General features: G+C 28.8%; 3 protein-coding genes across 3 annotated transcripts; 1 reads left to right on the top strand and 2 right to left on the bottom strand.

The window, feature by feature from the left end:
* Positions 1 to 3,922: 3,922 nt before the first annotated feature.
* On the bottom strand, positions 3,923 to 71,646 carry LOC142334221 (short-chain specific acyl-CoA dehydrogenase, mitochondrial-like). Its single transcript, XM_075382071.1, has 10 exons — positions 71,507 to 71,646; positions 69,076 to 69,218; positions 47,743 to 47,852; positions 43,060 to 43,211; positions 38,527 to 38,715; positions 36,073 to 36,216; positions 19,086 to 19,213; positions 9,907 to 10,002; positions 8,342 to 8,460; positions 3,923 to 4,367 (listed from the first exon to the last, which is right to left on the bottom strand). The coding sequence occupies exons 1-10, from the start codon at positions 71,571 to 71,573 to the stop codon at positions 4,268 to 4,270; spliced, it is 1,248 nt and encodes a 415-aa protein (XP_075238186.1). The 5' UTR covers positions 71,574 to 71,646; the 3' UTR covers positions 3,923 to 4,267.
* Positions 71,647 to 71,803: 157 nt separating this feature from the next.
* Positions 71,804 to 82,884, top strand: LOC142334222 (uncharacterized). The gene is made up of 2 exons (XM_075382072.1): positions 71,804 to 71,936; positions 82,136 to 82,884. The coding sequence occupies exons 1-2, from the start codon at positions 71,825 to 71,827 to the stop codon at positions 82,813 to 82,815; spliced, it is 792 nt and encodes a 263-aa protein (XP_075238187.1). The 5' UTR covers positions 71,804 to 71,824; the 3' UTR covers positions 82,816 to 82,884.
* Positions 82,611 to 120,028, bottom strand: LOC142334220 (facilitated trehalose transporter Tret1-like). Its single transcript, XM_075382070.1, has 8 exons — positions 119,860 to 120,028; positions 105,543 to 105,696; positions 97,483 to 97,618; positions 92,745 to 93,029; positions 91,202 to 91,590; positions 88,567 to 88,693; positions 86,459 to 86,625; positions 82,611 to 83,888 (listed from the first exon to the last, which is right to left on the bottom strand). The coding sequence occupies exons 1-8, from the start codon at positions 119,880 to 119,882 to the stop codon at positions 83,586 to 83,588; spliced, it is 1,584 nt and encodes a 527-aa protein (XP_075238185.1). The 5' UTR covers positions 119,883 to 120,028; the 3' UTR covers positions 82,611 to 83,585.
* Between the last annotated feature and the right edge of the window lie 4,768 nt (positions 120,029 to 124,796).

The following is a 124,796-nucleotide window of genomic DNA, read 5'->3' as shown; positions in this document are numbered from 1 at the left end:
TGTTTGTATTATTCATTATTCAAGTCTTAAATGAATAAAGCCAGCCTGTTTTATCTGCTTGTTGGTTTCATTCAGATTTACTGACATTTATTGTATAAATCTGACAACTGAAACAATAATAAAAGAAACAAAACAAAATTAACAGAAAATAAGTAGCAATAATTCTGAGAAGTAGAAAGCAACACGAAATAAAACAAAAAAAAGGAATAGTGGTCATAGATGAATTGGGTCAAAACTCCTCAACTACAATGAAATTCTGTAAATTTAAACTTTATATAATTATAAAAAAACTACCCTGTTTTTTTACCTCCAAAGAATTTATTTAAAGATCCAGATAAGTGATATTCAGCTGCAGCAAAGTCAAAACTGCATAGTAAATTTAATTTTGTTGACATTTGGCACCGTTAGTATTATACAATTTATACAAAGAGTACCTACTTACCAACAAGGTAAGTTGTTGGTAAGTGGATACTCTATTTTTATATAAATTGAGAAGTAAATGTTGCAAAACATTCAATTTTATTTGACAGATTTATGTTGCAACATAAATATTAGGAATGAAACTGAATCTTGATTTAACTCTTATTTAATGTATTTTAGCTTCATATTTTTTCATTCAAAACTTGAATAATGAATAATACTATATATATATTTTTTTAATTGTAAAGAAATCTCACAATTACCCATGGTTTGGGACACTAGCAAAATATTTTTTCCTCAGAGACTTTCCATTGTATATTTTCTATCTTTTAAGGGGATTAAAGAAGTGGGTGCTTGTCTCATTACCAGTTACAGTTTGATAATAAAATTGTCTCTGATTAATTATTATCAGTCTGCTTTGGAAAGAAGCCCATATTGCTCACACCTTCCTGTTGTATAATTTCATTAGCACCATTTCCTTGATTCATTGTCTCTACAAGAGAATAAGCATGATTGCTGGTTTAACAAGAATTTATAACTTGCCTTTATTATGGAGATGAATGAATTTTGTGATAAAAAGAGAAACTATTTCTACAGGATTACTGTTTAAAATCTCTTAACTTAGTATTGCAGACTTCTTTTGTGGAGTCACTTACACACTGTCCAGAAGAAATACACAAACCATGGAGCAGTTGCAGAAGAACAGTGTGATGCTTGGTAAGTGCATTGAAATGTTTGTACAAAATTTGTTCATGCCAAAAATGCTCAAAGCCGTAGGCTACATTAATACTGAAGACTTTGCGAAATATTTCCAGCAGTGGCAAAAATTTTCGTTTTTGAACAGCTCATCATTTTTCATTGTATTAAACATCATAAATAAAGTTAGATCTATTGTTAATACATTTAACCCAATTTGTCTATTGGATAAGAGAAATTAAAAAATAACCAAAGTTGGAATATAGTATACTGACTTTATAGCCACTGTGATTTTACTCTTGTGGCTTTTTCTCTTCAAGAATGTTTGGTAATTTTTTAAAAGGAAGTATTGTGATCGCGAAAAATTTCAAATTTCAATGGAAATATCGATTTTGATTAGTTTCGGCATGACATATGTATGCAAGACATACATATCTTGCATAACTCAAAAACAATTAACCGATGTTGAAATTTTGGATTTAGGACTGTTGTAACATCTAGTTGTCAACCTCCCCTTTTGATTGCAATTGACTGAACTAAAAAAGCCCAAAATCCAAAAAAATTTGGATTTTGGACTTTTTCTTAACTGCAGCAATAATCGTCATTAAGAACTTTTCAACAATGTTTCATAAGTGGTACTTATTTTCATTGGTTCCAGACTTATAGCCAAATGAAATTTTAACTAACGAATATTTGGATATTATAGGGGGAAGGAACATCAATTCGAATCAGACTTGATCTCTTCTTTTTTTTTTTAATTTAAATATATTGATTTATTAATAATTAACCTCCGATTGTAAAAAATGTTTACAATAAATAATAATTCAATAAAAAAATACATGAAAAGATGTCAGAACTTATTAATGAAATAAAATTTTATGCACTTTTCATTTAAAGAAAATGTGTATGTAATTTAATAGGCGTACAAGTAAGTCATGTGGTGTCCACATCCGATTTTGTGAAACATCTGATTTTTTTTTTTTGTTTTCATTCTGTTGATCGTTAAATCAAAATAATTAAAAAACATACTATTAAGTTAGATATAAGACATACATTTATTTAAAGAGTAATAAAGGGATTTTTACTTTATCCTGATATTTCAGGTAAGATTGTTGAATTAATAATTTCATAGATATTTGATGTTAATAATTAATATTTTAGCAATTGTGTAACTGTCCACTTTATTAAAGAATTGGATGATCGTATTTCACGTTCAAATGAAATAAGTTTAAATGAAGTGCAGCAAAAAATATGGGTATGTAATTTAACAGAGGTACAAGGAAGTCATATGACGTCCACATCAAATTTTTTATTTTAAAAAAGAAAGAATAAAAGTAGTTATGTTTTCTTTTAGAGAAATTAGCTGTTGAATTTGTTTTAATGCTTTAAAACACTTTTGATTCAGACACAAGTGATAATTTCATGTTTCCAATTGGATGAATTCTCACTAAACTTTACGATCAAAAAATATCTGACACTTCAATCACCTGAAGTGACTAAAATCTTGAAAAAAATGTTAAATTCAGTCAATGAAAACTAACATGGATTATTTGTAATACTTCTGCAATTACTGGTTTTTCTTACTTTGAGTTTAATGTTAGTGAAGATTAACTGAATAATAACAAATTGAACATGTTTCTGAAAAATGTATAAGTAGAGGATAAATTTCCCTCATACTCTGTATTTATCTAACATTGTGCTAGATTATTCTTCTTTCTGTTGTATGGGGGTGAAAATGAATGTTTTGAGGTATGAGGAAAAAGAAAATACCATTCTCTTAAATTATGGTGTTTATTTATATGCATATGTATAAAATTTTGTGGCTTGAAAACCTCCAAAACTACTAGATCAATTTCATTGAGGTTTAGATGTAATGTAGTAGTGTTCTGGAAGTTATACATGTGAAACTTTGATGAAGATTGGTTGTACGCTTGAGTTATGCTCAATTTAAGGTAAAAAAAATTTGAGCAGGGTGAGTTAGAAGCACGTTTCATTTTTAAATGCTGCAAGTTGGAATGTGGAAACAAAATAAAATAATGAAAAATCAGTCTTCTTGTGCAGTTCTACACAAGAATTTTAATTATTTATCAAAATGTCTCATGAATGGAAATTAAAATATTTTTTAAGCTATCCTACTTCTGGCACTAGAAGAGTGAAAATTTGTTTGAATAAGGACTGCATATTTTCTGAATAGACAAACGTAAGTTTTTATATTGGTTGCATGTTTCAAAGATGACCAACTTTAAAAAAATATATATATATTTTACATGAATAAATTCAATATTTAAGCATTATCAAGAATCAAATTGTTATGAAATTGCACAATATAGTTTTCATTTTACAAGCGTGTTATACTATCTTGCCCAAATATTTGGCAGATTTTTATTTAAAACATCCAGTTTTCGAAATAAACCACTTCCAATACAAATCATGACAGTGGCCAAGATTAAACTACTGATGAAAAAGAGTTTAATTCAAAATAAATAAATGACAAAGTGAAATTTTATCATACACTGTGTACATACAAATTTAATTTGATAAAATTATAATTGAAAATTATACTATATACATATTAATAAACTATAATTTGTTTTCTTAACACAATATCAATATAAACAATATTTTTCTTTTACATCGGGCTTTAAGGAAAATTAATTATGAGGAAAATATATCTTTATGACTACTAGTAGAAAATTCCATAATAAATATTTTCAAAACTAATAAAATTACTTACTTAGGAAAAAGATTAATAATTATCAACAGTAGCAGAATTTCTAAAAACAAGCATTAAAGATACAGTAATTCATAGAATTCACATTAACATATATTTTTATTAAAAATACATTATTAGAAAAAAAAATTATTAAATATAAAAATTCTTAAGTAAACACAAAAAGAATTCTTAGTTCTTATTTTTGAATGTTTTTAAAAATAATTTACAATATTAAAATTATATATAGAGAAGTAAATTATATAATCATGAGACAATAGTTAGCGCAAGTTTATTTCACGTTACCCAGTTACATTCACTACCAGTGACTAAAGCCACTGTAGTGAATGTAACGTTGCTCAGGTAATTTTTACGTTTGTGAGACTGCAAATATTTTAATGAAAAACTAGCTATTGTCAGCAACTGAAATGGATAATTTTGTTATCTTGTATTAAGTCCATACTCTCTTGCAACCATATCTGCAATAACAAGTTTCTGAATATCAGTAATCCCAGCATAAATTTCAGTAATACGAGCATCTCTGAAACAAATTAACCAATTAAATAAAAAAAAGTATGCTCATCTCAACAAAGAAAATATAATTAAAGTGAGGAAGTGATTATACTAATAATCAGTATGTATTTTAAGTAATCAAGTTAATAGATCCTTTGTGATATTGAAATGACTAATTATACTAAATAACATTGTTTCAATTTAAAAATTATTGTCTAATCTTGTTTTAAAAGAAAAGAATTTTATCATCAAAGGAAAACTTTTTATCAAAAATGCAACTGTGGTAACAACAATACATTAATACTTTTAAACTTGTTTATATCTGATTTCCATCTCCCCTGTGAAGCAATTTCCTGTATCACAAATACAAGAATTCTAGTAACGTGCTGTATCTCACAACATTTCCTGGAGGTACCTCACTGTAAAAATAAACATTCGTTGAATTCCACCAGAATCCCTTTGATAATATTAAGATGCTTCAGCTTTCAATATTCTGAAAGCAATACTAGTAAACAAGAGGAATATCAATAAAGAAATATTGAAATATAGCAGCTACATTAAGGATAATTTCTTGCAATTAATAAAAAATCATATCATGCCTTTTGGTTCTCTATCTGAAACGAAGTTTAATTTATTTTAAATAGACAATTTCTACTCAAGCAATTTGGTTGTGCAAAGGTGATGAATTTTGTGAGTGATGAAAAGCTCAGATGGAAACAGACTGGGAGATATATCAGTATGTTCAACTGACTCAGCAAGCAAGGGAAAATGATTTAATTTTTATTTTCCAGCATTACATTTCAGTAACATCCAATTATTGAATTGAATTCGAACAAAGCAAACATATGATACAAAAAGCCCTTTAATTTGAGTAAAATGATGAAGCTGTAAAAAATAATATACTAGCGAATTAACTTGTTCTTTATTTCATATTTTAACATTTTCTTCATCATTCTGGATGTAATATTTATAATATTTATTTACTTAATTACCTCTTCAAAGTACCCTGTAATGTAGTATGAATTAAAAAAAAATAAATAAGGAATTTAACTTTACAAACTGAATGATATTTTATATTGTTTCTTATTCTACTGAAGTATCTACATCAAAAAGTAATAACGGTCAGGTAAAATGTAATCTCAACTTTTAAACTGGTCTGAATACAGTGACCTGAATTTAATGCAAAACATATTGATGAGAATACACTAAACAAACAATCCTAAATTTTTAAATGGCCTAGACACAGCAAAAAAATAAACCATGTATAATACAGTGTTTTTAATTAAAAAAAAAAAAAGTTTTATTTTCTCATAAATTTATTTTTATTCATTCATTTTTTTTAGATTACTACCTAAATAAAAACGTGCATCCACAAATGAGTTAAAACAAGGAAGGTAGGATGAATGGAATGACTAGTAAAGTCGTAACGGACCTTGAAGTGAACCAGAAAGCAAACAACTGATAAAAGAATCTTTGACTAATTTCAAGTAGCATTATTCTTGGTGGTGATACACTAATAGTTCTGTTATGTTAGCTTTAACTATGTTAATTAAACCAACACAGTTTTACTGATTGCAAACATGTGATGAAACAGAAAATCTCAAAAATGTACAATTATCAGGAATGATTAAATTAAAAATGTTATTTTTCCATATCTTATATTTCTGACTGAAAGCTTGTTTCGCTTGTGCTATTCGGCATTTTATATTGCTCCTGCTTCATCCATCTTTAGTAATTCTACTTCCCATATAACAGAATTCTTCTACTTCCATATTTTTTCTTCCTATTTTTATATTCAGTAGTCCATCTACATTATTCCTACTACATTTCATTACTTTCGTTTTGTTCTTTTTATTTTCATGCAGTAATTTTTCCATAGGACTTCATCCATGCCATTCATTGTTTCTTCTAAATCTTTTTTACTCTCAGTTGGAATTACTACATCATCAGCAAATCGTAGCATCTTTATCTTTTTACCTTGCACTGTTACTCCAGATCTAAATTGTTCTTTAACATCATTAACTGCTAGTTCTACGTAAAGATTATAAAGTAACAGGGTTAGGGAACATCTTATTGGACTCTGTTTTTTATTACAGCTTCTTTCTTATGTTCTTCGATTATTACTGTTACAGTTTGATTCCTGTAAATGTTAGCAATTGTTCTTCTATCTTAATACTTGAACTCTAAATTTTCGAAAATTCTGAACATTTTATTCCAGTTTACATTATTAGATACCTTTTCTAAGTCTATAAATGCTATGTATGTTGGTCTGCTTTTCTGTAATCTTCTTTGTACTATTAATCTGAGCGCTAAAATTGCTTCTCCTACTCTTCTTTCCCTAATTTGCACTTCCTGTTTATATTATTTCTTAATTGTCAATAGTTACTTTTTCGTCTTCATCACTAGCATTCTTATACTTTCTATGTTCCTCCATCAGCTGAAATATACCCTCTGATATCAAAGGTTTCCTACCAGTTCTCTTTATTCCACTAAGTTATTTTCCTTCACCTTAGTTAATTTCCTAGTAGAATGTTATTTTTTAATTTTCTGGTGACCCCTTCCTTAGTCCGAACAGACTAGTCTACCTCCGGAATATTTTACCAAGGAAAGGAATCTGTTACATGAAAATGCAGAGCTAAATTTTCTTGGAAAAAAAACGACCGTAGTTTTCCATTGCTTTCACCTGTGCAGTACTCAGAAGATTGAGTGATTGATGTTGATATGATCATTTAAGTCCTGAGCTATGTCCTTAACAACTACTGAAGGAGCTGCTGCTCTCTTTCAGGAATCATTCCTTAGTCTGGCTCTCAACAGATACCTCTCCGATATGGTCCATCTTTGGTTCAGCTACTCTGTATCACTGAGCACTCAAGCTTGCTAACCGTCAGCAAGGTCTCATGATTTATAGAGGCGGGAGGTAATACTACTATAAACTTTTAATTCTCCACTATAATCCTTTCAGTTACATTTCATTGCCTACTTTAAAATTGGGTTCTTTTCCGCAGCAATCAACACAGCATATAACAATTCTAACATTTTTTATGCATGGACTATTTTACTCCAATTCTGTTTTTTATTTAAAAGTTTTAACTGATCTTTCACATATAAATTAAAAATCAAAGAGGAAAGGTCTTATCTCACTCCTTCCTGAACTGCAGCTTGGCTTTTCTCATTCTCTCTTCCTCTTAACATTCTAAAAATTGTGGTCTGTCAAATCAGATTATAAAGTAGAATTTCTTTATTTTCCAATCCAAGTTCTCTTTTCAGATAATTTTCCTCTCTATATAGTCCTGTGCATATCATGCCTTTATACATTATATAAATAATATAGACGTATTATAAATACTGTAGCATCTAAGTAAAGGTATACAAATTATCAGTATATAAAAAACTGAAAAAAAAGTTTCTTTTGATAAACCTAAACATCCATTTTCATAAACAGTATTTGAATACATTATATTAGATTCAGTATTGTTTAATACTAACTTAATAAAGATCTTTAGCAAATGAATTTTGTTTCGAAAACAATTTTTATTATGGTTACCACATTTGATCAGAAGATCAATTAAAAGAGTACATGAATTTCACTTCTTCAGAACTACGATTTTGTACTTAATAAGAGGGACTTATGTGTAATTTGACTGAAAACAAAGAAGAATTGTTGTCAGTCACCATTTTTATGGTGAATAATGCTTTATGTACGTATCCATGTATGACACAAGCACTCCTTTTCCATTTCATATGCTACCTGCAGTTAGCCTAGGAAATTTAGGTGAAGAAATAATTTAAATACATGATGCATGGTGTAGCTAAAGTTTACACCACAGAAGGAAGAAATGGTAGAGGTAAAACTAGTAGTCAGATTGTAGATGACCTAGGCTACTGATAATTTGCCTAGCTGAAAAGACAGGCCAAAGGAACAGAAATGATTAATTTATTTTAATTAAAAAATATGTCTATTAACTACAATTTTTATATATCACACAAAATAATTTCTTTTACCTGTAATGTCTTTCAGCAGGCATATCAGTAACATACCCCATACCACCAAGTATCTGAACACACCCGTGAGAAACAAATGTTGCTGCTTCTGATGATGCTAGTTTTGCCATTGAAGATTCCTAAAGAAAATACAGTAATATAAATCTGATTCAATATTTTTTTTAAATAGTAATGTTAGTTGACTGTAACTATTATTTACAGAAAATGTTTAAGAGATTTTTGTCCACAGCACGGGCAAGATTTGCCAACTACACTACAGTACAATTTTAATCTCTTTTTTATCAAATAATTCTGCTTATTAGCCAATTCTTTCATTTATTTTATTAACAGCAGCACTTATCAGGGAACTTAGCTTACATAAATAAAAATGCTCCATTTGTCATATTAGAAAGAATAATTACACAGCTTTTTTGATAGTCTCAATAATATCGTATTCTTAAAACACAACAGAAAAAGAATAATATAAAAATAACATTTCTATATTATTTTAGCTCCAATCAGTAATTCACTTCATTTATAGTAAATATGAAAATCTAATTTCTTAAACCACATTAAAACACTTTTAATATTCACTATCCATTATGAACAAAGTTAACTTGAAAATAAATAATTAACAATAAATGTGAAGGAATAATTATAAAAAATAAGTCAACAAAACCAATAAATATTTTTTTTTATTTTATGAATTCCAAAGAGTAGAGGTTATATCATTTATCTATAAAAAAATAAAATTGGATTAATAGGTAGGAGTAGCAATAATATTAATTGATAACATTTATAAGTTTTGAAAGAGTAGGATGTTTTTTTAAATTTCTTTAAAATTGCTAAAAAAATTTTCAAGTATTTAAGAAATCGGAGGCGATATATTTTTGATGTTGTACTATATTTTGAGAAGGTCCATATGGCAGACAATATACAGTCAAAGCAGTATAATCTTTTAAAAATTGGTTTCATTGTTCTCTTTCTTTCTTTATGGTGCATAACTTCTATAGAATAACCAATTCCTTTTTAAATTAAGTTTTATTTATTTCATAACTTCATTACAAATTTACAGTATTTAAAGTATTTCCTAAAAATTTCATGCTTGAACCTGTTTAAATGCTAAGAATTTAAAGCTGAACACCAATATTTCTTTAAAGTATTAAAATGTTGTGTAGGATGCATAAATAATTATTCACATTTTTGAAGAAGATTTACTTCACAACCACTGGCTAAATTTAAAAAAAACTTAGATCAATATATAATTTATTGCATTAATATATATATATATATATATATATAAATTGTGGCATGAAATGTTGTAAAGTAAATGTAATCTTCTTTTTAAGCTTAACTTGAGACAAGTACCAGAGTATTGTTAAATAAAAAAAAAAGATTATACCACTCTTCTGAAAATAATACAAGTTTTCTTAATTCATTCAGCAAAAACAATTTAAAAAGTTATTCACTATCACGAGTTGTGAACATTCTCTTATGTTAAAAGTAAGTAAATATACTTATTTAAAAGTATTGGTATTTATTTATTTAATGCACTTTACAGAGATATATTCAAACATTCAACTTACCTTAGTAAATCGCTGACCAGAATCTCTCAATACAGCAGCTCTCCAAGTTAATAATCTTGCTGCTTCTAATCTAACAGCCATTTCTGCTAACCTTGACTAAAAACACATGAAGAAAGACAACATTAGTCATTTAATATTACAGATAAAATACTTATAGAACATTTCATTAATAATTAATAATAAATTATATACAAAATATGTAACTGATTTAATAATAAATTAATAAAATACTACATGCTTGCTTTTTCAATTCTTGATATAAATATACACCTATGACAATATATGTGTATGCATGCCATACATATTACAGATCTTATGGTTATCTTTGTCTTAAGTTAAAAAGAAACATAACTTGTATTTTACAGAAATAAAAACACTAACTCCAGAAATAAGATATTTAGTAACATACATTCAAATGGCACTCAATGAAACGTACACATTTTTACTCTATAAAACTTCTGATATCTTAAATGAGTCAATTATTTTGGATGAAACTTGAGACTACCATCATTGCTCCTTTTCTAAGTTTCTAGAAATATCACACAAAACCAACTATTATACTATACTCACAAAAAATACAAAAAAAATAAATAAAATATTGTGTAATTTATGTGTTGTATCATCTGAGTAATTACTGTGGTTGGTAAACCCTCACCAATAATATCTTCCTCAAAATTAGTAAATAAAAGTCATTTTTCAGCAAGACATTTGTAACAGAGCAAATGAACCAATCTAAAGAAAACTAAATTTGAAATCATGCACTCTAAATAGACAAAGTGAAGGAAATAGTGTGTGTGTGTGTATATATATATATATATATATATATATATATATACATATGTGTGTATATATATATATATATATATATATATACATATGTGTGTATATATATATATATATATATATATACATATGTGTGTATATATATATATATATATATATATATATATACACACATACAGAATAAGCAAGATAAAACTGAACCCATAAAATAACCGCTGCAGAATCGATAGGTTATATTGGAATGAAATTTTATGAATGATGGATTAATTAAATAAGAAAAACATACAGAGCGTTTCATAATGTTCTTCGGAGTTTCAAAAATTCATTAACAAAAAACTATTTCACCCATAAGAATAAAACAAGTACTGTATGAAAGAGTACTTCAAATAGTTTTTTCCACATATACTAGGCAGTTAGTAAACCATTTGCTCACGTCGACAATAGAGAAAATGGCTGCCACGGGAAGCGATAAGTTGTTTTGTGTGTTAGAATTTCACTTGTCAAAGTCAGTAATTACTGTGCAACGTGCATTTCGGTTGAAATTTCTTAAGGAGCCACCAAGTGACAATTCAATTCGTGCATGGTATAAACAATTCAATGAAACTGGTTGCTTGTGCAAGCGAAAATAGACTGGTCGTCTATCAACCTCACAAGTCAATGTCGAATATGTGCATGCAAGTTTCATTCACAGCCCGTCAAAATCAACTGCAGCTGCAGGCAGAGAATTAGGAATTCTGAAAACAGTGTGGAGAATTCTCCGTAACCGTTTATTATGCAAACCGTACCATCTTCAATTAATCCAGCGTCTTTCTGATTGAAATAAAACACGTAGGCTCGATTTTTGTTTACAGTTACAGGAAAAGATGTTAGATGAAGGTTTTCTAAACAAGATAATTTTCAGCGATGAAGTTACTTTCCATATTAGCAGCAAAGTAAACCGTCATAACGTGCGAGTTTGGGGAACTGAAAACCCACACGTTTATATGGAACACATTCGGGATTCTCTGAAAGTAAACGTTTTTTGTGCGATCTCTCGTGAGGCAGTGTATGGGCCGTTCTTTTTTATGGAAATGTTAGTAACCGGCATGATATACCTGGATATGTTACAATTATGGCTTATGCCTCAGATAAATGACTTCATTTTGCAGCAAGATTGTTGTCCTGCCCATTTTCATAACGAGGTTCGACAGTACCTTAACATAACATTACCTCGGCGCTGGATAGGACGTGCATTTGAAGAAGATCAACACATTATGCTGTGGCCACCAAGATCACCAGACCTTACGCCATGTGATTTCTTTCTCTGAGGTTACGTGAAAGAAACTGTGTTTATCCCACCAATGCCGCACAATATCGCTGAGTTAAAGGATCGCATAATCAATGCAATCAACTCTATCGAAAAAATGACATGTTAGAACGAGTTTGGCAAGAGCTAGACTTTCATGTTGATGTGTACCGTGTCACCCTCTGGTGAGCACATATTGAACATTTATAGATTTTAACAAATTCTGTTTGAGTCCCTGCATTACCTCGTACAACTTTCATTTAGGTAAGTGAAATACTTTTTTTGTACTGAATTTTTGTAACTCCTAAAAACATTATGAAACACTCTGTAGAATGTAATTTAAATGTTGCATTTATTACCTTATTGTAACAAAGGGTGTTAAAAATGACCATACTGGTCATTGATGCATTTTGTGCTTGACTGATCATACTGAGAGTCATCTGATGCAAAACGCTGTTGTCAATTGCATTGATTTCTTGTTGAATGCATCTTCAGTTCATTAATATTGTACAGATTAAATGCTTAAACTCTCTCCTTTAAGTTAGTCCCAAAAGATAAAATCGCAAGTAGACAACTCTGGGAAACATGGAGTCTAGCATCCTCTGCTGACAGCTCATTCATTTGTGAAAGCTGCATGAATGCAATTTAGTGAAACGTTTGATGTGCAACATGTTGCTCTGTCTTGTTGGAAGAAGCCATATTCTTTATCATTATCAATTAATTGTGCATAGAATTCTTCAAAAATTGTGAGGTAAACTTGTGTATTGACAGTCTGGTCAAAAAATATTGGTCCCACTATGCAATTACTGGAAACGGAACACCAAACACCAATTTTCTCATTGTGAATTGGACACTTGAATAACTCGTGAGGATTTCTCACCATCCAATACCTGGTGTTCTGAGAATTAACATGACCAGATAAATGAAACCATGCCTTGTCTAAAATCAAATATAACCTGAGGTCTATCTGTTCACCAACAATGTTTTCGAGAAGCCTGTTGCAGTAATCAAGTTGTTTTGGTTTGTCTGTCTCCTTCAGTTGTTGCACAGTTATAACACAATATGGATTCAATTTTAATTCATGAGGAATTTTATGACACGTATATTAGACATCAGATTGTTGGGATAACTTGTGTAGTTATTTTTTTTTGGACTACAGTAATTCTTTCAATATTGGCAATGGCCTGTGGAGACCTAATGGAAGGTTGCCTATTTCGTTTTTCATCTGAAATTGAGCTTGTTGTATGCCATTCTTTAACTAAATCATGTGTGCTACTCTTTGCTGGGATTCAGGCATTCAGAAATTTTCTAAGAATACTTGACATGATTCTTCAAATGATCCAGAATGAATATAGTAGGCCTCAAATGTTGCTATCCTCTCCTGGACTGAAGAAGACATGTTACACAAACACAACTGCACTCACAATACTGCACTGCAACAAAACGTATACTGCACTGACATGTAACCACCTGACAAATGGCAGTAACAATAAGTAGTAATATATACATCTATCTACTAGTCACTAGTTGTGTGAGAGTTTTTCATAAATAGTGTTGGGTAGCGGTTTCATTATGGGTTCGGTTTTATGTTGCTCACCCTGCATATATAAGATTGTAGTCATTTGTAGCTGCTGTCCATTTCACTTAGATATGAGTGATTGAAGGTTTTTTTTTTATCCTTTTTTAACACCCCCGAAGTGACCGGTCCTCGCCATTAAGCTTTAACACAATCACTCCAGGGTGTCGTGGCAGTCTTCTACCCCCCTGTCTTGCCCTCTCCTAGGGCTTCCCATCGGGGTCCCACAAGCTTCATCAGGAAGCAGTAGCCATCCCCTCTAGACGAACACCACTGCATCCTTCAACTAGTGGGCTGCCCTTCCCTGTCACACTCTAGGTTGCTGTACCCGCATTGCGCGGGTCCAGCAAACCGCCGCGTCCCCCCTCTCACACCTGAGGGTCCCGAATGCATCATCGGAGCACCCCTACTAACCCTCATTCTTGCATATGAAGGAGCCAGAGTGACCTCTGCATCCGAAAAATACATTAATTAAAAAAATTTAAAACACACTGTTGCTGGCTGGTGATTTTAATATATATTTATTCTCTATAAATCTCATGAACAAGAACAGTACAGTTAAATTCCTCAATTTACACTTTACTGTTTTTTCTCCAATTAGAATTTCTCAATGGAAGGGGCCAATTGCTAATATCCTAATCAGTATTTCTGTTGATTGTGGTCAGTATTTTAAAAAAATAATTCATGTAGTCATACTATGTACATATAAACCAAATGAAAGGAAGATGCAGTTGCACAATACATTTTTTGGTGATACAAATTTTTATTAAATTAATTATTCATTACAACACTTAAAATGTGATTAAGAGCTTCAAAATTAGCTGACAATAGTAAAATTATTTTTGCAACTCTGTTAAAAAACAAAAGTTGGTTGAGTGATGATTAAATATCTGATATTTGTTTCTAAAAAGTCAGGTTTAAGTAAAATACTTTATAATTCAACTTACTTATCTCAGGCAGACATACAACTTATTTAATTCACATTATCTTCTTTTTATTTGTTACAATTTAATTACAGAAAAATTTTAAGTAGTACAAGCAAATGTTAAATAATATGTAACAAACAAGTAATTTTAAGCTTTGTTATAAAACTAAAGAGTAAGTACTTTCATTTCATATTAAATGTTTAATTCTTTAAAATCGCTTATCCTTCAACTCCCAAACAAAATTCCAGTATGCTCAATTATAATTTTAAAAATGAAATATTGTGACAGTAAGAAAAGAGTTATCAAAATAAAAGTACAAAAATATTGCACTTTTATCAAAAAATAACTTTTTCCAAATGTACTGAGAAGGTGGAAATTTACATGTGAAAATTTTCAATCTAAAAATGTAAGAACTACCCAGTAGTTTAACATAAAATAAACAATTTTTTTACTTCAGCCAGCAATCAAGTATTAAACAAACAATCGCTCATGTACAAGATGGTTGCATAATTGGAATATCATCACCTAATTACCTATTATGAAGGTGTCTTTCACTGTCAAGACATTAAAATAGCTTTAAAATCCTAACATAATGATGTTAAAAATTTTAATACATTGTTATTGCTATTTTATAACTAATTAAATTCTAGTTTATTTTTTGAATCAAATGTAATCATTAACTGGGTAAATTATAAACAGACAACAGATGTTAGAATATACATTAGTACAAAGGTTGCAAGAAGCAGTTTAACATAATGAAACCAAAGTATAAGCAAGTACTTCACTGCCTATACTTCAATAAGCAAGAGAGAGATTTTCTTCAGTTTAAAAAATAATAAATTATTAGTCAGATTTAAGTTAGTTATAATTTTCTTTCAGAATGAGTTTATGACAGTATTAAGTAAAAAGAATAAAAATTCCAATATTTATTGAATATTCATCTTGCATATAAGGACATTAAAATTGAGGTCAAGGTTTTTTGAAAATACATTTTTACTGGTTCAATTGAAATCAACATTTTGATCACTTTTTCACCCACCAGTATTAATTTACTAATTTCAAATCAGATTTAAAAATTACCAGAAACTTTAAGTACAATAATCAATAAAAGCACTATATTGTCAAGCTATTTTAGCAGCATGTTATTGAGTTCAGGAATTAATTTAATTAAAAAAAAATCTATTCAAAGAAAAATTTATGAAATTATAATTTTAAGTAATTACTTTTTTTTACTATTTGTACAGTAGTTACAATTTTTAGATTTGACCATACGTTCCACCAAAATAATAAAAAATTGATAGCAATTTTTCTTTAGAAGTAAATAAAATTGAAATTATTGACATCTGATAACTAACTACTGACAAATAACTAAACTAATATTTACACATGGAATATTCTTGAATACAAAAATAAAAAAATACATCAAATAAATATGACAATAGTTAAGAGGGAAGAAACCACAATGTAGATTAGATTGAACTAAAGCAAAAAGATAGATAAGGAATAAATTAGATAACTTTTTTACATTAAAAAAAAAAATAATAAAAATATTTTAATTTTGTATATAAAAACTGACAGGATATGTAATTTTTTATTAATTTTTGGCCCTCTCATATAACTATAATAATTTCTGAACATCCAAATTTCAATTTTCAATATTTGTTCTATATACAACAGTTGAATCTAATAACCAAATTTCAAGGATTCAAGTTGAATTAGTATACAAGCCTGCAAAATGTGATTTGTGGAATGTTTTTTAACTTTGGATAATTGATTCCTACATATTTTTTAGCAGTAAATCTGAAAATAACCTTACTTTTTTCCATCACGTCAGGATTTTTTGCAAATCACAAATTAAAAAAAATTTGTGAAGTTGAAAAATTGTGAAAATGAGATACTATAAAATAGACATAAAACATTTTCTTCTTTTTTTTAAATTAATATAATACATTCATCTTTTTGGCTTACGTTATGCATTCTTATAGCTAAACAGTTTAGTAGTCTGAAGAAGAGGGCAAGGGGGGATTGGGTTGAAGATGATGAGACGGTGAGAGAGCTTGGCCGAGAGTTTGTGACAAGACTTAACATGATTATTGGCAGCTATCCGTATCACTCATGCACTGTGCAACTACTATCAGTGCTGTTTTAACCATCAGTATGCGTAAATCGAGTTTTTTCTGTCCTTTGTGATCAAATGCGTTTTTTGTCAGTGGAGAATATATTTTCAGGCCATAAAGCAAACTTCCCATTTTAAAAATGGCTTCAAGAAGCTGCAAAACTTCTGTAGATTCTTTTTGTTACATTGGTGATGAATTAATGGTGCAAAGACAAAAAAGAAATATAACAAGTTTTGTTCGACAAGTGTATCTCACATATTTCAGAGTGTAAATAGAAGATTAAAGCAAAACTTGGGCACTCCACTACATTTGCTACGCATGTGTTGACGGACTTAGGAGAATTAGTCTTCTGCATTGATGTACATGGACTTTTGACTTGATTTAACATTCTGTATGAAAGTACCGGTTGGAGACTGTTCATAGATTCCTCCAAAAGAAGCCTCAAAGTTGTTTTTCTTCACAATGGGAATATGTACCTGTCAATACCTGTCGGACATTCTGTCCATTTTAAAGAGGGTTACAATAATTTGGAATTCATTCTCAATGAAATTTTAATTCTCAACAAAGTGTATTACGTGTGGCGATCTCAAAATAATATCGAAGCTCCTAGGAGAGAAAGAAGAAAACACAAAGTTTCCTTGTTTTTTGTGTGAATAGGATAGCGGAGACAGAGAAGATCACTGGATAAGGAAAGATAGGCCAAAAAGAGCTTCATTAGAACCTGGAACCAAAAGTTCTCTGAACCTCTGAAAAGTTCTCATAGATCTGAATATAGTTCTCCTTCACCTCTCCATATCAAGTTAGGCTTGATGAAGCAATTTGTCAAAGCCTTACCAAAAGAAAGTAAATGTTTTAAATACACCTGCAACAAATTTCCAGTCTTACCGCCTACCAAACTAAAAGAGAGTGTCTTTACTGGTCCTGACATTAAAAATCTTCTCAAAGATGGTAATTTTGAGAAATTGGAAGTTGCAGAAAAAGAAGCCTGGGGAACCTTTAAAGATGTAGTAATAAAATTTCTGGGCAATAAGAAGAATCCGAACTTCAAATCAATCATTGAGAACATGCTGCAGAAGTACAAATCTAGGCTGTTCCATGAGCTTGAAGGTTCACTTCCTAAATTCACATGTGGATCACTTGCTTGAAAATCTGGTACCATTAGCGAAGAGATGGGTAAGAGATTTCATCAGGACATGAAAGAAATGGAAACGAGGTATCAAGGAAAATGGACGACTACGATGATGGGAGACTATTTTGCTCGATATTACACAGAGATGAACATGCTATAGAGATGAACTATAGAGAACATAGAAGGAAAGGCGTGAAGCAGAGTGTAAGTCATCCAAAGAAACTTCGACAAATGAAATAAAATTGTAAAAATACTTTACATACTTCGTCACTAAGGGTGGGTGAAAAGAAAGAATGGTTTCCAAAGGCATGATGTACCTCATATAAATTAATTAAATAAAAATTAATTAATTAAAAAATGCACTATAATAGAAAATAGGCTTATTTTGTAGCAATTTTCATTAGAAATTAAGGGGCAATTATCCAACATTTTCTTCAGACCATTCAATTGTTAAACTATAAAAATACATAGTATAAGCCAACAAATTGAATACATTAAATTAATTTATTATTAAAAAAAAAACATTTTATATCTAATTTATTGTATCATATTTTCACAATTTTTCAACTTTTTAGACATTTGTGATTTGCGAAAAATCCTGACTAGATGGAAAAAATGAAGGCTATGTTCAGATTCAGCGCTAAAAAATACATATGAATCAATTATCAAAAACTAAAAAAACACAACTATCACAGGCTTGTGTTAGATTCTACTTTTGAACAATGTAAGCCTACAAGAGTTTCAAAAATGTAATTGTCTCAAATTAAAAACTATCTCTGTCAATTTTTAATTTTTTTCATATTACAGCCAAAGAAAGTCACATTTTTCATTTCTTAAAAAAATATAATTATACTTTTTAATTGCATGACAATGATATGAATACTCAATGACATTAGTTATTCTCTCTCATTAAAGGACTGCTTTGCTACAAAACCTCTTCCAAAAAAAAAAAATTAGAGTGAGTTACATTGTATTTAAATTATCTATGCATAATATTATAAAAGTGGCTTGAGTTTAAATTCTAATTTCCTTATTAGTTTTAACTGTAGTAAGCAATTATAATAAAAATTAAGGATACAAATTGTAAATCTCATTCCATCAAAAGAATAATACTGTCAATCATAACACATTCATTGATTTGTCCTATAAATCAATAAATTTATTAATTTATGTGACAATAGATAATGTAAAACTAAAGCTCATTTTTAGTGTCTATTTAAGAAACATTTACTTTTTTGTATAATGACACTTGTATATCAAAATTAAATATCTCAAGATAGTATTGGAAACTGCAAAACTTTTTTGACATAATAATAAATATAAATATACATATAAATTTAGAATCAAATAGATAATGACTTACTTGCACTGTTTGAAATTTCAAAATAGGAACACCAAATGATATTCTTTTACTTGCATAGTCAACAGCACAATCTAAAGCTGCTTGTGCTATACCTAAAGCCTGTGATGAAATGCCAATTCGAGCTCCATCTTAAGGCACATAAAATAGATAAATAATTTACTATATAAAAAAATAAAGTAGACAAAATTAAAATAATAATTCATATTAATAAAGTACTACAATTATGTTAATATATTCCTGATAAAAATTGTATTTCATATACAAGTGGAACTATTTCTGAAAGATTAAATAAATCTAAATGGATGCAGAATTATTTAATAATTATTCTAGGATTAATAATTTACATATTATATTTTAATTAGTTAAATATTAATTCTACGCATATTAGTAAATTATTAAAATAAACATTTCATTATTAAGTAAAGCCTCCCTAAGTTTCTACTCGCTAAAACAAAATCAGTCTTTCTTACATTATATCAAATTTTTTTAAATTCTGAAACAAAATTTGAAAATTAAGACCTTGAAGAAGTTATAAAATAAATAAGGTTTTTATTAATGAATTATTCACTTAAAGACAAATGTTACATTAGTTTAAGTTAAAACAGACAGTGTGATATTTTTAATACCATATCTTTATGGTATTAATAAGTATAACTATGTCTCAAGTTATTATTCACCTTGATAATTTTTATAATTTATTCTGTACCAACTTTATTTATTTATTATTTATATTCTGTTATTTCATGCATTTACTATTTTTATACAAAAATTTATATCCTTTTCTTTTTTGTTTATCAATCTGTTATACTGTGATAGTATAATACAAAACATTTCTGATATTAGAACCTACGTAATGAGGCTATTTGAAAATAGTTAATGACTTAAGGTAAAGAAATTTCTACCACCTTGCTATTTCAGGACAAATCCATACCATTACAAGTTCTTAATCGTTTCTAATTTCAGTCAAAAGAGCAGCATCAGTGAATCTAAAATTATCCACTTTTTACCATGGACCATCACTTAACTGTTTGATTTTGCATAAAACACCTGACCTATTCTGGGATACAAAGAGTACTCTTCTTTTTTGTTTTTGCAAATACTGAGAAATAAACTAATTCATTTTTAGTCTACTAACAGAGCTATGATACAACTATTTTTAGAATTACGGAAGTTACAGAAATTAAAGAATAATTTATTAAATTAACTAAAGGAGCCATGATGAAATTTATTGTTCTTTTACCTGTGTTATTACTTATTAGCATCATATCTGAGTCTTTGGAATTTGGAATCTGGAAACATCGTTTAATCTACCAGAATTTTAATATTTATCTACGAGCAATATTTAACAAACATCAGCAGATTAATAAAAATATGGTATTAAGATGACTCTTTTGAGGTCAAATTTTGATAGACTTCTTTCGACTTAAGAAGTAAGTATTTTCATAACCCTTGCTTTAAAATAGCCTCACAAGAAGATATAATACAATCTTAAAAGTCTGAAGATCTTGAGGGGCAGTATATGTTTAATTTCTAAGAAATTAGTAATTAGGATGCAAATAAATGTTTTCTGACCAATATAATAGTACATTATATAAATGAATAAAAAAAGAATGACTGCTCCAGCATTTACAGAGATAAAAATCACAGTAATTTGGGACTTTACAACAGAATAAACTTGATTGGGGAAGAGAGCAAATGAAAAGTGTATATACATTTTCCTTCAAGCTCAGCATCTTTTCTCCCACTTTGTTGGTTTGACTAAGGTTTCATGAGTTTGGCCATGTGGATTGCTTGTCCTGGCTCAGAAAAGAATTGTTCACAGAACACAATACCATTGTTAGTTAGTAGATAAAAATGTCATAAGAACATGCCACAAAATACATAATACATATATATAATTTTTTTTTTTAAATATGGTTTTCACACACACACACATATATATATATATATATAGTTTATATAATCGTTTATATATATATATATATTTTTTTTTATATATATATATATACATAAACGATTGACTTGAAAATAACGAATACATAAAATAGTTTTATTATATAAAAACTATTTTATAAAACCAGACTACATGTAATACACAGAAACCTATTTGTAATCATTTTAACATGTATATTATTAATAAATTCAAATTTTACTTGTAATAATAAGATCAGTTTTGAAGAAAATTGGCATACAAAATAGAGAATAGGCAGTAATTTAGTAGCTGTTATCACTCATATTTCTTTAGATGCATGAGATAAATTGACATTTTTGAAGAAAAAAAATTAATTAACTAATCCATTCTATTATTTATATTTCATAATACTGCAAACAAATTTGAAATTAAAAAACTGCATCAAAATTACGAGGGATGGGGATCTAGTTTTATTAAAAAATAAATAAAATAAGTTAAGTATTTAAATAATCCTGTGTCAAATCAGTTTATATAACGTAGGTGTCAGGGTAAATAGGATTTGGATAATAGGATTATACTCCTCATAAATTATTAAAATAAATAGACATATTTACTTTTTTGCAACCACAACACATACTACCAGCCAGTAAATTTGATAGATCTTAACTAAACAAAGCACACCATAACTAATGGAAAATGCACGTTACACCGCAGCAATTAATATACATCACCAATTAAAAAACATAAAAGTATAAACACCTTGTTAAATGACTACAGTAGATTTAGTACAATATTATGTTTATGTTGTATGTTCAACCATTTTTTGCAATATATCTGAATAATTTTTGTGATATTATTGGTAATATATTATTATTGATAATGAAAAGCAAATGTTACAGTTAAATCTTTTTAAGTTAGAATATATTAAAATAATATTTTGTATTATTCCTTTGCACAAAAAAGTAAATACAATGATCTAAACAATTATTTCCTAAAAAGTCATTAGTAGAATATTAACTGGAATAAATGAAATTCATGAAGCTAAAAAAACCATATATGAAGAAAAAATTCAGTGAAAACAATTAAGATTAATGAAAAGAATTCAGAACATATTGACAGAAATCGAATCACAATATACATTATGTTACTGAATCAAAGAGAAAATTAAATATTTTATTTGACAAAGTAAAACATATATCCAATAGAAACTCAAAGATTATTATACCCTTGAAAATTTCTTATTTTAAGTACCGTACAAACTCAGCATATTAATAAAATTATGAGACACAAAGTTAACAGAAAAGAACCATAAAAAAAAAAAAAAAAAAAAAATAGTAATCAACAAATTTTACACAAGATTATATTTAAAGCTGAAGAAATATAGTTTAAATACAATAACTGAAGGAAGTTTCCAACCACTTTATTTAATTACTGGCAAAGGCAATTAATCACTACAAAGTAAAGCATATCCCAACATTTGTCATAATATAGAAAACTTTTGTCTTTAATCAGGAAACAAGTCAGAAATATTATCACTCATTCAGTTTATTGCTGTGAATTAGGTACTGAGTCTGCACTTCAGCTGCTATAAAAAAAATTATATCTTTTATATATAGAATATGTAAAAATGCAGGATTGATGTTAAAGGTATGGTTTCCAATTTTTAATATAAAACATTTTTAAATAAACCCCCAGTTAGGAATCACAGGGTCTTAATGAAAAATAAGTTTTTAGATCTTAAAAAAAATAGTAAAATAAATGTTTGAAAAATTGCTTATGGAAAATAATTCGCTGGAGAAATGATTAAATTTACAGTACTGCAATACAAAAATTGGTATAATTAAGCTTTACATTACTCAATTACAGTCCAATTTTAGTTTAACAAAGATCTATTTCACAGATTTTTCTATAGTAAGAAATTTCTGGAAATTCCTTCGACTTGGAAACTATTTGAACAAGATCTTTGTTTCAATTTAACTAACTAAATACATTTATTTGAAATTAGATTAAACTGAACAGTTAAATTGTATTGAATGAACTGAAAAGATAAATTAAACTGTTAAATTGAAGAGGTTAGATTAAATTAGACAACTATAGATTAAATTTAGAGTATGATTAAAATAATAAATTAAATTTAACAAACTAATAGATATAACAATTATAGAAAAAACTGAAAAAAAAAATTCTGTATTATATTTTGGAAATAAACCAAAATCATAAAATTCTCTTGTTAGCAGAATTAACTAAATTGTTAGTAGAATTAACTGTTCCTGTGCATCCTTCTTATTTGTTGGAAAATTTGAATTCCACTGTCACAATTGTAGCCCATGGATCATAAAATGAATATTAAACAACTTAAAACTTTTTATTATCAAAAAAGAATCTTGGTCAAATATGTGAAATCAATCATGACAAGGCAAGTCTTTACACTAATATTTAAAGATTGTAATATAGAGTTGGCAAAGATGTAGATGAATGATGTGAGTTCAGATATAATTTCATAATACTTTTAAAAGCTGATTTTAAAATTTCTTTCACTAATATGAAATTGAAGAACTTTGAGATCTTCTTACAGGAAGTTAGGAAATGTTATACAACAAATTATAAAGAGACCCTGATATGCAACTTAATGATTACTTAGAATTTTATGACAAAATTAAGTTATACATATACAAAATAAGACATGCTAATAGTAGAAAGTAACAATGGAGAGTGATTCTACAGTAAAACAATTTAATTAACAAAGTAATATAACAATGTAATAAAGAAATAAAAGTGTAAATAAAATGTATCAATATTATATTAGTTATATAAAATAGGTCACAGAATTTAACTGAATCAACTCTAAGGCAAATTTTCAACAAAAAACCCAGTGAAATAATATTTATATACCACCCACCATGTTACTGATTCCACAGATGTTTAATTTTTGTCAAAGGATGCAGCCATCACCAACTGAAAGTACTTCCACCATAACAACATCCAGTTTTCATCAAGCAAATCCAAATTAATACAAATGCAGAACTTAAAAAATACAATAAGACATATTAATTTAAATATATTCTATGAACTATTATAACATTAATTTGTTAATTTACTAACATTCACTTCCATTCAGAGGTTACAAAATTCACTTACCTTAGAATCTTGATGTCAACCTTTAATAAAGTCTGGTAATATAAATTTAAATTAAACAATTAAAATTGATACTTAATTAGCTTATTACTAGTGAAATATAGTACAGATAAGTAGGTCCCTTTGACAATGTGCAACAAAGATGTACTGACTTAGTCCAAGAAATCATTTTTTCCTCAGCCGATAACACAAAAAGATAAAAATTTACTTTTTTAAAGGAGAAAATGATTATCACTATTTTTTTTTTTTTTAACTTCCATCTTCCATTAATGTTCCTATTAATCATTTCTACTTTTTTCTGCCTTCTGTATTCTTTAAAAAGAATTCTTATTTGTCATTTATTTGATTTGGTTTTAATTCAGCAGATTATTTCTTTTTATTGATTTTTAAAAATCTTTTTTAAATAAAAAGATTTATGTACCAAAGATTAATATATCTGGTTACACTACCAGGTGCACAAAAAAAGAATAATGAGATTTTAATATGTTAAAATATCTCTCAGATGAGGGGTAAAAAGTTGATTTACAGCTATAATCAAGGAGCAAAAACGACAATTTTAGTTGAGCGCATGACCATAGATTGGTTACCTGTCTTTCCACTCGACAGCACCACTAGCAAACATTGCAACTTCTGTATAGAAAGCCTTCTGAATTTTGCAGTTTGCTTAATTTGAATCTGTAGTTACAATTGAACTTGTATTCTGTAGAAACTTTAATTGTGATCTTCCAAGTGACAATAATATTTGTTAATGGCATAATCAGGTTGAAATGACTGGATATCTATGTAAAGGGAAGAGTACATATTCAAACTTCTGATGAAATGTTGAATGCATCAGGGAATCTTTCATGTGTAGTCTTAAAAATTCTGTTAAAAAGGCCAAACATGTAATGGCAATGTTAGTATGAAATGTTTTTAAGGAAACGCTTAAATATATATCCATGTAATATACAGCTGTAACAGGGTTTAAAGCCTTCTGACTACTCTGTGCAGTCCAACCTCACAATTAAAATCTTGCAGCATGAAGATGATTTTCTCAATCAAAGAAAGACGACTTTCTCAATTGTATTATGTTTAGTGAAGAGTCAACATTTCTTCTTAGTGAAAAAGTTAACACACATAATGTCCGTTATCTGGGAGCCAGAAAATCCCCATTAACTCTTTACAATGTGAAAGAGACTTCCCAAAATTAAATGTTTTCGTGTATTATCTTGAAACCAAGTTTACATGGTTATCTTATTTTGTTGAAGCAAGCCAAACAGGAGATGCTTATCTGGATATGCTGCATACATGGATCTTTTCTCAGCTGGAGCAGAGAATTTTATTTTGCAATAAAATTGGTACATAGTACATACAAGATACACAATATGTTAGATAGTATTTCAGTGGCATACATCTGTACAGAATTGACTGAATGATTTTTTCTCCGATTGTTGGATTGGTTGGCATGGATCTGATAACAAAGCTTGTTTGCAATGGCCTCCAAAGTCACCAGACTTCTGTAAAGAATCTTGTGTATGTCTCCACTACCCATTGATCTACTTGATTTAAAGTACAATATTGAAGCAGCTGACACTTCCATTACTCTAGACATGCTGGGTAAAGAATGGGATGAATTCTCCCTATCATTTGGATAAGTGTGCTGCATGATGAAAGATACTCATATTGAACACATGTATGGAAGGACTTAAAAGTTACTCTTCCATTTTATTTGTGATTCATTACTGTAAGTCAGAGTTAAGGGATAGCTTTAAAACCTCAGTAATTTTTTTGTACACCTTGAATAATTGTAAGCATGATTTATTATGCTTTTGTTTAATTTAGTTTTTCTTTTATTTACATTACTTTCAGTTTTCATGATGTGATTACTGTTATTATTGCATTTTTATATTCGTATTATCTTCAGATGTATTTTGAGTTTTTGTTGAACCTTCATTTTATGAACATAGGTTAAGGCTGTAGGGCTAGCAAGCCTTGCTTCAGCTTATTATTTGGGCAATAAAGGCAATTAAAATTTAAGTATCCATAAATAATTCTATATTTATAAAAAAAAAATAGAGACTACTACCCAAAATAAACATACTTTTGAAGATAATCATGATAGTTTAAAAATCTGTTATATTAGATTAGCAAAACTTCTTCTTTCAATATTTATTAATTTTAATAAGATTAATCATCATGGTTTGATGTTGCAGTTAAAAAAACGGCAATGCAATAGAATTTTACGAACTCATGACTGGTATTATGATTGATTACATACAAATATCTACAGACCAATAGTTAAATATTAAATACTAAATAGGTTGACAGTTATGAAGGCAAAATAGTTTTCTGGTACTCTGAGAAATATTGGTTAAGAGTAGATTCAGTTAATAAATGCAAGTTATGTATGAAACAAAATACAAGTTTTTCAAACAACTCACTTGTTAACTGCACATTCTTAGCCATTGATAAAAAAAAATTTTTTTTTTACTTAATAATATATTAACTCTGCATCCCTGTTCTGTGAATTGAAAACAGCCACTTCTCCTTAAGTTGCAGAAGGGGAAATGAACATTTGTATGGCAATGAAAATAAGTACTCACAGACAGACAGCAGCATCTGAGGTTTGGTGGAGTACTATCAAAGGAGGGGGTTATTACAACCAAAAAAGGCAAGGCTGATAAGGCTACTATGCCACACTCCCATGTGCACTTGATCAGGCTGCCCTAAATATGGCAGTAAGTCCCCCTCTTTTATGAATAGAATAATACTAAAATAAAAACATGAAATACAGGAGCAGGAGTAATAATCAAAAAGAACACAACACAAAGAAGATTATTATAAGCAACTCAATGAAACAATAATTAAGTCAGCATAGATTCAAACTCTAAGCCTACAACAATAGTACAGATTAATATAACAACCACTTCAGAAGATGAAAATATTAAAAAAATGCATAAGTAACAGAGATTCAAATCAAATATTTAAAAAGACATAATGATTTGACAGTAATGGGAGACTTCATTAGTACAAGGATAAGAAGGAAAGGATAAGAAGGAAAGGATAAGAAGGAAAGGATAAGAAGTTATTTAGATTAGTTTCAGGATATGGCCCAAGTCAAAGAAATGTAAGAGCAACTAGGCATTTAGTATTTTAATTTTAAATAAATATAAATTAGTGAATGCATACAAGATTTTTAAAAATTATAAAAAAAGGTACATATGACTGAGATAAGAAGATAAAGGAAGACAGATTGTATAATAATTACGGAAAGATTCCAAAACCAAATTACGTACTGTAAAACAAATCAAAGAGCAGACATTGATTCTATCCACAATAAAGCTTAAGTTGAAATTTAGTATTAAAGAAAAAAATTACAATAGGGGAGAGAGATAGGCTAAAAGAGAATGACATAAACTGAAAATATGAACAAACAATATGCACTGGTCTAGACTACAAAAAAATATGTATTCAGTTGAAAACAAATAACATAAAAATTTGACAAAGAGTTGCATAGTTTTTCTAGCTTTGCCCTTGACAAGATTTATTCACATATGCTATAGAGTTTTTAAACAGTCAGTGACTTCATTATTTTATTTTAAATTAATCAAATGAATTATGAAAATACAAATAGAAAATAGTTTTGTAAATTGATTTTTGATAACAAATTTAGTAAATGATTTTAGAAATCGGTTTTTAGAGAGTGTTCCTATAAGTTCTGGAGGTTCTAGATGGTATTCACTAATTGATACTGGGCACCTAATGTGGCATTGTAAAATTAATATTCTATTGTTTAAGGAAACGTTTTAATAAAATTTTATGCTTAATATAAAATTTGTTCAAAGATATTAGAAGAAAACTAATAAAATATGAATTTGAGCACTGCTTTCCCCACTTGTCTATACAGGTGCACTCTGAAATTACGCAATCTGATAATTTTGTGCTTGTTTTCAAGCATATTTTTTGCGATACACTTTAACAATTTCAGTCAACCCCTTTTTATCAACCAATTTGAACAAATAAGTTATCATTTTGTACATAATAAAAGGCTTATAATTTTTAAACATTATTAAAAGATAACGATTATTTACACAGCTACTAATGATTAACAAAATTAAACAGTCGATCATTTTGGAGTTTTTTAAGGTAAAATTTTTAAATTTATTTATTTCACAGAACCTGTTATTGGATACACAAATATCATACTTCAAGAAAATATCTCAATCCATTCTTAAAATGTAAATTTTTATTGAAAAAACAAAACAGCTTACAGAAGAGAAATTTACTCAATTTTTTTTGTTTATTATGATATTTTCAATTCAACTTTAAGTAATTAATTTTATATTGTAGTAGTGGTGTGAGTGTGGTGTTTTCTGGATGAGATATCAGAACGTCTATTATAAAAATAAATAATTGTTTTTTTGTTTTGAAATTCCAGTTTAAAAATATCTGTTTTAAACTTATCCCAAAGACAGTCTACAATACTCAATACTCATTTTGTGAATAATTTTTTTTTTTTGTAATGACTAAACAAATAAAAAGCTTTAAAAATTATTTTTAATGGTTAATATGTATGTCTTTCTTTTAGGTTTAATTAACATTTTTATCTTAATAAGGATAGTTAACCAGTAATTTACAGTTTTGAATCTCAGTGTCGTAAAACACACATAAATTATGAAACCACTTATTTATTTATATATATTTGATTTATATAAGTGATAGAATCATCCTCTTTAGTTGTGCAATCCATTTTTCTGAACTCGTCCTTACAAATGGACCACAGGTTTTCAATTGTATTCATATCTGTTGAATTCCCACTGAATCTGAATTACAAATAGATGAATTTCATCAATGCATTGTTATGAAAACACAACTCTTTCTAAAATATGTAAATTTAATTACAGTTATAATCTTCTTATGTTACACCCTGGTTCAAATTAATTGAAATAAGTAAAATAGTCATGTATTTTGTGGTAGACCATCTGGTTTTAATTTCTGATAAGGATAAGTACAATAGATCCCCCAAAAACAGGTTTGACTTCCAAAAAATCTTGCAGAGGCCAGAGTCAAAGTAGATGACTCAATGGTTTATCAAAGATTGTTGTTGGCTGTTCATAGGGCCAATGAAAAATCAATGTTTTCCATCTGCAAGGATGAAAAAAGGATTTGAATGGGCAAGAAAATATAAAGATTCAATTCATTAATAAAATTAATAGATTTAATTAATAAAATCCATAGCGTTAAAAAATGTGATCTCAAATGGGGACAAGGATCTGTCTTGTCATTAACACAAAAAAAAGGTTTAAAATTATATTGATTTACATATTTAAAAGATTCATAAATTTTTATGAGTTCCAACAGTGTAAGAAGAGTATGTGTTTGTTTATTCACTATATTTTTTAATTATATTTTAATCTTTTAAATCCTTCAAATGTATTTTAAACATTTCGCATTATTCAAAAGCAAAAAAACAAAGATCTGAAATGACATTGTATCACCTATTATCTAATTAAATGTATTCATTTATAAAGTTGCCTTTTTACTGCTCAATGCAAATTTTCTGTCTTTTTGATTTTGAAATCCATATTCATAATTCAAACATGCTTTTGGTAAGGTATTTAACTCATAAATAATATTTGGTAATGATTTGAGTATCAGTGGTCTGTTCAAAATAGTTTTGTTTTATCTTTGTGCGTTTTTTTTTTTTTTAAATTTGAATATACTATGATATACTACTTGGCTCAGGCCAAGACTCAGACTTAGTTTAATTTACACGTATACGATTTTGGTATACGTATTTTGGTCTCAAGAATTCCAGAGAGTAAAAATGTTATTAAATTTAAAATATTTTGTTAGCTTGAGTTTCAGCCAACAAAATTTCATTACCTCAGATTCAAGGAAATGAATTCAAATGAGATCGATCAAAATGTCATAACTTTTTTTCAGTAATGTGGATACAGATTGTTAATAGTTAGAGGAACACCAATTCTATTAAAATCAAAATTATATGAGAAAAAATAATTTTTTACAACATACTAAAAAATTAATTTTTAATTCAATAAGTTAAATTTGATTTTAATTTCATTTATATACCAGGGATTGAATCTTGAAGGATGTTAATTGTCTTTATATTTTTAAAAAATTAATGAAATGAAATCAGTAAGATAATTTATCAAATAGAAAATTAATTAACACCATCCAAATTCAATAATGGTAAGTACTTAACAAAAATTAACAAAGATTTTATGGAACCATTTATTTGCTATAAAGGTGGAATAAAAAACTTACTGAGGAAGATTTAGAAGTAATAAATAAAATGCTTGAAACTGTTGGTATAATATATATTATGGTTCAAAGGAAATGAAAAATGAAAATTGTTTCCATTGAATTTCTGGATACAACTACAAATGAGAATTGATTTAATTTAAAAAATCTTTTTTAAACCTAAAATTCCTCAAAATCTTTCAAAAACCTAAAATTTCTATAAACTCAAATAGTATTTTTTTTTTGCAAAATAATGTAAACAGATTCATTTTTATTATTCACTACTATAATATATAATGAATTTAAAAAAAAGAATACAAGATAATAAATTTAATAAAAAAATGTTAAGCATTAAATAATAGATAGCATTTTTCATACGCTAAAAAATTCATTTCCATATCTCATCCACAAGCTTCAAGCTTATGTGGCTATATCATCAAGCAAAAAAAAAAAAATATATATATATAAAATAAAAATGAGAATCCTCAATATTGTGATTAAACAATTAACCCAAATTACTGGTTTAGCCTCTATAGTCTCCATTATAACCCTAATTTCTACAGTTGAACAATTTTTTACAGCATAACCCAAAGTGATATTTTGCCATATGATTTAGTCAGCTACAGGATAGAAATGTCCTATAGAAAACTAGTTCTTTATTATTGGCTTGTATAATTCAACCTCTAAGAGATCTGAAATTTATATCAATAGATCAAGTCGTAACTTTAAAAAGTGGTGTCTGAAGAAAGATTCTATACATGAATATGACAGTAGTACGCATAATAAATGCTAAACATACTCTTAATCAAATAATGTAAAAAAAATCATTCAGCTGATGTCTGTTGTTTCTGACTTCATGAAATTACAGGCAATGAGGTAGAATTTACTTATCTTTAAACTGCTTGTTATAAAGCCGAAATATCTTTTCAATTCTAATTGCAGTTACAGGGGCCCCAATCCATGATAATTACTTTGTCTAACACTACTCTTTTATCACAATATACTAATGTTAGTTGGTGATGTACAGTGTATTAATTTTGTGATCTAAACAAAATTATGCTTATGTGAACCCAAATTTTTTTTTGTACAATTCCCTTCTTACTACCTTTAGTTTTTTTTTTATTGTTTTAAAAGCATAGAGTTTTACATTTAGATCTACAAATTCCATTATAAGGATGTTATTGACTTCATTGTTGATTTTATTTATCATCAAATAATTCAAATGACTTTTAGGGTAATTTTACATATTAAAACGATCAAACTTGACTTCTCATGATCCTGTAAAATCATCTGTGTCAATTTCATGACACATTCTGTATCCATACAAAGCATATTATTTTTTTTGTTTTTTATATTAATATTTTCACTTTATGTCATAGCTAAAGTTGTACATTAATGTCTTGCTAAGATTAACTACTCAACCCCCATCAAGTACATTTGTTTGAATGTATGTTATCTTCAGCCGTTTGCATGCCTAAAAATCTTCTTAGAATATTAAACAATCAAAAAAATTAGGCTTTGTGATAACTTTTTGCCACTTGATAGAACTGCTTACAATTTTATAGTTTATAAATTTTTTTATGTTTTTAATACACTTATTGAAAACTGAATTGTTCATCAACTTAAAAGTCTTTTTCAAAATGAAACCATTTCTGATTACTTGTTTTAATACTGTAAAGGCACATATAATTGGTTTTCTAATTCAAAGCAGTCAACCAGGCTCTTCAAAATACATTAGTGGAATTGTATAAGTTATACATTTACTGGACCTATTGTAATTGTAATTTCTTTCAATGCACTTATTGTTTGCTGCAATATGATTTTTAGCACAGGTTGATATACTGCCCTTTATACCAGGCTCTAAAAACATGTAGATAGAGACAACTGGATATGCAGTTGAGCAGCTGCAATTGGACTACTATGCAGTTTGAAACTGCATAGTATTGAAAGACAATCCTGGTGCCAAGAAATAATGCCAGGGTACTACTCTCTTAAGCATAAAGATCACAAATTTACAAAAATATCATTCAAAAGCATCATGTTACAAAAGTGGAAACTGTTGGTATAATGTTTACCATAATTCCATTCACAATGAAAGTTTTTCCAAACAGTTTTATCATATTGTAATCATCTGTTGGATAAAATACAAGGCATGATAAAATACCACTATGATCTATCTGCATGGTGAAGTGGTAGCGTCTCAACCTTTCATCTGAAAGTCCCGGGTTCAAATCCCGGTCAGGTGTGGCACTTTTCATACGCTATAAAATTCAATTTTTATATCCCATGCACAAGCTTTAAGCTCAAATGGTGATATCATTAAGCCAAAAATATCTCTCACCTACGTATGCAATGTAGGCACAAGATGACATTTGTGTACCTCAGTTATTTTAATCAATAGTCAGCTGTTAGCAACAGTAGTTTAGTCATTTTGTAGTTAGTGTCTTATTCATCCATTTATCAGTGCTAGAATTCATGATCCTACCAATTGTGAACTACCAGAGTAATCTAATTTTTTATGACTAAAAACATTTCTGCAACTGAAATTCACAGCCAAACTTGTGTTGTTCATGGCCATATATTATGAGACACACTAAAGTAAGACAATGCTGCTGTTCACGTCAAGAAAGATGAATGAATGTAGCAGCAGCCATTGGTGATAAATAGATAATTTTACAGAAAAAATGTGACAAAAGCAATGCTTCATCTTGTGACAATTGTCTTTGATGTTTACTGATGTTACACAATTTATAAAGTTTTAACTGAAAAGTTGGGCTATGTAAAATTGTGTGCCAGATGGATGCTGAAGATGTTAACAGATAGGTACAAGGAAAAATGTCTTGTTGCAGTAAGTGAATTTTGGCAGTGTTATGAAAATGAAGATGATGAATTAGTTGATCACACGTTACTGGAGATGAAACTTGGATTTCTTCAATGAATGTTGAAGAAATCCAATCAAGACAAAGGAGCAGTCAGTGCAATGGTAGCAATCATCATCTTCTTCTTGACCAAAGTAATTCAAACAAGAAAGTTTGGTAAAGAAGCTTATGGCTAACATTTTTGGGGATAAAAAGGATAATCTTGCTTGCTGAATTTAGCGATCGCAGAACTACTGTGAATGCTCATACTTATTACAAAACATAAAAAATCTTAGAAGAGTAAAAAAAAAACAAGTTGGGATGGTATCCCACTCGATTTTGTTTTTTCATGAAAATGTTTGGCTTCAAAAGGCAAATTAGATGTCAGCAATTGCAAAAATTCTATTACAAAATCTTCAATCATCCATCCTGGAGCCCTGACTTAGCTCCTAGCGATTATTTTTTTCTTCTCCTTAAATAGTGACTTACATCACAAAGATCTGACAATGATAATGGATTGAAAAATGGCATAACTGTTATGGCATAATGGTTTAAGTTACTGGCAGTGGAATTTCTTGAAGAGCGAATGAGGAAGCTAATGAAGCACTGTGAAAAATATGATGAAGTTGAAGGAACCCATGTAGAAAAGAAGTAATTAAATACTTTTTATACCTAAATAATAAAGTTTGTTCATATTTTTCAATTTTTTTATTTATTTCAAAATAGATCTTACTGTAAAAACACACCTCAAATTGTAACCAGACTGATTGTGAATAACAACTGATATATTGTTTTGTAGTTATTAAATTAACTTGTTATACAAGTTAACTCTTTCAAATGGGGAAAATGACAGTGACTTCTTTATTTTAGAATTAAAAGAATGTTCACACATTTCATATACTCTTTTGCTTCATAAAGCCGTTTCACTGTCTGAATGTAAGAGGTAATATCAGTCCATCTTATGAACATATGGTAAGACTTGTTTGACTAGTTCAGATAATAGTTTTGTAAAATGTTCAACTTAATCCGGATCGCTGTACAATGTATGCCGTTAGGTTAAGACTTGTCAACCCAACAGGTTGGTCTAGCGGTGCATGCGTCTTCCCAAACCAGCTGATTTGGAAGTCAAGAGTTCCAGCGTTCAAGTCCTAGTAAAGTCAGTTATTTTTACACGGATTTGAATACTAGATCGTATATACTGGTGTTCTTTGGTGGTTGGGTTTCAATTAACTACACATCTCAGGAATGGTCAAATTGAGACCATACAAGACTACACTTCATTTACACTCAAACATATCATCCACATTCATCCTCTGAAGTATTATCTGAAAGGTAATAACCGGAGGTTAAACAGGAAAAAGAAAGTTAGAAAGGTTAAGACTTGTCTTACTTCATCACAATAGATAAAATAGAAACAATAACTCATAAGCCTGAGCATTTATATTGCATAAGTAAGTATGATTTATATGTAGGGTGGTTGAGTACACGTTTCAATATAGACATTCACTAATTGTGGTACTGGGTACGTTTTCATAATATTTAGATTTCTAGTAAGCATGTCTTCAGGCACTTTGATATGCACCAGTTTATTTTGTACAAGGTTTTACATGTGCTTTCATTTTATCTTTGAATAATAGAATGAGAAACTTCATATAAGTATATCTATCGCATGTTGATAACTCATCATTTGAAAACTTACAAGCTGTGAAATATCTTTTACATCTGTTTACATAATAGTAATGTAACTCTTTGATTTTTCAGTACAAGACAAAATGACTGCATTTTTCAATACTGCAGACCTTCAGGGATTTAGCTTTAGTGTCATGCATATAGAAACATTGTTTTTACAATTTTTTTAATATTTTAATCTGCATTGAGAATTTAAGTCGTATTTTTCTAGTAAAACATCATATTATCTATTCAATCATTCTAAATGTTCACATGTTTACATAATGTAGTTCATCTGAATCTATAAATCATTAATCTGTACATTATTCACTGATTTCTTTCTTTTTTATTTCATTCATTAAATTTATTTACTAAGAGTCTTGTAACTGTTTAAATTTATTTAATCATAATAGCAAGCCATCTATGCTACTAAAAACCAACTGGTATGGACGGTACCTTATCCTGAAATTCAGATTTTTGAACATTATTTTTCAAAATACCTCTAGGATAACTTTATATAATTTTTATTTAATTTTCAGTTATAGGCAAAAATATTTTTAGTTTTAAAAGGTATATCCTGAGTATTCACTGTATAGTCAATAAATTCAATTTTAGAGCCTCTTTAGATATACATTCAACCACAATAATGAAAGCAGCTATTTTTTTTTCAAAATAAATATCTTTATTTTTATAAACATAATCAGTTTAAAAAAAAATAAAAACACAATTTGGCCAGTTAACATCTAATCTAGTTATACTCACTTTAGGAATTATCATACTCATTTTCTTAAACAGAATGTGATTACAATCTATTAGAGCAATTGAAAAATATGCTTATCATATTTAAATCACTTGAAAAGTGATTAAATAATTAAATCATAATACATAATTAAAACACTTGAAAATTAAAATTGAATCAAAGGTTCAAAGTTGAGGATTCTCCTGGAATATTGTCAACATTCTTTATTGTAAATAACGAAAAGACTGCATTTAGCATATGATTTCCATGTCAAGGTCAAGGTTTCCTCATAATTTGTCATTTATATCAATCAGTCTTACTGATACAAGTTCATCAAGTAGCATATTTTAAAATAATCAGTAATTATAAAAAAAAATATATATATATTAATACAAGTCATCTACTTAATAGAAATAAGATCATATTTCATACCAAGAGTAGCAAGAGCCATTTTAAACCCTTCACCTTCCTTGCCAAGTAAATTTTCTAGAGGTACTCTTACATCTTCTAATATGAGATTACAGGTTGAAGAAGCACGTATACCCATTTTATCCTCCTTCTTGCCCAGTGAAAGCCCTAAAGACAGAACAAGACCATAGTAATTGTTTACAAAATAATAAAAATTGATATCACATTTAAAACCAGCTTAAACTTCATTCAACAGAAGATCGTTAAAGTCAAAAAGTGACGACAATGTTGAGTGAATTAGAGACTTGATACAGTACAACAGACAATTAACTGTCAGAATGATTGCAGAACAATTGAATTTGAACCATACCACAGTCCATCAAGTTTTGACAAATGAACTGGAGATGAAAAAAGTTTGTGCAAAATTGGTCCCAAAAAACCTCACTGTTGAACAGAAAAACAACAGGGCGGAAATGTGCCGTGATCTTCTAGGGCGAATTGAAACTGATTCTGACTTTCTTAAAAATATTATTACTGGTGATGAATCTTGGACATTTGAATACGACCCAGAAACAACACGCCAGAACAAGGAATGGCACACTTCAAACTCACCACATCCCAAAAAAGCAAAAATGAGCAAATCAGAAATCAAAACCATGCTAATTTGTTTCTTCAATAGTAACGGCATTTTCCATAAGGAGTTTTTGCCTACAGGGCAGACTGTAAATTAATCTGTTTAACAAAGAAATTCTTGAAAGACTGAGGAAAAGAGTTCCCTGTGTGACCAACCATCAAAGACAACTGGATGCTGCATCATGACAATGCACTTTGTCACACTGCACACTCAATTAATGAGTTTTTGGCAAACAAAAACATTCCTGTAGTTCCTCAACCACCTTATTCACCTGACTTGAGTCCCTCTGACTTTTTCCTCTCCAGACTTTAAAAAAACACATAAAAGAACACCATTTTGGAACAGTAGAAAACATTAAAAAAAAATAAATAACTGACCATCTGAAGGATATTCTGGTGTGTGGGTTCTAACACTGTTATGAAGAGTGGGAAAACCATTTGAAACATTGCGTGGCTTCCCAAGAGAACTATTTTGAAGGTGATAGAATCCTGTATAATTGGACTGTAAATAAAAGGTTTTTCTCAACCAGTCTCATTACTTTATTTACAGATCTTATATGTAAAATTCAGACAGATATTGTAGTGGCATATATAAAATTAGATGTAATGATTGTAACAAAATATATGTACATAATAGAAATAGATAATTTAGAATTAAATTGTTAGAGCACATAAAGAAAAGTAATGAGCTATAAAAATAAAAGAATTAATAAACAAAAAATTAATTTAAAAATTGCAGGACATTGATTAATCCACATTATACTATCACATATATAGAAAGTATTTTAAAAACTCTAGAAACATATAATGATTTTAAAAAAAAGGAAAAACCTTAAGAGAAAAATATTACATTTATAAATTCAAGAATAAATATGAGCTGATCAATGATCAGAACACATAGAAAGAGGATGATCTTTTTAAAATGGCAAATATAATTTAAAACTGTATATTTCAAAAATAGTATGTTAGCATAACTGGCAATATTTAATTACCAGAATATATTTAAATTTATGATCACTCACTCCACTTTTGTCAAATCAGTGACAATTTTATGTGATGAAGGGTTTTTTCTGGATATTTTATCCTTTATCACTATCCTTTTATTTTATCATCTTCATAATGATCCTTATGGTTAAAAACACACTTAGTAATAAGTTATGATCATTTTACTTAATTTTATATTCCTACATAATATATATATATATATATATATATATATATACACATGTGTGTTTTTATATGCCTATTAATTATACAACTAAGATGTCGACACCTGTGACAGGTAAAAACATGCTTTTTTTAAAAAAACACTGCTATCTTGGATGTAAAAGCAACACACGCAATACTAAATATTTTACGATTACATTTCAATGTTCTGATATGTGTGTCTGCTATAGACTAAAAACTACTGGACCGATTTATGTGCGGGGAAAAAGGGAGAAACGGAAAAATCAGAAAGGGATATAGGGACAAATTTTTAAATGTAAAAGGGAAGAAGGGGAAAATTGGAAAAGAAAAATGGGAAAACAGGGAAAAGGAAATGGAAAGGGGAAAGGAGAAAAAAGAGACAATGGGAAATAGGAATGTGAAATAAGGAAAGAGAAATGGGTGAAGAAAGGGAAATGGGAGAACGTGGAAAAGGGAAAGGGGAAGGAAAAAAGAAGAAAGGGTAAAAGGGAAAGGTTAAATTTTGTGAAGTTCCGTAATGTTCATTTTGTTAATGTTTTACCAAACTTTCAATTGTGTTCATTTAATCTATATAAATACTCAAATCTAGCAATAGCGAAGCATTGCTGAGTCTGGTAGTATGAAATAATTTAAAAAAATTATCAATAATATATTTACCTGGTGTAGGTATGGGAACAATAAATGCACATATACCATGATGTCCTTTACTCTTATCTGCATTAGCAAACACCACAGCAGCTTTTGCTTCTATACCATTGGTAACCCAAGCCTTAGTGCCATTTAATACCCAACAGTCATTTTCTCGTTTTGCTGTAGCTAGCATATTACTGGCATCACTTCCACTACCTTAAACAAAGTATACACTGAATCTGAAACTATAATAAATAAATGTACAAAGAAATCAAATTAAACTTACTGATGGAGAGGACTATTGAATTTATTTTATTAAGATAAATATACATTTTATTGGGGGAAGTAATTAAATTTAAAAAATCATTATTCAATAAAATTTTATCATATGCTTTTTATTGAAACATTATACAGAAAAAAACTGACACCTTTATTTATTTAAATCTTTTGAGTTATTACTCTGTAAATCTTTATAAAGATTACTACTATTTAAATCTTTTTTAAGGAAAATGTACTATATAGAATATTTAAACAAAAATATGAAGTAAATGTTTCAAAACTTTTTTGAAAAATATTTAAACTGATGGAAGAAAGAAGAAAAAAACATGTATTTCAATTTTAAAAGATGAGAGTTGATTTTTTGAAAAACATTTTCTGCATTATTTTTATGCATTATAGGTAACGATTTGCTTTAATAAAGTTTCCTTTAAAATGCACCTGAAGAACATCAAAATTGATTAATTTGCAACATCCCCTCTATCTCCTTAACAGATTTTTTAAAAAATTAAGACCAAAAGCAGTACATACATACATGTTTTTTTGGTCTAGGTGAAATAGTTAAGATCCTAAAATGTAAAGATTTGTAGAAAACTTGATACGGTATTTTTGACATGATCACCACACTTTCCCCCTTAATACAGATATTCTAATTTTATTCCCCAGAAAAGTAAAAAATTAAAATTGTAATAATTTTCACTGTATAAAATTAAAATAGTGTAACATTCACATTAGTTAACTACACATACAGAGTATTCCGGGACGTATTCACTGAACTTCAGAAACTGATTCAGTACACCAAAATGAGCAAAATATTTCACATCACAAAAGTCCTATTTTGCATTGTTTTCCTTCTGGATGCCATTTTGTGATTTTCAACAAAAACGATTATTTCTCAGGAACAGGTAAGCCTACTTTAATTAAATTAGGCAAATCTAAGACTAGTGTCTTGTTCTACAAAATAAAAAATTTTGAAAATGTCACCTTCAAAAATTTCAAAATTGCGGTCATTTTAATTTTTTAATATTCAATAACTTTGTAATTATTTTTTGATCAAATTTTTTCATTACAAAATTTATTAATTAGAATTTATTGTTAGTCCACTAGGTCGGTTATTATTTTTTGTTTACCAGTCTGCATGAGTGAGTTTACATTGTATGTGGAAATGTAGATGACTTTCTTCGATTTTATTTTGGATTTTGTATTGTTCTTGTTCATGTATGCAGTGTTAGGTCATTCCAGTGCTTCCGATCAGATGTTATCTTCTAACTGGCAGCCAACCGTATACGAGTGCTGCCTTCTCTGACCTCTGGTGTTGCTTGGTTCAGCCAGTGGAGTATTCTTTCTTTTATACTATTAATTTGATTTTTTTTCTAGTTTTGTAAATGGATGCTAGAGAAAACTAAAATGGAATCATCAATTTTTACAATAATCTTCATTGGGAACAAGAAAATCCATATGCCAATAAGCAGTCAAGGTTTCAGCAATTTTCAATAATGTTTGAACTTGTATCATCAGCAAATTCACTGATTGAACCAAGTTCCTGCCACCAAGATTGAATGGCAAGAATTATTTACTGTTTCTTAGAAAATTTCCAACTGAATTATTTGGAATATGTTCCTCTGGTAACTAGAAATAATATGTGGTTCATGCATGTCGGTGCCCCACTATACTACAATATCAATGTCTGCAATACTTGAAAATAACTTCCCTAAAAAGCGAACTGGTCATGCAAGACCAATAGCTTGGCCTGCAAGATCACTTGATCTAAACCCAACAGATTTCTGTTTTTGGAGAAACCTAATAAGTATGATTTACAGTAACCAGTGTCTGATACTGAAGATGTTCCACAGAGAAATGAAGAAGTTTTTGTTTGATATAACAGAGTTACACCAGGATTTTTTAAAGAGTGAGATAATTGTTAAATCATTAGCTACTACAGTTTACTATCCTCAATAAAGATCACTTCAGATGTTTACTTAATGGACAATGAACAAAAAAATTGTATCAATCATTTATGTGTTTTTAATGTTTGTGCTGTTTAAATTTTGTTCAAATTTTTAAAAAATCCATGTCTGCTGCAATTGAAAAGGGTTTATTAAATCTTATTGTTTTCCTATAATTGAAATAATTTCCACTTGCTCACTGCTGAGAGAAGATTATGTAAAATAGCAAAAATAGTGTGCTATTAGTATTAGTATATGTGCTAATAATAATTAGTGTTTCTATTTAATTATTTTTAAATAACAAAGACCACCATTTTTCAATTTAATTAATGTTTCAAAACAAGTAAGTTTATTTACAGTTAAACTTGCTGTAGTTTAATTACAACTTGTTAGCCATTATGTTGGGTCAAAAGTAAAAAAAATTCAATTTTATTCAAATTAATTAATTTAATAGTGGAATAAATTAAATCGAGCTGAAAATTATGTTATAAATTTTCTGTAACAGTTTGGTTGTGTGAGGACTGATTTTAAAAAGTAAGGTGTCATTTTATAAATAATGAAAGGCTTAACATTTTATCTAATAAAACATATTTAGATAAAGCTAATGATTAATGAGATATAAATGATTAAAAAATTGATGTGGCTGCAATTTTGAAATTTGTGAAAGTGTTTAACAGAATTTTTTTTGAGAATTCTGCGTAAACATATCTGTCAAATATTATAATGGTTCCTTAAATCTAATCGTGATATAATTTTTTCTTTAAAATCACAATTATAAGGAAAATGAAGGGCAATCACAATAAATATAAATCTGTACCCCTATAAAACAAGATGACCTGACTGATTCATAATCAACCCCCAGCAAAAACTACTAAAGATAAATTGATGAAAATTTGTATACACTTTCTTTTTATGGTATAAGTGTTCACTAAGAAAGGATTTTTTGAAATTCTGAGTTTAAAGGATTAAAATAGAGTAACATTAAATTTTACTATTTGTTTTTAATTTTTCGTAACAAATGAAGATGTCAACTTGGATCTTTGTTGTGTATAATCTTCACGTGAATAACAAAAAAAAAAAAAAATTTTTTTTGATAATTTTTGACAAAAAATCAATTTATTCATCAAATTTTTTAAATTTGACCTTGAAAGGGGTGAAGCAAAGTATAAATATTTTGAAGAATGATTGCAAATTTTCCCCATTTCCAGCTATACTAAATGAGATACTCAGATACTCACTCAATTTGGGCTTACAAATACTCTTCAGATAAATATCTAATAATCATTTTCAGATTTTTTTGAGATTCAAGTTTTTGAGGGGTGGAACAGAGTTCGGCACTGCACCTCAACCAACACAGCCACTGCTACTGTTACTGTACGTGCAATGCAACTGGCTGCATCTGCCTCTGGTTACGACTAAAAATCTTAAAGAAAATATGAGAAACAATGTATGGTCACCTCCAAGAGGTGTTTGTCAGGTAATATACTAAGAACCAAGCAAAATACATTTTTATCTGTATGAAGAACAGGTAACCAGCTATAACTACTATTTTTAAAATGTAGGCTGACTATTTTGAAACCTGCATTCTTCAGATCACTCAAAATTTATTGGTGGTTCTGTTGTGACCAACTGTTGCTCTGAAGAAATTACAACACACTGACAGTTTTTAAAAATTGAACAGGCTTTAATTTTTATTTATCATTATTATTTTCACAAGAATGAGTTTAATGAACATGGGGGTCCAGGGGGATTTACCCCCTGACTGACTGGCTCTCTCTCACTTTCTCTCTCTCTCTCTCTCATGTATGTGTATATATATATATATATATATATATATACATGTGTGTGTGTGTGTGAAAATACATGTCAAAGAGCCCTTATGATGATGAGAGAATTAAAAAATAAGTTAGCTGCAGTTAAATGAAGAAGAAAACAAGTAAAATAATAGCTTTGTCTTGGTCACACACTGATCTTTGAGATAATTTTATTTTTTTGAGCTAACTTATTTAATTCATTGTAAAATTTTGTGGGCAATTATAATGTTGTTTAAAAAAAAATGCTGTCTCAATGTATATTTCCTATTCTTAAAATGTAATGGTTCCCCGACAGTATAAATATGTCAGAGAGTAATATCCTTTACGTGGTAAAAGTCAAGAATAAAATTTCAATTCCAGAGCCATATTTAATAAACTAGTCCTTGAAAATCACCAAAGTTAAATAACAATAGGTGCAGGTTCACTGCATGCTGTTTGCAATTATTACTATGAATAGGCCATATATAGGTAATATGACTATACCTTTGTCCATATGTTACTTAAAAAAAATAACACAAACTTACCTGGCTCACTAAGAGCAAATGCACCAACTGCAGTGCCATTGGTAAATGATGGTAGAAAATTTTCCTTCTGTTTCTTTGTGCCCATTTTATCTATCAGTCCAACATATAATGTGTTGTGAACACTAACTATAGTACCTGTTCCTCCACAGCCACTATAAAATAATTTTTTGTTATAATTATTCAACTATTAATATAACTTTCAATTCAAAACTGATTTTCTCAGTATCATTTTAGCAGCAAATAATTTTTCTAAGAAATTAAAGTATATACTCTATAAATACTTGCCTATCAGTGATATGAGTGATACAATCATCATCCAGTATAGCTCATTAATATTTGACAACAACCATCAACATCAAATAATGAGAAATCATAATAAATCTATTCTACTACAGTCCTTGATGTGATCATTGAGAGATATTACCAGCTAATAAGCTTATACACAGCATATCTGATGAAGAAAAGCAAATAATTTCAGGATATATTTTACTGGAGAAAGTAAAGAAAAGAGCTCACTTAAACATACGTCTGGAAATGCATTGCTTTTTTAGTAAGAGATAGTGAAAAATTCTTTCATGATTTCTACTGCAATATTAAAAAGCCAACTACAATGAAATTCTTTGGACCAAATTATGGGGAGAAATCGGTTATTTTATATTTTTAAAGACTGTTACTTAAGTTATATTTTATTTAACTTTTCATCCTTTATTTATTTTGAGCAGTAGGTTTGTTCCTACAATTTTTTAAAAATAAAAGAATTCTAGTTTAGTTTAAAATTATCTCACCTTTCTGCCATGTTCAGGTCGTTTATTTTAAATAAAACTCAATTTTTTTTTTTTTAATATTTATTTTTTCAATTGATTTTACATAAACTTTCTCATAATTAAATTGTAATTGTGTCAGCTTTTTTTTAAACATATAATTATAACTATGGATTGAGATAGTTCTTTTAATTATATCTCTAGTATTTCAATTTTAATGTAAACATCTGTGTTTACATCTGTGCAACAATATATCAATCAAATTACAGAATACTTAATTTACTGTTATTTAAACACTTTACCAACATTTAAATTAATTCATGATGAAACTATAAAACACAAAGTACAATTAATTCATAGACGTAATATAAAAATGTTAAATTATTGTATTCTAAATAACAAGAAACTACATACATAATAACAATAATAAAAATCTATTTAAATCAGTAATTACTGATGCTCAACAGAACAATCGCGTGCTACCAGAGCTCTCTTATTGTTCATTAATGGAGAAACAAAAAAAAACCTTTATGTTTTCATGGGTCACAAGATTTTAACACTAATTGATACCAAAAGCAAAACAAATTCCACTATCTGTTATCAAACATTCACTATTTTTTAATAATTTTAAACTCTGGCACTGTATTATAATTACTACAGCATAAGAAACTAGTGTAGTAATTTGTTATATTTTACATTTATATTAAAAAAAATAAATAAAATGAAATTTTTATTTTTCCAAGTATTATCGAGCACATGAATTGGGTAATTTTGTCAATTTTTTTAAACTCTTGTTAAAAAAAGAATAATTACACTATCTTTCAAAAAATAACAGCGATTGAGAAAAATAGTTACGACCAAAGTGGAACTTATCAGCGTTAAAAAAATTAGGAAACTAGAATTAATCAATTTTTCAATTTTAGCACTAGTATGTTTTGTAACATTATTCATAAACCAAAGATTTTAATAAAATCTAAATAAAACAATCCAAATAAAAAAAATTGTTTTCACACTTGTTTCATTTTACTAGTTATTACATCCTACTACATTTAAAAGAAATGGTAATTTTTTAAATTCTGAACAGCTACAAATCCTACCCTACTAAACGACATTTATATGTGTGTGCACCCCCCTTAGCTTAGTACCGGAATGTACCAATCACTAGCGGAAAATCCCGATTCGTTAGTACATGTCTCTAGTGTTGAAAGTGTATATTTGTTATATTATTATAAATCGAAGTTTTGGGAAAATTTAGTACTTTTTAACCGGATCCGAATTTTCGGACGAAAATTGCAAATATCTCGAAAACGGTCGGTCCTAGCGCTCTGAAAAATTTTCTCGACCCACAAGACAAAACCACATTGGCTCCCAGTGGTATCCGTCGGATGAAAATATCTTCAAGTGTCCCCGGGGCGCCGTTCGAAAATTAGGGAGGGGGTGCGATGGGATGCCACCATATCTCGGCAACCGCTCTTCCGATTTTAGCGATTCAAACGGCATATATATTAGCAGGTCGATCGCTAACTGTTTAACGCATCGGGTACACTCTTGATAAACCGGAGTTTGGTTATCCGGAAATTAAATCGTTTAGCCTTATGTTTTGATTGCAATCAACCACCGTAAAACTTACCGATCCAATCTTTCGCTAAATACGCTTAAACCTCTGCTCTGGCGCGGCAGTAAAGTATAAACTTACAGACTAAAAAATAGAAATTAAAAAGATATAACAAATTTTTTTAAAAACCATTATTAAATGCACTAAAAGGTAGAAAATAAAAAATTTTTAAAACCACTCTTAAATTAAACATACTAAAATGTAAAAAAATAATTTTAGGATGGTATCTCAGAATGGATTTGACAAGCTTTGATGGTGATATTGACCTAAAGATTGTGGGGGGGGGGGTGCTAACACGCATAAGAAAAAATTGGCAAAAACCTCAAATTTTTAAGTTGAAGCTATGACTTTCACATAATCTTATTTATCACCATCAAAGCTTGTTGTTAAATCATTCTGAGATACCGTCCTAAAATTATTTTTTACCTTTTAGCACATTTACTTTAAGAGTGGCGTTATAAACAATTTTTTTACATATTTTTTATTTATTTATGTGATTGTTTTTCTTCATAAAATAATGAACTATAACCAAAAAGTAGGCATCGGAATGTGCCGATCACTGTCGGAAAATCCCGAATCGTTAGTAAATCTTAAAGAGCTAAATTTCTAATTTAACTTTCGTTATATCAATTTTCATCATTCAAAAAAAAAAAAATTTACTCAAGACGTAATCAATTTTGGACACCTAATAATCCCATTCCGAGACGCCGCCTACCAGGGCAACCCTCCCGGAGGACCTAGCTGCGGAGGCGTGCCGTAGGCACGCCCTGCAGCTAGTAATTAAATAAATGAAATAAGTGTTCTTTTTGGTAAAACAATAATTATTGAGTCTTGTACTGAAAGACTCAACCAATTTATAATGAAAAAAGAGGCAGAAGCCGCCACATGATTTCTGACAATTGGATTCTGTATCCCGCAAATGACTAATTAAGTGCCTCTAATTATTCCCCTCAAATTCCTTGAAGTATATTTCTAGACCACTGTCCTCTGCATAAACCAACCTGACTCATGGTCTACTTTTATTTATGTATTCAAGTTTTCAACTAATGCCTGCTTTAATGGCTATGTATCATAGAACGATTTGCCCAATTCAGGAATCTCAGTTTAATGTCTAGTCATACCTCCATATCCATATGTCATACAAATCATATTGTGCCTTCTACATCCTATACTAATGACTCATTAAAAAAAAGCCAACATTACAGTCAATTTTTACTGAATTTTATAAACACACATGCACCTATTAATTGATTTATTATGAAAAAAGAAACGGATGAAACCACAAAATTTCTGATGGCAAAGTTCTCTAGCCAATAAATTGCTAAAAAAGGACTTCACAAATGTTAAGAAATATTTTCAGTTAAAGAAAGGATTGTTCAAATCTGCATGCGTCCAATGTTACAAAGTAAACGATGATTCTTATTAGTGGAAATTCTAAATCTGCTAAATGAAAAATCGATATTTATATCATATTTAAATCATATCAAATAATTAAATTTATAACACCTGGGCTTTATTCATTGCTACTTTTCTTTTAAATATAAATTTTGAAACATAATTTTAAAGAATTTTTAATAATTCAAATTAAATTCCTTTTTAAATATTTAACAACTAATAAAGTGATTCAAAGTCTATCGAAATTATTTTTATAACTATTTTCATTATTATTTCTAAGAAACTACAATTTTTTTTAATTATATATAAAAATATTGTATATTTTGTATATGTGTATGTGTTTTATTCCACTTTTTAAATACTTTCATTTGATACTCATGAAATGAAAAAGGTTTCTTGGCTTGAAGAAGGTGGCAACTGCTTACTCTAAGTTTGTGTCACTGGAATGAATTATTAGATTCCTAATCAATAGAAATTGGTACTATTATTCTTGTTACAGGATCACAAACTAGCAAACATACCTAGTAAGTCATTACCATCCTGGACTAGTTGTGTAAAATTCCTTAAATCAGCAAATTAAAAAGGGATAAGGTTAGTTTTCTAAGTTAACAACATGAATACCATACAATTAGTATTTGGATTTTTAATATGACCATGTACAAAATTAGCAATGTTCCGAATGCACTACTATAACTTTTATTAATTATTTTCATTACTATTACTATTATTATTATTGCATAAGAACTACCCACCATTTTACCTTATCATCATCTACATCATCATCTACATCATCCTTATCATCATCATAATGAGAAAAACAGTGATTTAAAATTATAGATTCATATTACATAATCCTGAAAATATTTATTTAATCATGGAAAATAAACAAATATTATAGCACATTACACTTACCGCGCAATTTCCTCCACAGCAAGGGAGAGAGCTAACGTGTCTAATCCAGCACCACCATATTCTTCGGAAACATAAACACCCATCAGTCCTAAATCTCCCATTTTCTTAATCTATAAAACAAGATTTTTCTCCTGAAAAGTCATAATAACAGATATTGCACAATATTGCATAATTCAATATTACTTAAGTGTTCCATCTAACAAAAATAACATTAGTGTATTTATCTTCTAATGAAGATCAATTTTCAGGAGGCAATGTTTATTCTTGACTCTGAAATGACAAACTTAATGTAGCTTTTTATGATAAAGATTGTGCACATGCACTTCACCCATTTACATAAACGTAAAATGTTAAATTTATATAGCTTCTGATCATTCTATTGACTGATTTAATTACTCTACAGCAATTTAAAATTATAGGTCCACATTAGATAATCCTGAAAGTAGTTAAACATTTAATCATGGTAAAGGTACTTTACTTTTTTTATTTTATAAATATTTACTGGATCAATAAAAGGACCATTTTCCTAGTAATACTTAAAACACAAATTATTAATTTATAAACTTGGTAGTACACACACGCATGCACACACAAGGTAAAAAATAATAAGAATTTTTTATTCTGTGTGCTATGTATTTTCGATTGAGTTTGTCTTTGTCACATGCAGTGGCAGCACTGTCTATAATGTAAAGCATTTTTTTTTTAGCGATATTAGACATATAATTCAAATTTGGCAGCCAAACAATTGCTCTTTTATTAATTCACTGCATATGCTCAGAGCTTGTGTCACTGGAATATGAAATGGAAATTTTGTAATCTATGAAAAATGCCATGCTTGACTGGGATTTGAACCCATGACCTCCACCAGATGAAAGGCCGATATGCTACCATTTAGCTTATTTAATAATGAAGATGTATTTTGTAACAAAATGGTTATTTATTTCATTTGAAAATGACAGAACAAAGGATTTGCATTAAATTTTATGTTTAAAATGGATTAAAGGTGCAGTGAAGGAATACATACATTAATGAAGGCTTTTGGCAATGATTTATCTCAACACCGAGGATTTTGAGTGGTACAAATAAAAACAAAAGGGTTCGATATTCTAACATCAACAACCAATGAAAACATCAACAAAATAAAGGATATTGTGATCAATAAGCATCAAATCACTATTAGAAAAGTTGCTGAAGAGGTGGGAATCTCTTATGTTCATGTGAAACAATTCTGACTGACATTCTGGATGTGAAACAAGTAGGAGCAAAATTTGTTCCAAAAACAATACAGCAGAATAGCTGTTAACAAACCATAACAGATGATGAAACTTGGATGTAGGGTTATAATATTGAAATGAAGGTCAATCATCCTGATGGAAGCTAAGAATATAAAACCCAATAAAAGCACGCCAAGTTCAATCGAATGTTAAGGTTCTCCATGCAATGTTTTTTTTTTTCTATTAAACTGGCATTGGCTATTAAATTTTTACTTCAAGATTGTACTGTCAACAAACAGTACTAGTTAACATGACATTCAAAACAATATATATTTTACAAAATATGACATGATGAATGTAAACAATTCTGGGATTTTGCTCCACAATAACAATCCAGCTCATGCTTCACTATTAACTTTTGATTATTTAACCAAAAATAACACCATATTAATGCCAAATCCTTTGTATTCTCCAGATTGGCACCCGTGACTTTTTCTTGTTCCCACTGAATAAGAGAAAAATAAAAGGGCAATTTGTGATAATAAATGAAATACAGGAAAAATTAGTAAGTTAACTAAAGGCTATTACAAAAAATTCTTTCCACAGATGTCTTGGGTATTGGAAGAAACACTGACATAAATGTGTTGCATCTCTGGAGGGCTACTTTGAAAGGGATAATACCAATGTAGAAGAATAAGCAAATAATTTTTGATAAAAATTAAATTTTTCATTAATTTTTAATCACACCTAATAAATATATACATATATACACGTACACAAACATATTACAAATACACAAAAATCACGGTTAAAAACAAAAAGAAGCTATTACAATTTGAACTTTGTACAAAAATCTCCAAGCCAGGGTTGTTTTCCTCCAAGACCAATCTAATTTAATTCTTTTCGGTTATAATCAAAAGAAAAACTTACTCATAAAGGAAGCAGTTTACTGAAAGTAACACCTAATCTAATAATCTTTAAATAAATGTAAATCATTACAAGTAAATGTAATAATTCTTTTATTTTTAACAGTTGTTTGAACATAGATTTTACCACAGGCAGAACAAATAGTAGTCGAAGGTGAGTAAATGTTGATAGCCTTTAAAGCTGTAAAGGAATCATCTTTCTAGTGTAAAATTAAAAAAATACCCTGAAGAATATAATTAAAAATGTATGACATGAATCAATGTCTAAAGCCAATGTACTTTTTTCTTGAAATATAATTTTTTGTAAACAATAATCAATAAATAATTTTTTTACTCTTGGACAAGTTATATTTAATGTTAACAACTTCAAAGAGTAAAAATCTACCAATACTTATGGTTTTACTCATTGTACTTAGATAACTTAAATATTTTCAATAGTGAAAAAGATAATGTTATTTACTTACTTCAAGCCATAATCTTTACTTACATAATTCTGGTTATCAAGTGATGTATTATTTATTTAAATCATGTCTGTTTAATTATTCAATTATATTACTTGAAAGAGAGAGTATAAAATGGAATATAATTTCTCAAAAAGTATTGATTACCATATCTCTTTATTTAATTGTAGACTGACTGAAACAGCACTGATATACTGCAATGAGATGCCTTCTATACTGGTGACAATCTCTTTTTTTAGAATCAAATACAATCCTCCTTTTAATTAAAATATAGATGATATATTTTATTTTAATCTATGTTGGGTTTTTTCAGTCTTATATTTTAAAAATATAATATTTTAACAACAACAACCATATTATTCTCATTTTTTTGTTAAAATAAAATAAACAAACAGATATTTACCTACTTTTTGTTTTACAAAATAATAACAAACACAACTGAGATAAACAGAGTTTATTCATTAATGTTTTTAAGTCATAAAAATGCAGATAATAACATTGTTAAACTTAAATATTTTTAACACTGCGATCTTTAAGGAAAAAATAAAATTTTTAAATATTTTAACTTTTAAAATTAAAGATAGCTTAGTAAGTTTCTTTCAATAGGTTAACCTTTTTTTCTTTTTGATCTTGTGGACTAATTAAGATATTACCTTTTATCTATACAAATATATATAATTAAAAAAGGATATGTAAATTAACGATTAACAACTAATGAGTTTCCCTAAATAAAACTAACTGTACTTGGTATTCAGGACATAGAACAGAAATTTTGATTACAAGAAATAGTTTGAGAAATAGTTCCACAACTGGCACATCTTATGCTGCAGTAAACAGCAATAGAAATAATTATGAAGTAAGGATTAAAATAACAATGATCAAGTGAAAACTGGACTGAATATTTCTGCCATGATTGAGCAAATAAATCAATTTTTACAAATCAATTTTACGATTCCTGAAGAGATAAAATTAAGTCATATTTAAAAATGCATTGATAATTACACATAAATTTCAAAGCAAAATCTCTGATAGTTTATTATTTATAAATTAAAAAATTTAAAAACAATAATGCAGGTATTCTATCAGAAGCATTGTTTTAAACTAAATCAAAATTCTAAAAAAAAAAAACTATATACAACCATATGAAGGTAAAAAGCAAACAAATTAAGTTGAGAAAAAAGTTTACATTAAAGATTAAAGTGTAGGAAAAAAACGAAAACAAGTATAGTACAGATATCACAAATCACAGTTTACAAGCCACATAAACCATATTGTGTCAAAAATTAGGACATCAAGTGCATTCTTTGTCGGCCAAACAGTTCCTTCTGTGTGCATTTGGCTGGACAAAGATGACATTGAATCTGGCTTGGAGATTTTTGTGCAAAGTTCAAATTGTAATAGCTTCTTTTTTTTTAACAGTGATTTTTGTGTATTTGTAATATGTTTGTGTACGTGTATATATGTATATATTTATTAGGTGTAGTCTGCATCACCACAGTCACATTCAAGCGTCCATAGTGAAACCCCGTCTCTGTAAGTTTTTCCTGCATCTTGTAACACCTTAGTGCAGCCTATTTAGAAATCTCCAAGTTATCTAGTCCTCTTTGCGTCCAGGGAAAAGTTGTTCAATGGTCTTTTCCACCCTTTGAGATGTGCAACCCTTGTATGCCAAAAAGTATGTCTTGCTTGCCTGAGTGGTCATCAGGAAACTCTTTCTTGACCTAAGCCATGGCCTTGCTGGTTCATAGCCATATAAAGGATGAGCTTGAGTTGTTGACGTCTTGAACCTCTCCTTACAAGCCACTACTACATGCCAGATAGTACTGCTTCTCCAGAGGTGTGAGTCACTGATATAAAATTTTTAGCAGTAGTAATTCAAAGATTTCATATGTACTAGTTTACTAATCAGATTAAAAAATAAATAATAGATCAGATGATTTTTGATAAGTTTAATCAAATTTGTAGAATGTATTAGACACTACTTAAAGTATTTACAACAATGACATATTCATATTTATTAAAATAGCTAAATGTGTCCTGATCTGAATTTGTGAAATTGTTTCAAAAAATAATATGAAAGCAAACATTTTTTTTAGGAGACAAAGCAATATTTTTTTAAAATCATTTTCTATCATGTACATAAAATGTTCTGTAACCATAAAATGAATAAAAACTCGTTTCTATTAATGAATGTTTCTATCATTCTGACCCCATAGAGGAAGACACCCACCATGTGACAGTTGTAGTCGCCATGCCACCCCCTTCATATCTAACCTTTAGGGGGTTTTTAAAACCCTTGAGGTCATCATCAAAACCTTGGCAAAAGACATCACAATGTATGGCAACTGTTTATAAAATTGTAATTAAGAGATCATGAATTTCAGAAGTACACAATAAAAAATTCTAATCCTTTCAATGAGCCACTGCAGAGGTGTAACTTAAATGGGCAACATTCAGTCTTGCATCACATGGAAATTGTTGTTAGAAATGCATTAATTGGCAAATATGATTCACAGGGTTGGAAATAACAGTAAATTACAACCAATACTTATATAGTGTATACCAATCATATGAAAATTCCGCCATGTACTTTTCATAGATTTCAATTTCTTATTATTTAGGTTACATTCATCAGACTTTTATTTTAATTATTTAAAATTTTAAGTGAAATAAGGGTAAAAATTCTACATTTGTACATAAAATATTTTAGAATAATGCATATGGAAGAGTTTACATTATAAGATATGCAGTAAGTATATAACTGAAGAATAAATCTTTTTTTTTTCAAAAATTATCATTAATCTGTTTCATAAAAAACATAAACCATTCACTCTGTTTTTTGTACATAATATTATCAGACCTTAATAAATGCAATGTAATATTTTCAAACCTTTTGAATGAAAATTATAGATGATGTGCAGAATTTTTCCTCATGCAATCTAAATTTATTGAATCATTTCCGAAAAAAATCACTAACACTCTGGATAGAAGTTTCTGTTATGCCAGGATAATGTATAATACAATTGCTGAGGCGGGTTTAAAGATGAATCTAATTTCCTAATTTCTTTACCATTCAAAATATTAGCAATGAAAATGAAATTCTTAAAAATATTCATCCAGAATGTTATACCCTGAACCTTTTCTTTTTTCTTATATCTTTTATTGGCATTAGGGAAACAGCTATTAAATTTTTTCAGTACTATTTCTAGGAGTTACAGCTCTCTTTCTGGGAAGGGGGAACTTTGCCTAATTGTTGTAATAATGAAATATTTTACAAATAAGGAAATTTTTTACTAAGAAAAAGTGTAGAAAAAGCTTTGCCATATTCAAACCAAAAGTGGAAGGAAAGTCAACAGACAAAAGAATTTCAATATTTCTAGCAATTATCTTACATTAAAAAAAAATTCCACTTTGATTCATTCTTGTTATCAGTTTTTTACTCCATTGAACAAATTTTATTTTTTTACAATGGAGCAAGTTTACAGTACTTGTAATCGCGAAAAAATTCGGTTTTCAGATTTCAATGGAAATATCCATTCTGACCATCCCAGAATCCGTTTTGAATGGTTTCGACGTGACGTCTGAATATACGCAAGTACTTATGTATGTATCTCACATAACTTAAAAATGATTAGCTGTAGAATACTGAAATTTTGTATTTAAGACTGTTGTACCATCTAGCTGTGCACCTCCCCTTTTGACTGCAATTGACTGGGCCAAAAATGTATAGGGGGTTTCAATTTTGAAACATTTGAACTTTGGACATTTTTCTAAACTGCAGTAATAAGCCCGTGTTGAGAGCTTTTCAATGATATATCATAAATGATACTTATTTTTATTGGTTCCAGAGTTATAGCCAAATAAAATTTTAATTAATGAAATATTTGGATCTTACAAGGGGAAGGCACATCGGTTTGAAACAAACTTCATATACATATATTTTTTTTAACTTTCTTTTTTTAATTTAAATATATTAATTTATTAATAATTATTAACTTCCGATTGTAAAAAAAAAATTAACATTAAATAATATTCAATAATAACAATAAAAAAAAATCTGAGAAAAAATTAGAGGTTATTAGTAAAATAAAATTTTATGTACTTTTCATTTTAATTCAAAAACTTTTACAATCGGAGGTTAATAATTATTAATAAATCAATATAATTAAATTTTTAAAAAAAGTTAAAAAAAAATATGTGTATGTAGTTGCATTCAAACTGATGTGTAGTTGCATTCAAACTGATGTGTGCATGGTTACGGATCTAACACGTTCTCACTTACACTACATATCTACTTGAGCGACGTGAAACAAAATTAATATATAAACTAATGTAAGAATCTAAGGAAACTTTTAGCGCCATTTTTCTTGAGTGTAGTTGAATATTGGGTGTTAGTAATTTGTGATGAAGACACGTGTACTATTCACACATGCAATATGGTTCAAATTGTGACCTGAAGCCCGTGCCTTCCCCTTGTTAGTGAGATGCGAGACTTACTGAAAATTCACAAATTGTATAAGTGTTATAAATTTGTAATAAATATACAAAGACAAAAACCCTACAATACCATACTCATTTTAAACCCAGTAAAAACATGTTAAAAATGTAAACTAAAAATTTAGTAAACTTTTCCAATTTTGTTTTTATTTTCATATTATATATATATATATATATATATATATATATATATATATATAAAATAATGATAAAATAATGATATGATATATAAAAATATAAAATATGATATGATATATAAAAATATAAAATGTGATATGTGTGAATAGGTAACATTTACTTGGTTTTCCATTTCTCCTGTATAAATACATAATTTTTTATTTATGCGTTTGTTTTGGTCTATTTTGTTTGTTTTCATTTTGTTGATGGTTGCACCATAATATTCTAAAAAATATAGTATTAGTTAGATATAAGACTTACATATAATTAAAGAGTAATAAAGGGACTTTTACTTTATCCTAATATTTCAGGTAAGATTATGGAATTAATAATTGTATAAATATTTGATGTTAATAAAAACTAATATTTTAGCAATTGTGTAACTGTCCACTTTATTAAAAAATTGAAGGATCATACCTCACTTTCAAATGAAATAAGTTTACATGAAGTGCAGCAAAAAACGTGTAAATATGTAATTTAATAGGCGTACAAGGAAGTTATATCAAGGTGTCCATATCAGATTTCTTTTTTTAATCCGTCTAAAATTTCAATGTTTAATAATTTGTTTCCCTTAGTAATAACATTTTATTTGATAACAGACAGAAATTTAGAGTATAAACTAAAAAAAAAAGTAAATGTATGAATAAGAACACACAGCATAGTAGTAAAATATTTAGCAGCAAATGCATTTAGCATAAAATTGGAGATAAAATCACAGCTTGGAATAATTGATAGTGAACTCTTCTTTCACATATTATTAGTGTCTTAAAAATTAGTCTTCTCAAATTTATAAATTACATCAGCTGGGTTTTGTAAATTAAGTGGAATCAAAATTCTAGCTGGCTAACAGTTGATTTTCATTTCAGAATTAACTTGACCTGATTTTTCATTAAACATTTAGATTTGTTATCTAAGATAGAGTTTTAGACAAAAAATGTTAACTAAAAAATTAAGACCTTGTCAACATAACATTTATTAACAGTGACTGCTACAGCAAAGATATTGAAGAAGTATTAAACTCTTGTCAATATTTATAAAAACAATTTAAAACAACTAAAATTAATAATACTTCATCAATCAGATTGAGTTTAAAGAAATTTAAATATTACTGAATTCCAAAAATTCATCACACACCAAAAACTGATGTATTGTTGTATGCAAGTAGAAAGATAAAACAACACTTCCTAATGCTTCAAAAATGTTAAGTTATGAATCTTTTACAATGGTATTATTCAACTTCCACTTCCACTTCATAAAAAATTATTGTTACTCCCTCATTATACAGCTCTTAATGATAATATCCCAAAATAAAACAAGGTTATCAGCAAGTAAATAACACATATATGATGTAACATTGCTTACTATCATACAAATTAATTAATAGAAAATAATATTTTATTTATTCATTTTAAGTAGTAACATTATTTCAGTATCACAAATCTCCACCTTTGAATGATAGAAAAAATATAATAAATTTTTAATTAGAAATTATAGATTAATAACAAACAAATTCTGCAGGCGTAAAATTAACTTAATCAGAAGATTGAGTAGTATCAACAATCTAATTTCTATCTATGAGTACTTACACAAAGTTTCTACATGGTGATTAGATCTTTTTTAGTGATATATACATATATATATATATATGTATATATTTAGTGATAGTATACATACATGTAAATATACTAAAAACAATATAATATATAGATATTTATTACTAGTAAAGAAATCTGTTATTAATTCATGAAGAAATTATTTTAATCGATATTTTTTTAATCTCAATTATTATTTGAAGCATATTATAGTATTGTATTGTTTATTAGTATAATTTTTTGCAGTAATTTCATGAACTCAATACAGAGTGTATCACGAAGTTCTCCTGGGACTTTCATAACCTATTCTACCCTAGAAAATAATGGAAAAAGTTCATATAAACATATGCTATAAACATAAAATGCTTCAAATGTCAGTTACAATTAGTGAAAGATTTCACTTGGATTTCAGCTACCCTGGTGAAATGAGGTCGGTCATACTGAAATTTTTAAGACGTTAATTAAGGTACAGAATTTGTGATTTCTCAAGGTTTTTGAAATGAAAAATTGAATAAAATAGGTCCCAGAACTATATCTGATGAATTCTTTGAGAAATCTGGGGTGGAAACTAATAAATTGGGGTAAAAAACCCCGTTTTTTTTTTTTTTTGTTTGACATACAACTTGTTAAATAGCCAATAAACAAATAAATTATTTTTAACAAAACTTGGAGAGAATTTAATTCTGAACAAAACTGTGTAAAATAAGATAATAAAACAAAGAAAAGTTAGAAAAATTTGAATTTCATTTAAAAAAGTGAATACAACATTTTTCAGAAAAGTAGTTACTTAATGTAAACGAAATCCATACTCTTTTTTGATGTAGAAAGTTTGTAAAAATTACTGTTATAAAACTTTTAAAAAAACACCGAAAATTACAAAAAAAATTTGGAAATAAAAATTACTTAGATAATAGTTATTTTATTAATAACAGAAATATAATACATTATTTGAAAAACCGTTACTTCAACATTGGCAATAAAATAATAAAACTGGTCAATAATGTGCAATACTGTACCAGTGTTTTAATCGTTCTGTAAGTATATCGGGTACCGTCAACTGCTATCGTTAGCGAAGGTTTTCTGTGAATTTTCGTTTGAACGTGATCGGTTTGCCATTGAAAAAATGCCGTACTTATTTACAACAGAGGAATACGCTGATATGGTAATCATTTTGAGCGTGTATAATGGTAATGCTACAGCAGAATATGAAATTCGTTTTCCGAATCACAGCAGATTCCAAAACAATTAGCACGACTTTTCGCAATCTTCGGGAAACATGTTCACTACCTAGTATTCGTACCAGCTACGAATAATTTGTCAAACCCGACGCTGTTATGGACGAAATAATTTTGTCAATTATTATCGGTGCAGTTCAGTGCAGTCCAGGCGTCAGTACGCGACGTCTTTCTAAGGAGATTGGAGTTTCGCATTTGATGATTTGGAGAACAATTAAAATAAGTTTTACCCTTATCATACACAGCCAGTTCAACATCTATACCCAGAAGACTATCCGTTTCGCTTGTTCTGAAACAGGTGGAATACAAACAGACAACTCTGCAAGTATGTTTTGTTTACCGACAAGACAAATTTCACTCGAGTTTGCGTCAACAACTTATGCAGTGAACATACAGGAGCAGAAGTAAATCCTCATGAAACGATGGAAGGTAATTTTCAACACCGATTTTTCCGTTAATGCATACATTGACGGAAAAATCAGTGTTTGACTAGCTTTGTGAAGAAGACTGCACCATAGTACAGTCTTCTTCACAAAACTAGTTGGACCGTTCACATTAGCTGGCCCGTTAAATGCTGAGATTTGTTTGCAATTTCTTCAAGACGTATTGCCGAAGAAGTTCCTCTAGCGCCGAGACAAAGGTATACTTCCAGCAACACGGCGCGTCTCCCAACTTCTGTTGTGCCGTTTCCACTCACTTAAATCATTTCCCTTAGAAACGGATGGATGAGTCATGGAAGTCCACATAACTGGCTAACAATATCGCCTCTTCTAACACCTTTTTTACGTCTGGAGATGGATGAAGAATATTGTATACAAAACAAAAATATATTCTCGTGAGGAATTAATTGACCACATTACAGATGCGTCTGAGCAACTTAAGGACAGCACTGACGAACTAAAACGAGCAACAAATGTAGTAGAGAAGCGTGCCAAGAAATGTGGTGAAAATGGCTGGCTCATTTTTGAACATTTATTATAATCTGGTACGTACAAAACACTTTGGTCAAGTGTACCGTCTCTAAATTAAATTTCAATTTTTCTAACTTTTCTTTGTTTTATTTCATTTATCTTATACCATTTTCTTAAGAATTAAATTTTCTACAAGTTTTGTTTAAAAGTTTTACATGTTTTTTACCCATTTAACCAAGTTATTGTACGTCAAACATAAAAAACAGGGTTTTTACCCCAATTTATTGGTTTTCACCGCCCATATTTCCCAAAAACTGCAGACACGATTCTGGAACTTATTTTATTCGATTTTTCGGGTCAACCATAAGAAATTACTAATTCTGCCTTTAATTAACGTCCTAAAAATTTCAGTACGACCTCATTTCACCGGGATAGCTGAAATCCAAGCGAAATCTTTCACTAGTCGTAACTTGCAAACGAAAGATTTTAGAGCATATGTTTATATGAACTTTTTGCATTATCTTCACGAGTACAATAGGTTATGAAAGCCCCAGGAAAGCTTCGTGATACAACTGTGCGCGCGCCGTGTATAAAACTATTGCAGTTCAAGCTGTGCGGTTTGTGACAAAAGAAAGAACAAATTATCCATTTTTTTTTTTTTTACTGGTTTGTTGCAGGTAGAGGCAAAGTGGAGGGCACGTGATGAATTTTTTTTATAAAACTGTGTCAATCCAAGAGAAAGCGCAATGAGTGTTGTGGTATCAAGAGTCGAAATCACCGATTACTGTACAGCGACATTTTAGAAGGAAATACGGACGGCCAGCACTTGATTGCAAGAGGTTCGTTGGATGGTATGCAATGTTTAAGGACAGTAGAAGTGTAGTCGACCATCCGCTTACAGGGCGGCCATTCGGTAGTGAAGAGAAGGTTGAGGTTGCCCAAATCTACCTGTCGTGTATTTCGTGAACTAGGAATTCCCCGGTCAACAGTACACAAAATTTTACACCAGAAACTAAGGTTACACGAGCATAAAGTTCAGATATTGCAACATCTACAACCAGATGACAGTTCTCGTCGTGCTGCCTTTGCGACCGAGATTTTGCAACGGATTGATAACGACAATTAGTACCTGCAGCGCGTGTGTTTTTCAGACGAAGCTACTTTCCACAGAATATGGGGCTACGAAAATCCGAACTTTACCAGAAAAAAAATTAGACATTTCCCTAAACTGAATGTGTGGTGCGATTTGATGCACAACAGAATCACTGGTCTCTTCTTTTTCATTGAGTAAACAATAAATAACAGCTAACATTTACCTGGATATGCTGCAACACTCTGCTATACCTCAACTAAATAACCTAGGGAGATTTTCCAGTAGGATAGCGCACCACCACACTGGGAATTACTAGTTCCGAGATTTTCTGAATGAATCATTTCATAGCAATGGATTGGGCGTGACGATCCCACTCCTGGTACCACGATCACCAGGCATAACTCCCTTATACTTTTTCCTCTAGGGTTATGTTAAGGACAGAGTCTACGCAACACCAGTACCTGATCTGGACATATGAAGACTGAGAATAACTGAAGCTGTTGCTAGTATTACAGAAAACATTTTCACCAACACATCGCGTGAAACTGATTATCGGTTGGACATTCTACGAGCGACAAAAGGCGCACATGTTGAACTTTATTGACATGGTAAAAATAACTTGATAATTTTTTCTTTCTTTTGCCACAAACCCCACAACTACAACTGTAATAGTTTTTTTGTAATAAATTTTTGTAATCATGGAAAGACTTTATGGGTCCTGTGTGTATTTATATATATATATTTGCATTTTACTCCCATTTGTTTAGAATGAATAACAAATTGATTAATCAAATTTTTCCCAAGTAAAAAAGTCTAAACGCAAATGGTTCACACAAGTCCAAAAAGGATTAAAACTGAAGAAATTATAAGAGAGAGAGAATGATAAAAGATGAAAATAAAAGGTTCCAAGAAACGCCAAAATGCAAGTATTTTGCTTTAATGTTATAAATAGTCTCAAAACGGCGTCCTTTCATCACAGATTTTAATTTCGGAAATAAGAAAAAATTGCAAGGGTCCAGGTCTAGCGAGTACGGAGGCAGAGGGAGCTGTTTTTTGGCACAAAAATGACCAATTGATAAAGCCGAGTGTGCGGACGCATTGTCGTGGGGAAGGAACCACGAGTTGTCTCGCCACAACTCAGGTCTTTTTTTACGGATTTTTTCATGTAACCGTTGTAAAACGCCCTGATAGTATGCAAGGTTCACTGTTTCACTTCGAGGCAAGAATTCAAAATGCACAATTTCAATAAAATCGAAAATACAGAGAGCAACACTTTGACATCGGATGGAAACTGACATGCTTTCTTGCAGCGTGGAAATCCTTTGCCGATCCATTGCGATGAACTTTTGTCTCGATGTCATAGCCGCAAAACCAACGTTCATCTTCCATTATAAACCTTTGCATGAATGTTTCATCGTCATAGGCTAGTTCAAGAAGTTGCCGAAAAACGTCCGCTCCATGTTCTTTTTGCTGTTCGGTCGTCAAACGAGGAACACATTTGGCTACAACTCGATGCATGTTCAATTTTTCAGCCGAATTGCCACGGCATGATCTAATCGAGACGCTAATCTCTTCTCCAAGTTCTCTGACAATCGATCGGCGATTTGCATGCAACAGATCGTCTTCTGAACGCGAATGTCATCAGTTGAAGTCGAAGGCCTTCCAAGTCGAGGGTCATCTTCGATCGACCGACGACCACTTTTAAATCGTAAAATCATTAACATTGCGTACCACCCAGAGCATCATCTCCGTAAGCTTATTTCAAAAGTTGAAACATTTCTGTAAAAGTTTTCACGCAAAATTTGACGTTGTATCGTTGCTCCCGAAAATCATATTACAAAAATCTCTAATAACGCTTAAACAAGTTGCACTAGATTAACAATAACACGAAACCTAAACGAGATATGAACAATCCAAAAACATGTGGTTACAGAGGAGGTTATGCTGAACACAATGCTGCCAACCGCACGTCACTAAATATCTCTATCGGCGCATAATTAAAAATGTTCGGTTACTTTCGAACAGACCTCGTACTTATAACAATATACAATACTTATGCATATTATGAAAACTATTAGTTTTAAAAACTAATACAATACAAACTGTTATTAGTTTTTTTTTGGTTTTATTTTTATTATGTTTTGGTGGTTAACAACGTAACAACCAAATTTATACTGACCACTTTGCTAATTTAATTAGCAAAGTGGTCAATATGATAAATTATTTGAATTCTCAAAACATTCTGACAAAAAAATATTTATGTTTAAAACAATAAATTTTCTAATTTAATTTATCTACTAAATTTAGTTATTGCCCCCAGCTGCTCCATGGTATCCAACAACCCCCAAACAATCTCTTAATGGTATTTTGAGAATTTTTACTGTATAGAAAACCGAGAACCTATATCTTACTGAGAGAAAGATGTTTTTCTCCCATCTATAAAATTTTGTAATGTCACTCTACAGAATAGAACCATACCATTACTACAGTTGAGAAAATTTTAATCATCCACGACCTTCCCCCAAAATAATTCCCATGAAAAAATTAAATACTGTGACATTCAAATCTGTCTATCAAAATGTGATCTACCTAAAGAAAAAACAGAAATATTACAAATTAGAAGGGGAGATTCCAGCTCCTCATTGGTCTCTTTTCCCATCCACTACGTTATCAAAATTTGAAGTATGAGTTACTCAAAATTTTATAAAATGAGTTTTATTTATTTATTTTTTTTGTCTTAAAAAAAATAAATAAAATGTTTTTATTAAAATGTTTATATAATAAAATGTTTTTAAATAAAAAAATAAATAACATGTTTTTGTTAAATTTGTTTGATTATTAATTTGGTTTAGAAAATTAATATTATTTTTTTAAGTGTGTTTATTATAGTTAAGTTGATTATTGTGTATAATATTAATAGTAGAGTAAATTGCAATCATTTGACTGGTTTGATGCATCTCACCAAGAATCCCTATCTAGTGCTAGTCGTTTCATTTTGGTATACCCCCTACATCCTACATCCCCAACAATTTGTTTTACACATTCAAAACGTTGCCTGCCTGCACAATTTTTCCCTTCTACCTGTCCCTCCAATACTAAACAACTATTCCAGGATGCCTTAATATGTGGTCTCTAAGTCTGCTTCTTCTTTTAAATATATTTTTCCAAATGCTTCTTTCTTCATCAACTTATCACATCACCTCTCCATTTGTCACTTTATCCACCCATCTGATCTTTAACAGTTTCCTATAGCACCACATTTCAAAAGCATCTAATCTTTTCTTCTTAGGTACTCCAATACTCCAATCGTCCAAGTTTCACTTCCATATAAACCAACGATCCAAACATATACCTTCAAAAATGTCTTCCAGACGTTTAAATTAATTTTTGATGTAAAATTATATTTCTAACTAAAGGCTCACTTCACCTGTGTTATTTGGCATTTTATATTGGTCCTGCTTTGTCCATCTTTAGTAATTCTACTTCCCAAATAACAAAATTCTTTTACCTCCATAATCTTTTCTATTTTTATATTCAGTGGTCCAACTACATTACATTACTTTTGTTTTGTTCTTGTTCATTTTCATGCGATAATTTTTGCGTAGAACTTCATCCATGCTGTTCATTGTTTCTTCTAAATCGTTTTACTCTCAGCTAGAATTACCATATCATGAGCAAATTGTAGCATCTTTATCTTTTCACCGTGTACTATTTTTCCGGATCTAAATTGTTGTATAGCATCATTAATTGCTATTTCTATGTTAAGATTAAAAAGTAACAGGGATAGGGAAAATCCTTGCCGGACTCCCTTTTTTATTACAGCTTCTTTCTCATGTTCCTCAATTATTATTGGTGATGTTTGGTTCCTGTAAATGTTAGCAATTGTTCTTCTATCTCTGCACTTGAACCCTACTTTTTTTAAAATGCTGAACATTTTATTCCAGTCTACGTTATCGAATGCGTTTTCTAGGTCTGTAAATGCCAAGTACGTTGATTTATTTTTCTTTAATCTTCCTTCTACTATTAATCTGAGCGCTAAGATTGCTTCCCTTGTCCCTATACTTTTCCTGAAACCAAATTGGTATTCTCCTAATACTTCTTCCACTCTCCTTTCAATTCTTCTGTGCAGTTCTAGGTAAGATTTTTGATGCATGACTAGTTAAGCTATTGTTCTTTATTCTTCACATTTATCTGCTCTTGCTTTCTTTGATAACATGACTATAACACTATTTTGAGGTCTGACAGAACTTCCCCTTTTTCATAAATATTACACACCAGTTTGTATAATCTATCTATCACTTCCTCACCTGCACTGCGCAGTAATTCTGGAGGTATTCCATCTATTCCAGGAGCCTTTCAGACATTCAACTCTTTTAGTGCTCTTTTAAATTCAGATCTCAGTATTGTTTCTCCCCTTTCATCCTCCTCAACTTCCTCTTCTTCCCCTAAAACACCATTTTCTAATTCATTTCCTCCGTATAACTCTTCAATATATTCCACCCACCTATCGACTTTGCCTTTCGTATTAAAAATCGGTGTACCATCTTTGTTTAACACATTATTAGATTTTAATTTATGTACTACAAAATTTTCCTTAACTTTCCTGTATGCTCTGTCTATTTTACCAATGTTCATTTCACTTTCCACTTCTGAATACTTTTCTTTAATCCACTCTTCTTTTGCTAGTTTGCACTTCCTGTTTATAATATTTCTTAATTGTCAGTAGTTCCTTTTACTTTCTTTATCACTAACATTCTTATATTTTCTACATTCATCCATCAGCTGCAATATATCATCTGAAATCCAAGGTTTTCTACCAGTTCTCTTTGTTCCACCTCAGTTCGTTTCTGCTGATTTAATAATTTCCTTTTTAACATTCTCTCATTCTTCTTCTACATTTTCTACCTTATCTTTTTTACTCAGATCTCTTGCAATGTCCTCCTCAAAAATCTTCTTTACCTCCTCTTACTCAAACTTCTCTAAATTCCACCGATTCATCTGACACCTTTTCATCAGGTTTTTAAACCCCAATCTACATTTGCTTATCACTAAATTATGGTCGCCATCAATGTCTACTCCAGGATAAGCTTTGCAGTTGACAAGTTGATTTCTAAATCTTTGCTTAACCATGATATAATCTATCTGATACCTTGCAGTATCACCTGACTTTTCCCATATGTATATTCTTCTATTATTATTTTTAAACTGGGTGTTGGCAATTACTAAATTATACTTCACGCAAAACTGTATAAGTCGGTCCCCTCTTTCATTCCTTTTACCCAACCGCATATTCACCAACAATAATTGCCTTTTCCAATGTTTGCATTCCAATCTCCAACTATTATTAAATTTTCATCCCCTTTTATGTGTTGAATTGCTTCGTCAATTTCTTTATACACATTTCTTTTTGTTCTTTTAAAGAGATGGAAGAACCCCATTGACAGGCCCCTGGACAGTGTCGGACTCACTGACAGGTTCTGTAATATTTTACTAAATGCGTATGTGTTCCTGCGCACTACCGACTAAACCCCCACCCTTCCTGGTACAGCTGGTGTGCATTACTTCAGGAAGGGGGGAATACACCCTTACACACATTCAGACACCACAGTCAACTGACATGGACCTCACACCCAAAAGATACCAAACATCAAACTAAATCTCACCACACACTCCACAACATCCAATCATTACTCAGAAAACATACATCAAGCTGCACACTCCACACATCACATCAAAGCCAGTCACATCCAATCACATAAAAAAACACATCACAGACAATTGAACCCTATAGTGTCTGATTGTTCGTATACACACTCTACCTCATCATCATGGGCACTTGTAGGCATATAGACATTAACAATTGTTGTCGGCTTAGGTTTTGATTTTATCCATATTACAATGGTTCTATTGTTATGCATTCTGAAACACTCTACTCTCTTCCCTATTTTCTTGTTCATCATGAAATTTTCTGGTGACTCCTTTCTTAGTAGTCCCCACCCGGAGATCCAAATGGGGTAACCTATGGAATATTTTACCAAGGAAGGCGCCTCCATCTTGTTACATGAAAATGCAGAGGGTTACATTTTCTTGGAAAAAAAGCAGCTGCAGTATTCCATTCCTTTCAGCTGTGCAGTACTCAGAAGATTGAGTTATGTTTATATGGCCGTTTAAGTCCTCCTGACCTACGCCCTTATAAACTACTGAAAAAGTTGCTGCCCTTTTTTTCATTCCTTAATCTGGCTCTTATCATCATTCCTTAGTCAGGCTCTCAACAAACAGATACCTTTCCGATATGGTTGCACCTTCAGTCTAGCGACTCTATCACTGAGCACTCAAGCTCCCTCACCATCGGCAAGGTCTCATGATTCATAGAGGAAGATGAGTTTTATATTAAAACAAATTAACACATTAGGAAAAGAAGCTACCTTGTCCATCAAAGGATCCAAGAGGTTCAGACTTTCTAGCCCTCCAAGAGCCTCTATATTCCAGCTATTCTAAATTAAAAATAATTAAGTATTGTACCATGTAAATCATTTTATTTGAAATGTGTTCTACCTTCAAAAAAACTAAGACCATTCATTCTTTCTAAAAATGTATTTATCTTCTGAAAAATTTTATTTAACAAACAATAGTGATTACATCTAGTTGTATTACATTTAGTTGTCCAAGTGATTACATCTTTAATAATTTCTTGGGAGGTCACTAAAAAGTATGATATTTACAGTTTGAGCAATATTGTCTTCCCGAGTACTCAAGTTTTTAAGACAAATAAAATTGTGTTGTTTAAAATTAACTTTAACCAACATCATTTTTTTAAGGACATGTTAATCTTCAATGACTCAATAATGTCAAGGAGTTTAGGAATCACTTACCAACCCAAGCCATTCTTTTTTTTTTTAATAAAAGTGAAAAACATTTTGAATAAAAAGTGAAGAATGGTGAAAAAGTTTTAAAACCAATTATTTACAGCACTCTAAAGCTTCTCATCCCCAAATGATAAAACGTGACCATTTTTTTCCTTTTTTATGATTTTACTATCTTGAAGGAAAAGTAAAAAAAAAAATTACACTAAGACATTAAAGATGAATGTATGAAAATCTGTACATGTTCAAAACCCTTTACATAAAACAAAATATAAAATCTGTTATTTTTAGGAGCCAGAAGCAAATATTATGATTTTCAGAGTTTGAGTCATGTTACGTGGGATCCCTTAAAAAATTTAATTTTGTAAAATTTGAAACTTTGTATAATTAAACTTAATTTTCAAAACATGGTCCATTTTGAAACGTAAAAAACTTATTGTTTTAAATTCACTTTAATATGGAATATAAAGTGAAAAAAAATCTCAGTCAGTTCTGATAAAACACATTTTTTTAAAATTCAAATTTCAATTTATCACTCATTGGCAAAATAAAAGTTAATCATAATTGTATTTTGTACCTTACTTGACTTATGATTTTTTTTATTATGGGACTAATTAAGTATTGATTCTCAGTAGATGTTTATAGTATGTAACCATCAGATGAAGCCTTTCTATTTTATCATCGAATCACTTCTCATTAAATTAGAGAAAAAAAATTCTAGTAAAAATATATTAAAATGGTAACAAATGTGGGATCTTTCAACAGCCTGCAAGAACATCTGACAAGAAATAATACTGCAAGAGCATTTGAAAATGTTTTTGAATTTATCATAAAAGTTAGTGCTGACTAAACATGCTTAGAAAATTTCAATAATATACTGACTAATGGTTCTATTACAGCTGAATTCATTCTATTAAAACATGTCTCTGATTCCTCCACCAAAAAATTGTTGACAGATCTGCTGCAGGATGAGGAGACAAATTATGAATTGAAATAGCTTTTTGGATTTGGGATTTGTAAGATTTTGGATGTGTAAATGATGTTTTTTACTACTAGTAAAAATTTATCAATAAACCAACTCAAAAAAATATGCTAATTACCCAAATCATTTTTGGTGTGTTTCTAAAAATAATAAGCAAAAATTCATATCAATGTCTTTAAATATCATGAGCTTAAGCAGGTTCCAGTAATGGAAGGAATTAATTTCTAATTCCCACTTTTGTTGATGCAAAACAGAAATGTTACCACTTTTACCTATTTTTTCTATCATAATTCACTGTTGCAATTTTTAAATAAGATGACTGTCAAAAACTACTTATATTACTATTGTAAAAAAAAAATTACCTTCAATTTCTTTAACAAATATCTGTTCAAATTTTTAGCTGTAGGATTACTGCAGAAACTGGACTCAGTTGTTATATTTACATGAGCTATAAGAAAGTGAATTTTCTACTTTGATGATATGAAACTAAAGTACAGCTTTATAGTTAGTTTTAATCATAAGAAATAACCAACAAAATCTTTTAGGTGATAAATATAAAATTAATTGTTTGGTGATTAAATTTTTAGTAACTAAAGTTCAGCAAATGCATTTGTGTCTAAAAAATTGTGGTAAAACACATTATATACTCAAAATATTGGTAAATTTTTACTGTAAAATAAACATTTTTTAATCTTTTACAATTTTTGAGTAAAATATAAAGATTAATAATGTACTTGCCTTGAGTTTTATTTATTATTTTCTCCTTTTCAAGTGTAACCACTCAAGTTAATATGAGATACTTGGACTAAATCTAAAAATCTAATATTAAATCACAAATTAAGGGGACCCCTTAATTTGTGATTTACTAATTTAATTATTAGTAATTAACTAATCTGGAAAGTTGGCTAATTTTTAACTGCTTGAAAATACAAAGAATTTTAATAAGCTAGGCAATGAAAATGACCTAGTCTTAACAGACAAATGCCATTGAAAAAAAATGCTAGAACATTCTAGCATAGCAATGATAAAACCAAAATAATGAACCTACATTAGAGGATAGAACTGAAAGTGTTAAAATCTAATAGCGTATCTGTATCTAAGAAATGTATCGGTCTCCATTTAATTCTGAAGGAGAAAAAACAACTCACCAATTATACTTACATATATTTTTTGCATATTACAACTTCCTAATTCTGTGTAGAATTAATGATGAAAGCACAGGAGAGGCTGAGACACCTTAGTAGCTAAGAATGGATACATACAAACAGATATTTGAAAAATATCTTAATAATGACTACTATGAACTTTCTTTGATATATTCTACAAAATATATCAACAATACTCAGGAAAATAAATATTATAATAGTGTTTCATAAAACTACCTGTTCAGCTGGAAATAAATGTTCTTTGTCTAACTTTGCTGCTATAGGTTTAAGTTCATTATCTGAGAATTCACGACACGTGTTCTGCAACATCTGGTGAGTTTCTGATAACTTTGATATATGTAGCCTTCTACAAAGGTTAACTGAAATGAACACAAAGCTGAAATAAATGTATGTCAAATTTAATAATTTAACAGTATAGTAGATGCACACTAATAGTAAATATAATAATTAAACAACAGAACTCCTTTTTAGCATTAACTTGCACAGATAAAACTTCTCTAAGAGAGGTTCTTATATAAGTAGGATCTGCTACAACAAATCAACTACGAATGAATCAATGGTTTCCAGTAGAAAATTCTGGGAATAAATTATTAAGTGAATCAACAATTTTAAAATAAACCAGTTTTATTTCATTACAGTTTTCTTTCTTTTCTTCTTGTATTAGCAGCCCTATAACCTATTGCCGATCTCCATGGTAGAATAATAGCATCTCAGCCTTTTATCAGGAGGTCCCAAGTTCAATCCCCAGCCAGACATGGCATTTTTCATATGTTACAAATCCCCTTTTCACACCCCATGCAGAAGCTGCAAGTTTATATAGTGAAATCAACAATACAAACAAAAACAAACATAACTGAACAAGTTGCTTTACTTCGTAATTTATTTATGTTGTCCTGTTTTTAAGAAGATAGGTTATTTAAAATGATATTAATTGAAACCAATAAAAATTATATCAAATATGTCATTTCCCTGGTGGTCACCAATTGTTTTTTTTTTTAATAAATTTTTATTAAGAATATTCAAGCCGTTACAAATAATGCTAACTATGTGAATAAATTTGCAATACTATTCTATACTAATGGTGTATAGGGAACAAATCATATTACATCATACAAATGAAAAACTTGGTGTTAAATGTTGTACTTTGGTGTGATCATCCTCCTCGCTCTTTGGTATTGGTCTAGAAATGCTCTGATAGGTGACTCTGAAATCTGTCTCATGGCTGTTTAATTGTTATAGGTTAGTGGTAAATCCTATGTATGAATAATGTTATGAAGCCATATTAATTCAAAAGTGAGAAACTTTTTCTATATTTATTATTCATCATTACTCTGCTTGAAAGTACCAGTACATCAACAACAGAGGTAACTGATTTTAAACAGCTAAAACCTAAAAAAATTATCATAACCTAAACAGTATAATCTAAAAATTATCATTCCCTGTGCACTGCTGAAAAGGGATAAGATTTTATAATTTGGAGAATGCTTGACCCAACTGAATATCTTCTAATAAAAACCCTTAGACCATATTTGTATATTTAACAATGGAGTCAGTTAATTTACATGAATTCTGGTATAAAACTGAGAAAGGTGAATAAAATTTTTTCATTTTGAAATATTTCTTTACAAATGCAACCTGTCCACAACATTTATTGGTTAGTCAAAACATTAATATCAACAATAACCAGAAGAAAAAAAATCAAATTTTCAACAGTATGTGAACATCATTTCCTTAGTTAAAATTGCATCTATCATTTGTATCAAATAATTATCAAATGTTATAAATCATGTTTTTTTTTTCACCGCTAAAATAGAATTTCCTCTAGCATATCAATTCAGTTTTCTCCATTTCTGTTTTAGCTCACTACCAATAAACTATTATTCTATATTCTATAACATTACTGTTTTATTTAAAAACTTGTAATGCATTTGTTTACATAATCACATTTAAATAAATTTATGTAATCAATCCTCTGTTAGAATAAATCATTTACTTGTTTAATCCAGCCTTCAAGGTGATAAGTTTATAATAAGTGGTTTCATTCTGTTTTGATAACTTAAGCTGCAATGCAAAATCAGTAGTTTGGTGAAGGATGATTACTTTTATTTTGAATGTTAAATCACATTACACACATGAGTTTAAACCACAAGGGAATGATGGGTTTTAATTATTTTATGTACTATTTCCTTAATAAAATTACACATTCATTAAAACTGCAGAGACTAATTAACTCATTGCACCACAAATCTGAAGACAGTCAAAAGTATGAAAAAAACGACTCATCAGAAATGTAGGTTTGTAAAAATATGTTAAAAAGTTATATTACAATATAGTTTCAAGGGGACCCTATATGAAAAATCGGCTTCTTTTTCTTTAATAGATAAAATGTCGAAATTAAGTCAAGAATACGCTACTAATGGGATATATATATATATATATATATATATATATATATATATATGAACATACATTATCGAGATATGTGGCTCGTGTGGTTGTAAAGACAGTAATCCAAATTTCGCTGTACGCAACTACTGATGGATATTCGATCTATTAAACTACATACAAAAAAAAAATAAATTATTATCAACAATCATGGTGTTCATAAGTTAAATACAGATAGATGATTGACAGCTAAACTCCTTACCATTTCCATAAAATATGCCAAGAATTCTAGTAGTAGCACGAAGAGTATAATAACAGTTTTGGGTCATTTTTAAATGACAAAAACACACAATCTTTCTCTAACACTCCAGTCACTACTATCACCAGTTTTAAAGTAAACTATTACATTATCACTCACTACACCAATTTAACATTAAATCACCGTAACTTCTCTATTGCAATTGATCAATTACTGAATGAGGAACGGAAATAAGGAACAGAATCAGCTGTTATGTACTGAAAAACATCAGGTTTTGTAATCATGAAGTAGTGCAAAAGAATTATTTCGCTGAAGTTGTTTATGTTGGTTATATGTTTATTGAACACTCGTTACACATTTAAAAATTTTTCTGTTACGTTTGAAATGGCTGTCAGAATGAGTATTGTTGGTTGTCGAATAGTTAGCCTGAAAGGTAAGATTACATGATTTTGTTTTTTAACTTAACGAAATACATGTGCACAGTTCATTAAATTTGATTTGCCTTAGTTTAAACGTTTTTGAAAAATTTTAACTTTATTCGTGACATTGATATTACCGTCGTTTAGTACTATCTGTTCCAATCGTCTCATTTTAGGTAACGGTAATTGTTTTCTTGAACAAGCTTTTATTTTTTAGGTTGCACATTCTACAAGGAGGTTAGTATTTTCAGGATATGCCAAAAATTGGTTGTTTTGCATAGAATTAAATTTTTGTACATTTGCTTTAAAGTAGATACTTTTAAGTACAGAATAAACTGAATTAGTATCGAACTATAAGATGAAATTTGATATTAGATTCATTTTTAAGCTGATTTTTTTAAAATTATTTGAACTTGTTTCACATCAGTGGAAGCTTAGATAAAGTAGAAGTTACCTTTTATACCTCATTGTTATTTATGACTAGTTGGCCCATCTAGCCAGAACCTGGACCCTGAAGCCAACTTAGGGGCTCCAAGGGGCTTACCCCATGGCCACAGAGCTCGCTTCACTTGCCATACCCAATTTTTCAGGGGAACCAGTGCCCTGGACACCCACATAGCATGCTTCAGTCGCCATTCCCATCTAGCCAGAGGGGGCCACTCCTGGCACCCTGCATTGTGCATTATCCTCATGTTTGTGAGAATAATACTGATAAATAATAATTATAGTATTCAGACTTTTTAGAAACCTGAAAAAGAAACTAAATTACAAAAGATAGAATATAGTTCTAAGGTACATACACCTTTGACAATGAAAAATTCATTACTTGTTTCTTTGCTATGGTGGCAGAAATATAATAATAAATAAAAGGATTAATCTATTTTTTCCTTAATAAATATCTGTAATTCACAACTTCATCCTCATCGGGGTAGGGTCTCGATCGATGGCTTAAAACATTCCCTTGGATAACACGAATATGAATGTATCCTACAAAATTGAAAGAATCGATCAATTTGTTCTCGCATGATGCAATAACAGACAAACTTTATATATATATATACATTTCCAAATAACCGTGATCTGTTAGATCGAGAGTGTACCTAATGCAAGTTAGCCTGCAACCTAGTAACAAATACCCTGTTTGAGTTTTGAAGATCGAATGATTGTTTGCTGATATTATAAGAGCACCCTATTGCACTTCTCAAAACAGCTCCCCAGGGGCACCTGGTTTGTTACCATTTAATCTTGATGAATGGTCTAGCCTCCCACGAGGTGCTTGCATACCTTATCACTCGATGGCTTCACATATAGTCCCCACAGGAAGCCCAGTATGGTTAAACAGAGATTTTTTTAATTTATTTAACGTAAATTTAATTTGATTATTTTTGTAATATTATTGCTTCAAATCATTCAGTTCAAACCCAGCTCATGCAATGATAGATTCACAGTTCATTAATTGAATTCATGAAGTTTGTGGTTCAACTGGCAAATCTCCACTACTACATAGATTAACCCATTAATTATGTTGATGATTAATATCCCCTAACTCCATGGATTATTTTGTTAATTGTCAGCCGATTGTGCTTTTGAACTTTAACTGCATGTATTTCGTTTTATATTCATGATACCAGTAGAAAGATTTCAATATAATTATATAACTTATGAAAATACATTATATATATATAAATTGCGCTCTTACCTCTAAAAATTTATGTTAAAATTCACTAATGGTCCAAGATCACATATAAATTCCTAAGTATTAGTAGAAAAATTTTCCATATCTTCCAAAACAAAATTATCATCATTGACACTTACCATACATGAACTGCATCCTCAGAACCTAAATTTGTCAATATATCATCAGATTCATCTTCACTATCTGTATAAAATTGATTAAAATAAAAATGTTCAACATCAAATCATTTGGAAATAGAAGATGCTTGTTATCCAACAATAGTTCAATTTTAACATTGTTCAAATGTTTGCTTATATTTGCACCTGACATGGTTTAATTTATCTTGTAATTTTTCTTAATAATAAAATGCATTATGATAAATAACTATTTTATAACCTTAAAACCATAAACTAAAACAAGAAAACATTATGCAAACACCTGATGTAAAAAAGGAAACAAAACTAAGCATTATTACCACATCTTTCTTAAGAAAAAACTAAACTAAAGTAAAAACACGAACTCCATAAATCAGTAGAAAATCACTAAAATGTTCATATACGAAAATATAACCAAGAAACTACAAATCAAATGAGTATGAAAATCAAACTGTGGAACAGTTGATCAGGTGAAACACGAAAAGAATAAGAAATGTTTTGTTTCTTTCAGACTTGATTATTATTCATTGTATAATAATAATTGTAGAGGAAAAACATTTTAAACCGTACTATATTTAGTCTAAGACCTTTTAGTACAAATTGCAGTTGTTAAGAGTGCAGAATCTGATGGAAAAACACATTGTAATGCAATACTTGCTGCATAATATTACGGCGAAATGTGTTAAAAGGTAAATATCTATGCATTTTTTTTTTTTTTGAGATGAAATATGTCCAAAAACCTTCTCAGTTATGCCAAGAAACACGGGTAAAAATTTGGTTGCAAATGATCAGTAATTTTTTTGTTTATCCCAAACAAACTAAAACCCTCTTCCTTTTTATATAATAGTATAGATTTCAATATTTAATTTTTGGCCTATCAGGCCATTCACCACACTTCTTCACTTTCGCTCACAATTCTGTGACTTTTTTCTGTCACTTTACTTCAGGGAAAAGATCACTTGCAGAGAAGTAAATGAGATTTTACGGAAAAGGTTCAGTCTCCAATAACAGATAATGGTGCTCCAACTTCAGGCTCTTAATAATTGAATTGGTTGCATAACACTCAAAAGTTATTGCTTTGTATTTTCAATATTCAACCAGCTGATACATTTTTTTCAGTAGTTCAGTGGTGGTAGCCACTATAAATCATAAAATGAAAATACGCAGATTATCTTTAGTCTGGTTACTAAAAAATTACTGTTAGTATGTATCTGAAAATGAATCGCTTAATCTTATCCCACTTCAAAAATTAATTAGGCCTGTTTTTACATTTTAATACGGGATAGAAACTAGAGATAGTCATTGGTATCTGTGATTATTAGAAATCAAATTAGCTAATATCATCTTAAATAACATTTTTTCTCATTTTTCAGTGAAAATTGTACATGAAAAAAATTAAAACAGATTAAAAAATAAAAAAGTGTTGTATAATTCATATTTTAGCCACAGTTTCGATTTATTTTAAATTAGGTGGATTATCCAGCTTAGGTTAGCAGTCCTAACCTTCTTTCTTTTTCTGTTTAGCCTCCAGGAATTATTGTTCAGGTGTTACTTCAAAGGATGAGGATGATATGTATGAGTATAAATAAAGTGTTGTCTGATACAGTCTCAGTTCAACCATTCCTGAGATGTGTGTTTAATCAAAATCCAACCACCAAAGAACACCGGTAACCATGATCTAGTATTCAAATCCATATAAAAGTAATTGTCTTTACTAGGGCTTGAACGCTGTAACTCTCGACTTTCAAATTAGTTGATTTGGGAAGATGTGTTCACCACTAATCTAACCTGGTGGGTTTATCAGTCCTAACCTGTTTTTACAGAAGGGTAGAAAAATTAAAAAAATTTGTTAAGTTATTTATATTACTATTGGCTTTATAATGCTGTTTCCTTCAGATTTTTGCTAAATAACAAAAACTATAAATTACTATAGAACTTTCCTCCTTCTTCAGAAAGGATAGTGAACCCTGAATTCATATTGTCAAAAGATGTTTTTACAAAAATTGCTGAAAATTTTACCTTACCTTGCTAGCCATACTAACTGTAATTGGTTAATTGCCTAATTTTTTAACCTTCCCTATTAGTGACTGTCTCCTCCACTCTCTTTAAATTAACTTTTACATTAAACTTCCATCTATGGGCCTTAAGATTGTCTGCTCTTTTTGGTAACAGGTCTTCTCACTGGTATTCTTCTGCAGGTTTTACTTCATATACCTTCTTCCATTATCCCTTTTCAATACATGTTGTAGCATTTTAATCCTCCTTTTATATCTACATCATTAAAAAGCCCATAAATTTCAGTATTTTTTTAAAATTATAATCGATCTTATGTCGAATCATGTTCTTGATTTCCATTGCCCTTTTCCCATTTTTTTAAGCTTTTTATCCAAGTTTTTGATCTATACTGCAAACTTTGGTCACCCTCAACTAATTTATTTGTTAGAATTCATTTTCTTATTTCCTTTTCATATTTTGGTTGGCTACTTTTACAAAGATTTTTGCTTCTTATGAGGGCTAAAAATAAATTATTAAAATCATACAGATATATGTTTAATTAGTAATTCTGAAATAAAATTAGCTGTTCTATTAATATAATCTATTGTACATAATTAAACTATTATTAAAAAATCTCAATGATTTAATTGAAACATATTAGTTCCTTAAGCCAGTCATCAAGTTCAAATGTTACTTGTTCATTAAATATTTTCATTACTGTCTTTTATTATATATTTTTTTAGGCATCCAGGGTTTACTTTGTTACTGTTGATGTTTTTTAGTGCTTGACATTGTCTTTACCTTTCCTAATGTAATAAGAATATTTTAATTTTTTTCATTATATTTGTGTGCTTTCTTTATCATATTCATATTAGATTTTTCTAAAAACGTTTTTTAAAGTTTCTGTTTGTTGTTCTTATGTAAAGGGTTTTTTCAGTTTTGTTCTCCACATATTACAATACTTATCTACTTAATTATAAATTTAGAATTATATTTTATTTTATAACTAAGTTTCATTTTTTTATATATATATATATATTATGAATTTATGTCGTTCATATTGTATATTTTCAGTTGCTGTATATTCTTTTAATCTTCATTTACTCAACATTATCATTAAATCATTTAGAAGTCTACTAAGATGATACGTTATTTTTTGTGGTATGGTTTATTGATATATTGTTGAAAATAATGGATTTCAATATTATTTACAAAGTTTAATTTATTATTTTAAATTGATTTCTAAAAAAAAAAAAGAAATGATCTATTTATTTGTACAGTAAAAACACTTATCACTTACTGTTAACAATGGATTATAATGAGGTTTTGTAGCCTGCAAAAAATGCCTTGCAACATGACTGAGATTTGACCCCAGGACCTTTGGATGCAAAGCTGAGACACTACCACTCCACCACAGAGATCAGCAATTATTGTATAAAACAGAATAGTTCATTATTTCAGTAAGTGAGATAGTAATATTATTTTAATATTACTAAATTCATTTATTGAATGTTATCTGTATTCATTAACATTATCTCTATATATTTACTAAATGTTATCTGTATTAAAAAAAATCCTTTCTGAAGAAATAGAAAAGTAGTACTTGACAGAGATAAAAAACAAAAACCAGGTAGCTAAATCTGGTAACCAGGTAGGTATTGATATTATATTTTACTGTTGAGATGCAATTTTCTTAGCTATTTATTGACATATTTTCTCAATAATACCCCTAATTAAATATTGTGCTCAAGTCATTCAGCCTTTAATCAATCCTACTTATTGATGATCATTTCCTTGAAATTTATCATATTGACTATAAAATACTATTGTTCTGGCCATTTGCAGTTTTTTCTATAACAAATTTAATTTTATGTAAATGCAATGTTTTAAAGATTTTATACTGATTTTTCACTGTGAAAATTTTTTTTTTTTTTATTTTGGTTGTTTGTAGTAAACAAGCTATTGTAAAACTCATAACATTATAGAAACATAAAAATTTCATTACAGCTTAATCTTGCCAATCCAACCAGCTAAGGGCTGGAATGTTATCAGGTTATCAAAAAATTTGGATTACTAAAAGTAGTGTAATGGATTCAGAATCTTTCATTAATTGTACAGTCATCACCAAGTAACAGCGAGCTTGGAGGGGTGACGATTACTACCAAATATATCATGCATCATGTTTATGCTAGTAAGAGTTGACTAATCATGGTGTGCCAATGCTTCATAGATCAATAGTATAGCATTGATGTTGCATCATCCAAGCTCACCGTTACATGGCAGCTACTATACAGATGAAATTATTTAGCATAGTTTTAAAAGTTATTCTTGTGCCTAATAGTTTATTTCAATTTAAATATTGTGTAGTTGTAACTTAAGAAACATTAAAAGAATACATAATGAAAAATAAATTAGTTTTAGAATATGTTTTACTTAGCAGAATTAAACATTTATAATTTGGTAGATATGCATATAATTAGTTAGTTTTCCTACTTTCCAAAAAATTATTATCAGTTTGTTATTAGTTCAAAAGTATTTAGCCTATTAGAAGAAAAAACTACACTAAATTAAAAATTACATGAAATAAGGTTTAAAAATTTCCTTAATGCATTTTACTTTTTCTTGAAAAAGTCAGCTTTGCTTCTGTTTTTTCACTTGAAAAAATCATTCATACATTTTTCTTTAAGTTTTTTAACACCATATATCTTCTGGATCTGTACCTTGCAACTCTGCTCTCTGAAATAAAATAATAACAGTAGACTGTATTGTTGTATTAGGTTGCTCAGCAAACATCATGGCTGAAATTATCATCTAGTGAGTTGTATATCATTACTTTTGATTTCCTGGTCTATGAGATTAACATTTAAGATACCCTTTCTCACCCGCTGTTTCAAATCTTCAGCAAAGATGGAGTTAGTTGGAATTATGACTGGTATTTGAGACTTCATCCATTGAACAAAATAATATGATTGTAGCCCTGATGTTATTTTTTTTGGGGATCAGATCTCTGATGTTTACTTAGGTTGCAGTTGTTTGTAGAAGAATAGGAACCGATTGCTGCAGCTTTTTTCTAATACTTAATTTAATGATTATTACAGGGGTGCAACTTGTCACACATATGCTACGTTCATCACTACATTCTTGCAATTATATTTATTTAAGAGAGTTATGATATGGTGTGTTTACAACATCCATAAGTAACTGCTTTTTTTAATAGAGTTTAATTATTTTGATGATGTGTGAAGTCACTAGTTGTAGCAGTGATGTTACATTTTTAGACAAAAACAATCTATATAATCATCTGTATTATAACAACCATCTTTATTAACTTTCATTGGTTTTTCAATGAGTGTCCAGGAGCATTCTCAGCTACCAGTAAAATCTTTTGCAGCAATTATCCCTCAGAAATCTCTTAAGGGGTTAATCTTTAGGAACACTCTTCATGAGAAACCCAAGCAGTTTTGGGTCATGAAATAGATTGGCAAATTTATTTTTAATATTTTTAAATGGGTAAGGGTTTGAATTTTCCCACCATTAAAAAATGTAGCTTGTGTTTGCCTGAGGCATCCACAGAAGACATTAACATCGGTGAGTTTCCTTGATGGTTAGTTATCATCATAATCATCATAAAAATCAAATGTTTTGTTTGGAAGCCTTCTCCAATTGAGAGCACTCATATTGTAGGTATTGTCTGGGGATGAGGCTTCACGTATGTAAGGAGCATTCACTAATTGTTGAACAAACTCAAAAACAATGGGCATGTCTACAGTAATTTCTTTTCTGTTACTGTTAAAAAATATTACATTAAAATAGAGAAATTGAATTAAAACTGATTGATTTGTTTGATGTCGCTCAGATTTATTGTTTTATCTTCCCTGTTGTCATTCTATCAAAATTTTTAAAATTGTTTTAACACAATGGAATGGAAAAAAATACTGTATTGTGAATATACAACTTGACAAGGTAAGAGAATACACTGGATAATGACATGTTCAGCTAACAACACAACTTATGTACTTATGATGTTTTAGTTTTTGTATTCATTAAAGTTTGTTTATTCACTATTCTTATATTCTACCCCAAATTCTTCCAAAATACCAAATAATTATTTTCTGTCAATAGTCTGTAAGCTTTCTAAGAGTCTAAAAAAAAAAAATAATTACAAAATTTTTGTTTATGTTGATTTTATAACTGATGATTAATTTTAAATTCAAAACCTGTTTGCATATGATTTGGCTTTCTTAAATATTCTAATATTTTTTTATTTCCTAAATATTTTAATATTGGCATTCTGGATATTCCCTAGTTCATTATCGATTTGCCTTCTATTCTGGTTGAGATAAAATTTTATATGTCACTGGTAAAATTCTTCTTCAGTTGTTAACATCCATTTACCACTTTTTATGAAGCAGATGTTTCTCTGCTTTTCCTTTAAAAATCCTAGTTTTTTGAAGTGCCAAAATAAGATTTTTTGTTCATCTAGGATTTTCATCTATTCTTTTAATTCTCCCTCTTTTAAAGAAAGTCTGTGTTTAAAATTCCAAATACTTATTTTTTATTTTAATTTTAATTTTCGGTTTACCAATCCCTTCTTTCATGACAGTTTGGTTTCTTCAGAATCTTTAAATAAATAGCATTACTGTTTCTATCAGTAGTAGATTTTCTTTTCATTGTACCATCTGTAGTAGTTATGTTTTAAAAGTTTCCATCAACCATAAGTTATTTAAAAGTTCAGTTTGAAGGAATAAATCTCCATATTCCAAAGTTAAACTAGGATTGTAAGGTCTAAAGTTATCTTAATAGATCTATACAGGGCCACTGTTAGGATTGTTCTATATTATAATGATGAGCTGTATTATATAAATTTATTTTTTCATGTATAATATGATTAAATTTAGTTTTTTTTCTGGATTTGGAATCGGTTGTATGTTTCAGTGAAGCTTATGTTTTGTCATAGCAGCATCCTTAAATCTCCAATTACCATCTATTAAAACTGATTTTTATTGTTATGTTTGGTTTTCTCTTGATAATCTAGTTCAGCTTGGATGTACAGTTAATTGTGTAGCTTTACATTTATCTTTACATACAAGTATTTGGTTTGAAAATAAGTTATACAAGGTGCTTTTTGTTTTTTTAATAAAAATGTTTCAATAAATATCTGTAGAAATTGCTGGAACTCGTACTCAGAGAAGAAGATTTTTACAGACATTTGTGTTAAAGAAATAGCTTTTATTGAAATTTATAAATGGCATCTTTATTTTTATTAAGATGATAATATTTACGTAATTACAGAATATATTGGTATTTTTGTAACAGAATGATAAAAACCTAGCCTGGCTCATCATCATACAAAAATTAAAATCAAAAATAAGTATTTGGAATTTTAGACACAGACTGACTTTAAAAGTGGGAGAATTAAAAGAATAGATGAAAATCCTAGATGAATAACATGATCTAGCCTGGCTCAGTATCATCTAGGCTGGCTCTGATATTTTAAAAATATATCAATTTTCATACTTTAATTGTATGTATAACATATAGATATAAATATTTTGAAATGAGTTATAGTGTAAGTTCTGCTGCTTTTTTTATGCTCAGTGTATAATGAAACAAAATTTCATTGCAAAAACTAACCTTTGGTAAACATTGATCAAAATAGTTGCAAATCTGAGTAGTTCTATGATTTTTTTTACAAAGAATTTTTATTTCTCAGCAGTAACAAATAAGATCAGATTATTGTGTACTATGTGGATGAAATGTCATTCGAATCAAGTTTGAGGGTTACAACATTAAATGCAGTCATTTGAATTCAACTCAAACAAGGGTCCCAAAGTGTTTAATAGTAATTGTTTGTTATTGTTATATTTTTCTTCCCATGCACCACTATAATAAACCTACTGGAGACAAAATTTTAAAAGTGTATATAATTCACAAAAGTGATAATTTAGTTTGTTTAAATTTCACAATGCTCCTATTCCCAGTTAATTTTTTGTGTAGTCAGATTTTACTTACTAATTTCTAAAAGTGGTAAGACTTAAGGTGTTGATTTGGTTATGATGTACCTGTTAAGAATTTTCCAGTTTATAAGGTATGCTTTGTTTTCCAATCCAATTTTTTCTTATGAGTCTTTATCTCGAGCTACTTTTGCTTTGCAGGTTATAAACAATTTATGGAGGAAATAAGAAGCAAGATTTTATGATCATCTGTTACCTTTTTCTTTAATAATTGAGTGACAAATTTCACAGCTTGTCTATTTTTTCTTTTAAACAGGTTAATTATTAGAAGTCTTTATAAATAATTAACTACAGTTATTATGTGAAATGATATTTCAGTGTAATAAGTTTGTATAATTATTATTCTCTTAATCAAAGTCTCGTTTTTTTTTCAGGCTTAATATCAAACTGTTATTCTTCATCTAGAGGTATGCATTCAGTTTCATCAAAAGTTGTTACATCTTCAGTCTCACCACAAATACACAAATTTATTCCTTCATTATTATTAGATGATAAAAGAGTGTCGTCTGTAAATAATAATATTTTTCAATTGTCTTGTACTCGATTACAGATATTAGACAAACCAATGGCTATTCATAAAAACATGAGAATCGATTTACCTGTTATTAAGTCAAATATACGTTATGAAGACAGAGTTCCTGAAAAGGAAATAGAGGAACCAAAACCACATTATCAAGAAGAAAAACATGCTGTAAGAATGATAGTCATTAGGAAAAGAAAGATGAGAATCCATAAATTGAAGAAGCTAAGAAAAAAAATGAAATTTGTGAGAGCTAAATTGAGACTTAAAAGGAAGATGTTGAAAGAGAAACTTTTTAATGCAGAGTTAATGACAAAAATTAAAGCAGCAGAAAAATTTGATCCAGTTCTTTATGCTTCACAGAAAATAAAAAAAGCAAATGAGGTTATTATCCCAAAGAGGTGGAAAGGAAAACGTTTACCTGAGTTTATCATCAGGGACTTAATAGAATTAAAAAAGAATAAAATGCAGAAAATTAAAGATAAAATAGAAAGAAGAAAAAATATGAATACAAATGCATCTGATTATAACTAAATCTTTAAAAAATTTTAATGTCATTTATCAATGAATTAGGAAATAAATAAATAATGCTAGACGTTGTAAGTTTTGTATTTATTTTTTAGTATAAAAATATTTACTTATGGAATGAAAGTATTGTTTTTTTAATATCACAAAATTAAAGCCCGGTTATATGATTAATAGTATATTTTATTTTATTTAAACTGTACATTTGGAACAAATTATCCTTTTAAAAAAATATGTGTATATATACATTCTATTAATGCTATCACTAGCCTTAATATTTACAAGTAATAATTTTTCATATATTTACATCTAAAATGAAGTTTGTTTTGCACTTAAATTATTTTCTTAGTAATTGCTAATTTTACTCATGTCTTGTTGCTGAAGAAAATACCAATTAACTTTAAATTATAGTAAAAAAAATAATACTCTTTCATTAGAAACTAAGTACTTACTTATAGTATATATATATATATATATATATATATATATATATATGTATATAATTACTTAAGCTTTCTACTGTGTTTATCTAGCGCTCTTAGGTATTGATTTTTTTTCAGTCTTACATTTGTCATCAATAAAGTCTTTAAGAACACTCATTTTATCACATTTAAACTTATTACTAAATTATACTATTATTAGTAATTACATTACATTAAGATACTGAAATGTTTTTAAAATTTTTAACATAAAAAAAGCTGTTTTTTAAATGTACTTTTTTTAATCTATGCTATTTATAAAGCAAAGTCGAGGTATCATTTAAAAGAATCTCTGTAAAATTATGGTAAAATATCTCCTTTTTTAGCCACAAGTACTGAAGGTTTATTATTATTTATATTTTTTTGAGGCTTAAGTGATTTTATCCTGCCAGAGAAATAATCTTCAATCTCTTGTAATGTTCTTCCTTTTGTTTCTGGTAGACAGAAGTAAAAGAATATGGTACCTAATAGTGAAACTGTACCGTAAGACCAAAACACCCCATGTTTGCTTATTAAATGTTGTAGACTAGGATATGTCTTTACAACAAGGAAGATGCTGAAGTGTGCAACACATGTTGTCATTCCACCAATAATACCTCTTACCTATAAAAAAAGAAATAATTTAATACTTGATTTTTTTTTTAACATTAAATAAACTTAAATGTAATTCTTATTAAAATATGGCATAAAAAGTAACAAACGGATACTTTCCAGTTAAAGCTGCTCCAGATCGATTTTATGTTAACTTTTTTTTTTTATTACTAATATAGATATTGTATTCCTCAAAGGATAATAACTTGTTACATAAGCCAATTTTACAAGACAAAATCAGTTGCTTCCATGGTGTAATTATGCTAATGTAACAACATTTATTTCCACCAACACATTTTTGGTATGAGATAATGCTACCTCAGAAATAAGTTGTAGTCCAGCCACCTATATACATTTTGTATTCCTCACTTTGGGCTATCAATACCTGGGGCAATGACATTAACTTGAATTTAACAACAAAATTATTTTGTTTCACAGTTAACCAAATTAATTTGAATGAATCTTTAAATAAAAACCAAACAGATAATATGTTAAGAAGGATGATGCTGGTGTACTCAGATTCTTATATGTTCAGAATATACTTTTAAAAACTTAAGGTGAAATATTTTTTTTGTTGATCTCAAGGCAGTGGAACTGGCCCAGGTTCTGTGAGGCTCAGGAAAATCAAATGTACACATATTACTGGGATTCAGAATATTTTAGGCAGCTTTATCTCAAACCATAATATCGTACTGGAAATCTTTTTCTTATAATTTCAGTTTTTCTAAGCTGTCACTATTATAGCAACATACCAGATATCCTAGATATCCTTATGTTTAATTACAAACCCGTACAATTGCAAAACTACATTTTATTAACTTATCCAAGTAATATTACTCCAAATTTTTGGTAATTATTTACAGAATGATCATTAGTCAAAATCTGATACTGCCATGTTTATCCTAAGCTGTAGTGGACCATCTTAATATTACACAGGATGTGCAGTATAGTTTTTTGAAGTTCATTAAAAAAAAAAAAATTATTTTTGGCTCTCCATTTGAACTAATACCTACCACCACCAAAACAGTAAGAGAATATATACATTTTTTGTGTATTTTTAATTATATTTGATAAGGAAAGCTTGGGAGCACTACTATGTTAAATAAAGTTGGTAAGAAAAAATTACTTGTATTATGTTTTAGGGGCTAACATTATAGTTGTTCTTAGGAATATACTGGGTGGAGCAGAAACTATTAAATGATGTAAAAGTCATTCCACGTCAAGATCTGCATAGGTGGTGGGGGGGAACACATATAGCTGAGTAAAGCAGCTTAAAGCCTTCAGTCATTATGCAGCATTAGTTGAAAGAGCATTGCATGATGCAATGGAAGCATTCTGCAAACATAATGGTTCTACTACTGTAATGTAACAAGTTTTTTGGCTACATTTTGACATTGGAAGAATGCAAAGGTTCCCACGTGCTAAACATTATTTGATTGAGTCAGACAATTCAGGTCTAATGCATCCATTATCAACAACAAGCTGCTTTGTCGCCCTAGAACTGTGTGAATCCCAGAAAATGTATGAAGAGTGGCAAAAGTGTTTCAGCATAGTCCTTAGTGTTCCACTCATCGCCATTCAACCACCTTACACTTAACTCACATAACCATTGGACGCATCTTACACGAGGTTTTAATTAACTTCCCTCTAAAGTGGGAGTAGTACAACTCCCATCTACGTGATTTGAATCGTCAGAGTGACTTCTGCAGGTAATTGCTGCAACTAATCAAAGGAACACTGCATTTGCTGGATCACTTGCTAGTGTCCAATGAAGCAAATTTTCATTTAATGGATAAGTTAACAAACAGAAATAAAGATATTGGGACACAGAGAACCCATGCATGTTGTATGAGAAGCCACTGCACAGTGACAGAGTTGCAGTATCATGTAGTGTTAGTGCGTTTGGAATGATTGGCCCATAGTTTGTTGAGAATGCTAATTGTCAGTCTGTTATAGTCCTGAGATCGATTTGTGATGCTGTTGCAAATGTTTCTCTGTAATGAACTTCATTGGTATCATTTTGACACACCTGGTGTGGTTCAAACAGGATGCCACTACCACCTACTCAGTACAAAATTCCATGGCAGTCATCCAAGAAATGTTTCCCAACATGTTATCTCTTATTTCAGAGATCTTGCATGGCCTCCCACTCACCTGATTTATCAGCATGCAATATTTTCGTATGAGCTCATTTAAAAAAGATTTATGCCAACCAACCTCACACTATACAGGACCCGAAAGATTTCATCCAAGCAGTAATTCATGCAGTTCCAGTGAATTGGCTGAAGAAAGTTATGGAAGTGTCAGATGACGTGCAGAGTTGTGCCTTACCGCTAATGGTTGCTATTTGCATGATATTATATCTTCAGAACATGAGTTGAAACTAAATGCTTGTTCTTTACAATAGTGTACCTAGTTAATTTTCAAGTTTTAAATGGTATAATTGTTTCTGTCCATCCTGTATGAGTATGAAACTAAAAATTGCATAATTTTTATAAAATGTTTTGTATATGTAAACTTGAGTGTATGATCCATGTTAAAAATCTACAATATATTTAAAATAAATGAATATGATTATTCACCTTTGTTGGGTAAACTTCTCCAATCATGACCCAAGGTACTACTAGATAGCCAATTGTTGAAGCAGCTATAAATATGAAAATAAATACAACTGGTAACCATGTAAGTACAGATTTGAAAGCAAACATATATGTGCCAAGTGCCACCATTGACAATCCACAAAATATACCTGTAATCAAACATTTTATTTTGGTAAAAGTGATCAAAATACTTCTTCAAATAAAATTGGAAAACTTTACTCCTACAGATTTAAACAGTATTATACAAATTAATGAAATTGTAGAACTTAAATATAGTTAACACAGTATACAGTAAATAAAATTGACATAAATTAAGCACAGTTAATCTATTTCATGTAGTTAGATTGATATCAGAATGACACTTGACCCTAAAAATCCAACCAGAGTCTAAGAAACTAACTAATAAAGTAGATGTAAAATACAAAAATATATTGTTGGATTGATTAATACTTAAGCAAAACGAAGTTATTAATTATAAATTTTATGTAATTAAAATATTCATATAATTTTTTAGAACAGTTAATGATTTTGATTTAACTTCTCTGAATTTCTTTATATCAGTTAAAAAATATTTCATTGAGCTAAATGCTCATGGTTGCTACAATTTCACGTGGTTATTCTTTTATCAGCTTTAAGCTTTTAGAATGTAAAAAAGGCTTCTATAAAATGCATCTCCAGCACCAATTTTTCCTTATTAAACATAATCATTTTTAGTCAGTCAATTCCTTCTAGATTAATAATTATGACTACTGCATTTATTTAGGTTTAATTATTTTAGTTTAGGTTTTATCAAAAAATATCCCTGGTCTTGCTGTGTGGAATAGAAAAGTAAATGTGTTATACAGGTTTTATTTAAAACTTGTCTCCACAATTCATTTTTATTGATATAGAAAATATAAATAGTCTACCATTTTGAAGCAACTCTCAAATTCCATCCTAACCTTAACAAAACTATGTTTTTACTCAGTAATGTAACTAACATTCATGACCCATGATTCAGGCTGGTTGAGTAAGATTAATACATCTATGTAAACCTAAATTATAATGTTTATTATTATTCTTTACTAAACTAAAGGTGGCAAAAATATCATTGCTAATAAATGTGTATTTGAAAGCACATTTAGTATCTGTAAAGGTGTTAGCAATTCTGTTTACAGAATGTAAAAATGTGGAAATACACTAAAACACAGACGACATACAGCTCAACTATTTTTGCCATGTAAATATGGCAATACTTTTAGACTATACAGGAACTGAACGATTTCTCCAAGCAGAAATTCCAGTGAATTAGCTGAGGAAAGTCATGGGTGATGTCAGACGACGTGCACATTGAATTTACTCTGTTTTGTATTGGTGAATGAAGAGAAATAATTTTAATTTTTTTAGAAAAAATAAATATGATTTTAAACTGCCATTTTTTAATCTAGTGATGAAGCTCCATTCACATCAGTTGGAAGTGTTACAGTTACATTCCTTTACTGTGCAAGGAATGCCAAGCAAAATTCAAGGTGATTAGTGATTTTACTTTATACGAATTTGATTGAATTGTTGTTACTAATTGATTTGTCACTTCTTGTCTACTGAACTATTTGTAATAATATCAAGAGACTAATGTGTATTATATAGAGATTTCTCATTAGAATTTCTTAATTTCTCCCTTGTTAAGCTAAATTTTATCGATAATAATTCACATTGTTCAGTTATGATATTCAATAATCCAGTTGAATCAGTGGCGGCTAGTGCTGTTTTTCTGTTACTCTGTTAAGAATAACAGAAAAGTCTGTTAAAGAGTTTTTAATAGTATGATTTTGTAGCACATTTCACATTCATATTAAAGTTATGGTCCTCTCATTGTAATCTTTACTTGAATAATACAATGATTGTGTCAGACTTTTATAATTTAATTAAAGTAAGATGAAACTACTTGAAATGATTTGAAGCATGTCTTAATATAATGTTGACAAGATTTTTGTGAAATAAAGAGCTGCTAATGATATAAAAGTGAATTTCTAATTTTTTCAGTACTGTGGTAAACTGCATTGATGTTAAGATTATGTCATAAATGTATGAAAGTATTTAATGAAACATACTTGAGATAAAGGTAAGAGGTCGACGTCCACTCTTTCTCATAATAATGCAAGCCACAACTGTGAAGCATAATCTGACAATACCTAATAATACTGTTGCTAAGTATTTGTTCATTTCTGCTCCAGAATCCTGTAAACATATAGAGTTAAAATTTCACATAGAGAAACCATTTTTTATGTACTATAAGATCAATAAAATAATTTTTAACAACAAACTGAACCAATATACCTTAAAAACACTGTGTTTTCTGTTAGGCTATTCATCATCTACAGAGATATTAACATTGCTGTTTTTCTCCTTGGTTTGAGCTGTGTCATTTTTTTTAAATACAATATACACATAATATAAATATTTTTATAGGAAAATGTTATGATTGAAAAGTGTTATAGAATCTTATCCATTAAGAACATTGGTATCAGTTTTAGTGTGCCTGCACACAAGTATTTTAGTTGCCCCTTTTTGTGTATGAGTAGATGGTTTATATTATTGTTTCCATTGTATTTGTAATCTATTTTTGTAAAGTGGTTTGTATGTGTTGAATCTATGTATGTTTTTATTCGTTGTGTCTTGGTTTAAAGCTTTATCTATTGTCCAGCAATCTTTTCCAAAATTTAGCAATTTCATTTGCTTACTTGTGAAATATGTCTTTGTTGAGTATGTGTTTGTGCAATACTTTTTGGTTTTTGTCCTGAAAAGTATATTGTAAATAAGTTTATTAAATGTATAGCATATTTTTTTTCTAAATGTTTGTACATATATTTTAATGTGATGAATTTGTTGTTTTGGTTGTGATATACTTTTGTACTTTATATAGGAGTAAGTGGGTGATTCTTTTGTAAACTATTTGTGTGTTTCAAGTATTTTATTGTATTGAGTTCTTTGTAAGATACCTTTGTTGAATAGTCAGTAAATGCTGACTTAAACAAGACTGAGAGGTTGTAACTAAGTGTATCAATCTCTGTAGGTTCTGAAATTCAGTTTTTGTTGGTAGCTTTTTGTAATGTTGAAATAAAAAAGAAATATTTTTTCATATTCAGCTTTAAAGTCCAGTTTTTGATGTATTTTGTGTTATTTATGTTAATAAATTGTTCTCACTGTTTTGTTATCTTTGCACAATTAGATTATCATCTTTGTGCCTGTGCTTGTATTAATTGTATTTTTTCAGCCTTTGAAATATATATCTGGTTTACATATTAAATGTGCACAAAGGTCAAAAGGTTTCTTAGTAGAAATGAGGGCTGAAGGGAAATGGCATATAGGTCTTTCATCTAAACTTCCACTGTTTCTAGCTCTTGTCCTATAAAAAAAAAAACACATCAACAATAAGGTTATTGAAAATGATCACAAGAACAGTAACTGTAATATATCCTACCAGTTTTTAAAACTGTTGGTACTGTGAAATACTGCCCAGAATAAATGTAAATTTAATTCTATAGTATTGTAACGAGATTTGTGATAATTTTTTATAAAACTCAATATTTATAAACTTTACAATATAATTATTACAAAATCAGTAAAATTTGTTATGACAGAATTATTAATGAATGGAGAATGTAATGTTACTCTTAAATCATTATTAATATAAATTGTTTGCAGTTTAGTTTTTTGTTCATATGGTTTTGATGTATATATTTGAAACTAATATAGTTATATTTGAAGTCTATAGAATAAAAATCAAATTCATTGTTCAGCATGACAAATAAAAATTAAATTAAAAAAAAATTACTTTATGACATGAGGAAAATATGCTTCTAGAAGATAAAATATATTTATGTACCTCTTTTGTCAATAAAGTTGCAGGTGGTGGAACTACTGTTTTTGGTATGTATCTTTAAGCAGTTATGAAACCTGTTTATTACATTAGTTCTACATTATGCAGATTAGTTGAACATTAAATCAAAGGTAAAAAGATACAAACAAGCACTAACTACAATAACAGAATCAATATTTTCTTTTTTTATCAGACTGATCATTCATAGAAAGAGGACACATTAATAACAACTGGTAAATTTTACTTACAGTTCATAAATGCTATGAACTCAGAATCCACAAACCATATCAGATTTAAAATAAATGTATTTAATATAAATAATACATAATATAATAATACATTAGATGACAACTAATTAGGATAGTGGTAAGCACAGAATTTTATTCAAATGATGAAAAAAATTCCCTGCTAGGGTTAGAATTTTTTCATTATTTCAACTGCATCATCATAAAAAAATAATGATCTCGGTAACCAGTGTGTGTAATTTTATTTTTTTTTGCATTTCTAAATTTTTTTTAATTTTTCAGTTCACGTATTACATTTTTTTAACAAAAAAAGAAAAAGAAATTAGTCTTTTTTAATATTCATGTTGAAAATAAAAAAAGCTTTTATTTTATATTTTTTCATTATCTATTCCTTGATTAAATTTTATTAATACAGTGATCAGTATGTTAATGAATTACATGAATGTTTAATTAATTATATATATAAAAATATAGAATAGGTGCTGGGGATGTAGAGTACTGGACATTGATTAATTTGAGATTTTTGTAATGGTCTGAACTGTTAATATACTGGGATGGGGTAAAATTAATTTAAAGTATAATTTAGATTTTAAATTATTCACCTTTTCGTTATCATATTACCTGGAATACTTCAACAGCATAAAATGTAACAGGATTGACTCCAGAAAACTGATAGATGATAAAGTAAAGAGAAAGAATAATGAACGGCTTTAATGCTGAAGGGTGAAGAATAGCTTGTACTTTTTCTTTAACACTAAGTAAGTGATCTAAGTTGTTACGCTGTGAGAATGAAATCAAATCTTGTAATTCTTCTTCTACATCACAAGTTGGACCACGAAGCCTTACCAGAGATGCACTACATTCTTCCACTTGCCCGTGAGATAATAACCATGATGGAGATTCTGGCAAGAAAAAACTTGCCAGTAAAGCTATCATTGGTATAATACTGCTAGCTAAAGCAAGAACTGGCCAGCTATATAATGCTCCAATTAGGTACTCTAATGTGACACCTAAAAGAAAAAAATATCAATAAATTACTTAATTTTTATATTTCGTGAACAGTTCATATTAAAAACATTTCAGAAAATGATTAATTTTTCCTGAATGTTATGTTAAAAAATAGTGTTCACCATAAAATTAATTACATAAACTAGTTTAAAATTATTTGTTTTACACCCTGAAGCTTTACATTTTGTGTATAAAGTATTTCATGTAATTAGAGCAGTAAATTGTTTATAAACATTTTAATGATGCTTTAAAGGTTATTTTATTTTAAATTTCTTTTACTTAAGAGCTGCTTGCAAGGATGTAACAGTAAGTTGCTTTAGCTGTTTACAAATGTCTTTTTTGTTGTAGTCCATTATTCTTTTCCATGATCTCTAGTTATTACTGATGTTACAGTAGAGGATTTGTGTTTGCTCTTCTTTCAAATTTTTTGTAGTAACAAATATTCTATGATTATGTCTACCTAAATAGTTGTGTTTCAGTAGTGAAGAACACAGCTGAGTTACACTTAAGCTAATGAAAACTGATTATAAATAATTTTGATAGAATCAAAATTAGGAATATAAAATTAAGCAGATACAGAGATATATTAAATATTCTGTTTCAAGTAAATAAAATAATTTGTAATTTACTGTTTTGCTTTAGTTAAAATGTTTAACTCTTTTGTATTTCTAAATATTAATCTATAATTACCATTAACTTATTATATCTGTATTTAAAAAGTGTTGTATCAGTTTGTGACAATATAACATCTCTTATTTTAGATATGCTGTATAACTGACTGTAGGTGTTAATAATTGAAGAATCAATTGTAAGATTATTTTATACATTTTAAATCATTCTATTAAGGTAGTACAATTCTATTGTATATTAATTGTAAATAATTATTCAAGATAAGGTTATAGAACTAGATCAGCAGGACGAGATAGAAAATCATGATTGAGAAACTTACAGAAATGGTCTGGTAGTATTTCATTTCAACTCTTTTTTAAAGTTGTGTCAATAATAGCAATTTTGTTATAATATAGCCATTTTTTTTTTGGAAGATAGGACTCCCTAAGAAGAATAGAAAGCTTCTAAAGTTGTGGGTTAATGAAGTTAAGTGCTGATAATTTTTATGGTATGAAATGTTAATGGTAATGAAAGGTATAGTACTAACCTAAAGAGACGCCAACAGAAGCCATTGCTGCTAACATGCCTCTTAGATGGGGTTGTGTAACTTCACTGGTATAAACTCTGGCAGGAGCCCCAACCATACCTGATCCGAGCCCAACTAGTAAACGCCCAGCATATATCATTTCTACTTGAGTAGCAGATGCAATTAGTAACCAACCCATTATCATTGGTAACTGTGTTATTATCAGTGTTCTTCTCCTCCCAATTGCATCCATTAGGTATCCACTAAATATGCAACCCACTGGAGTTGTTACTGATGATAAACTGGCTGCAACACAGAAAAGATTAATAATTAGAAAATTAACTTAAATTAACTTGTGGAACAAAATTATAATCAGGAAGTATTCCTAATTATTGAAAGTAACATACATGCAACATTAGCATAAATAGTTTATAAGTAATAAACAATAAATTATCTGTGCTCATCCACTTAACTAACTAAATTTTAAAACTTCTTTCAGCTGCATTATAGTTGCAATACATATTATTATAGATATGCTATAAGTATACATATTTATTTACTGAATTAGATTTTATCATGCGATTAGTTAAATCCTTTCTTCAGTCCATTTTAGCACATGCTAATTTTTTTTATCTTGACAGTTAGTTATTTGTTTACATACATATATATATATATATATATATATATATATATCTTTGTGTGTCGTAAGCATCTGCATGTGATGAGTGATACGAATGTGTCCTCTGTTACAATATATATATATATAAAATGTGTATGATATATTTCTCTACATTTTTGTAGCTTTATTAACTAAGCCTTGTTGCCTTAATTTGTGATCCACCACCTTGTTATTTTTTTTACAAAATGACATCATTGATGTTTCTTTTTGGTCTATCTAAAAATATCCTTAATTCTGTCCTGCATCACTATAACTGATCATCTGGAAAATCATATAGCAGCAGTCTCTCTATGTCTGTTTTTATGTCTCTACTTTTTCACTCCCACATATCAGTACACAAGCATATCTTAGAAGTACTTTTTTATAAGTGATAGTATATATTTTCGGAGTATCATTTATTTTTTCCTAACGTATGTTTGATACAAGCAGATGTTTTTTATGACATGAAAGTTCTTGGCTGATGCTAATATGCTCGGATGATTTCCTTACTTTCTCTATCCTTATAATTTTACTGCATAAAAATTTGTACCAATTTTTTTGTTTTATAAATATCTATCTTACTTTTAACTTCTTTATGCCACTTTTTGTTATCTTCATATTTCTAATATGAAGGATCTTTTAATTTATCTTCAAATTTAATTACTCTCACAATGAAAAGTCCTTACCATTTATAAATACTAACTTATTATTTTTTACCCAAAGTAGCAATATTACCAGCAGATCTTCACATTTAATTTTTCCTCAAGACTGCTACACAAAAATTAAATTATTCAGTTGTAACATTGTCTGATTCTTGTACAATTTGTAACTAACTATATTCACTGTATTCTAATCCTTGTTTTCTTAAAATATTAAAAATTTTATTACATTCCATATCAACTCATAACAACCAACAAATTACACGTATTTTGATGATTTAGTTGCATTATAAAATTAACCTTAGGGCTAAAGTACTTCTTATTACCCTGTTGTTTCTAAACTGTTTCAACCCTTTATAATTTGCATGCGTGAAGTGTTAAAATTACAGTGCAGTAATGCCCTGCTTTGTAAGGTATGATATAAATAATATTTTTATTAAAATTAGAGGCTATTTTTAACAGTTTGCATACTAATTGATACAGTCCTACTTTGCACAAACACCATAATAACTCTGATGGTATATAATCAATATATCAATTTTGATACTTTATTTTTGTTTAAACCTAAATTTATTTAAGTTTTTTAACATAGTTGTTATATAATATTATTTATATATAAATAAATGAAATACAACCTTACCAACAATTCGTCTGTAGTCTCTTTTCTAGTACTTTCGGTCATTCAACCATCCTCAGGAAAAGTTATTCTTTAATTTATATCATTAAAATTAAATTATGTAAAAAGTAAATTTAAAATCACAATAACTGGCCATCATATCTGTTATGTAAGAAGGTTGCAGTTGTTATTAACAAGAATAACTTTACCTGAGGATGGTTGAATGACTGAAAGTACTAGAAAAGAGACTGCAGACGAATTGTTGGTAAGGTTGTATTTCATTTATTTATATCTAAATTTATTTATTATCTCATTTTCTTCCTCCAACACTTAACCAGATAATTGTTCTCTTCTGAGTAGTCTGTCATTGTATTTTGAACTTACAAACATTATTTTTTCTTCTTCAACTTGAATTCTATCTATGGACTCTTATAATCATGAATTTAAATATTGATCTTGCTTTCTCAGGCAGTTCATTTGTTTTATCATTTAACTACTCACAAATATTTTCCAACATTTTAGTAATCTTAAATTATTTTATCAATCGTAGGATATCAGGAATTTAATAACTGTTGAATCATTCAAGACTGCTGTTCTTTTACTGTTGATTAACATTTTATTGAATCAATTTAATTATTGTCACCTGAGTTATAGATCCAAAACAAATATTCTCTAGCTGATTATGTCTTCCAAAATACACATCAGTCTCTACTTTTTATCTGATCTGGTCTTTAACAGGACTCAGTTATTTCTACCTCTGCATAATAAATAATAATTACAACATGATATATATGCCTTTTAATGCATATATAATTTATGTAGGCTATTATATATAATAATTATAATATATAATAATACATAATGTTTATATGTAATGTTTAGTGCATAATTATATTTTTATTTGACCAATTTTCTGTTCTTGTTGTCTACTGTGATCAGGGGTGAAAGTTATATTATGAACTGCAATTTATCATCTCTTTAGGAGTTCCTTAATTTATAGCAGCTGATGATAGCATTGGAAAGAACAAACTAGCGTTTGGGTTGATAAACATTCAAACAGCAAAATAAAAAATTAAAATTAACTGAGTTTCATTCAAACTTTAATAACTGATTTACATTAAATCAAAAGAGTATTATGAAAACTATACTTCTCCTACATTGACTTTTATGATTTTATTACAACATAGAATCAGTTAGGCCATACATCATTTTAGTTGTCAGATAGATACTTTTTTCCCCATTACATATACTATAATTTCAATACCAGCCCTATTTTGAAGTTATTTATGTAATATCCATTATAGTGTTGGAACAGTGTGGTTGGTTAAGTGTTTGCATTCCTGTACAGGAGGTTGATAGTGCTAGTTATATTTTAACATTCAACAGCTTCCTGTTAATGTTACAATTTTGTTTTTTGGGTACTGAATAACAATACATTCTGGCTAAGAGATCTGTGCATGTAACAAGCTGCATGTACACTCATTACACAAGTAATGGATGGAGCTGTTTACATGCCCTGAGTCAAGAAAACTGCATTAGCTATCTGGAGACTATTATAAAACTAAAATGTACATTATTTTCTGATCAGAATAAGAATCTTTTTTTAATTGTAATATAAAACTGTAAATTTTTAACTACAAAAAGAAAAAAATCTAAACGAATGGTTTTGGCTGTTGGTTTCTCAAAATATGAAGATTTAAGTACTATGTAATCTGTAAAAATAATGCATAAGACTATTGTCAGTATATTCCACTGACTGGGTTAAAAAAAATATGTTGCTTTAACTGAACTTAAAAAAGAACCACAAAAATTAATCAGCATATAAATATGTTATTATTTTGTTTATATATATATATGTATTCACCATTTATATTACTATAGAAAATTATTTTTAAAATGTCATCAAAATTTTATGTTGCCAGAATCTATTGTTAGATTTAAAGTGCATACTATTTTATCAAATGATCCCATACCTACATAACTACAGATATTTGGCATCAACGCAAGTTTGACATTATGTTTATATTCCTTAAATTTATTTTTAAACTTGTTTATTTTGTCAACGGAAATTTAAATTAAATATTGGGACAGAAATATAAATTAGATATTTTGAGAAGTAAAGAGAGTTCATTTAATGCCGATGATAATTAATCTTTTTAATAAGCTATTTTGTTTACTAAATGGTTAGTGACTATGTATATTCCATTTATGAGCCATACAATATTTTCATCTTACTTTTCAACTTCTTGAGATGTGATCAATGTTATAATAAGACTGAAGGTGCAAATTTTACATATTGAGGTTTTTAACTTAAATTTTTACTACTATAAGATTATTCTTACAAAAGTTTTCAGTAAATCTATTATCAAATAAAACTAATTCATTCAATTAACAAATAAATGTGGACTCCAGGTTTGAGATTGCAGTTTTTCATTATTAATGTTTCATGATGCTGCATGTAGGAAATTAAATTAAAAAAACTTAAATCTATTGAAAAATGAATTTGTAATTAACCTAAATATCAGAGAAGACATGTATTTAAAACTACAACATTTCTTTAATTAGTATCTTAATTAAACTCCTATCTCCTTATAATAAAATGGAATAATTTGATAATCCTCATAAAAAAAGAAATTCCTCTGTGTTATTCTCATCCCAAAATGTTTATTAAATCCCATATCAGATTTACTTAGCGCAATACTAGTTTTCCTATAAGAATTTTTGTAAAATTTTTTTTATACTAACTCATATTTAAATATTTCACATTGTTAATAACTATTTAATTATCACCAAACTTATTGTATTATGTCAACATAAAAATTTTACCAATCCAGGAAGCTTGATCCTCATCAATCTTAATGAAACCATCACCTTTTAGAAGTTGAGGAATTGACACAGCTGAAAAACCAAAAGCCATGCCAGTATTTATTGTTCCTAAATTTGCTGACAATGAAGAAAAAACCTAAAGAAAACATACAAGAAAATAATGTTAACAAATATCAATAAAATACCAAAATTCTTAGAATCAAAGTATAAACTACTGAAGTAGAAAGTAAATTAATTTTCTTATTAAACTTACTTGTTTAAATTCAAACACTTTTTGATGGCACCATTTTCTTCAGTAACAAATAACTATTAAAAATAGATACTGTATCAAATTAAAAAAAAAAAAAATTAAACTATTAAAACCTAAAAACTATTCTTCAGCATAATCAAGTGAACAGTAAATCTGGTTATCACACAATAGTTTGTAAAACTTAACTTATGTATTAATAATTACTTGTTTTTGAAGGTAATAGTAATATATATATATATATAAAAAAATAACATTTAAAAATGTATTTGGTGAGAAAACTACCATAAAATTAAATATCTATTTTGATGGTTCATAAATAGTATTAACCAACTTAGCAGAGGAAGTGTGCTTAATTTCATTAAATTGTATTGAGTAAATTAATTAGAAAATTATTTTTTAGGTACATTTAAAGGGGTTAAACATGGTGATGGATTTTCACCAATTTTATTCAACTGTGTTTAGCGAAGGTTATTGAAGAATGGAAAAAAGAGTTAAAGGCAAAGGTACAAAGCATCTACTTGGGTATGAAAAAAAAAAATAGAAGGTATTGTATTCGTAGACGACATATAGCCATTTTTACAGAAAACATAAAGTATGCTAACATCCAAATAGATATTCTAAAAGAAGTTGATTAGAAGCCAACTTGTAAAGTTCATTGCAACAAAAAGAGTGGAAAACAGATAGATAAAAACAGAATATGGAACAATATAGCAATGAAAAGATTCAAATACTTGGAAAATGGATTCAATCAAATGACTGAGGAAAAGAGTCACTATAGAACAAGTAAAAAATTATGAAAACTAGCACAGAAACTGTCAAAAAACATCTACAGTAAAAAATACATTTCAATCAAGGTAAAATTAAGTCCATACCAAATAGTCCAATACCAGACCAGTGTCCAATACTCTCTGTTCAATAACGACCAGAAGTATTGTACCCAATAGTCCAATACCATTCTCTGAATGGCAGTGGACATATTCAATGGATTAAGAATATGGAGAGGAGAATACTAAGAATAATTCTGGAACCCAAATCGAATGAAATGTGACAGTTAGATTGAGTTCTGAGGGAGAATTGTATAAAATAAAAGCAATAGAGAAAATAGAAGATGCTTATAGAATAAAGAAGGCTCATCAGACATTTATACCGAATGGGTAGAGAAAGGCTAATTAAAATGATCTGCAACTATTTTTATAATCAAAATTATACAAACCAGTGGATGGAGAGAATGATTAAGGAATTTGAAGAAATAGCATTGAAGATTAACAATTATGGATTAAGGAAGGCACAGAGAAACAGTCAAAAAGTTTGAAGGTTTTCAGCATAGTAACAGAATAGGAGGAGTGGGCTATTCAGAGGAGAGAAGAAAAGCAGCAACAGTTAGAATGAAGAAGTATTATGAGGATATGAAATTGGGAAGAAGAGTGAGAAAAGTATAAAAATTGTTTTAGATGGCCTGTATGAAGAAAAAGTAAAAATAAGTAATGAATGGCCATTGTTCTTGAATCTGTTGGTAGAAGTTCGTTTTCAGTTTTAATTAGCTAAAGCAAGATAAATTGGTTGTTATTGAGTTGTAGTAAGAATTATTAACAATAATTGTGTTAAGAACAATACAAATAAGATGTAATGAATTATTTCACAAGAGTTTTTGTTATGTTACCTAATGCTACCATAGATCTCAAACATCAACTGGCAGTAAAATAAATTGTTGACAAAATAGATATTTCACTGAGATGTAGATAGAAAAGAGTTGAAAAGATATTTTTGGTAACAAAGTTGATCATCAAAGTTATAAATAAAGTATTAGAAAAAAGGAAAATAAGGAGTGAGGATAACTATTGTAAAGACATGCTTGTGTTGTTTCATGTTACAGGATTATAGAAGGAAAAAGTGGAAGGAGATAAAGGTATATTAAGACAATAACTGAGGTAAATATGACATATAATGAAGATATAAAAAAATTTAAATGGAAATAGAAGGTACTGCAAAATTCAAAGAACTATGGATAAATAGATTCAACCAGCTGGAAGAGTAACGAAAAAAATAATTAAAAGATGCTTTGCAAATTCTGCCTCTCATGTTAAGTAATATTTAAATATGGTTTAACAGTAATCAATAATAAAATTAACATAAGATATATCAAATATGTAATTAATTTTACGAAACATAATTTTTTTATTTAATAAAAATAAATTAATAATTTTTCTCATAATTTAAATTATTGTTAAGGTAGATTTATTTTTAAAAAATATCCAAACTTAAATGTTTCACATCACCACATTCAAACACTATTTTTGTGATTGAAGAATGGATGGCTTTACAAGCTCTTTTTAAGTACAACTCACAGATTTTTTTAAAAGTATTAGCTACTAAGGTAATTGATTCATCTCAATTAATGTTTGGCATATAAGGTGAAAATTTACTTTATATATTTACCTTTACATCTTGTAATATGATGGCTCCTTTTTTTATAATCATTACTAAAAACAAAATCATTACTTTTTTTTAGTGAATATTTAACAGAGTAAATCAGTTGAAAACTGTGTTTCAGACAAGGTGTGATCAGCAATCTTCTGGTGTAATATAGACATTACTGGCTTTAAAACTCACAAGAGTTTTACAAATTTTTCCACAGCATTTATATAAAAAAAGTAGTAATAAATAGTATCATTATCAGTAAATGCATGAATGGTTATTACTCATATTTTCTTTACGTAATTCAACTCTAAAAAATGTCATGTACAGTTTTTATAATTTCAAATTGAAATTCTGTGTATGATTAGTCATTTTACAAAGTGCATTGCATTTGAAATTGACATAGGACTACAAACAGTTTTATTTAAAACTTACATAAAATCTGGTTTTAGGCCTACTCCAGTTACAAATGTAACATATTTTGTAAAACTGGTGATTATACAAGATTATCGAAAGTTATAATCATCAGGAAAAGAATAATTAAGAAGAAGGTAGTATACAAACTAAAATACTCAGTTAGTTGTAATCCAAGTGCATATAATGTCAAGAGTAGTTAAAATTATGTTTTTTTAAGATCATGCTGAATAAATAAATTTGATTTTAAAGATATATTTCCTTCATAGTCTATTAGTTAAATAATAATACTATTTTTAACAATTTCCAAAAAGTAACTACAACATCAAATTCAACCTTTACACTGAGTATTTTCTTTGTTGGTGCTCTTAGTTGAAAAACTACTGAACTGTGTAATAAAACTCAGTATTGGGTGAAGAGAAATTTAACTAAACAACATAAATTTACTTGGAAAAAATCATTGGTATATATAATTTCCTTGATGTTTAGCCATAAAGTAAATAAGCTGTTACAAAAAAAATGTGTGAATAAATTCATTAATTATTTACTATTACCTAAAATAAAATAATAATAATAAAAACAATATATTTTATTTCTAATATGTAAAGTAAATAAGGAAATGAAATAGTGAATGAAGAAATTATGAAAGTTTTTTAGAACTAAAAACAGGTAATATTCTTTTTAATTAAAAAATTAAAAACAAATTTCTTTCTAAATAAAAGGTAAAACTATTTTAAGTGAATTTATATTTAAATATTTTAGTTATAATTTTTAAGCCAAGGTGCTCAACAAAATAAGGCAGTAACCAAAACTTTTGATAATATATTGGCATCATGATTTCAAAAAATATGTTTTTGACTTTTTGAAAATTTAGGAGCTCATGCATCAGGAGAATTTTTAATGATTAAAATATTCAGTAAAATTGAAAAATTACAAATTTTTTTTTCAATTTGGGATCTCCCCCATCAGAAGAGGGTATTAAGTTATTTTAGTGTCTACTGTTAAATAAAATATGTTTTGAGCGTAAAAAGTTTGTTGAAACTGTGAAAATTTTTGTTTTCATTTTGAGGGTTCTCATACTTAAGGGAAACATTCGATTAAGTGGTGATAATAAATTTAAAAAAGTTTTTTTTTTAAATTCTTTAAAAATTTTTTAGATAAAGCCATAATTCTAAATAAAGAAAGTTGTAATTTTTTAGTAAGGGGTGAGGAATTTTTGGCTAATTTTTTTTCAAGAATACTAAATAGTAAGGGCTATAAAAAATTAAAATTTATATATTTTAAATGCAATGGATATCTTGCAAGATTGATTTAAAAAAAATTTAATTAAACAAATATTTTTTGTTACTTCAGACCATTGAAGTGGGATGGGTAAAAGTTTTTATGATGATTTAAAGGTATATCAATGTAGAAAATATAGATGCAAAAAACTCCCCTTAACTCCTTTTCTGAAGCAAGATATAGCTAAAAAAAATTAAAATATTAGGTAATTTTTGTGGCAATTTGTTGATTTTGATAAAAAAAGCTGCAATTTTAGTAAAAAAACGTTTTTTGCTAAAGTGCTCCAGAAAAGATTGAAATTTTATTTTGGTCAAAAAACCCTAGACCCCTTTTTCAATTTTTGTAAAAATTTGATATATTCTTTCCCCCCAGAGGTAGTACCAGTCTACCAAGACTGAAGAAAATTGGTCAATGGGGTCCAGAGTTATAAGACTAAATACAAGCCAACATAAATGTATATATGAGTACATATGCACAAACGTCCATCTGACGGTTGTCAGATGGACAAAATTAATTAATTTTTTGGTTTTGGGAGCATTGGAATAAAAGGGTTTTTCGCAGATTATTTACAATTTATTTAAATTTTATTTTCTTTTATGAAATTTGTTTTAAAATGTCTCCTTAAGGCACAAATTTTAAAAAAGATCAATTATTGTAGATTTTTTTTTTTATCGAACTACTAACTTTCCCATTATAGCTATTGCAACATGTACTGCTATAAACAGCCAGGAAAGTAAAAGTTAACTTTAGATGGTATCACAAGGCAGAATCTTTCTGTCTGTAGATCATATGTTTTAGTGAATATGAAATCACAGGATAATCTGACCTTAGCCAATTCAAATTTTATATAACATTTCAAATATATATTTAAGAATGCTGCTCACACTCTTAGTCAAAAAAATGTTATTTTCTTTTGTGAATATCATTTTTAATAAAGTATTAATATAAACACAATTTAATCCACAAAGAACTTTGAATAACTTTAATGTAACACACTTTTTTAAATGTATTGATAGGTTTTCGATATTATTGTCATATAAGAGGGTATAGTAATCAATAGCAGCTGTATAACATCCCCTACTTTTCTATCTATTCTGTTCACTCTCATCCTGTTGGATGTAAATTTGTTGTTCCAGAATTATCAGTACTATTTCTATCATTACCATTATGTTATAATATCTGCTGTGTTAATTTGGAAGCATTCTTATGCATAAAATACCAGCATATTTTTTATCCCATTTTGTATACCCAGTGTATACAAAAGTCACTGACTTTTTGAAGGAACTCCAAGATGTAATGTGATATTTAAAGTGGATTATATGTGAACATAATAATGAAGAAATTAAAAAGCTCTATTCAAAATCGAATAATGAATAAACAGAGTAGAAAAAAATCAGAGAAAAAATGACTAGCAGGTGATTGTTCAGAGAAATAACATGCAAGAAAAAATTATGTAAACTAATGTGAAAAAAATAAATAAATAAAAGATAAAATAGGATAAGTGGTAAAGAAAACAGGTGTTAAAGAAATTGCCAGTACAGATTTCAATGTGCGATAAAGAGAAAGAGATACTTAAAAAATGGAAGGAGTATATGGAAGAAGTATACTGACCAACAGAAACCAAATGATCTCGCAATAAATTAGGGTGAAATGGATGAGAATGAATAAGGAGCAACAATTTTAAAATTGGAAGTTTTAGAAACAATAAAAGGTACAAAGTACAGAAAAGCTATGGGTAATGTTGACTGCCAATTAAGTACTTACAAGAGATTCTGAAGAAGGATTTCAGAAGGTAGTGAGTGAGTGGACCTACGAAGAGAAGTAAGATAGCTGCTGGTCACCAACTTTGTTTATTACTTATATTGAAGATAATTTATAATAAAAATAATTATTTACTATGTTCATCCTGTGATTCATCTTCTAAAAAAGAATAAAGGGGTCAGGTATTAGGTGGAAGAAGAATAAATTTATAAGATTTGCAGATGACGTGGTGTTTTTAGGAGATGAAACATAGGATATTTAATTAATGATAACACAATTAGAAGATGTTTTGACAGAATTCAAAATGAAGATGAATTTTAAGAGAATAAAAGCAATTAGAATAGGAGACAATAACCCAGTGAATATCTACACAAAAGAAGGAGAAATTAAGCAACTAAAATATTATAGATACTTAAATAAAAAGGCATTTAATAGAAGAAGATATAAAAAAGACAAAAGAAGCGCTAAATAGTAAGATGGAATTAGGCTTGAGGAAATGTCAAATTATTAAGAGTTATATTTTGAGTGTACTTGTGTATTGATGTGAAGCACGGATTCAGAGAAAAAGGCTGCAATCATTTTAAATATGGACACGAAGGAAGCAGGAAAAGATTAAATAAAGACATAGTCGAAAATGAAGTACTGAGGACTGATGTCATTTAATGACAATAGAAGTTGAAAATGACAAGTAAGTTTGATGTTGAAAAAAAACAGCATTTTGTTAAGGTGATTCAAATTGAAACAGTATGGTTTGATTTTGTTATTGGTGAAATTAATTTGGTAATTTTTTATGAAAGTTTGTTGTCTAACTAATTTATCACTTACAGATTTAAAATTATGAGCAATAGAACTCCTTATGCAACTGTTAACACTAATAGAAAATTACTTACACACTACCAATGTTACTGTACCTTACAATCAAAATGCAACTCTTTTATCCATATTTAGAGTTAGATAGTTACAATCTATCCAGTGCGTGATTTCTAGTCCTTTTTTAAGTAATTGTGTCTGGGTATAAATACAAGTAGTGGTATTACCCTTGAAGAGATTAAATATTAACAGTGAAATTTTTTTTTATTGTTAAATAATAAGAAAAGCAAGAAGTTAAGGACACTTTTGATGTGACATATGCTGTACATCTTGCAGTGAAGCTTACATTTTAAATGAATTTTGTAATAAAAAAATGAAATTTCGACCATTTGTTTGATAAGATATGACTTACAATTAACTGTAAGCAACACCTATAATGTAGTAACTCTTTTTTTTATCAGAATGAAGCCTAGAATTTAGCAAATCAGGTTACACAGATGCAACAAATAATACAATTAAACTAAATTTGTAGTTTATATATATATTAAATTTCTGAAACAGAAGAAAAAATATATTCTTTCTATCAACTAGTGATTTAAAAAGAGAAGGTCAAATTATGTTTTTCAGTAGGATTTTGAATCTTTTTCAACATACAATAAATTCAATTTTAAAGGACTTAAGATGAACTTTCATTTTTTGGGTTTTTGTTTAAGACTCAAGATACTTTTCATTTATTAGCCATTTGAATCAAGGTCATAGTGTCTCAAATTACAAATGACAGTGTCATGTTTCTATGATATCTGAAAGAGTCCTGTTCAGCATGGAGATATGGAAACTACTATATTATTGTAAAATAAGTTTGAAGTTATATTTTTAATTTTTGTAATCAATAAAACCAAATATCAGACAAGATTGTTAAAAGCAAACTCTACAAAGAGCTACTGATATTGCTGCTAATATTGTAACGCTATGAGTCATAATTTTTCTTTCAATGAAGTTGTAGTTCATTATTTTTGAATGAATTATGCTCAGTTATTATTAAGATTACTTAGTTTCACACTAAGTATAAACATGTAAATTATAGCCAATAATTATCAAATTTTCATGAGTAAAAAATAAAGCAACTCACTTGTCTAAAAGAACTGCCTCGTTTTCTTCTTTCTGTTGGAAAAAGCTTGACAGAACCTTTCAATACTCCCTTTTCTTCAGGAATAATTTTTGTATTATTTGGCTCAACTAGTGACTTCAAACTTTCTACATCTACAGATATTCCATTTTTTGATCTGAAAAAAAAATACCATTACATTATCTTAAATTTTTATATAATTTGAAAAAATAAACAGTTTTAAGTAGTAAAAATATTAACTTATAAAAACTTTAAATAATGTGTACTATCATAATCATTCACAAAGTTTATTAGTACGTATATGCAGAATGAAAGTCACAATCAACATAAACTCTTTACAGATATTAATGCAGCGCTGGCTTGTGACTACAACCATTATGAAGTCAGTTATAACAAGTTGATCTTGTAATCACTCATAACTTTTAACAGATTATGTGTGTGTGTGTGTGTGTGTGCATGCGCGTTTTAGGTTTGATTAGAATTAATATAATTTTCTACTGAATTACTGTATAATTTTCTTTAATTTTAACATTAACATCTTTGTTTTTATTTTGTGTAATTATCTGATCTTTAACATTCAGATATCAAACATCTGTACTGTATTGCCAACCTCTGTGACAGAGTGGTAGTATTTCAATCTTTCATCCAGATGGCCGCGGGTTCAAATCTTGGTAACACATGGGATTTTTCATCCTCTGTATGAAATAATTACTTTCTATACATTAATTATTTACTTACATATTATTTTTATAATTTCCATTCATATGAATCAAATTGTTGGTCATTCAATAATGAAATCCATTACTGACTAAAGGTGAACGAGTATTAATCTTTGAACAAAAATTGTAGGGTGAGTAGCCTAATATTTTTTGACGACTAAAAAGCTTATTTAGAAATTTGATCAACTTGTCACTTTGAATAGCTTAAAATCATTAAAAAACATTAATAGAACTGTTGTTTTTACACAGGATGGAGGTGCAAACATGAACAAACAAACAATTACAGAAATACAGTACATATTTATAGATTTTTGATAAATTATTTCAATCAGTGATAAAATAAATAAAATTTTTGTTAAAAGGGAAGAAAACATATGAATTCTAAGAGTAGATGATAATCAATTCAGGATTGGTTTTAAGGGGCTTCACTACTACTAAAATAGCAATTACATCTCTTTTCAGAAGAAAATAAAATTCTTTACTAACTTCTTTTAGTGTTTATTTTAGTGTTATTTTATTATGCTACATTGTAACTGAAATATTATATTTTTTAGAAATTTAAAATTACTTTATTTTTATAGTACTTACATTATTTAATCAATAAATTCCTATTCATTTACATAGTAAAGGAAATGATTTTTATTTAACCGTAAAAAAAAAAAAAACTAGTACTGAATAACATGTAAAATCCTGTTAAGATCTTACAACATTCAAACAGTAAGAAAATGAAAAATATTGTATTTATAAAATTAAATAGTTCCTAGTGGCCCTTTGCTGCTCAACAGTGTTATTATTACAAAGTAATATAATATATTTGAAAAAAAAATCAGCTTAAAACCTATTTCATTTACAATACGTCTAACCCCCAACTCTCTTGTTTTTCTTTTTCCTTTCCTATCACAGGTAAATTGCCTGCTTTAATCCTATTTCCAGTCCATCCACACATTCTACTGGACTTGATTGTGATGATTTTTTTTTTATTCTGCTTGGAATGCCCTGCGGATATGTCATCAAGGATTGACATCACTTCAAAATGATTTTCCTGTTAGTAATAACATAGGAAATTTTTTCAATCAGTAATAAATGAGGAATTCTCAGAGTAGACTCAAGTCTGGGGTTCAGTGACGTTTATGACATATCTGTGGGTCATACCGAGAAAAAAATATAAATTAAAAAAAATCAGCTCAATCTGTCCAGTAGAATGTCCTCATATACTGGAAATAGGTTTTCAGCCCAATTATTTTAATATATAATTTTTTAAACAGGAGATGCTATTAAATTACAGAAAAATTTACAGGATGAAAGAAGAAATGTTTTAATGTATTATAATATGAATTATGTTTAATTATTACTTTACAAATAAATATAATTTTTTAGGGTAATTTATTCATACTAGTTTATTTACATTCTGTATTAGTCTTAATTTTTTGCTCTTTTTGCTTGTAGATTATACAATTATAAATTATTGAACAAAAATATGACCCTAATACTCCTTTTCTTTTAAATAAAAGCTTTGTGCCCTTATTTGCTGTAAAAATAGCTTAGGTTATGTAAAATTACGTGATCGGATGTGTGTATTTACTTCCATTAGATTAGTTTCCCTGGGCGATAAATTTAATAGAAATATGATAATTTTTATATCATAAAAATAAATAAAATTACACAATAAATAATAAAAGCAATAGATATCTATTAGAATTTTTTATTTTATACAAGCAGATAATTTTTCATGTAATTTTATATTTAAGACTAATTAATGTCATTACTTGTTTTTTTAACTTGCAATGTTTTTTTTTTTTTCAAGTTTTGTCCTCAAATTTTGGATCCTTAATTTAACATACTTCCTGACATTGCCGATTGATGAAATTTTGCACAGTTTCTAAGATCGGGTGGCAATAAAAAAATCCACCATTACTTTTGCAAACATCCCCCGTATGGGGGTAAATTAAGGGTGCAGGTGTAATAATTTAACATACTTCCTGACATTGCCTATTGATAAAATTTTGCAGTTACTAAGGTCGGATGACAAATACAATTTTCCACCATTACTTTTGCAAACATCCCCGTACGGGGTAAATTAAGTGTGAGGGTGTAAAAAATTGCAAAAACTGTAAAACGGCTTTGCGGGGTTTTCGGATCGCAGATGACAAATCCGATAGCCGTTTGACATAAAAAATGACAAAAACTTGGTACGGGAGTTTCTGTGGTTTCGAATTTGACAACATCTCGTCATCACTCATATATACACAGATGATTTTTGGCGGGCAGTATGCTGAGCAAAGTTTTTAAAAAGCAAGTTTTAAAAAATCTTGAAAATAGTTTTGTAATATTATTTTAGATCACAATAACAGGTCTTACTCTATTTTAATTTGAAATATGTACTAATTATTACATCTACGTTAAATTAAAAAAAGCTAAAAACCAACTTTGGGTGGGATAATATGTATAATTTTTTGTGTGTAATTTTCCAACTAATTTTCTTGAATTTTTATGTGAAAAATTATTGTCAGACTTACAGCAGGCTTTAGTTACATTACGCTTTAGTAGTTTAATATTAATCGATGACGATGACAAAAAAAGAAGAAAGTAAATAAAAAATACTTATATTCAAATCGTGAATGTACATAATTGATTTTTATTTTAAAAATCTTTTATTTAAATTATATGACAATAGCTTGCTTGCAATGGCCAACAGAGAAACTTCCTCTACAAAATGAAAAATAATCATTGAAGTAGATCCATTTGGTAAGGAGCAAGACTCTAACAATTCTTTCTGTCCCAGGACATTTAGTAAAATCAAACCTTAAAACTAATCTAAATGTAATTAAAGACTAATCTATAATGTAGTCTACAAATAGAATTCTAGGACTACCGAGTTCTTATCCTACGGAAATCTGTGTATATTTGGTTAATACAACTGTCATTAGTGTAGAAATTTGATATGATAAATAAAATTTAAAAAAACGAAAGGAATTGGTTCGGATTAATAGCCGACCAGGTCAAGAAACATGCACAAAAAGTCAAATTAATATCAAACGAGAAATAAATAAAATTTCAAAACTAGATCTGTCAGTGGTGTAGTTTAGCTGATTACAGCCTTTTACGGGCTTATGCCTACATATACCGATTATAATAAATAAACAAGTGATAAAATGAAACATTTTAAAAACCCACGAAGCCGTCTTGAAGAAACATATTTACTGCAGCGCCTCCTGGAGGATTATAACCGAAAAACTAATGTTAGTACCTGCTCTGAGGTGATACCTATGTAATGCAAAATAACCGCATCGAAATCAGCCCAGTAGTTTTTAAAGAAAATGGTAACAGACGTACACATATACACAACTCCTTATCCCAAACGGATATACCGTCTCTGTTCCGTCGTGGGTAATTTCATATATCGATTCTACTATCAGATTAATTGTAATGCAACTTAACATTAATGAATCAAACTCCGTGAGCCTGTAAATTTCACCTTTCCGATAAAAAACTTCCGAGTAGTTTTTCAGGCCCGAAGCTATATTTTTCGATTTTAATTAATTATCTTCAAACCTCTTCATTTTTTATTTTTAATTTGAGACCCTTCAAGAAAACTCTAATATAAGTAAACAAAATCGTGTAGAAGAAAACGTAACTAGTTTAAAATGAGATGATAATATTAAACTCGACGATACAGATTTAATTCCTCTCCTTTCAGAGGTTCATCGATCAACAAACTTGAAATCCCATCGATTTCTTAAAATCAGGAACACTGGATTATTAAAGACCGTCTCCGTTTTTGGTAAAACGTGAAAAATTTTAAACACGGAAAGTATGAAAGGGATGAAAAGTAAAACGTGTACGATGTTATAATTTAAAATTTTCTACCGTAAAACAAAATTATGTAGTAAAAATGTTTCTAATGTAAATGACTTACATAAATTTAAGCTGTAATATTAATTTTCTTTTCAAATTAAGTCTAGTATAACGAGTTAAATACTGTTCATGACGAATGAAAGTTATTCCTTTGACATTTAAATTAATATAAAATAAAACCACCTTTACATATGAATCGGATGGATGCATTTAAATAAATATTTAATTGTTTAATTTATAGTCTTTGTTAAAAACAGATTCTAATTTCTTTTTTATTGTTGATAACTGTACAATATTCAGTTGAAAGACGCAGGTTTTACGTTATTTTTTATAGATTAATTCTGTCAAAGAAAATTAAATTCATGCAATTATAAAGTTAGTTGTTAAAAAAAAGTTACCTTACAAGTTATCAAGGTCTTCTGAAATCAACACATTGCTGTTTTATTTATGGCAAGTATTTCTATGTAAGCACGCCCAAAATTTTTAATTTAGTTTAAAAATTAACTATTAAATATTTTGTTTATTTAATGTTTTTTTTTTTTGGAAGGATTATTATGAAAATTAAATTAGTGATAGAAGGAGTATTGCTGTCATTAAGCAAAATGAGGATGCTTTCCTTAATATTAAATGGAGAAAATATTGCGACCAAGAGTATTGATAACTGATCGATAATCGATAGCTTGTCAATTTCAAGATTTTCTGAAATTAGCAACATCAAAGGAACAATTGGCATTGATAGATAGATTTTTTAAAACCAGTAATAACAATTAAGTGACTAAACAAAAGAAATATTGGGATTAGAATAAGGAACAACTGGTTCATTATAAACATAGATCAGAGAAATCGGTTGTAGCCCAGCATTTTGTTGAAAGTGATCTTAAAATTAAAAGAGCATTTTTCAAAATGACATAAAAACAGGAATTAGATATTTGAAAAACTTATTTATCAGTAATGACGCAGGAAATCTATTGATGAACAACGGAAAATCATTAATTTTATGATTTTTAATTTATTAAAAGTTTCTGTAAAAATCTTCACTCGTTTAACGGTTACCTCTTTCCTTAAATTTTTTCATAGGAAACATAAATATTTTTTGATTCTTCTCTGGTTCACCTCTATCTTTCTTGAAATAAATTTCTGTTTTATATAAGAGATGTGCATTTCGTTGTAGTGAAGAAATTCGCGTTGGAGGTTTCATTGGTTTAGACTATTTTAATCTAAATTTACGCTTTCTACTGAATTTTCCTTAAGTGGCAAGAGTTGTTTGTTCTTATTTATGTTTTTTCTAAAGAAAATCTTTTTCTATGAGAAGAATAAATATCGATAATACACGAGTAATAACTAACACTGAGAAAGAGACAAAAAATATACATTTTATGGTGTTATGAATGTCAAAATTGGCAGAAAATAATTTTAAAATGTTTTATTGTACTTTTTCTAATGACGCACTGACCCACAGATTACACGTTTGTAAAATTATTTTAACAAATATTTTTTTGTGTTATTTCTAGTGTTAAAATTGATTCAGGAGGAGAGGGAAATAATTTCGGAACTGATTCTAGAGCTTGAAATATGGAAAGAAGTTTATACAAACATATATCCGGAAACGCTTTTTACTGAGTTACGGCTAGCGAAAAATTTCACCTGGATTTCAGTGCTTCCGATGAAATAAGATCACTGAAATTTTTAAGGCGTTATATAAGAGGTAAATATGATGGTTTCTTATGTTTTTTGACTTGAAAATCGAATAAAACAGGTCCCAAAACTATATCTTCCGTAGTTCTCATGATGTCCAATGTAAAACAGAAAGATTCGGTGACAAAGAATACGTTTTTTTTTTTGGTTTGAAGTACAATAAATTTGTTAAATGACTAATAAATACTAACATCTTAATATCAATACTTGTAGAGAATTTAATTCTAAGAAAATTTATGTAATAAAATCTGTAAAAAAAAAATCCCCACGTGTTCTTGCATAGAGCACATCCAGTGTTGACTGTGATGTGCTTCTGGCTGCGCCAACGGAGCCGGTGTCATCCGATACCGGCAGCAGGAGATGCTCCGCGTTTTCCACCGGAGGAACTAAGGGATCGATGTCGGATGTATCAGTCACGGTAGAATTCGACATCGAGGCCTTCAGGAAAATGGAGAAAAACAAAAAATGGCCTGAAGGAAAATCTAGGCGATAAATGTTAAAAGAGTAAGATCAAATATGTAAATTGAGAATTTTTAGAAATAAATATAATATTAATTTTTTAATTAATATAGATATTTTGATTATATATAAGTGTTTTCGTGTGATGTTAAACGGCAAGGGCCTTTTACACCCTTGTCATATTGTGTTTAATAGATTTTATTGATGTGTATTTCAATTTACACTACTGACAAGTTTTGTTTTGAGATTTTGACTAAATTTCCTGAAAAATGGCTAGAAATATTTTAAAATGACAAGGGCCTTTACATCCGTTATGTTGTGTTTTTGGGGTTTTTCATTAACCACTGACAAGTCTTTTTTTAGGTGCACTTTTATTTTGACAAGACTAGCTGTTTACTATGTCACCTGAGATTTGTTTTTCGGGGGAGGAAAAGATATTTTGTATTTTGACTATGTCGCTAGAGTTTTCGTACTGGGAGGATATAAAATATTTTTCTTTTTCTTTTTTGTTGTGGAAGGGGCTAATGACCATAGCAGTCAATGCCCCTAAAACTTAAAAAAAAAAAAAATAAAAATAAAATAATAATAATAACAACAACAATAATAATAATAAGAAGAAGAAGAAGAAGATGAAGAAGAAGATGAAGAAGAAGAAAAAGAAGAAGAAGAAGAATATGTATGCGTTATTTTATTTATTTAATAACTGGTTACGTATCTGTTCTCAAATTTGTACAAAGTCTAGATTCAATTATTTTGTATTTGTATAAAATTAATAAAAAGTTTTTACTTATATATTTATAATTTTTTACGTTTGATAAGTCTCTTGTTTTATTTTTTATTTATAAAACAGTGTAACCAAAAATATTTGAACTGCTTAGTTTATTCCTGTAAATAATATATATTTGCATACAAATTTCTATCGAATGCTTGAGTACATATCGCAGTTCTATTCGTGTTGTATTTTACAGTTAAATGAAATATAATATTATTTTTAACAATAAAATAAAAACACTCATCAACAGTATTATCGCTCTGTGATTTATTAAAACACAAGCATTCCCTACCAGAATCACATTTGTAACAGTCACAAACACACATTTGTAATCATATTTGTAACATAGTTTGTGATTTTTTTATCACAACTAAAATTAACATATATAATTTTATTAGAATTTTTCTCCCTAATTTATAGCTAAAATATCATTTTTAATTAATAAAATAAACAGTATTATTAATAAAATAAACTTGTAATTCAAACAGTATGCACCGTAATATTTTGAGTTTTATTATTCTTCTTCCTAATAAATGACAATTTGAAAATTTAAGGCGACTGGAAAATTTAGAGTAAGGATTTAGCATCTAAACAGACACTCACGACGGCAGGTGACTAAGACGTGACGGGTCACTCATAAATAGATCTGAGAACTAACATATTACGAGATACGCGTTTTCGATAATCGCCCGTTAGCAATATAATTAGTTACTGATATCTTTCCAAAAAATATTTTTTATGAAACATATTTTTAATTTTTTTAATATCGTACATAGAACAACACTATTCTTGTTTATGGAAATTAAAAGTGACAAATAAAAATATGTAAGTATAACTGAACATTTTATGTCGTTGGTATTGTTTATTGAAGTAGTAACAATAATAATAATTAACAGTATAAAATTTGTATACTGGAAGAGAGAAAAATAGGTCATGTGCGCGCGGATAACATAATAATATAGCTTGTTTTTAACTAACAGATAATGTGTATCGTAACAACTTTGACAGACATGATTATAAAATCAGTACTTAAACTTCAATTTATAATAAAATTGAATCATTTAACTTGAATTCATTATATTATATTAAGGAAAGCTTATTGAAAACACAAATTAATTTCTTTTAATAGTAAAAAAACCGTATCAAAGTTATTAAGTGTAAGCAAAGAATATTCATAACACGATGCGATCGGTAGAGGGAGGTGAAATTTTTGTTTACAACTGTAGGTCTATATAGCGGAACAAATATCCAAAAACTTTTAATACGATGAGGGTTCTTCATTCATACATTAAAGTAAACAAACACTACTCCCAGTCAAAATCCACTACTGTTTTGGAGAATAAAAAATGTAATTTAAAAAAACAATTATCCATATAAGTATAACCTATTATTAAATTAATCGTAATTATTATATTAAAAAAAAGAAAATATAAGTAATATTTTATTTTGTGGTAATTATACAACTTGTTTGGTTAAAATGCATAATTAAATGAAAAACAGATTTAAGATCCTGATGTTCAAGGCTTCGACTAAGAATTTTCTAATTTATAAGCCTGTTAAATAGGGTAACGAATTTTTGGAATTCTACAGTCTAAAATTAAAAAATTATGTAGAACTTTAATTAACATTTTTCAACTCCTAATCTTCTTGGGTCATCACAGTTGTTCAGTTCGTCAAATTTGGTAATTGAATATTTACTGATTAAACGTTCTTTGTAAGTTATATCGTAAGATAATATCTATTTAAAAAGTTTTAGAATTTCTGAATGACAACTAACTTCTCATTTTTTTATGGTTCTGTTATTTAAGAAGAAATGAGTACATTAACTTTTTTAGTTATTTTAAATTACGTAGAAAATTATTACGTTCGATAACTTTATTCGACATAACAGCATAACTTATAATTTATATACATCCATTCAGCTGCAGTTAAAAAAAAATAATAATAGAATACTGAACTGAAGTTTGATACTAGCTTCAGTTGAGCTTAAGAAAAATCAGTGTCCTAGACAATAATTCCCCTGTCGTCGTGAAAAAAATTAAAAACAAAGACTAATGTTGGATTTCCCGGACATTTGATCGGCCTAGGATAGGCCATATCATACAGACCCAAAATAATTGACAATTTTTAATGTTCTTCTTTTTAGAATAACAATTATAATCTCACAGTCAAAATTTTAACTGATGTAATCAAAATTAAGCAAAAACTAATGTTACGAGTAGTACATCCAATTATAAACTAGCGTTATTATACTAATTTTGGGTTCGATTCGCGGCAACAGTCACTTTCATTTTGATCCGATTCACGGACCTCTTGGTAATGAGCCCAGCACGCTTCCACTGCGCCACTCTGTTCATTTTGATCCGTCGTATATCCTTTTTAAAAACGTACATAAGATCATCTGATGTAGTAATAAATAAATGATTTTAAATTATAGAATACATATGAACATTAGCTAGAATAAAATATTTAAAATATTGTAATAAATTAATTAGTCAACAACAGAACCAATTAAAAAAGGAAACTAAAAATCTAATATATGCAAGTAAAATACAATCATTATCCTGCACACTACGGTTATAAAGTCATGTCTTATCTACAATATAATACGCTTAACAAGATAGTTGTGATAAAGAAGGAAAGATAACTTAAATTTAAATATTTAACACGATATTGACAACTCAACAATACCGCAAACAATTTAGTATCACAAGTAGTGCGTCGTGATAAGATTTCCAACCAATTTAGGCTACGGCTATCTTATAGGCATTTTATACTTATTTTTTATTTTGTTTGATATCCTTGAAGTAAGTGTTTTATCTAAACATTTACTTTGGCCAGGAAGATGTGATAAATGAAATTACATTAAAAAATAACGTCGGGATAAAACCAGTTCGATTGATACCAATTGATATAGAATTCATTAAGGTGATTAGTACATCGGATAGCCACTTTCTTTTAATATCAAATTTAAGATTCAATTAATATGAAGTTTTACACGACTGCCCAAAAAGGAGTGTAACGTATTTAGGATGTAAGTATGTACGAAATTTAGGGCCTCCGTACTTCTACATTACACTGCCGTGTAATAATCTGCACTAGGATAAAAAAGGACTTCCTATCTTTTTTTTTTATAGTCATGTTTTTCAATTCTTAACAGATTAAAACTTATTCATCAAAAGGGACCACGGAGTGAGAAATTTGGGTGAACGTTTTTAGGTTGCGTGAAATATTTAAAAATCACGCTTTTAATTTCAAAGCCGAACGAAAAATATTTTCGCATCGGTTCCTTATATATTTTGAGATAAACATTGTAAAATGCTGACAATTATTCCGCAAGAAAAATATGCTTATATATTTTTTTTAAATTTAATTATTAAATCATTTTATAAATATTACTTCTGTAAAGAAGCTTAACAGCTAATAGTTTCATTTACTAAGACATTAATCTAGTTCGCGTAGATTACCTAAACTGAATTTAGAAATGAATATAAAAATAAACAATTTAATGAATTTCAGTTATTCTACGGTATCACACGATTTAAAATTTAAGTGCGTTCATTAATTCAACAAATATGTGCGTGACTGAAGGTTTCAAAGTATCAAAGTGTTACAATCGATCCGGTATTAACTAGAAATTACTAGTGTGACAACAAATTTGCATCTTTATAAATTAATTTCCTAGTTTTAAAAAATAAAAGTTTTTGAACGATGCAGGAAACACGTTAATCTTTACGTAACTTTAATCAAAACCAAGTAGACTTATGTTACATGTTACGGGTCAGCAAATTTAACAGTATTGTGTTTATGTTTTTTATTCATATTAAACTACATATCTTTAAAAAAACTACAAGGTGATACCCAATTACACTCGCTTCTGTATTTTTATTATAAAGACGACAAATTACTTTCGTAGCAAATGAAAAAATGGGGGTTTGAATCCAGAACCTTTTGGCTAAAAGTGTGAAGTCGCTACCGCTCTGCAAAGGGATCGATCTATCGCCGGTCGGTACGAACATGAATATTATCACACGTGTCTATATTTGTGAACATTTTAATGAAATTCGTGAGTTTACTGATTGAAAATGTCACGTGTACACCGAGAATCGATCCTGCGACGTATTATTATGTATCAGTATGTTTATATAAAAATTTACCGTCGTAGACGAATAAATGAAAAAAAATGATTATATAACTACGAAACCACAAATCATGTATAAAACGATACACTTATTTTCTAAAATAAGTAAACTAAGTTTTCTTTTCATGATTTAACAATATGTAAAATTCATCTCTGCGACTTCTTTCTTTATGTTTCAGCTTCGAAAATACCGAACCGATTCGGATAATTTTCTTAAACGGATTAGATGGTAGGTACAGGATCTATTCAGGATCTATACAGGATCTATACAGGATTCTATTCTATACATGATCTATTCTACACATTATCGCATGCATTCTGATGCCTAGGATCTTTTAATTTGTTTACTGATCGTAAAAGAAGGATAACATAGCATATATTTTCAGCTTTAAATACATAGGTACATAAAGATTGACGGTACAAGATGTTCTGTTGATACCTTGCATCAACAGAACACTGAATATGATAATCTTACCGGATCAAAAAGGTAGACGTAGAAAATACTGGCGTACGTTTCAACAGTGGAATTTTTTGCTATAGTTTTTCTATGCTGTTCAGTGATAATTACCAAGAAAAACGTTTTTTACCCCTTTATTAGAAACTGTCAATTTTGTGCAAAAGAGTTGTGTCGACTTGAATCGTCAGTAAGTAATATGTTTTTCTTACTGAAGATTCATTTTTAAACTCGTTTCAACTGATTTTATAAAAACTCGCATGCATGAAAAAAAACCTGGATTATATTTTTACTATGGAAAGAGAATGTTTAATTAGATTTAAGAGTAATTGATCGGTATTATCATAAATAAGATATTAAAGTGCAATGATCGTTACAACTTACGTGTAATTTCTTAACAAATTTAAAAAATAAAAAATAAACAGAAAAATTATTATTTAAATGGAATCTAAAATTTTACTAACACTGTGTTTTAATCAAAAATGCTAGGACAAAAATTTATAAAAAGCAATTACGAGGAGAGAAAAAATGGAAATAATAATTATAAACTAATAAAAAGAAAATAATATTTTATTCATTTAACTCAATGCATAGCACATTTATTTCCTAAAATTAGATTTATTCTGGAATGATTCTTTCTAAATCACATTACGTATTCGCTTAGATAATTTTCACTAAAATAAAAAGAATAATTAATCTCATTTTGACCTCATCAAGTAATTCTTATATCATTTATTCACTTTTTCGGAAAAACTTTTTAAAGATTTTATTTAAAATAATTTTTAGTTTCCACAAAATTTTTTACCGGACTAATCCTGATAATGATTTTGGGTGGTATGTTTATATGTGCTACAGTAATGATTTTCACGAAATAGCTACCAAAAGCCCGTTTCTATCACAGAAGTGACCCGCAGTGTATGAAAATTTAAAATGAGTAAACGGCAGATGACAACGTCATTTTTCCACACTGAAAAACAATAATATTAGTAACTCATCGAGCAGGATTATCAAATAAATAAAAAATTAAAAAGTGAGTTTTAAATAAAAATATACAACAGGGATCCGTACTATATGTTCATAAAAATAAGATGATTAATTAAAAATATGAAATGTTAACAAAGTTATTTAAAATAGATTTTAATATATCTAATAAATCCATAAATATGAAAAATACTAGTAAAAAAATTTAAATAAATCCCACTGAACGGTAAAAACCAGAGAATTTTTTCTAAATATGTAAACAAAAAAAAAAGAAGACAGAACAGAAGTTACAAATTAATTAAGAATAAATTAAATATTGTTTTTACATTTAAATAAAATTTTAACTTCTTACTAGGATGCTTCAATTTTAGTCTATATCCTAATTCACGTTACGTAATTAACATTATAAAACCATTACATTTTAGGAAGTGACTTATCTCTTGTCAGGCCGCTACAACTATTTTTTTGTGGCATCTGAGATGTTGACATGCCAGTTTAAAGATAAATTCTGTAAACTTCAGAAATATTGTTTATTACTTGGGAATCTTTAATCCTTTTCTGAATAAAGAACCCGCAATCTGAAACCAGTCGTTCTCTTTTCACATTAATAAAAATGATCTATTTACGCTCTCAATAGATAGTTCGATAGACTTAATTTTTAAAAAAAGATCTACTATAATATTATTGTTGTTATGATTTTTGTAAACAACAATTGAATTACTAGCCTATTTATTTGGTATATAATCGTATTGTGTGACAAAATCAATAAATTTTATCGATGTAATGAAATTAGGGGAAGCTAGAAAAAATTATTTTATAGCATTTATTTAAAAAAATATATAAATTACAGAATGCAGTATTTTCATCGAAAAAAAAAATTCATATGTTAACTTTTTAATTGTATTTCTGTCATAGTTTAACGTTGTAACCAAGCTTTTGGGATTGGGAGCAGATGTACAGAAAAAAAATTAAAAACAGCTGCTTTTTTATCATTAAATAAGTATTTATATTTAACAATTTATAGTAATTCTGATGCACCATTTTTATTATGAAATAAATATTTTCAACAGTAAAAAACTTATTAGAAAAACAAAAAAAAAAGTTAACATCAATTATTAAATCCGACTAACAAAATGTTGTTTTTAAGAAAGCAAAAATGTAACCGAATTAATTAACTCTTCATTGGATCTTATCTTAAAAGATATTTACGAGCTGATAGCAAAATAATTTAGTGTTAAACTTACCCCATCATTTTAGCGATATCCATTTTAAGTAATTCTGTGCCGTAATTTTAATATACTATCAAATGACTTCATGCGGCACTTGAGCGCACTTTGAAATAAAATACAAACGGAACAGCTGTTGCGTATCTCATGCTGGCCGGAGAGGCGGCGAACACTGTCTACGCAGCGCTCAAACCGACTTATATATATATATAACAGCATGTGCCACAACGTAAACATACACTGAAATGGCCTTGAGTCAAGCGTTGTATTGTTACGTACACCAAAACAAAAGTTTCTTATCTTTGCCAATGCGGCATTTCATCGTGAATAAATCGCGGCGTTATCTCCTGTTGACCAATAGAATGGTGGGTGGGCCGTGGAATCTTAAGAAGAAATTAATCGACCGTTTAAATTTTAGCATTAAATTAAATATATTTTTTTTACGTGGACCCATACTTTCGTAAGTTTATGGGATATCGTTTTGTCAGCAACTGAAAACATCCGCAGAGCTCATCGGATTTCTTTAATTCCTGAAGAGTTGGTTGTGGTTTTCCGATATTTTCAATGAATTCACGTAATCGTGCGCGTTTTAAAAATAAAATTTTATGAAATTCTAAAGCACTACAAGAGTTGAAATTTTGCTAGCCTCTATACTATTTTCGAATTTTTTGAAAATAGCAAACTAGTGAGATTGAAATTCTAAACCCGAAGAACATTTTTCACATTTATTCAGATAAAAAATAACTACAAAACAAGTAAGAGAAGATCTAGAGTTTTCATAGAGGTGCAAACCTGATTACGAGAAAGTATATTTGTACAAACAGGGAAAAGAAATTTTATGTGACGTTAACACTTATGATTGATGATAACAATAGTTAAACTGTAGTACTGAAAATATTACCTAGCATTAAAACCATCACGAGCACTACTGGAGTGTATGAAAATCGCACACAGCTAACTAAAAATAAATGCGTTGAAAACATTTTCCTATATTTTATAAGAAAATGATATTTAAATTTAATATTGCTGTCAAGATATTTAGGAATTTTAAAAATGTAGAAGTTTGGATATGATAATCAATAACGGGGTTTTCCACATGAGGACTTCTAAGAGAGGTAATTGTTAATAATGATGATAATGCGCCTCATTTTAAACTATCGTAAGATATAGAAAGATAAATTAATTTGTGGTGATTACAATTTACAGATGAAATACATGTTTTTCAAGTATATTATGAATTAATATTTATTTACTTGAATATATTGGCTATGCGAAAGAAAATGCAAAGCTCTAATTCGTTATTAGGAACAGAATAATTAAATTGAAAGAATGATTAAAGATTTGAAAGAAAAGACAGCTAAAAGTATAACTGTACATTGATTAATTGTTAAGTACAGCTAAAAGTGATGGATTAAATTATTTTCCTTATAAAAAGTAGATGAACTCGTGAAAAAATTCGAGCACTCTTTACTTTTTTATCGTTCAAAGCAACTCATATCATCGAATCAGCTGGAGAAAAATATAGAAGCATTACTGTCAATGAATTCAATTAAGTAGAAACCATAACGTGCTATTGAGATGAGTTTTGTTGTCAATTTGGGTAGAAATAAACGAATTTGTAGAAGGACGGTGATGATGAAGAAGACATAATTACTACCGTTGGTTACTTAATGTTTGCTACTCATGTGTTTGAAGAACACCAGAAAACATATCTTAATTTTTTGTCCACTTAACGTTCTATCTATTTTAAATAGAACAAAGATTTCGATATACAACATTATTGTTGTGTATCGAAATTTTAGTATTTACCTTTTTTCATTTTAACGCAACAGTAATTAGCGAGAAAAATCACATAACTTTTTGAGAGAAAAAGAATTTTACAACACACATAATCTTTGATATACTGCCGTTTAGTAAGGATATGTTGTGAGATGGACTTTTAGTAAAAGGAGTACCGCGAATTCAAGTATATTAAGCAAGAACTTCTTAGTGCTTTTTGAAAATCAAATAATTGAAGGAACTGAAGATATAAAATGGAAACTTACATGCGAGAAGTTTGTTCAGCGAATTTACTTTGATATCTAATTAAATATATGCCAAAATATATCGAGAAATCGACAAACCAAGGAAAATGATAGAAACTGGGAAACCAGAATATATATAGATATTTACAATAATCTAAGCGAAAATAAAAAGTAGAACCTGTTTTGCATCAGCAGTGAGTGTTCAATGGGTACTGTCATGAGAGACAAAAATCGTTTTTACGCTGTTGATGATAAAAGCGCTGATATGCTTCTGTCTATTACTCGACCGATGTTCTAACTGGTAAATTATGACATTGTCGAGTCTTACAATTAGATTTAATACGAGGACTTGCAGAAAATTTTTCGCATCACACTTACCCATAAATATAATTTTTTAGATCCAGAGACAGGCGCATACACCTACGATATTGAAAACTCTTAGCTTAGCAAAGCAGAAATAAAAAAACTCTGCAGTACAAATCGTAAATTGCTTGATTCGTATCTGAAGTTATTTGTGTTGAGAAGATGGTTATTTGTTTGAGAAGAAGTTATTTGTGTTGAGAAGATGGTATAACGACAACCACTTATTACATCAAATAACAGATATTTTGATCACTGGTTTCCCGCGAGCAATAGGAAATAATATATGCAACTACAGTTTGAATTACTGTTTTATATTACAAAGCAAAATCAAATACCTAAATATTGCACTTATTTCATTTATACACATCATTTATTTCCCATCAATAGGAATCCTGTTGTCCAGTAACACAAGAGAACCTCTTTTTCTCTTCGGCAGTGTAGCTCTACTGAATTCCGAAAACAATAAAAAATTGAAGTAAATCTTTTCTTACCATTCTTTTCAAAAAGGTTTTTACTTCTGGGTTCTAGTAAAAATTGTTGTAACACACGGTTTACCCACACTTATCACCTAGAAAACTTAACTTCTTAAAATTTTTGAAACTAAAAAGCGAAATACTGCATTATCAAACTGTTTTCAAAAAATGTTCTATCGTGAAGGAAAAATAAGAAATAAATTGGATACAATGAGTTTTGACACCTCTTGTTCTTCTGCGATCTAACCCTCTAGCATGATTAACCTTAAGTAGGTATAAATATTGTGATATTCAAACAACTATCTTTCTTTTCAAAATGCATTCCATCTTCAAGGACAAGCATGGTACGCAGATTGTACGATATTAATAAGGTTCGGAATCCTTTAATCCTCCAGCCATCATTAATTAAAAATATTGAAATGAAAAGATATTCGGTCTGTTCCTTTTCTGTTTCGTGTTTCTTATCAAACGAAAATTTTAAGCCGATTTCCCACCAGATACCATAGATCCCTTAGTCCCTTCATTAACAAAAACAGAAATTTTGAGGTATTCAAATATAATATTTTAATATGTCTTTTTTTATTTAATCAGTCAAGATAGATTTAAACAAATCAACAAAAACTGGGAAAACAAAGGCGTTCAAAATCTTTAGTCATAACATATGTATATTTTAAAACTTGAAATTGAGCATTGATCCTTTTCATTTAGTGAAACATTATAATGTTTCAAATCTTGATTTCCTTGTTCAGAATACATAATAAAAAATAAAAAAAAACTCCAAGAAGAGATACAGTATGTTTACTCTTTGATTTTCTTTGATGATATTACATAATTTGTTTCATTACACGGTTTAATACGTGAAATTCAATTTGATTTAACAAGGTGATAATTGTAAAAAAAAAAAACACAAGATCTTGAATTATATTTTCTGTTATGTGATTTAAAATCTTAATGAAGGAATAGTTTATATAAAATTATTTCTTAAATTTATTTAAAATTAAAAATACATTGCTTTTTTGTTGGAATACGAAAAATGCCAATAATAAAGTTTCTTTAGAGGTAAAGGTAAGAGGTTTATTTAAAATTTGTTGAATCTACTCGTTGCATACACCATGTACTACTTAAATTCTGACATTATTACGACTCCATGAGTTCACAGCGAAATTTCTTGAGGTCTCAAAATATGTAAGCATCATTTTTCGCCACGATGTATCACCTGCTTGAATTTTCTGGCTTTTTAGTAGAACGAGAGTCCACTCATTGTTTGAACTGTACTATCGTGTCTGCATTTCTCCAGTCACAATACTAACGACTTAAAGACTTGTGAATGTAAACACACGTAGATATTCATCTCCCGATCTTCGAGTTTTATGAACATCATCCTATTGTTGTAACTCACGTTGAACAGTCGAACCCCAGCTTGTTTGTCGCATTCCAATGAAGAATCATTCTAGAAATTTTTAGAGATTCTCTTGAACATTCAGAAATTATGAAATGAAATTTATAACGTTTGATTTATTTCAAATTTTGAATAACAGAAATAGGTGTGAGTTTCACTTTCTCCCCGTTCGTCATATATATATATATGCGCGTTTGTCACCGCCCCATACATCACGGTTGGTAATAGATTTCAATTTATTCCAGAAAGATATAACGCGTCTAGAACTTACTTGGTAATAGATTTCAATTTATTCCAGAAAGATATAACGCGTCTAGAACTTACTAGAACCAGAGCTCAGTAAAATTAAAAGCAATCGTAAAAAAACGCACTTGTCTAATTAAATAAGATATTTTTAAACAGTAATGTATGTAGACCCTACCGAAAAAATGAGATTATTTTATGTTAAACATTGGGTCGAATAGTTATAATATTGACTTGAAAAAGATTTGGCTTATTTACAGGCCGTGATTCAGCGAAGGTTGAACATTAGTCTTACGTTTTGAAATAGTCGCTGGTTTTTAGTTTAACTGGGTTATCTTTATTTTTTTCTATTATTTTTAATTCCCAAATTATTTCCGTTAACTTGCGACAATTAAGTGTGCATATGCTTTTAATGCATTTTAGAGTGAGTTGTAAATATATGGTGTAAACATG

The sequence above is a fragment of the Lycorma delicatula genome, chromosome 1, assembly GCF_047948215.1.
Source record: "Lycorma delicatula isolate Av1 chromosome 1, ASM4794821v1, whole genome shotgun sequence".
Lineage (NCBI taxonomy): Eukaryota > Metazoa > Arthropoda > Insecta > Hemiptera > Fulgoridae > Lycorma > Lycorma delicatula.
This window is presented reverse-complemented; position numbering and strand designations above follow the sequence as displayed.

Coding starts and splice junctions, on each gene's coding strand:
- LOC142334220 (XM_075382070.1), bottom strand. CDS start 119,882: ATGGATATCGCTAAAATGATGGG. Junction 91,591..92,744: donor TTCTGTTGGCGTCTCTTTAG/GTTAGTACTATA, acceptor TTTTTCTTTTAG/GTGTCACATTAGAGTACCTA. Junction 83,889..86,458: donor GAGAAGTTTACCCAACAAAG/GTGAATAATCAT, acceptor CTTTTTTTATAG/GTAAGAGGTATTATTGGTGG.
- LOC142334222 (XM_075382072.1), top strand. CDS start 71,825: ATGTTGGTTATATGTTTATTGAACACTCGTTACACATTTAAAAATTTT. Junction 71,937..82,135: donor TCGAATAGTTAGCCTGAAAG/GTAAGATTACAT, acceptor TTTTTTTTTCAG/GCTTAATATCAAACTGTTAT.
- LOC142334221 (XM_075382071.1), bottom strand. CDS start 71,573: ATGACCCAAAACTGTTATTATACTCTTCGTGCTACTACTAGAATTCTT. Junction 19,214..36,072: donor AATGGCTCTTGCTACTCTTG/GTATGAAATATG, acceptor ATGTGCCTTAAG/ATGGAGCTCGAATTGGCATT. Junction 4,368..8,341: donor CCTGCTGAAAGACATTACAG/GTAAAAGAAATT, acceptor AATTTGTTTCAG/AGATGCTCGTATTACTGAAA.